We start from the raw sequence: 144,179 nt of genomic DNA, 5'->3' as shown, positions 1-144,179 counted from the left end.
AAAGGTATAACATGTTTACTCCATCTTGGTACCATTTCCCTTTTCTCTCTAGATTGCACTAGAATGTATCCTATAGAATAGGCCAATCCATCTATGTGGACACAGAAAATCTTCGTTCAATCAAGAGGCTTCAAAATTTTAGTAGAAATCAATCTCTACTTCAAACTATGGAATGCTTCCTCACATTTGTCGGTCCACTCAAATTTTGTGATAAGAAGTAGAGAGGTTTGGCAATAATTGCATACATATAGATGAATCATCTATAATACCTACCATGGCCCATAAAGGCTTGTACCTCCCTAGATTTTGTAGGTCTTGGTGAGAAATATTCACTTGAATTTTCTCAAGATTTATAGAAATACCATTGTTGGACACAATGTGCCCTATACTTTTTTCTTGTATTACCATATTGAAGACACATTTCTCTGAATTTAAGTAGATTTGAATATGCTTTTCACTTTCAAAAGATCTTATTCAAGTGTTCTACATGTCCATTCCTCAATAGAGAATGCACACATAATTCATTCATGTAAATCTCTAAGAATAATCTTAGATACTCCTTAAAATCATGACTCATCAGCCTTTAGAATATGGTAGGTGCATTTGTTAGCCAAACGGCATTACTCTATAAGAAAATATGCCCCATCTTGTAGCAAAAGTTGTTTTATGTTGATCCTTTGGTTTTATGACAAGATGATTATAGCCTAAAAATCCATTTAGAAACCTATAAGCTTCCTTTTTTGCAGCTCGTTCTATCACATGATCTGTAATAGGCAAGGGATAGTTGTTCCTTATTGTAGTTGGATTTACTTGTTAGAGATTCGAACATACGTGTAAATTTTTCTTTTCTTGGGTACTACCACAATTGGAGAAACCCAACATATGTGCTCAATCTCATAGATAAACTCTGCTTCTTTAAGTTTGTCTATCTCCTCCTTGATCTTGTTTGCAAAGGTTTCATTATACATAGAGGGACATTGTCTGTAAGGTATTGCATCACTCTTAAGGGGTATCGTGTACTGAATCTACACCCTTAAGATCTTTTATCTCTTCTTTAATCTTTCTGGCAAATGTTTCATTATAAGTATATGGGCATTGTCTACTTGGCTTAGCATCATCTGTCATAGATATGGTATGTTGATAGATTTTTGGATCAACACCTTTGAGATCTTTTTAGACCAAGAAAAGATATCTTGGTATTCTTTCAGTAAGCTTAGCAAAATCTCTTCTTCTTCTTCAATCAAGTCATTCGCAATGTAGACATGTTTAGGATCCTCTCCTGGTTCGACTAGATCTATCTTCTTTTCATTTTCAGGTCCTTCATAGGACTCACCCTTGTTTTCTTAGTTCTTGGACAGGTTGTTTGATAATGATCTTTTGGTATTGGAGAGTATATTTCTTGTAATGGGATGGAACATTACATCTTTACTCTCTTCCTTGGTTGTTTCCATTTCAATGGTATACATCTCCTTTAGAGCTTTCTTCAACTCTTGATATTTCTTCTTTTCTTTCAACCTATGTCATGGATGATCCATCATCCTGGTGCTTAAGTTTTGATTGAATTCCTTTCTTATTTTTCTTGATGTTTTTGATGTCCCGTGTTTGTTGTCTGAAGAATATCTACCCGTGATTTTGTCCTTGACACTGTCATGTGCATCCATCTGCATCAAAAAATTGTTTTCTTTTTTATGACATAGGTCTAGATTTCAAGTTTTTTGTGTCTCTTTTTCTTCTATACCATTTCTGTCTTCTTGTTTTTTAGTTTGGAAAATCAAAAAACTTTTCCTCTCCTCCTTTTAGGAGTAGTTGTGCTCGAATATGTTCTTTTTCTGACCCGGAATCATCAGATGTAACTGAATGTTCTTCAAACTTGTCATCAGTAGCATCATAATAGAGGTCTAAAAATACTTGTTGAGCTTTCAGTAAGTCCTTAGGTTCTTGAACTTCATCTTCAATGTGAACGGTTGAGATCATTTGTATGGCAATTATGTCATAACCATCCTCATTGCAAAATTGAGTAGGCATAGACGTATTCACACACACATCCATTGTTGCCAAAATTTGAGTCCATTCAAATGGCTCAAACAAATGCTCCGGAAAGAGTTCTAGTATATATGCTTCATCTGTGCAATTCCTTTCTAAGATACATTCTTCTCATTTTAAACTCCTGTTTTCTGAGGCTCCAAACATCCAAATAGGTGTGTCTTTGTTTAACCAAGATGGAAGCTTTGATTCAGCTAAAAAGACTGAGTCAAATTCTTGAATGGGTGTTTTCATTACATCTCTTTAAGTGTTATCTTTTATATTAACCCTTGTTATTGATCCCACTTGCTTCAAATACAGGTAATTGTTTCTTGAATACGATGTACTTGCCACATGAATGGTCTTCCCAAGATGATTTCATAGTTAAGTTTCTTTCCAAAGTCTACTATCGCAAAAGTATATTGATAGTCACTTGCAAGGAACTAACTATCACTTTTTCAAGCAGTCCTAGAGGTTTTTCTATGTGGCCATCTGTCAATTGTAATTTCATTCAAGTTTGTCTGATGGCCGGTTTTCCCCATAATTCCCATACTGCTTTACAGTAGGTTGCTTCTTGCTCAACCATGATATACGTGAACTACCAAGCATGAAACAAAAACCACTTGTGGACACTCGCGTGTCAAAACAACCAGCCCAATCTGAGTCCGAAAAAGCATGTAAGTCTGGTGGCAATGATCCCCCCTTGGGATAAAACAAGCCAAGATGTAAAGTGCCACTAAGGTAGTGGAAAATCCTCTTGACAGCCTGCCAATGCTTAGACCCTGGGCTATGCATAAATCTGTTGACCTGTGAGACTGCAAACTGAATATCTAGCCTCGTGTTGCATACATAAATAAGGCAGCCAGCAGTAGTTTGGTAAAGAGTGACATCAGCAGGATCGCCAGCATCATGTAGACTCAACTTCAAACCTATTTCCATGGGAGTGGAAATAGGTTTGCAATCCTTAAGTTCAAACTTACATAGCAATGTCTCTATGTAACTTTTATGACACAAGGCAATACCACCATCATATTGCTTAAACTGTATATCCAAGTAATGATGCAACAGCCCCAAATCTTTCATCTTGAAAGTAGCATTCAAATCAGCCTTAAATTCAGCAATATGTCTCTCATTTGGTCCAGTGATCGGCAAATCATCGACATAAAGAACCACAATGAGAAGTATATCACCCTCACGCTTTACATACAATGTGCTTTCTGTTGGACTGTTACGAAAGCCTCGTTTGACCAAATGAGTGTCAACTTTCTCATACCAAGCATGAGGAGATTGCTTCAACCCATACAAAGCCTTGTTACATCTGCACACTTTGTCCTCTTGTCCTTTTATGACAAAACTGCGAGGCTGCGTTACATAAACTTCCTCAAATATGTCACCATTCAAGAAAGCAGTAACAATGTCTGATTGATGTACATCCCAACCAAAATGAGCTGCCAATGCACATAGAAAACTCATAGTAGTCATAGACAAGTGGAAGCAAAAGTCTCTTCATAATCTATGCCTTTTTGTTGTGCATAACCCTTTGCAACAAGTCGAGCCTTATGGCGATCGATCTCACCATCCGGCTTGCGTTTCAACTTGTAAACCCACTTCGTACCAATGGCCTTTTTGCCAGGAGGCAAATCACATAAAGTCCATGTGTCATTTTGTGTCACATAAAGCAGTAACAATGTCTGATTGATGTACATCCCAACCAAAATGAGCTGCCAATGCACATAGAAAACTCATAGTAGTCATAGACAAGTGGAAGCAAAAGTCTCTTCATAATCTATGCCTTTTTGTTGTGCATAACCCTTTGCAACAAGTCGAACCTTATGGCGATCGATCTCACCATCCGGCTTGCGTTTCAACTTGTAAACCCACTTTGTACCAATGGCCTTTTTGCCAGGAGGCAAATCACATAAAGTCCATGTGTCATTTTGTATAAGTGCATCATATTTTGATTGCATGGTAGCCATTCAATTTTTTGAATTCTATGCTTCATCAAAAGACAGAGGCTCCTCAACATCATGTAAGCTAGACACAGCCAAAGCATAACAATCTGATGCATAAGATACATGGCGAGAGCTTGAACGAGTACGACTAGACAAAGGTGCATCCAATTTACTGTCACGCAAAGTATGCACCAGCCATTTTGGCATACCTCTAGCCTGCTCATTTTCAGCCCTTTCCTCGTCAAGTACATCATGTACATCTGCATCAGTAATAGGCTGATCTGTAACATTTTCAGAAACCCCCATAGGTTGTATATTTGCCTCATTGGAACTTACATTCGTATTTCCACCACTGAAAAGAGGCAACAAAGTGTCATAAATGTCCTGTGAGCTTACATTATTGTCTCTAGTACATGACAGCAAGGGCTGAATAGAATCTTCCACAAACACTACGTCCCGTGAAACCAGAATACGTTTTGTTTACGGATGATACAACCTGTAACCTTTGATTTCAGCACTATAACCAACAAAAATACATTTGACAGCCTTATCATCCAATTTTCTGCGTTGTGTTTGTGGCACGAAAGCATATGCCAAATAGCCAAAAACACGCATGTGCTCAATAGAAGGCTTTCTATCATGCCATGCTTCATATGGAGTAATAGACTGCAAAGCTTTTGTAGGACACATGTTTAGTACATAAGTGGCACACATGATGGCCTCAAGCCAAAAATAATGCGGCAAAGCTTGACTTTTGACCATACATCGTGCCATTTCCATAAGTGACCTGTTTTTCCTTTCAGCAACACCATTTTGATGAGGTGTATAAGGCATTGTACATTGGTGTTTTATCCCACAACTAGCCAAAAATGCATTGAATTAATGAGACATATACTCCCCCCTCGATCGGAGTGGAGGGTGCCCATAGTACATTTCGAGACATTTTCAGCCATAGCCAGCAATTGTTTGAAGCACATAAAAACTTGAGACTTCGCTTTAAGCCGAAATACCCATGCATGCCTGGAGTAATCATCAATGAAAGTCACAAAGTAAAGGTAATTTCCCAAGGACGAAGTTTGCATGGGCCCACAAACATCACTATGCACAAGATGCAACTTGCATGTGGCCCGAATTGAACCATCCTTTGGAAACTTAGAACGTTGCATCTTACCCAAAATACAGCCTTCACAAACATGTTTGACAAGTGCTTCAAGAGGCGGCAAAGAAGGAACCATATCAGATTTCTGCAAACGCAGCAAACTGGCAAATTTCAGATGACCAAAACGTGGATGCCAAATTTTTGCATCTGAAATAGCCCTTGGATCTGCAACATCATTTGCAAAATTTTGTCCACACTTGTCATACAAAGTGAGCTTATACAGCCCACGGCACAAAAGGCTAGATGAAACAATTTCATCACCAAAACTGAGATCATGAACTGTACATCTGTCATCCACAAATTTGACTACAAGTCCAAGTCTAGCAAGTGCAGATACAGACAAGAGATTCTTCTTGATCCCAGGTACATAAAGTGCATCAACAAGTGTGAAGGAACTGCCATTTGTAGCAGTAAGCACAATCTTTCCTACTCCTTGAACCGGATAAGAGGCATTGTTGGCAAAAGTGACTGAATTCCCATGAGGGACAGACTTGAGAGAGGTGAACAATTCACGATGTGAGGTAATGTGCTTTGTAGCACCATTGTCGAAATACCACACATGTGAATCTGCAGCAACTGACAAGCATGCATCATGGACAGCAGGATTGTAATTGCACTCTGCACTAAAAGCCCATTCTGCATCAACATCAACATCATAGTCTCCTTTTACAGAAGACTCAGCAAGATTGTAATTGCACTCTGCACTAAAAGCCCATTCTGCATCAACATCAACATCATAGTCTCCTTTTACAGAAGACTCAACAATGGCTGCATTTGTACTGGAACGAGCATTTGCAGTGGAACCACCCTCTTTCTTCTTAGCCTCTTTGGCCTTCAACTTAGGACACGATTTGATCAAGTGATCATTAGCTTTACAATAATGGCAACACATTTTCTTTTTTCCCTTATCACCAGAGTTTCCAGATGAATTGCTGCCAACAGAAGCATTAGGGAACTGAATTTTTACCACTCGCAACAGAACCATAAGAAGTGGTTGCATTGCTGTTACCACCCTTAAGCAATAAAAGATTGTTCAACTACATGCTGCCTAGTCCTGTTTTTTCTAGAAAGTGACTCTTGCAACAGTAATGTGCATAATGCATCAAACTTGACAACTTCAGGATTTCCTTGGGTCATAAGTCTCCAAGTACTAGCAAAGTCTGGTAAGAATCTGGTAAGGCATCAAGAACAGTCTACACAAGGGAACTGTTGTTCTCTATTTCCTAATAAAGAGACCCTATACGCTTCTGCAAAGTCATCTTTATGTCGAATAAGGGAAAAGGCAAGTAGCATGTGCTATCTAGCAATGTCCATGGACATTCTATTTGGTAAAAGTTGATGTTCTTCCACCCCATGGTTTTTGGGGGACATGATTTTTCCCAAGGATTGTGATGAAAAGTACAATCCCAATTTAGTAAGCATCCTAGATTTATTTCAACTTTTGACAAGTATGGGGCACACACCTCAAGGTACAAATCTAGAGATATAATTGTCAAGTGGGACTATAAGATTCTTAATCGAGTTGATTTATTAACCCAAATACATTTATGGCCCAAAACACTATGTCTAAAATTATTTGAGGAGGACCTTTTATTTTATCAAAAGTAAATAATATTATGTGTAGTCACCCTCTATTATCAATGAAATTTTGGATTCTAATGCCATCAACCATTGATTTGAAATGAAAATGAAGATCACTGCTATTAATCTCTTTCAATAACACATATCATTGTGCACATCAAAGTGTCTAGATATAGAGCAAAAAAGGGAAATTTTGTGTTATAGAGGGAAATTTTCTTATTGTTGCCAAATCTAGGCACTTGCAACCCAAACCTAGACCTTTTGGAAAGTTATAAAAGTTGGGAATTGATTGTATACTTATAATTGGGAAGTGCATGAAATGTGTCTCTCAAGTTTGGTGCCAATCCCAACTTTGTATTTTCATCATCCTATCAATTTCATCTTGTGGCTTAGCTAGTAGATTTTCTTGGATTTGGAGTTAGTAGGTGATAGTTGTGATAAGGTAAAGAGATAGTTAGCACATTCAATTGTTTACCTAGTGCCCCAGAATTTGAGTTACCTCCCTGCCCTTATTGTGTCTATTGATATATTCACATTGATATGCTAGCGCTTGAATAGTTGTCATGCCTTGCTCGTCTTCACGTGATAGACCTCTAAGAGTACATAGGATCATTCCATCTTTCATGTTAACCAAGAATAACCATGAGAGTGCCAAGATGGCATGTGGATATATCTTAAAGCACCCAATGAATATAGAACTTTTCATTGGCACATGCTTTAGATTATCGTCCTGGTATGGTGGACTATGGTCTATAAGTCTGATCTACCCTTATGCCTTAGCATTCATCTATTGTTCCATATTAGCCATCCAAAGGAGCGGATGTGGCACAATGAGTGTCCTATTTTGTTTGAAGAAGTTTATAACTTGGAGGATACTACTCGACATGTTCTAGTTCGTGTTCCAACACGATCTACACATCAATGTAGACACTTGAGTACAATATTTTTAGTGTCAACTAGTCCCTTAGGTGAGGGTGGCTATGGAGCGGTTATGAAGTCCTATAACTCAAACCCTTGGCTCATTTGTGAACCATTATGTTTAATACCATAAGTAGAAAATACTCTCTTGGAAATGCATGGTCGAACACCCAAGATAGGGTTGGGTTTTTGGTACAAGATGCCAATCTTTAAGGTGTGGCACTAGGTCGGAGGAGCTATAAACTCCCAGACCCAAAGAGTGACCTAGCTACGCTCTATTGCCAGAAGGTGACTCGGATCGTTGTGCCTTATGTTGTTTAATTTTTGTGTTTGGCTTGTGACATATCATGTATGCAAGATGGATAGAATTGATAGAATTAATCATCATTACATTTGGTGGCATCCTTAGGGCATTTATTGTCATTAAAATAAACATCACTGATAATTTTTGGAATTCAAAACATCCTTCTACTGAAACCACATGAAAGGTATATTTACTATAGATTACATTCCCAATATTATAGTTACATCATTTAAAGCATTATGGCCCATATAGAGAGTAAGACACTATAAATTCAGTTTCAAAACTAATTCATTTGGCCTCTACATGGAAGACAATTAGAATGATCAATTTAATTTTCCAATGTACATACGAGGATTGAAGGTGAGGATGCAAGTGTTTCTTTCCCCCAAAATCCATAATCATATTTTTTTTCTTTCAAAATAAAAAGAATACGTATCGTGCCTAGAACATGCCATCGACAACTTACACATATAAGGAAATAAAATTTCATCTAGAGCTCCAAAAGCTACTTCAAGAGGAAGTGTATCTTGTGTGAAAGAATACAATTGATTCTCCAAAGAATATTTCAAATATTATTTCCCCTCCAAAGAATGCTTCAAATATCATTTCCCCTCATTTTAAGCACTTCAAATCCATTCCACAAGGTTTAGTAGAAAGACACGGGAAAAAGCAAGAATAAAGAGCACAATTCATCAAAGAGGAAAAGGAAGAGGTAGAGTATATATTTAGTATCAGAGCCAAGATGATGTGATTTGCACTTTTGAAGGCAAAATGGCTAGTATTTGAGATTTATTGCTAATGAAGTGGCCTTGTGCATTGTGTCCTTTCAAACTTGTCCATAGCCATTGTTCACCTTATTAGCTCCTATGCATGTGCACAACCACAATTTGGCAGCCGGGGGGGGGGGGGCTAAAGTGGTGCCAGAATTGTAACATTACTCAAAATTGATTGAAGAAAATATCTCCATCATCTTGAGGTTTTGACATCTAGATTATGTGGCCGTGCATGTTAGGAAATATGACATAGCTAAGTAGATAATTGAGTAGATTACTTAATGGAGAGAGATAATTTACACACACAAGAGATTATAGAGTAGAGAGAGAGAGAGAGAGAGAGAGAGAGAGAGAGAGTGAACACGATATATGTGGTTCACCCAATGTGGGCTACGTTCACGGGAAAACAATCACTCAATGGCTTTAGTACTTCAAGCAAGAAGTAAGTTACAAAGGGATTATACCCTTTTGGAGCTCCCGCCTTTTTTTGACTCTCACCACCTCACATCAACTTCACAATGCACCACAATGCTTCATAAATCCGTTTTTGTGTGTAGAAGAGGCCTCCTTTTTAGGACAAAAGGGTTGCCCTCTCTCATGAGAGGCAGCCATGTGTAGCCGCCCTTGTGTAGATAAGTCCAAATCGGACCCTCCAATCCGCCCATGTATGGCCTCCCTTGAGAAGACACGTCTGCTTTTGAATTCGGCCACCGGCCACCGGCCATTGACTACTAACCACTAGCCAATCAGCCAACCGACCGGTCATTTTCCGACCACTTTTTGACCGCCCTCCGGCCATAATATTTTGACAAAAAGGAATATTCCGATGATACAAGGGGTAAATCAAGCTCCATACTTAACAATCTCCCACTTGGAGATTGATCTCCAAACCAAACCTTTGACTGCTTTCCATTCTGGCTTCTTATCCTTGAATGCTGATTGAAGATGAGCAAAAGCTCAACTTCTCCTTGTTGACCACCTTTGTGAACATGTCTGCAGGATTTTCACTTGTATGCACGTTTCCTAGCTTTAGTTGTCCCTCTTCCAAAAGAGTACGTATGAAGTGATATCTCACCTCAATGTGCTTTGTCCTTGAATGGAAGGCTGAGTTCTTTGCAAGATGGATAGCGCTTTGACTATCACTATACAAAACACAATTGTCTTGTTTGAATCCAAGATCTTCTAAGAATCTGTGAAGCCACAAAATTTCTTTGCTTGCCTCCATCATTGCATACTCTGCTTCCGTGGTAGAAAGTGAGACCACTTTCTGCAGCTTTGAAGCCCACATTACTGATGTGCCTCCAATCGTGAAGACATAGCCAATAGTGCTCCTTCGAGTATCTTTGTCACCTGCCATATCTGCATCAGCATACTCTTCTAGAAAAATATCAGTTCCTGCAAAATACAAAGCATTTGTTGTTGTCCCTTTTAGATAAATAAGTATCCACTTGAGAGCTTGCTAGTGCTCTTTACTTGGGTTTTCCATGAACCTACTTACAACTCCCACTGCATGTGCAATTTTTGGCCTTGTCCAGACCATAGCATACATAAGAGAACCTATCGCTGCAGCATATGGAACTTTAGACATATAGGCTATCTCCTCTTGTGTCTTTGGACACATATCCTTGGTTAGTTTAAAGTGACTAGCCAAAGGTTTAGAAACCGTTTTTGCATTTTGCATTGCAAACCTTTCTAGTACCTTCTTGATGTAATCCTCTTGAGATAGCTTTATTGTCTTCTTTGTCCTGTCCCTTGATATCTTCATACCAAGTATCCTCTTTGCAACACCTAAATCTTTCATTGAAAAAGATTTAGACAGCTCCTCTTTTAGGTCTTTGATGTCCTGCATGTTAGCACTTCCCATCTCCCAAATTCTTCATGTAGACGTAGTGATCCAAGTTGCATCTTGTGAATCCATGATCCAACATCCATCGATCGAACTTCAAGTACCATTGTCTTGATGCTTGCTTTAAACCATACAAGCTCTTCTTTAATTGGCAAACCATTTTCTCCTTACCTTTTACTTCATACCCCTTTTGTTGAAGCATGTAAATTTCCTCCTCTAAGTCACCGTGAAGGAATGTCGTATTTACATCCATTTGCTCAAGATTTATATCATGAGCAGCCACAAGGCTTAAGATGCCTAATTGAGTTTATTTTTATAATAGAAAAAAATATTTCATTGAAGTCAATACCTTTCTTTTGAGAAAACCCTTCTACCACAAGCTTAGACTTGTACCTTTTCTTCCCACCTTCTTCTTCCTTCAACTTATACACCCATTTGTTTTGAAGTGCCCGCTTACCTTTAGGCAACTCAACCAACTTCCATGTTTGGTTGCGATGTAATGAATCCATCTCCACTTGCATGCTCTTCATCCATTCTTCTTTGGATTCATGCTGCATAGCTTCTTCGTATGATTCCGGCTCTCCAGATCAAGAGATGGTTGAAGGAAGGAACGAACCTTTCTGGAGGTCTACTTGCTCTTGTAGATCTTCCAGGAATAGGTTGAGGCTCCTCATTTGGTTGATGTTGTTGCACATTGTCACCGTTTGCAGTCCTTGAGTCTTCACCGTCCTCAAGCTCCATGTACTCATCACCTGTTTCTTTTGTTTGTTTTCTTTCCAAGTAATTTTTGTACATATTTTGGTCGTTAAAATTTACATCCCTACTCCTAAATATTTTATCATCTTCAAGATTCCATTGGTGATACCCAAAGTCACCTTCTCCATAGCCAATGAAGAAACACTTTTTCGACTTTGCATCTAGTTTTGATCTTAGGCTTCTATCTATGTGCATGAAAGCCTCACACCCAAACACTTGTTGAGATGTCGAGCTCTACATCTTGAGCTGGCATCCACTACGGGTCTTGGCCGCTTACGACATTTACTCACTGGCGCGTTAGGTGACCGACACAAAGGATCTCTGCTAGTGATTCTACAGCTGGACTACACTTACAGTTCCAGCCTAGTACGCTTCTAGCGAGTTCACACTTAGTGACCGCATGTACATATGTGCTACTTTTCAGCTTTAGCACTTAGTCATTTTGTACTCTTTTTTCTGTGAAGAAGAAGAAGAAGCTTTCCATCTCTGTGTGCTTTGTGCTTGTCTTGTGTAGCTCTCTTGAATCCTCATTCTTTACATGGTATCAGAGCCTGGTGCACGCAAGAGAGGCTAAGAGAGCAAGAGCATCACAATCCCTTCGTTCGCAATCCACGACCAGATGCCGAAGGTGCCTCGCGCAGCGAAAATTTTTTTAGGGGTTTTTCGGACAAGTTTCTGAACAGGTCTCCAAAGTGCAGTATACAGAGATTTATTGTACAAGTACAGTGGTTGTATGTGCGCTTGATTGTGGACACTCATTGAGTATAGAAAGCGTTATAGGTACCACGATAGCAGGTTTAGCAGATTTGCAGGTTTTTGTAGATTGCAGCTATTTTGTCTTAGTGCTTCAAGATGTCTGACGGTTTCAATCAGATTGTTACTGAGAAGCTTGAGAAAAATAACTACCCTGCATGGAAGTTCAGAATAACAAATTTCCTAAAAGGAAAAGGTTATTGGGACTATGTAGAAGGAGACAATGAAAAGGAACCAGAGATTCCCGAGGCAAATGCTACAGCAGAACAAAGGAAAGCTTTGAGGGACTGGCAACAAGGCCAGAGCAAAGTGGTGTATTGGCTTTCTATGAGCATCACAGATGGCATGATGGGCTATCTACAGGATGCTGAAACCCCCGCCATTGCATGGAGAAACTTAGGCAGAGTGTTCGAGGTGAACACCAAGGCCAGGAAGCTTCAACTAAAGTCGGAGCTAAATCAGGTTAAGAGGAACAACCTCTCAATCAATGATTATGCCTTGAAGATCAAGAGTATCATTGAGGCTCTTGGATCTATTAAAGTCTCAGTGGAAAACGATGACATTGTCCGTGCATGCTTGGATGGTCTAGGAGATGAGTATGTACATTTTAGGTCTTCCATGAATACAAGAGACGACATCCCCGTGTTCCAAGATTTGATTTCTATGCTTATTCTTGAGGAGAAGAAATTTGACACATATTCTTCTCATGGCAGAAATAATTCTGAACAGGCCTTCTATTCTAACTCCAACAGAGGTAGAGGTAGAGGTCGTGGTCGAGGCCCAAGGGGTTGCAGGGGCCAATTTCTGGAAGGTCAATCAAATCAAAACAATACAGGTGGTAGGGGAAACTAGTCTCAAGGCAGGGGGAGTCAAAGAGGTCATGGTGCAGGATCAAGCAGGCAACAACATACTCCAGATAGCAGAGAATGTTGGACTTGTGGTGAAAGAGGTCACATGTCACGTGACTGTCCAAAGGGAAAAGTAAGTGGAAAGAGAGAACAGGGCAACTATGCATCTACTAGCAGAGATGCAGATGACAGCAAAAACGAGCGCATGTTTGCTATGCAGCATGTAATGAATACAATGACTGCAGAGAATTACACCCAAGATGATGTTTGGTATATGGATTCAGGTGCCTCTAATCACATGACGTCTCGTGGAGAGTGGTTTAGAGATATGCGCAAACCAGATGTGTCAGGCTATGTGCAGACAGGAGATGACACAGCTCACCCCATTGCTCATGTAGGGGACATACCTCTAAATACGAAGAGTGGGAAATCAAAGTACTTAGCAAATGTACTTCATGTCCCAAACATTACAAAGAATCTTGTTTCTGTTGGACAAATGGTTGAGCAGGGTTTGCACGTTCGCTTCAATCCAAATGGCTGTTATGTAGAAGATTTCCAGAATGGCTGTAAGCTGATCACAGAGGGCAAATGTGTGGGCAGAATGTTTACGCTGAATGTAGACATGCCTGAGGTAAAAGCTGCATTATTTGCACAGGGCACAGGTTTTGTGGCTGATGTTGACATTTGGCACAAACGCATTGGCCATGTCAATGAGCAGAGCTTGCGCAGCATGCAATCAAAACAGATTGTAAAAGGTTTGCCCAAATTCAAGGTGGATGGTATGCATAAAGTGTGTGTAGCATGCCAGTTTGGAAAACAGTCAAAGGGCTCATTTCCACATGAGCGCAATGTATGTAAAAAGCCACTTGAGGTGGTGCACACAGATGTTTGGGGTCCAACCGATACTGCAAGTATACATGGTTGCAGGTATTATGTCTCTTTCATTGATGACCATACAAGGAAAGTATGGGTCTACTTCATGCGTAACAAAAGTGAAGTGTTTGGTCACTTTCAAGACTTCAAAGTCATGATTGAGAAGGAGACAGATATGCAAATCAAGACATTGAGGTCAGAGGGGGAGAGTACTTCTCCAATGATTTTTCAGATTTTCTGCGAATGTATGGTATACGCAGGCAGTTTACATGCAGATATACTCCACAACAGAATGGGGTAGCAGAAAGGAAAAATAGGCACATTGCAGAGGTTGCACGTGCATTGATGAATGAGAAGAACATGCCTCATCATTTCTGGGCTGAAGCCGTAAATACAGCTGTGTACATTATGAACAGGACACCTACAGCTGCGGTGCATGATGTAACACCTGAGGAAAAGTTTACAGGTACAAAGCCTGATTTGGTACACTTGAAAGTGTTTGGCTGCATAGCTTACGTGTATGTACCAGATGAGTTGCGTAGGAAATTGGATCCTAAAGCAGAGAAATGTATTCTTGTGGGATATTCCCTTGAACAAAAGGGGTACAGGTGCTACAATCCTACTACACGAGAATTACGAGTGAGCAGAGATGTAGTCTTTGATGAGATGAGCAGTTGGTACAGTAATGCACATGGCACTATTGGGGCTGATGTAAAAGATGATGTGGTTGTACAAAATATGAGGCCACAGTCACAGGTTTTGAGTGGACCACAAGAGTCCTCTTCTCATGGCTCTGTTGAGAAACCATGGAATGGTAGACTACGTACGCAGGTTACTCCACCAACAGGTACAGGGAATGTATCACGAAAAGGAAAGGAAAAGGTTGATGAACGTCCCTTTATGGCTGATGCATCATCAGGTTTTTCACATGTAGACATGGATTCAGATGGTTCTGAACAAAGTCTTGATGAGGAATTTGGAATTCCGGCTGTTAGGACACCTGGTGTAAGGAAAGTACAAGAAGATGCTAGAGGGCAAAGGAGTAACCCAGGACCGCGCAGATCTAATAGAGTCAGAAATCCAGTTCAGAAATTGACTTATGATGGGTATCTAGCGCATCACCAAGCCTACATGGCTAAGGTGATACAGGATGTGGAGCCCACATGTTTTGAGGATGCAGTTGGAAATGTGCATTGGGATGATGCAATGAATGAAGAGATGGCTGCATTGGAAGCAAACGACACATGGGAGTTGGTGCTATTGCCAAGTGGAAAGAAAGCTATTGGCTGTAAATGGGTGTATAAAACCAAGAATAAGGCCGATGGTAACATTGAGCGTCACAAGGCAAGGCTGGTCGCAAAGGGTTATGCACAGACGTGTGGCATAGACTATGAGGAGACCTTTGCTCCAGTGGCAAAGATGATGACTGTGAGAGCTGTCATAGTAGTGGTTGCATCTAGAGGATGGATTATGCATCAAATGGATGTAAAGAATGCCTTCTTGAATGGTGAGTTGCAAGAGGAAGTGTATATGGATCAACCACCTGGTTATGTCGATCCAGGTTACCCAGATTATGTATGCAGACTTCTCAAAGCTTTGTATGGTTTGAAGCAGGGCTCTAGAGCATGGTATGACAGGATTGCCAAGTATCTTGTCAGTATTGGTTTTAGGAGAGCTCATGCTGATCATTCACTCTATGTACGTGAGAGTGATGTGGGGATTGTGGTCATTACCAAATATGTAGATGACCTTATTATTGTTGGTGACAATGCTATGGAGATTGACCATGTGAAGGGTCTTCTCAAACAGGAGTTTGAAATGAAAGATTTAGGCGAGTTGCGCTACTTTCTTGGCATTGAGGTGATCAGGACTCCAGAGGGTGTATGGCTATCACAGAGACAGTATGCTTTGGACATGTTGTCAAAGTATGGTATGGCTGATTGTAAGCCAATTTCTATTCCCTTGGATGTGAATGCAAAGCTGAGTGCAGAGAAGGGTGATGTTGTTGAGGATGTCAATATGTACAGGAAGATTGTGGGTAGTCTAATCTACTTGACTATCACGAGGCCAGACTTGAGCTACACAGTAGGCTTGGAGAGTCAGTTCATGCAGCTTTCGAGGAAGCCACATTTGGATGGAGTACGACGCACACTTAGGTATATGCAAGGGACTCTTGACTACGCATTGTTCTATGCAGCAGATGCACCATTAGCATTGTATGGTTATACAGATGCAGATTGGGCAGGTAGCATTGTTGATAGGAGATCTACGAGTGGCTTCATGTTCTCTTTTGGGAGTGCTGCTGTTACTTGGAGCAGCAAAAAGCAGCCTACGGTTGCTTTATCAAGTACAGAGGTGCAGCAGTTGCAGCGTGCGAGGTAGCTTGGCTATGCACATTACTTGAGGACTTGGGAGTGCAGGTGGACCAGCAGATTGTCATTCATTGTGACAACCTCAGCAGCATGCAGTTGGCTAGGAACCTAGTGTTCCATGCTAGGACCAAACACATAGAGGTCCATTACCACTACGTTCGAGAGCGAGTGTTGGCGGGCGACATCGACTTGGTTTATGTCAGCACAGAGGAGAAGATAGAGGATATCTTTACCAAGGCCCTCGGACCTGAGAATCTTTGACGTTTCCAGACTATGCTGAGATGTCGAGCTCTACATCTTGAGCTGGCATCCACTACGGGTCTTGGCCGCTTACGACATTTACTCACTAGCACGTTAGGTGACCGACACGGAGGATCTCTGCCAGTGATTCTACAGCTGGACTACACTTACAGTTCCAGCCTAGTACGCTTCTAGCGAGTTCACACTTAGTGACCGCATGTACATATGTGCTACTTTTCAGCTTTAGCACTTAGTCATTTTGTACTCTCTTTTCTGTGAAGAAGATGAAGAAGCTTTCCATCTCTGTGTGCTTTGTGCTTGTCTTATGTAGCTCTCTTGCATCCTCATTCTTTACAACACTTTGAGAAATGCATAATTCACCGGTTTACCTGTCCATGCCTCTTTTGGGACTCCTCCATCCAATGCCATTGAGGGTGACCGGTTGATTAAGTACAGACGTAGTTATAGCTTCTGCCCAAAGCTCAAGCGGTAGGCCTGCATGTAGCCGCATGCTTCGTGCTCGCTCCATGATTGTCCTATTCATTCTTTTTGAAATTCCATTTTGTTGAGGTGTCCTTGGAGTTGTCTTTTGCCTCCGAATGCCATTGCCAGCACAAAAGCTTTCAAAAGCTTGGCTGCAAACTTCACCTCCATTGTCGGATCTGAGGCATTTAACCTTGGTACCTACTTCATTCTCGACAAAGGCTTTCCATCTTTGAAATATGGAAAACACATCAGATTTATTCTTCATGACATAAACCCATGTTTTCCTAGTCGCATCGTCTATGAATGTTACATAATACAATGAGCCATCAAGGGATGGTGTACTTGCAAGACCCCAAACATCAGAACGAACCAACTCAAGTTTTTTATTTTTTCTTTCATTTTCTGATTTTTGAAATTTTACCCTCTTTTGTTTACCATAAACACAATCTTCACAGAACTCTAAGTCCACTTCTTTCAAACCTGGTAGAAGCTTCTTTGTTTGCCCAAGCCGATAGTGCCACACCACACTGTTGACTTTCGTAGCTATTGCACAAGTTGAAGATTGCATACTAACAGTACACAAGTAAAGAGTACCTACCTTTTCTCCCTTGGAAACCACCAAAGACCCCTATCAGCTCTTCCACCGTTTGCTTCTAAATGCAATGTTGTGACATTCATCATCCAATTGTCCTGTAGAGATCATTTTTTTGCAAATTAGAAGGAACATGCCTAACATCTTTAAGCTTCCATTCATTTTCGTTAGCAATTTTGACACAAACTGTGCCTTTGCCGATAATTTCACAAGCTTCATCATCTCCCAAGTATACATACCCAATATTACCTTTGGTGTAATCTTGGAAATGTTGCTTGTGTGGTGTCGCATGGAATGAAGCCCCGGAATCTACTATCCAAAAATCAGACACATCGTCTAATGATAGAATTAGAGAATCTCGATCTACTTTACCTGCCACATTGGCCTCCGATGTTGGCTTGCTTTCTGGAGACTCCGACTTCTTCTTCTTGGACTAGCAATCCTTCATGATGTGGCCCTTCTTGCCGCAGTTCCAACATTCAAGAACTAACTTTGTGCGTGACTTGCTCCGCCTTGAGAGATCACGAACCTTTTGTTTTTTAAACCTCTCCTTAGGCCTTCCTCTTGTTTCCATTGAAAGTACAGCACAAACTTGATGATTCTCTTGTGCTTCTCCTTCACATTTCCTCGCTTAGGAGAACACCCACAACATCATCAATCTTAAGAGTATTTGTGCCAGAGATAGAATTACTTACAGCCATCACAAGGCTGTCCCAACTATCTCGTAGAGATGATAGTATAAGGAGAGCTTGCACTTCGTCATTGAAATTGATTTTCACCGATTGAAGCTGAATTATGTTTATGTTAAAGTCATTTAGGTGTTATGCAACTGAACCATTCTCTGCCATCTTTAGATTGAATAAGCGCTTCATGAGAAATACCTTATTGGATGACAATGGTTTCTCGTAGAAGTCATCAAGTCCTCCGTGGTCTTCATCTCCAAAACGTTGAAGGGCGCCATTGATGCCAAGCTTAACCGGATTATTATTAGTGCCTTTAATTCAAGGAGAATCCATGCTTCATCTGCCATCATTGCGGGCTTCTTCGCAAGACCGCCTAGTGGCAAATAAAGGTCCTTCTGGTAGAGATAGTCTTCAATCTGCATCTTCCAATGTTGATAGTTTTTATCGTTGAACTTCTCGATCTTGAGATTCCCTTCCTCCGCCATTACTCCCATTCAATTCAAGATATCCTTTCCTTGAGATAATTTAGCTACGAGCAAACCTTGCTCTGATACCAGTTGTTAGGAAATATGACGTAGCTAAGTAGATAATTGAGTAGATTACTTAATGGAGAGAGATAATTTACACACACAAGAGATTATAGAGTAGAGAGAGAGAGAGAGAGAGAGTGCACACGATATACGTGGTTCACCCAATGTGGGCTACGTCCATGGGAAAACAGCCACTCAATGGATTTAGTACTTTAAATAAAAAGTAAGTTACAAAGGGTTTAACCCTTTTGGAGCCCCCGCCTTTTTTTCACTCTCACCACCTCACATCAACTTCACAATGCACCACAATGCTTCACAAATCCGTTTTTGTGTGTAGAAGAGGCCTCCTTTTATAAGCCAAAAGGGCCGCTCTTGTGTAGATAAGTCCAAATCAGACCCTCCAATCCGCCCATGTGTGGCCGCCCTTGAGAAGATAAGTCCGTTTTTGAATTTGGCCACTGGCCACCGGCCATTGACTTTTGACCACCGACCACCGGCCATTGATTACCGGCCACCGGTCAACCGACTGATCGTTTTTCGACCACTTTCCGGTCGCGCCATCTGGCCATAATATTCCGGCAGAAAAGGAATATTCACGCAAATTACAAGGGGTGAATCAGGCTCCATACTTAACAATGCAGTGACAGGATTGGCCTCCCAAAGTTTTCCCTCTCGGCAAAGGACAAATTCAACCGCTTGTGTTCCTTTGATGATAAGGTTCTCTAGATATTCTCTATACACTCTTGATTATTAGGGACATATTTCTTATAATTTTTTCCTAGTCTTGGTGCATAAGATCCATAAGATTATCATGTGGCATTAGAGGAAGCTATAGCTCCTCAAATAGCAATGCCCCTACCCTCCGCTTCAACCTCTCCAATGAAGGTGATTTTCGGTGAGAATTTTCAAGTTGAAAAATACTTTGGGAGTTCTTCTAGAATGTAATGTTGTCAGAAAATTTATTTATGCATATTTCATACTTTTGTTGCATAACACTACTTGGTTCATCATCCATAGGAGTTTAGAACTTTAAAATGTACTTTGCAAATATAACGTTTGTAATAAAACAACATCAATGAGTTGAGTGAGCTTGCAATGTGTTGAATCTAGAGCACAAAAGGATCATCTATTGGCCTTCTAGAACAAGCCTTAGCGAAGAAGTGAGATATGCGTCCGTCGTATGAATCTTTATTGTTTTTTCTACTTGTGATTGTCTTTGTATTTTCTCATTTTGGAGTGCAAAGATTTGTCTAAACACGTAATGTGCCACTTAACTTTCTCTTGTTTTAGAATGCTTGAGGGACATGGTAAAATTGTAAGGTTCGTATGCAACACAAAGTTGAGTTCAAAATAGAATCTAGAAGACTTACCTTGCAAGAGCCACACAAGTTGTGTCACAAGACTTAAAATGCTCATTCCCAAGACACTAATAAAAAATAGAGCTAAGTTGGATATGCCACCAAAATTGGAAAATGCTGACATAGATAACTATGCAAGCATGTCGTAAACACAAGCAAAATGTATGCTATGGTGATGTAAGTGACAATGTCATCAATCATGAAGTGAGTGATGATGCAAAGAATCTTTCATGAATTCAAAATACTTTAGATTTTTCCTTTTACAACTTCTAGATAAACAACCATTTTGGAATCCACCCTCCACTGTTGAAACAAACCTAGGTCGGATACGCACCAAAATCGTCTCTGCCCATCCCATCTTGGGGTGGGCAAGGATGCTTTAACACCAATGAGAATATCTTTAAAGTAGGAAAGGCTTACATGAAAAAGCAATGAGCATGTTGGTTAATCCTTTAACTTTTATTGTGGGAACAAGATGAATCTTTGTAAATAGTGCTCCACTTTAACAATGTTAGTCTTCCATAATCTAGCTTCTAGGAAGGATGTGATAAACATACCTATGGTGAGAAAGCTAGAGCCAATCCACAATCTTACGTGTGTTATACATGTATGATGTGTGAGAAAATGTATGATCCATGAAACATTTTCCCCCCTCACTAGGAGGTTATGTTTACATGCATTGTATACATGCAAGTCATTATAAAGCATGGTCATCTTGCTATTTAAACTTTATTCCATACTACTTGTGTGTTGTGTACATCATTCTTGAGACCCTGAATATTTGACTTTAGAGCAAGCTATAACCTCTCAAGGATCACCACTAGCCTCTACTTCACCATATCTCTAGTTGGCAATTATATGTAAGCATTCTCAAGTCAGAATATGTTGTCTCCTCAATGTTTTGACATGAGCTCAATTTCACCATTGTTTTCATTATATATGTGTGTGAACATAAGAATAATCGTTGAAATATTTTCCCCCTAGGTCTTCTTTCTTATGCCTTGAATACATGCCTATCATTATAAGTTCTTCATATTTTCACACTAAGTAATACTACTTCCGTGTTCATTTTCTTCTCCAACCAACTTGTGTGCATTCCTAACACACCCTAAACTTCATATTTGGTATGAGAGAAAGCTATAGCTTCTTCAAGACCATCATTAGAAACCTTTGTTTTACCATCTCCAACTGGTGATATTGCCTGAGGCTCACAAGTCAACAAATAATTTGGGAAGAAGGTTCATAGTGTGTCAAAATTTTGACATGAGTGAGTGCTCACAGTTTCCATTTAAACAAGCAAATGTCTCCCTTTGCGAAAAGGTAAAGCAAACACCAACTAAGATTGGGTCCACATTGGGGAGGTGGAAGAAACACTCCAAAAGGTGCTTTTTCAGGTGGAAGAGTTGCAGAATGCACACTTCCCCCACCCATCTATTCACACAGAGGGTGGAACGAAAAGTGAATCAATTTTCTTCTGTCGTCTACTACGAACATTGGGCGGCGGCGGAACAAAGACTGAAAAGAAGCAACAGTTACTAATCACATCAATAAACTATAGTACAAACCATAGCAAAATTATTCTATTGAATTGCATTGGCTACAAAGATCTAAGTTGAAGATGAAGATGAATTCATTTCCTCTAAAGCCGCATTTCCAAAAACAACTTGGACATTCATCCTTACTTGCTCTATGTACATTGCCTTCGCAATACTATCTCACCTGTCGGAGCTAGCTCGTGCACCAATGTCGCAATTTGAGATCTTGAAGGCCATGTGATGTACATATCCCTAAGGCTAGATTTCACAATTGCCTTACCAAAATCAAGCACAATTCCATAGGATGTACTCTTGGCACATCCATAAGTGTCACCAAGTCCCAAGAGTCCATCTTCTGTAGCAAGCCTGCTAAGAGCGATGGCTACTCTATCGTGAATGGGCACAACCTTGTGAAAATTTGTGGGTCTCTTCTGCATGAATGGTTCAACCTTCCCACATAGGTAATTAAAGGTTTCTTTGTTGACCCTTAGATGCCGCTTGAACATGCTAGCATTGTAAGCACTTAGGAGATAGCATTGACAAAGTCTTGTCGACGTGGGTATGTCCACACACGCCGTCGTTCATAACCCCTCCTTTGGTTGAAAATCTTCTTAAGGCTCACTAACCCTGCCATGCACTCGATAACATGCAACCAAGTTTGCACTATAAACTCATCATTGTGAAAGTTGGGCTCCTTTAGCAATTCATAGATGGCTAAATAACACAACCATACACAATCGAGTGTCATTTCCTTAGATGTGGCCATCGAATCGTCCAATGGTTGACATATTAAGCGATAGTCTACTTAAATTTACAACATTTTTATCATGCTTTATAACCTTAAAACAATTTGAAAGCATGACAATAAAATTTGAAAGCTTTGGAACATGGAAAGCTTTGAAAAATCACAACAAAAATTTGAAAAATTTAAAAGCATTGAAACATGAAAATTTTTGAGCTACTTGTCAGTCCCCTTGACTCCTTCAAAAAATTACTCATAGTAGTATACATTGCTGCTAGTATGCTGAGCCACTCCTTCTCCAAGGCAAGATTCTGACTCGAGGTCTCCTTGAGATGCTCCAAGAGAAGTTTCCCAGTATCGGCCATCCCAGCCAAATACTCCTCGTACTTAGGACTGGATTATGGCTTGAGGATAGGGAGGGTTGGGTCTTTTCTTGATCTGGGGGTGCATTTTCTTATGTATTTGTCACCACTTGGAAGGGTGACACCCTCCATTGTTGATGAGGAAGCATGGTTGACAGGAGTAACAATGGCCCTATCATGGTGATATTCATCCACCACGTTGAACCATTTTCATATATACATCCTATCATTGCCAGAAATTAAGTTATGGGCTTGTCCTGCCTCCACTGTTGTAACACTGCTTGCCTCTTTTTGCGAAAACTTTCACTCTTTGTCAAACTCAGGCTAAGTGGCCGCTAGTTTAGTGCCCACCTTTGCCCACAAATTAGTCCCTCGCTTCTCGGGTTTTTGGAATTCCTCATTATGTCCACCTAAACATGAATGAGTTGGTTCACCCACCAATCTTTCCACTTGATTTTCTTGTCATCGTCGTCGTCATGATGCTTGCCACTTTTTTGCGGTAACTTTCACTATCTTTGTCAAACTCACGGTAAGTGGCCGCTAGTTAGTGGCCACCTTTGCCCACAAATTAATCTTGCTTCTCGGGATTATGAAATTACTCATTTATGCCCACCTAAACATGAATGAGTTGGTACCCACCAATCTTTCCACTTGATTTTCTTGTCATCGTCATTGTCATGATCTGGCAAGTCAATGGTGCGCTTCTTCTTGGAGAATCTGGGCTTCTTTGGTGTGGCTTGGATCTCTATAACAACCACCTTGTTGGAAGATTCTTTCCTTTTCAAAGATTTGGCACGGCTTGGCTTGGGTTGAGAAGCTCACCTGGGAGTAGGGGTAGGGTTAGGTGATGGTTGGGATGCCACATGATTGGAGGAGGCATCCATGTGGGAGTTTGTACTAGACACATTTAGAGGGGGCGAGAGATGAGAAGGGTGTGCAACCACAGAAGAATGTGGGCTACGAGCATTTAGAGGAGGTGAGGGATGAGATGGTAGAGTTTGAGAACCATAATTTGGGGGTCTAAATGTGAAGGGAGAGTTAGGAAAGATGAGGGAGAATTCAACATGGCTTGGTAGCCATGAGGTGACACGTGAAAAGAAGGATGGGGTATGGATAGAAAGCAGATTGGGAGAGAATAAGGTCGTCATTCTCCAATTGAGAAACAAAAAATCGATTTGTGTTGGGATCCATTGTACTTACATCACAAAATTTAAAAAATGTGTAAAGATATGCACACGATATTTCAAATTTTGCATGAATTTATGAATCACATAATGAATGTGGTCTTTGGATGAGCTGATTTTCACCACCATTGCTTGCTACACGCTTTACCCCTAAAACAACGCCAAAAAATACATAGGACATGTCAAACATTTGGCAAGAAGATTAGCAAATAATGGACAATAAGAAACAAGGAAGAAAAATTGGCAACACCCACTATGCTTGCTCCTTTTCTAAGGTGGCCAATGTTTGAACTTGCTATGAAGTACAAAGGGACATGATTTCGTTCTCTGTTTTGAATTTGACAGGCTCACAAAATAATACCTTTTTACACATTTTTTTCTTTTGTGATGTACAGATCCCAACACAAATCAATTTTTCGATTCCCAATGGGAAGATGACGACCCTATTCTCAATATCCTTTCTATATATACCCCCATCCTTCTTTCCACGTGCCACCTCATGGCTACCAAGCCATGCTGAATTGTCCCTCCATCTCTCTTAATTCTCTCTTCATGTTTAAACCCCCAAATTATGGTTCTGAAAATCCACCATCTCATCCCTCATCTCCTCTAAATGCTCATAGTCCACATTCTCCTATGATTGCACACCCTTCTCATCCCTCACCCCCTCTTAAGTGCAATTGAACCAAATTCCAACATAAATGCGTCCCCCAATCATGTGGCATCCCAACCATCACTTGACCCTACCCCTAATCCATGCGAGCTTCTCAACCCGAGCCAAGTCTTGCCAAATCTTCGAAGAGAGAAAAAGAGGTTGTTCTAGAGACCCAAGCCACAGTAAAGAAGCCCAAAGCCTCCAAGAAGAAGGGCAACATCGACTTGGCAGATAATGGCAACGACAACAATAAGAAAAGCAAGTGGAAAGATTGGTGGGTGGACCAACTCATTCATGTTCGGAGGCACATGAACGAGGAGTTTAATAATCCTGAGAAGCAAGGGATTAATTTGTGGGCAAAGGTGGCCACTAAACTAGCAGTCACTTACCCTGACTTTGCCAAAGATATTGAAAGTTTTCGCAAAAAGTGGCAAGCACTGTTACAACAGTATAGGTAGGACGAAGCTCATTACTCAATTTCTGGCAATGACAGGAGGCATATATGCAAATGGTTCAACGTGGTAGATGAATACTACCACAATAGGGCCACTGTTACTCCTATCAATCACACTTCTTTATCAACAATGGAGGATGGCATCCTTCTAAGTAGTGACAACACACAAGAAAATGCACCCCCAAATTAAGAAAAGACCCAACCATCCATGTCCTCAAGCCGTAGAGCCAGTCCCAACTATGCTAAGTCCTTGGCCGAGATGGCCGATACTTGAAAACTTCTCTTGGAGCATCTCAAGGAGACCTCTAGTCAGCATATTGCCTTGAAGAAGGAGCGTGTATACTAGCAACAAGTAGTTTCCAGGTTTCAAAGCTTTTAAACTTTTCAAAAAAAAATGGTAATTTTTCAAAGCTTTCCATGTTCCAAAGCTTTCAAATTTTACTGCCACGCTTTCAAAGTGTACTGTGAGGTTTCAAAATTATAAAGTATGATAAAAATGTTATAAATTTAAGTAGACCATCACTGAATATGTTGTAGTTTATCAACCATTGCAAGATTTGATGGCCATATCCAAAGAAATGGCACTCCATTGTGCAGGGTTGTGTTGTTTAGCTATCTATGATGAATTGCTAAAGGAGCCCAACTTTCGTAATTATGAGTCCATAGTGCAAAATTGGTTGCATGTTACCAAATGCATAGACCAGTCTCTGAGCCTTGAGAAGATTGCCAACTAAACGAGAGGTCATGAACGACGAGCGTGGGCATACCCACGTCCACAAGGCTTTGTTCAATGCCATCTCCTAAGCACTGACAATGATAGCATGTTCAAGCGACGTTTAAAGATCAACAAAGAAACCTTTAATTACCTTTGTCGGAAGCTTGCACCATTCATGCAAAAGAGATCCACGAGCTTTCGCAAGGCTGTGCCCATTGAAGATACGAGTAGCTGGTTTGCTACAAGAGATGACTCTTGGGCCTTGGTGACACTTATGGATGTGCCAAGAGTACATCCCGTGGAATTGAGCTTGATTTTTGCGAGGCAGTTGTGAAATCTAGCCTTAGGGATATGTACATCAGATGGCTTTCAAGCTCTCAATTTACCACATTGGTGCGAGAGTTAGCTCCGAGAAGCGAGATAGTATTGCGAAGGCAATGTACAAAAGAGCAAGCATGGATGAAAGTCCAAGCTATTTTTGGAAATGCGGCTTTAGAAGAAATGGATTCATTATCATCTTCAACTTATATCTTTGTAGCCAATGCAATTCAATAAAATAGTTGTGCTACGGTTTATACTATGGTTTATTGATGTAATTGGAAAATGTCGCTTCCTTTCACTCTTTCTTCCGCTGTCACCCAATGTACATAGTAGACGGTAGGATTCACTTTTTGTTCCCCCCTCTACGTGAATAGATGGGTGACGGAAGTGTGCATTCTGGTTCCACCTGGCAAAGCACCTTTTGGAGTGTTTCTTCCGCCTCCCCAATGTGAACCCAGCCTTAATAACTTGTTTTATGCCGTTGGGGGAAAAGAAAACCTTCTTGCACGTTGTTCTCGTTTAAAACTGTTGCCAGAAATTGTTGTAGTAGATGTATATGGCCAATCTACACGAGAAATACCACAGCAGAATTACATTTTCAACTTGGAAGCCATCAATGTGTATTTGTGCCCCTCCCCCACATGGATGCAAGGAAATTGGAAAAGAAGAGCCTGCACCTGCACCAGTAAAGGTAATCCCGATGGCTTTACAATTTCTTGATAAACACACTAGTTGAAAGATTTTTTATATAAAAAGATCTCCATTTATCCAGCAAAAGAATATCTATAACACGATTTACAAAATAGTCCTTGTACAGGATATAGCACTTATACCATGAAGCCGTGTATGGTTTGAAGCCATCTCCATGAGCAAATTTGTACTTGCACACAATGTCAGCATGTTATACTGACGTTTATTGACATATCTGCCTGGAGCATCATGCTTCCAGATGAGCAGTGATCCAAACAAAGAAATCCCAAATCACGAAAGCTCACATTTCAAGGAGCGGCAGTCAGAACAGAACTTCTTTCAGCCTCCAATTGCTTTGCAAGCATTTAAAACCGTCATAACTGTGTCATCGATCCTGCCGTTGACCTCTATTTGGATCTGATACCATATCCATCATCATCTTTTCAGGCGAATCTGACCAATTGCCGAATGACTGCAAGTCAACCTGTTACAACAATCAAACCGAACTCAGTGCAGTGCATCCTATTGATTTCACTAGGACTAATTGTCAGCTCAGCCTTCATTCCATAGCAGTTGGATTTTATAACCTTGCGTCTCTGCTCCACAAACAAATTCTTCCTGCCTTGAAACTGTGCTTGCTTTTCCATGGTCGCTGCCCCTCCGAAGCCCCATACCTCCACATCTATCACTTTCCCTCTGATGGTGTGATAGCCCTGCATAAACACATCAAGCATATGCCTTAGTTGTAGCTGCTCAAAAAAAAGAACACAAGTAAATGATCTGTGCACTTACCATGTTAGAAACACTTTTTTTTGCTTTACAACCTTAATGAAAAGCTGAACAATGCTACTTGTCACTCTTAGAAGAAACCAACCCTGATACCATTTTCATCCAAAAGGTACCCAGCCTCCAGCTTTGCAAAAGGATCGGCTCAACATATAGCACAAGAAGACTTTGGGCGAAATTGTTAAGTTGTGATGAATTTTGTCACTTACTGATTTTATGGCTAAATAATTAAACAAACCACACTATTTCTGGCAAGACAATCCATGCTCAAATCGCCTTTCATTTGCACACTTTAGAGCTCAATTAATTTTGCACACTCCCACTTTGAATTTTTGCATAACAGTGCTTCAGAAGCCTTTTTTGTGTGTGTGTGTGTGCGCGCGTAAAGGCATTTAATGCCATCTGCTAAACTTCTCAAGTCAATGCTAGAAGGGACAAGGGGTGGTCCTACTTTGGTGGATAACCCCCCCAAATAGGAGCTCAAGGCCCCACATTCAAGGGGATGTTCGGCTACCGACGGACTTCACCAGTGCGGTGAGCTGGATTGAAGGAAGATTTCGGGTTGGCCGGCTGCACCGCCGCTAAAGACAACTTTACAAACTCACTATAATTTAAGGGGAGGACATTGCTAGCCTAGTTAATATGCTTAAGAGCATTGTCACGCACCTCACTTACATCCAGTGTGAAGTACCAAAAGATGACAAAGTGGCCGTGCTTTTGAGTGCACTTCCACCCTCCTATGACCACTTAATTACCATTCTTGAAGAAAAAGAACCGGCTCCACCTTTCCAAGATGTTATCAACTCAATTCAAGCAGAAGAAAAAAGGCAAAAAGACTCATTAACATCGTCAGGAGGGGCTTTTGTCATGTCATCCTCAAGGAAAAGATATTCACCATCGACATCATCAACTAGTTATGAATGTAGAAGAATGGGACACGTAGCGAAAGATTGCTATACAAACAAACCTTGCAACAAATGTGGTAAGAAGGGACATCCTCCTTCCTGATGCTACTCAAATGGAGGCAGTAGCAGTGGAGAAAGTAGCAATAGTAACAACAGTAGCAGAAGCTATAAAGGGAAGAGATCTATCAAAGGATCAGCTCACATGGTAGAGGACGAAGAAGAAAACGAAGACGAAAATAACCTTGTCATCTATGACGACATACTTTGAAGATTGCAGCCTCTCTACCTGTAGGGAAGGACTTTTACTTTCCTATGTAGACTTACCATCCTATGTGGATATTATCATCCTGTGTGGATACCAACTTATCATTCTTAGTGGATATTGCATCTTCAGTATTTTGTCCTGGTCCAAATCCCAGGGGGAGGATTGTAAAGTGTGGGTTTTGTCCTAGAGTCTAAGTGAAGGAGGGAAGAGGGAGAATTATCCCACATGTAATGAGTCAAGTTGTAGAGCTACTTAAAGCTCACTTTCATGAATAAACTACACAGTTCAAGTTTGCACTACATGCTTGTCTATGGTGAGCCCGTGCTAAGCTAAGTCAATACTCAAGATTGTGTTTATGAGTCCAAGCTAATCTATCTTGGAACCTAATTCACTTGAGATAATCTTGCTTACACACACTCACACACTTGCACTATGTTTCTCTTTCATCCACCCTAGCTAGCACGATCCCATTCCCATCACGTAGAAGATAGAAGAATAGGAGGGACTACGATATTCACAACGTTTCAAACCAGCTTGCAAACAATCAGAAGCATGTCAAGAGAGGGAGGAGAGAGCTTGACTCTTAAGTACACTTGCAAACGATCACTTACACAAGCACATCAAGAATAGAAGAGAAAGCTTAAGCTCTTGCAAGGGCACACACACACTCTCATACACGTTTGCAACCACAGATAGTTGTCACAATGTAATGATGTGGCAGTACTCAACAGACCTCTGTGTGTGTGTGTGTGTGTGTGTGTGTGTGAGTGAGAGAGAGAGAGAGAGAGAGAGAGAGAGAGAGAGAGAGAGAGAGAGAAATGAAATGTTATATTAACGTCTTCAAAAGGCCAAAGTGACCTATGAGACCAGGAAGTTACAATGCGGTGTATCTGATATCAAGTCAGATTAACAAAATAAATTAAACTAGGGATAACAAGATATAAATACTGCGGAATCCTAAACTAAGCGGATAGGTGTGAAAGGCGAAAGGCGTGAATCGTGTGAACTAAGCTATATAATGTGTAGACAATTTGGGAGGGAAGTAGAAATCTATCTGCATAGAGATCCATCTTCATCTGCACTCTGGACGACGAAAAAGTATGGCTCGAATCCTTTGCTGTAGCCTCCTTAGAAACTGTGTAGCTCCTCTTCTCCATCGGGGTCGTCTAGATCTCCCTAGCTCCAATGCACGGTCTATTAGAATGCCCGTAGTGTGTTTAGACCTCTCCACTGTTGGTTGCTCCTCTGTCTGTTCTTCTGGGTGTACAGTATCTAGTGTAAAGAAATCTGTGATCTGTCTCTGGGGTTGTCTCTCTTCAGCTCTCCTCAGTAAAGTTTCTCTATGCCTGTGTAGCTCAAGTAGATATAGCCCAAGACATCTCTGATCCTCATAACTCATGACCCTAGATAGTGGCCCGAAACCTTCTCTGAATAGACAATGAAAACGGCCTCGTATCTCATAGTACACTGTGCAATGACATATGTAGTGTACCTCTGTCTCTGGCTCTAGATGGCATAAGCGGCATATCTTGCTATCTGCTGGTGCCCCTCTGAATCTGCCAGTCTCAATCTCGAGCTGATGTGAGGACGTGCGTATCTGGCCAATGGCACATCGGATACCATGAGAAAGATGCCTATCCATATAGCTAGGTCGAATCACAAACCCATCCTCCGTGAGGTGGAGAAAATGCTCTCTATAGAAAGTCGTCTTTGTGCCCAGCTCCTGTATCGGCTCTATCCATGTCCTCCTCGTGTCCAGCTGAATCAGATCCTAACGAATGAGTCTATTAATCTCTACCCGCGTCAAAGACCTCAAGGGTGCCTGTAGAGAGAGAGAGAGAGAGAGAGAGAGAGAGAGAGAGAGAGAGGGTTTTCCTCGCTTCAAGGTTTCCCACTAGTAAATTAATCAAATCGATTTACAAAAAAGTGTGTGTGTGTGTGTGTGTGTGTGTGTGAGAGAGAGAGAGAGAGAGAGAGAGAGAGAGAGAGAGAGAGAGAAATGAAATGTTATATTAACATCTTCAAAAGGCCAAAATGAGCTATGAGACCAATCTGTTACAAAATGGTGAATCTAATATCATGTCTGGGTACAAAAGAACTAGAACAAAGATACTACTAGAATCCATCCTCATCTGCACTCTGGGATGTCGAGAGAGTATGGCTCAAATCCTCTGCTATAGTCTCCGTCAATGTTGTTTAGCCCCTCTCCTCAATCGTGGCCATCTCGATCTCTGTAGCTCAAGTGCTCGGTCGATGAGAGTGCCGGTAGTGGTCCATTGAGTGTGGGCCGAGCTCTGCAGTGATGGCTGCTCCTCTGGATGTCCCATATCTAGTGAAAAGAAATTTGTAATCTGTCTCTGGGACTGACTCTCTCTATCTCTCCCCAATAAAGTGTCTCTATATTTGTGTAACTCAAGTAGATATAGCCCAAGAGATCTCTGATCCTCATAACTCATGACACTAGAGAAAGGACCAAAATCCTCTTTGAATAAGCAGTGGAAACAGCCCCGTATCTCATAGTACACTGTGCAATGGCATATGTCATGTAGCTTTGTCTCTGGCTCTAGCTGGCATAAGCGGCATATCTTGTTGTCTGTTGGTATCCCTCTGAATCTACCAGTCTCAATCTCCAGCTGATATGAGGAGGTGCGTATCTGACCAATGGCACACCGCAAACCATAAGACATATGTGTGTCCATGTAGCTGGGTCGAATCACAAACCCATCTCCTGTGAGGTGGAGAAGATGCTCTCTATAGAAAGCCATCTTTGCGCCCAACTCCCGTAGGAAACTATCCCCCGAGAGAGAGAGAGAGAGAGAGAGAGAGAGAGAGAGAGAGAGAGAGAGAGAGAGAGAGAGAGAGAGAGAGAGAGCTGCACGGGCGGCTGGCTGCTGACAGGGCAACTCGAAATGTACTGCAAATCGCACCACATTTTCCACCGCAAAATGCACCACGACCCGTCGGAGATGATATGGCAGTAGGGATGGTCACTTTTCGGCAGGTTTTTGAAAGCAGATGACTTTGTGGGCACTAGCTTTTGAAAACAGAGCTTTGGGCATCTTCTATTTAGCAATGCTACTTTTCAAAAGTAGCTCTCAAGAGGGTCTCAAGACCACCCTTTAGTGACAAAATGGTGGAGCGTGCTCCCAAGCCATTTCAGCATGCTAAGGATTTGATCCATTTCTCAGTCCGAGGGCAATGCTCCAATTTAAATATTTTTGTCCAAAGACCTTGCTAGCATGCTGTGTATCAAGATGATGCTTTAATGCTTAGCCTTAAATCCATGCTTAATTACAAGAGTGTGCTTCATTTACAAAGCATGCTATGATGCTTGATCTTGTGGCAATGCTAGGATGATTTGATGCATGACCATACTTGAGCTCATAGAGTTGGGTGATCCTAAGTCCTTCATATGATCTTTGATCCTTGGACCATGTGCGAACATCCAATGGGTATAGTCTGGAGACCTTGCTAGGTGGTTTAAGGGGAGCTTGACTTAGGGGCCAATGCATCTCGGCGTTAAACGCTCTCACTCCGTGTCTCGTCTCCAACTACTTAGAGTGCTCCCAATAATCAATCTCACCGCCTGCGGTTATCTCGGCCACCCGTTCAGCTGGGACGGACCAGCTACTGTCAGATGTTTCACCTTCGGTGGGTCTCTGTGTCCCACCGCTAGGCATAGACCCCTCGGGGTTCTAGCTCTGACACCAAGTGTTATGGGGCTGGGCCTCTTAAGTTCAAGTGTTAAACAGTTCTTCAAGTCCAGTCATGTGTTTACTCTGGATTCACCACCTCACTAGTGGCTTGTTGCTTATAGTGGTATCAGCGATTCAGTCAATTCTTCTTCTACAAGGATCTAAGCCGACTTTTTGCAGCACATGCCATGGATTCTAATGTAGAATCTGATAGAGAACACAAGTGAGCGACCGAATCTAAATGAGAAATTTGACGAGAAAGAAGAGGAAACTGAAGATGAAGCTGAAGAGAAGAAGGCTCATTAAGACGAGAAAAAGCAATCCAACGAGGTTCAGCCAGAAGCCCTGCCTAACAAACCTGCAAGAGCGGATGTTCCTACACTCGACCCTCTCTAGAATTAGATCTAGCTATTGCAGACTATAGCTGGCAGAGTGCAAGATCATGTAGGTCCCCTCGTCGCACTTAGCAAGTTGGTGGATACTAGGAAGTGAACTCAATAAAAGCATAAAGTCAAGGTGGGATCACCAACAGAAAGTATCCAACACTTGGGCCAAATTGCACTTTTGGATGCGGTCCCAATGAGGATAGATGGTCAGATGACCAGTGGGAGCCCAACGGAAGCATCTCCTAAAAATTAGGGAACTGCTATTTTGGGCCGTGAAATGTGTTCGCGTCATTACCTTCGGTATGACAAGGGGAACGTTCTACAACTCTGCCACGAAGTCAACTGGGCAACCAGTCGGGAGATTTTTAGGCGGCAACCCCAAAACGGAAAAATGCCTGTAAACGTGCCAAGTGGCACATTTATGTGCACTTTCCTCTTGCATCAAGAAGTGGCGCTGAATTTGTAGCTGGGAGACTCATTTTTCAGCTTTGGTCACAGGTTAAGAGCTATGGAGTGCTTTCTTTCCCTCTCATGTACACTGTGGTGCTAGGAGTGATGCCCTGCACACTACACACTACTCTCTCTCTCCCCTACGTGCAGTTATGTGATGCCCCACAAGAGGGCTCTTCATTTGACCGATGTACAGCTATGTGAGTTCATGCTTTTGTGCTGAGGCAAGAGCCTCCTTGAGCAGGAACAGGGGTAGCTAACTGCTACTCCAAAGCAGGCACCGGTGAGGGTCATAACCTCACCGTACAGGTGCGTTTTAAGCGCTGTGTATGCGCTGTAATTCGACAGTTTTTCAGCCATACGGACGCCAAAACCATTGGGAACAGTGCCCCACTGGCAGAGGACAGTTCGGGGACTGTTTAAGGCTGAAAACAGGGCAAAAACCAGTAAATACAGCGAGCTGAATTTACTGTTTTTGGGCAGAAATCAGAGGGTTTATGCCAGTGGAAGTAAGTTCCAGCAGGGGAATTGGTTTCGCGCAAGTTTTGGGGTTGTTATGCTGCTGAAATTTGGCCAAAACAGGTGGTATCTAGTTGGATATAGGTGAAGAATTCCTAGGACTCTACTTTGTAATTTACCCTCTCAAAGTATAAAGAAATAATGAAAGGGGCGCCAATTTTGGGGCCTACAGGTTGTCGGCGTACGCTCGGAGCATTCTAGCTTCCGAGCCGTGTGTGTGCTTAAGTGTTAATTCCTGTCGCAAGTTCCCTTTGTAAAGTGCTCTGTGTGTGTGTCTAAAGTAAAGAATTTCGGGTGAAAGCCAAAGCCTACCGCCCCACGGGCCAGTTTCAACCATCCTGGAAGCGAACATGCTTCTTGGATTTACTAGCCTCCTCGAAAGTGGATTTTCAACCTAGATAGCCGGGATATCCATCTGAATTGCTCCTCTTCTACGAATGCTTTGTGGTCTTTATCAACTAATTGACTTTCTGAGCCTCGTCAAACTCTTCTTGCGCATACAGTTTCTGCTTTTCTTTACTCGGCTTTGTTTCTTTTTCATTGCCAACTTGAGAGGTAAATGGATGGCATCTCACCATCGCGAGTGAACTCGTCAAGTGGGTGGTTCTTCAGATACTTTACATATTTGGGTCCCTAGAGTACTTGATCATCTGTTTGTGTCAACCTAGAGTTTCACGCCGACACTCCATCCTGTCGAGATCTCCCGTCGAAAGCGGGTCATGGTCTTCTCCCAGTTCCTCAGAATGAGGTCGGCTCCCGTTGAAATCACCGTTGTTTTCCTCCGCTTCTCTGCTGGGATTGGAGTGCTCTTCATCTCCTTGAATTCCGGGCAATCGGTGAAAGACTTTCCTCGCTATCAAATTCACTACGTGAACCCTTCATTGCATGAACCCGTGTGTTGTGGAAAGGTTCAGATCCTTCGTAGGAGACGAACCGTCTAAGCTTTGATACCACTATAACAAGCTTGGCCACTTCAATTGAGAATACAGCAACAACCAAGTTGGTAGGGTTAGGGCTATTAAACCCTAATCCCTTTGTTGTGCTGCCACATCACTAACTTGTGACAGCCTCTCTCCGATCCATCACCACCACCATCACCTCCTCCAACTCTGCCTCCACCTCCATAGGTTATCCATGGTGTTATCCTAGATACCCGTATTTATTCACCACCACCTCTTGGATCTTCGGCTTTGAAAGCTTTGAAAGATGGTGGTGCTACTATCAAATTCTTTACTCTTGGCAATACACTCAAGATAACAAGAACGTTCGCAAGTTTTTATTTCAATTTGATATTATTTTCCAAACTAGCAACAAAACCAAAAAGTCTAAAATTATCAAAGCCCTTTCTTTCTCAAATACTCTGTTATGACATGGTGTGTTGCACTATTTGCCAAACCCGACGGTCCCAAGACATGGACCGAATTCAAGGCTGCTTTTTGCGACGTTTTTTTGGATCCACACCGACACTCTTGACACCTACAACCAACAATCTTGGGATGTCTATTTACCTTCCGCTACTTTTCATGACTGTGGTCTAACTTTTTCATTGAGGGAACATTGTATCCAGAAAGGTTGTTCACAATATGCATCAGCAAACGTCTCGTGCTTGCACTGAATATCATTCTATGAAGCGCGATTTGGTTTCTGATGATACTCCTACAATCCACCTCGGCGGAATAAGTCTTCAAGAGCACTTCCATCGTATCCCACTTCAACGGGCACTCCTTGACAACCTCAATATCGTGTTCGCCAATCCACTTTGTCTCCTTAACAGATGGTTGAATATCGTGCCCAGGGAAGATGCATTGATTGTGGACTCCTTGGTCATACTACCCATACTTGTCCTACACATGAGCCAGCCCAATCTTCTCATCCAAACTCACCTTTCTCTCACATAAACACCTGCAACTTTCCCAACAATGACAATCCCTACCGACCAATGCCTCTCAAGAACCCTAACAACAACCAGACGCCTTGTACATCTGTTGGGCTGACTTCTGGGCAAATCATTGAAGAGACTTCAAATAACATCTCCTTTGATCCTTGTAGAGCTTGGGCACATGTCCGCAATCAAGAAGCCCTTATTTTCTTTGATCCCGGATCTATGCGCAACTTCATCTCTCCTCTATCGACCGCCAAACTTGGCATTGATGCATATGCTACGGGGATTGAAATGCAAGCTCAGATGGCAAATGGCACTTAATTTTCTATGAATCCCATGGTGAGCACACTTCAAGTTCGTGTAAAAGGCTTTGTGGATCAAGTCAACTTTCGCATTATAGATCTCTCTAAATACGATGCTTTTCTCAGCATACCATAGTTCAACAACTAAGATGCTTTGCTTAGACCCGGTGATTGTGAGACCCTTCTCATTCACAGAAATTGACAAACATATTAGGCGTCTGCTTGAGAGGAGAGTTTATCCCTCTTGTAGCTGCATGTACTGTTTCCAAATTAATGAAAAAGAATCTTTCTGTTTACATGAGTTTTGCACAAGCCAAGTCTGAAGCACCTATACATGTCTCTCATTTAGGTGGAGAGGCTGCAATTTCTGAATGATTAGCTCCCAAGAACCACCTCTTGTTCTCCCTCCTACCAGGCCTCAAGATCATGAAATCCACCTTATCTTCAGTTCATCCCCTCTCAATAAAGCCCCTTATTGTCGCAGCAAATCCCAACAATGAAATTTTCAGTCAAGTGTCAGACCTTTTGGAGAAAAGGACATCCAACCAAACTTTTCTTCCTTCTTTTCTCCTGTTCTACTTTTCCCAAAGGGGGATGGCTCTTGGCGTGTGCACATTGGCTATCATTCCCTCCCCAAGGTCACCATCAAGAATCGTTTTTCCATACCTCACAAAGACATCATCTTGGATCGCTATAGACATCCTCTTGTTTCAGTCACATCAACATGAAGAGTGGTCATCATCAAATCCAAATCAATCCACAGGATATTCCAAAGACTGCTTTCCACACACAATTGGTCTCTCAGTTTCTTGTTATGCCTTTTGACTTAACAAATGCTCATACCCCATTTAACTATGGAGCATAGTTCCCACAGATACAGAGACTACTTTCTTCGAAGACATCATCATATTCTCTAAGAATACAGAAGACCATCATCATTATTTTTTTTTTTTTTCCAAGGCATTCGTTAAGAAAACTGCCCAATAGACTACAATCTGCCCTGCTGGAGAGGCTAGAGCCTAGATCAACATGTGAGGAGACTCTCTGAATGAAAATAAGATATGTACAAACATGGCTAAATCAGGAGATGGGAGGAGGAAACAACCACACTCGTGGAAGGTGGTGAAGAAGGGCCTAGACGCCAAAGTCACAAGAAGGCCTCTCAGCGCTCCAGCATGCGGTCGGAACTTCCCAAAAGTCCCTCAAACTGGCCTTTGAGTTTGTGGATCAGCTCCGGCCAAATGTCACGGATAGTCTCTGCCGGTGGGACAGGTCAAGCCTCGAAAATGCGGAAACAGCCGGCTTGCCAAATGAGCCACAGTATCAGGCCGTAGATGAGCTCCCACACCTCTCTCTATCTCTACTCCACTCCAGAGGGACCAACTCAATTGACTGGCTATAGTGTAGGCTGGCCCTCCTATATCACAATCTTCCTCCTGATTGAAGCCGTCTCAAAACGAAGTGTTGGGCCCGTCAGTGTGGACCACACTACAAGTGTACTTATTGGCTGGCTATAGAAAGTGGGCATCGACCGAAGAATACGAACACAAACCTGTTGTGCCATGGGGCTGAAACCGGCCCGTAGGGCAGTAGACTTTACCTTTCACCCGATCTTTACAATGTTAACTTTATGAAACAAAGGAACTTCACGAATAAGCTTGTGACTGGAATTAACACTTCAAACAAACCATAGCTTGGCAGCTATAGAGTGCTACCAAGCAGACAAGGACACCCTGTAGGCCCCAAAGACTACCGCTCGTTTCGGTATTTCTTTATTCTTATTCCAAATAGACGATCCGAACACTTTCAGCTAACTCTCACCAAGCTGTCCAAACCTATCCATGGCTGTAATTGCAGGTTTTTGACCCAATTTTCCCAGCATAACGCAAAAACCTCTGTAGGTCAAAAGTACATGTCAAGGACAATTTCCCTTGCCATTCGGAAGCTTTCCAATGAGCTTTAGATCAATTTCAACGGGCTGTAATTCCCAGTTTTATCACTCTCAAGTGCCCAAAGCCCTGCTTAAGCATCCCAAGGCTTTAGCGAGGCTCCCCTAGCGATGTCCTGCAATCTAGGTGCAAAACCATAAACCTGCAGAAAAACACAGCAGGCTGTAATTTTCTGTTTTGGATCGTTTTGGGCAGTTTTCATGCGAGAAAACTCTCCGTTTTTGCAATCGATCGTGATGGAACCGTGCGTACCTGTGGGAGATTAGCAATTAGCTAATCCAGTTCTTGTACAAAAGGCTCTTGCCTTGGCAAACGCGCATAAAACCCCAAGAACTGTACATGGTCAACTAAGAAGCCCAACTAGTGGGGCATTACCATATGTGCAAAGGGGGGAGAGAGATGCACGAGAGCAAAGCATTGCGCTACATGAGACAAGGGAGAAGGCAAGCTTTCCATTAAAGCTATGATCACCTGCACCCACTACTCACACACACATTGTAGTAACTTGTGAAGCCGGAAATCAGCCCCCTCTCAAAATGGGCGCCCCCTCATGGATAAGACTTCTGGAGAGTGTGTGTGGCTTGAAGGTTGCTCTCCTACTTCCAAGTGTCTAGTTTGCCTCTTTTAAGTTAATTTCCTAGTACTCATCGACTTATAACGTGTAACAAGGGGCCTAAATGACTTTGAACTGATCTAGACACCCTTTTACTGCTCGGATTCCAGTGCCGACTGCCTGACGATCTCGTGGAGACCTGCCCTTTCCAATTGCGGGTGAAACTCTCGGCCGTCCGCCATTTCACACTGGCCACACAATGTCTAGATATTTGTGACTTCAAAAAGAGGGTCCTAAAAATCAAATAAAAATCAAGGGAAGAAACCAACAACTAAGGTTAGTGGTTGCCACAGCCTCGTGACATACCCCCCTCTTGAAACCGCAAACGTCCTCGATTGCATGCCAAATATACATGCCATAGATGATTGAGTGTGATTAGCACCCTTCTATTATCACATGTCTCTGCAGGAAACATGAAACGTAGATACAAATGACTTATTAATGAGACCTTCATACTTTTGTCATTTCATCTACGATAGAAGTGAGCATAATACCTTTAGCATTAGTAGAACAGTGTCCACTTCTATTGCACTGAATCCGTATGTACATTTGATGTGCTAGCTCCATCATTACCCCTCCTTTGAGCACGTTGAGTTGGGGTATACGTAGGCTGTAACCCAAAGGCCTCAAGGTAAAGCTGCAATACATTTGGTGACTCCAAAAATTCACACTCTTCCATCCACTTTGCATCCATAGGTGGGTAGTTCTTGAACTTCACCAAATCGCGTCTTCAAACCTGTCTCTTAACTTTTCTTTCCTCATGTGCCAAAATCTGCTCAGGTACCAAGATCTTATCAAGTTCCTCAACTTCTGGCTGATTTTTATCTGGCATATCTTCTGGCACATCACCCCAAAGAGTCTTACAAGACTCACGTGAAACGCAATTATGAATCTTCCAAGTGTCAAGCAATTTCAGCCTAAACGCAACATCGCTGGTCTTATCAAGTACGTGAAAAGGCCCATAGTAACGCATGCTGAGATTCGGAAACAACCTTTCCTTGCCCTTCATCTTCTTTAACCTTGCCTTTTCAAACCGTAAAAAAACCCAATCACCAAGTGAAAACAACAATTCACAACAGTGACGATCAGCAACCCTTTTCTGCTTTGACTGAGTCTTCTATAAGGCAAGCTTGATCATCTTATACATTTCATCCATATTCTCAACATATCGATCTGCTTCAAAAATCTTGTCCTTTGTGTGCAAAATGGGAGGAACCTTATTGCCACCCTCAACAATCTCAAAAGGTGCCTTGCCTATTGACGCATGCACCGTATTGTTGTACGCATACTCAAGCATGGGTAGATATTGTTCCCACTTGCCCTTATTATCTGACACATAGCATTTCAATAGATCTAAGACAGTAGAATTAGCCTCTTATAACTGCCCATCAGTTTGTGGATGAAATGAGGATGAAAACTTGAGTGTGGTGCCCATGTTTTCAAACAAGCCTCTCCAAAACAGGCTCGTCATACAAGGATCGCAATCACTGACAATAGATTGTGACATACCATGGTACTTGAACACATTGTACATAAACAACCGTGCCATCTAGTCAGATTTTATCTTCTTCCTCAAAGGAATAAAATGGGCCTGCTTGCTGAACTTGCAAATAATGGTCCATATATCATCATTCCCTGTCGACGTTCTTGGAAGATCAAAGATAAAATCCATAGCAATGCTTTCCCATGGCTTATCTGGAATAGGAAGTGGTTGTAATAACCTTGGAGCCTTTTGCCTATTAAACTTGACCTTTTGGCAAATCACGCATGCTCGCACAAAGGCATTCACATCTCTCCTCAAAGTAGGCCAATAAAAGAATATCTCGACCACTTTCAATGTCGCATCTATACCACGATGCCCTGCATACGATGGGACATGGCTTTCTACCATAACCTTATGTCGCAATGGCCTAGTGACACATAATCTACCATGCATCATCATAAAACCATCCTTGAGGAGGTAGTACTCATGGTGTTGACCACCTTGCAGCTGTTCAAAGATCCTTGCAAAATCTTCATCAATAGCATATTGTTCCTTCATGTCATCAAGCTCATGATGATAAGGAATTGACACATCTGAAATTTGTGGCTTTCTGGATAATGCATCAGCCACAACATTCTTCTTGCCTTCCACATGCAAAATCTGCAAGTGGAACACAGGGAGAATGTTTTGCCATCGCATGTGCTTTTCCGATAACTTTGACTGTGTCAAGAAGTATCGCATGGTCTGATGATCTGCCTGGACAACAAAATCAGCACCTAACAGGTAGTGCTTCCAACTACAAAGAGCATGAATCACGGCCAATAGCTCTTTCCCATAGATTTGCATCGTCTTTTCTGGCCCTTGCAAGATTCTGCTCTCGTAAGCTACTACCCGACCATCTTGCATTAACATTGCCCCAATACTATTGCCAGAGACATCACATTGGACCACAAATGACTTCCTGAGGTCTAGTAAGACAATTACTAGATCCGAAGTCATCTTTTCTTTAAGAGATTAAAAGTTGAAATCTCTTTTTGTGTCCACTTGAACTTGACCCCTTTGTCCTCTAAGTCAGCTGGCCTCCTCCTCTCGGAACAATCTGCAGCAAAATGGCCAGGCTGCTCGCATATAAAGCATTTGTTTTCATCCATTAAAGCCTTCTTCTCCTCGAACGACTTGCACACAAAAGGCTTCCTTTTCTTTTTCTTGGCCTGTCCTTTAGATGTCTTGGCTGAGTCCTTGCCTTTTTTGACCCCTGGGATGCTTTAGGAGTCACTTTCACAAGGGGCTTCTTTGCTGAATTTTTATTTTACTGACCCCCTTTTACGTTGCCGTGAAACCCATTGTCCTCTCCCTTCAACAAGGCAAGACCAGTGTTGGCAACTTCCATAAGCTGAGTGAGGGTAGCCACTCTCTTCTTTGTACAATAATCTCGAAGCCCTTTAGGCAGCCCACAACAATACTTCTCAATCTGCTCTGTCAGTGGCACAAACCTGTAGGAGGTTACTGAGAGCAAGCTTTACAAAACCTCCGATTGTACTCTCGTAGGCTGTTGCAAGTAGCCGCAATAAGTTGGTGCCAATCCGTCATGACATTGGCTTCACATTCATTTGACAGCAATGCAGATGCAAACATTTGCTTGAAGTATACCCATGTGGCGAGTGCATGTCCTTGCATCACCAGTGTCGTCCACCATATAGCACATTGACACATTGCCTTTCAAGAAAGTGGCAGCTTTCCTAACCTTGGAGGCCTCAGTAAAATTCCTTTCTGCATAAGTTGTATCAAACTACTGAAGGAAAGTAAGAGCCTTTGCCTTATTCTCAAAGCCGCTGAAAGTATTAAACTTTACAGTTGCACCACCTTCTTTGTATGCTTTTGGCTTTTCCAGTGCTCCCAAATTATCATAGGGAATTGTCTACAACATGGCACTGTAATAGGGATCCTCGGCGCCCCTTGGCCATTGACATTTTGCGTCACTGGTGCCATATGTGCCTGCTTGTCAGAAAAACCAGCTATGCCAAAATTGCCCTGTGGCACCCCAAACTAGCCCTAGTTGCACTGAAACCCTTGTTGCATGCCAATATTACAATACATGGGGTTTGGCATCATGCCTTGCATACCCCCGAACACTGTTCTTGGCATATATTGCTGGTTTTCAGGCGCATATCCAGCCATGCTTTGAAACACAGATCCACGCCCCAAATATCCAAGATGTACTGTGAGTGGTGGAAAAACATGTTGCATAGCCTAGAAATTGGTTCCATGTCCATTTAATGCAACATTCGGACTCTGAAAGGTGGCTGGCTGAACTGGTAAAGCCTATGGAATATGCGTCCTAACGACCTGTTCATGGACAGAAGGAATTTGTCTTAGAGCCCCAAATGACTCCGCAACATGAGAGTGCTCCTGCCCTGCTGAGACGCACAAGGGACTTGGGCTTGCGCCTCAATAGGCTCTACTGTATGAGACAGTTGCCTTGTCTGATGTAACACTGGTAGCGCTTGCAGAAATTCCATAAACCTAGAATTCTACACCAACCGAGAGCACACATTCACAGTGGCAACCCATTGTGTCATGAACGCATACTCATCTAGTTTCCCAGTCATATACCCTTGACCTTGTGGAGCATTCAAATCAACAAAAGGTACAGACAGGGGTGGCCGTGAACTCTCGCCACGCTCGAACACTGGAAAAGGAATAGCATGTCTGTCCTGTGAAGAGGAACCCTCTTCCCTGACGTCGTTTGTCCTGTCAACCATAGTGTAATTCCGAGTTCATATGCACAGATCTGTGTCTTCGCCGCCAACCAACCAAGCCTCCGGTCCCGGCGACGGAACCATGAAACCGGCCAGTAGGGCGGTAGACTTTTCGCTTTCACCCGATCTTTACAATGTTCTTTATGACACAGAGGAACCTCACGAAAAAGCCTGTGACTCGACTTAACACTTCAAACAAACCACGGCCTGGCAGCTAGATTGCTACCAAGCATACAGCGACACCTTGTAGGCCCCAAAGGCTAGCGCCCCTATCGGTATTTCTTTATTCTTATTGCAAATAGATTATCCGAACACCGGCCTGGCAGCTAGATTGCTACCAAGCATACAGCGACACCTTGTAGGCCCCAAAGGCTAGCGCCCCTATCGGTATTTCTTTATTCTTATTGCAAATAGACTATCCGAACACTTTCATCTAACTCTCACCAAGCTGTCCAAACCTGTCCATGGCTGTGATTTCAGGTTTTTGACCCAATTTCGCCAGCATAACGCAAAAACCTCTATAGGTCAAAAGTACACGTCAAGGACAATTTCCCTTGCGAATCAGAAGCTTTCCAGTGAACTTTCAGCGGGCTGTAATTCCCTATTTTATCACTCTCGCGTGCCCAAAGCCATGTTTAAGCATCCCAAGGCTTTAGCGAGGCTCCCCTGGCGATGTCCTGCTATTTAGGTGCAAAACCCTAAACCTGCAAAAAAATACAGCAGTCTATAATTTTCTGTTTTGGATCGTTTTGGACGGAGCGAGCACGTCTACGCATGTCTCAGGTGCTCCTGCACGCAATGGGACAGTTCCCCTTTGAAACAGACGAGTTTTCACGCGAGAAAACTCTCTGTTTTTGCAATCCTTTGCGATGGAACCGTGCATACCTGAGGGAGATTAGCAATTAGCTAGTCCGGTTCCTGTACAAAAGGCTCTTGCCTTGGCAAACGCGCATAAAACCCCCAGAACTGTGCACGGTCAATGAGAAGCCCAACTAGTGGGGCATTACCATATGTGCAAAGGGGGGAGAGATGCGCAAGAGAAAAGCGTCGCGCTACATGAGACAAGGGAGAAGGCAAGCTTTCCATTAACGCTGGGATCACCAACACCCACTACTCACACACACATTGTAGTCACTTATGAAGCCAGAAATCAGTCCCCCTCTCTCAAAATGGGCACCCCCTCATGGATGAGGCTTTTGGAGAGTGTGTGTAGCCTACAGGTTGCTCTCCTACTGCCATGGGTCTAGTTTGCCTCTTTTGAGTTAATTTCCTAGTACCCACCGACTTATAACGTGTAGCGAGGGGCCTAAATAACTTTAAATTGATCTAGACACCCTTTTACTGCTCGGATTCCAGTGCCGACTGCCCGACGATCTCGTGGAGACCTGTCCTTCCCAATTGCGGGTGAAACTCTCAGCCGTCCGCCATTTCACACTGGCCACACAATGTCTGGATATTTGTGACTTCAAAAAGAGGGTCCTAAAAATCAAATAAAAATCAAGGAAAAGAAACCAACAACTAAGGTTAGTGGTTGCTACAGCTCGTGACAGGGGAAGTCCCACAATCCGCCACTGGGTCTCAAGTGGATGGTCATAGGCGGCACATACTACTGAGAGTCCATTGTGCACCAACCAGCTTCGCCCCCCTCATGGCTCGCAACTGAGTGCCTTAACTCTTCTCAAGAAGTGTTGTAAACTACAGCCATTTCCCAAAGATACGGGCTGGGCCCTTTGCCATGGGACCCCAAGAAACGTGAGGTCTGCTACCAACTATTGGGCCCCGTTGTGTGCTCATCATAGGGTTCCAAACAAGTGGCTACCTCAACCGCTCCTCAATGCATGTGGGCTGGTGCTCCTCAAGGCCAACACGCAGCTGCTCCCAAGACCGAAGCACGCTCATAGAAAATCGATCCTCCCATCTCCTGCTCAGGCCTACTCTGCACATCTCTAAGAAAATCCAACATGTGGAAGGGCTCCATGGGCCAACTGTCTATGGAACCCATGCTCGAGTCCAATGAAGCAACAATTCCTTCTAGAGCTCCTCCCTTGGAAGAAGTCCTCTGACCACAAGCTTCCCAAGAAGGGCTCTACTCTGCAGTGCTGGGTGGATAATTCCCAACCCTCCCTGAGAGCAAGGTAAAGTGATGACCTCCTAGGAGACCTTGGCCTGAGCCAACTGCGAGTCTCATCCTGACCACAAGAAGCTCCTAATTCCAGTTGGGTGATGCAGGAGCTCAAGAAAGTCCAGCAATGTGACGTACCACATAGTGGCCAAAAGCACCTAGTTGACCACCACAACCCTGCCAACAAGAGAAAGCCGTGCTAAGCTCCAATGTAGCAGTTTCCTCTTGATGGACAGGACGACAGGAACAATTTGTTGCTCTGGTAACAGATTCAACCCAACCTGACAGCCCAGTAACGTACTAGAGTCCCTGAAGGAATCCACCTAAAGCCCTCTCCAAGCGACCAATCAGGCACGGGAGCACTACCAACCCAGAAAGACGATGTCTTCCGCTAGTTGATCAGTGCTCCCGATTGACAACAGAACACCTCAAGAGCCTCCTCACACTTGGCAAGTTGGCCTCCTGACCCTCCAAAAACATGCTCGAGTCATCAAAAAACTCAGTGTCCAGGAGCTCCTCACCCCGAATAGGAAACCGCAGTCCACGCAACCAATCTCCTGTGAGGTCAAAAACCTGCTCATCGCCTCAACATAGTAAAGGAACACGAAGGGAACGAGAGGGCAGCCCTGCCAAATTGATCGTGTGAGCATGAAGCGAACTCCTCAAGGAAGCCCCAATCAACTTTGCAATACGCCAGATTGTGCGCACACCTGCAAAGAGCTGACACCCCCCTAATCCGTGCATCTAAAAAGCCCACCAACCGACGCATAGTTCCTTCAAGGAAGCCCCAATCAACTTTGCAATACGCCTTCTCAAAATCGAGGAGGAGTACCACTAAATCCTCTCCTTAGAGAGGTGTGAGGGCATTCGCCTCGCTAAAGGTAAAAATGTTGTCAAGGATACTACGCTCCTTGACAAAACCCGTCTATGTCTCATGTATAATGCTCTCAAGTAGCGGTTGAATTCTTAAACTCAGAGCCTTTGCTAAGATTTTGTAGGCCGAGTTGAGAATGGTGATAGGTCACCACTGACGAATCTTGTCCAAGGAGCAACCCTCCTTGGGGATAAGGTAGATCAATCAAGGTATATCAATCCTTCACACATGATCTCACGCATCTCCCGAGTGTGCCGAATGTGTTGGTAAGCACTACAGAGGTCTCGACCAAGCACCTCCCAGTACTCTCAAAAGAAGTTGGGAGTCAAATCATCTTCCCTTGGGAAGTGCCCTGAGGGCTTCTTGCAGCTCCTCAATGCTGAAGCGGCGGCTCTAGCCTCCAGTGCATCTCCTCAGTGACTAAACAAGGCATATGTGCCCACACCTGCTCTTAGCATGCATCTCAACGCTCTGGCTTTGGCTCTGCAGAAAGTAGCTCACGGTAAAAGTCAATAGCAATTGCCTGCATATCCTCGAGCTCTATAGCAACAGACCAATCAAGCCTCCTCAGCTGACCAACACTGGTGAAGGCATGGCTAGGACCCACAATCTCAGAACTCACCAGTAACTCTGTCACCCACCTGAGTCCACTAAAATGCTTGACGATGGAAGGAAAACTCGTGGCATCGTTCCTCGATGGTGATAAGCTCCTATCAAGCCTACTGCATCTGCTCCTCCATCTAAGGGCTACCAGGGTGGTGCTCTTACATCCTCTGTAGGGAGGCAATGCCCCGTCGGAGTCACTTCTCCTCCTTCCTAGTCGCAGCCAAACGAGCTGCAGACTCTTGGAGGAAGAAGAGACTACGCTCCACAAGACCATTGTCTCACTAATCCCATGAGAATTGTCTCATGGAATGTGCAGGGATTAGGTGGGCCCCAGTTTTAGCGTCAGAGAGGTCGCTTTCGTCAGGAGCTACATAGATGCCTAGTGGGAGATATGATTGATATACTTATGCTCCAGGAGCATCATCTTAGTGAGAGCCGCATTCGGCGTTGTGGTCAGATTCTGTGTGGTCGCTATGAGACCTTTTTGATCAACTTCTTTTGGGCTTGGAGGCATCCAGGGACGGGTCTGTAGAACTATTGCGGACTCATAGAAGAACGCCATTGTGGGCACAGGTATCATTCTGCCAGGTAGGGCCCAGTGGATTACTATGCAAGTTCACATTAGCCTCATGGGCTTCCTGAACGTCTATGCGCCTAACCATGCGAGTACACGAGCTGAATTTTGGTTACACATTGTGGAACCTTTGCCCCATGCCAAGCAGTGGTGTGTTGGGGGGGACTTCAAAATGTTGGACCCCTCGGATAGGATTGGAGGCAGCCATGCTACTGTGCACGGAGCTGAGTTGGCAACCTGGGAGAGCTTATGTATGACCTTGCGGATTTCAGATGTCTAGCAGCATGCACGCTTTGTGAAACCCCCTGATAGTCTTTCTTACTCTCGTTATGACCGCAGAGTAGGGGGTATGAATCTATTCTCAGATAGATTCATTCTATGCCAGTGACCACATCTGTGACAAGGGAGGGTCTGTAGGCATTTTGGTAGGGATCGGATTTTCAGATCATCCACCTGTGATTCTTACTTTGGCAGACAGGCAGGGGAGTGGGAGTATCTTACTGCGCATCCCTGAGAGGATTTTACTCGATACAGAGATCAGAGAGCACGTGGTGGCGCTTTGCTCAGAGAGTTCAAGCACACAAGGCACCCCAGCTAGTAGAGTGGCCACTGGACTTGCTGAGCTTAGTCGTTTCTTCCTCACAGAGTTAGCAGCTCGTTTGGTTGCGGCCAAGGAGGAGGAGGACGGCTTCGACGAGGCGTTGCATCCCTACAGCGGATGCAGAAGCGCCATCCCGACAGTCCTTGGATGGAGAAGCAGATGTAGCAGACTCGACAGGAGCTGATTACCATTGAGGAGCGATGCCATGAATTTGCTTTCCATTGGCAGGCCTCTCAGTTGACCCACGTGGGAGACAGAGTTACTAGTGAGTTCTTTGAGACTGTGGGTCCTCGCCATGTGCGCACGAGTGTTTGCCAGCTGAGGAGACCTGATGTGACGGGTCAATTGCCACAGAGCCTCGGGATGAGTGCACTTGCTACTGACTTTTACCGAGAGTTGCTTTCAGCTGAGCCTCAGTCACAGTGTTAGGATGCATGTAGAGAGCAGGTTTGGGTGTAGATGCCTTGCCTAAATATTGAGGAGATGCGTCAGAGACTTGAGATGCCTCTCCAGATGGAGGAGCTTCATGAGGCCCTCAGGGCACTACCCCGGGGAGAGAGAGGCCACTTGGTTGGTAGCAGGCCTCACGTTTCTTGGGGTCCCATGGCATAGGGTCCAGCCCGCACTCTCGGGCGGCTAGCTTCAGTTTTCACGCCTTTCCGAGGAGATTCAGAGCATACAATTAGGAGGCATGAGGGGGGTGCAGAGCATGTGTCTGGATATTACAGAGGCTATACCAACTGAGTGGCATACCCCTCTTGAGGCAACGAGCTCCCACATAGATGGGGGCCTTTACACGGCTAGAGGTCCTCATTGCAGTTCGTGCCTACTCTGAGTCAGTAACACACATGTTCTTTGACCTGCAGGGAGAGGGTTGCCTTCACAGAGTTTCAGTAGAGGCACCACGTGTTTTAAGTGCTACTTTCAGAGGATCCGAGTTGTGGGAATCTATAGGAGGACTTGTCATAGATCCTGACCCAACAGATCTCTGGAGTCAGGACACTGGCGACTGGGGGCTTGGGAGAGTTGTCCTTTGGCACGAGTGTAGTGGCACCCGAGAGAGTGGTTCTAGTGGGATCCTTTCTCTTCAGCCGATCACCCAAGGAATATTTTTTTCCAGTACACAGTTCGTTTGGGACAACACATATGGCTGCACAGGGCGAGGTTCGCCCAGCAGCAGCACTTCACTGGCAGGAGGAGGGCCTCACAGCCAAGTTCTTGTCAAGCTTCTGGGAGCGGTTGTGGGACAGCAGGCAGCCGAGGATGTTTCAATGGCTGGTTGCACATAGGGCTACAGCAGTTGTGAGTTGGTTGGTACACAACGGCTTCTCGGTAGCCTGTGGCCATCCTTTGGATAGCCAACATCACTGTTTGTGGGATTTCCCCATGGCACAGCAGGTTTGGCTTCGGATTGTTCGGAGCCCTTTCCACAGTTCGACACTACACTTGGGGTGTTGCAGCCTCGTCCACACTCACGGGCCCTGCACTCCACTTTGAGTTGGCTTCCACCAGCATGATGATTGTGATTCAAGGGGGTCGGCTTACACCTCAGCTTGCCTTAGAGCTCATCCCCCATGAGTGGTGCACTGACATAGAGTGGTGTTGGTAGCTCATCTGTGGCCTGACGCTCTGGCCCACACTCGCCCTGTCCCACTGGCAACTAATGGAATCTTTTTCTTGAAAAAAAATAAACACACAGCTTTTCAACCTTTGAATCAAGCTTGGTTTGCAGATCATTAAGCACACGTGTATAACCCATACATCCAAACCCACATAAAAGATCCATTTTTTACCCCTACTATTTAGAACTTCAATCCTCGCCTAGCCACCCTGAACATCCTCCTTCCACAGGCATCAGGCTTGCATTAGTTTGCCAGTTATTCACAGCCTGATATTAAGATTACCCTTACCACCAATAAATCCCATATTCCCTTATTTATTTCCACATTGGCATGGCCTGTTGCAAATTAAGGCACACAAATTATTCTACATAATCTGCTTCCTATTCCCCTTTTACAGTCAGAAGATGGGTCCTGTTAAACATCTCTTGCACTCAATGAGGAAACCTAATCTAGGAATGATGCAATTCCTGTCTCTTTGAAGATTGTGTTATTCGCTGGTCAATATAACAAATTGGTTTAACATTTTCAGAAACCGTACAATAGATCAAGGGCTGGGGAAAGTAAAACGTACAATGCTCAGAAATGAGAAAGAGCTTTGAACAAAACAGAGCATAAAAGAATTACTTGAAGAGCACATACTTGATTTGGTAGCAAGGGGCCTGCCTCATATGTCTTATCCAGAGAATGGTGGTGTATAATCACATGCATAAAGTCGTCATTAAGTAATAACCTTTCCTTGCCAATATCTCCTCCAAAAGCAATCCCTTCAGGACCTCTCTGTTGTTCAAGGTAGCTTGTACTTGTTGCAGCATGAGAATGAGAGTAAACGAAGTTGGAGCCAATTCCTATGTTAAAAAGGAAAAAAGTCAAGCTCCTGTCTGTTTGAAATTCAAAAACTTAACTTGTATGTCCAAAAAACGAAACTATGCTACAAACTGCTAAATTATGATCTTTTGTCTCCTAGTCAATGTCAAAGCTAGACAAGATACCCAAAGGAGCTCATTTAGCTAGGACATCAAGGAAGAAATTGAAGAGAAGAAACTAAACATGACCACCAACAATTTGCAAACTAAAAACTCAAATCAGTTAATGCTGCATACATTAGTTTTGTATTGATCACCAAGATGAGAATTTCTAAAATGAACTTGTTACATGTGCTCTTTCACGTGTGTATTGTCTGAGTATGTGTCGAAAAGATTAAATAATTGCAGCATTTTATCGGACAGATGATGTGAATGTGATAGTAACGAGATTTAGTAGACCAAGACATTCGCGAAAAGATCAGCGCGGTCTGGATGTGATTGCTAAATATTTTATAATGATCACAATTCATATCTAAGATAACAACGTTACAACGGGGATAATGATGTGAATGTCATCTTTGTGCAAGTTGTGGATGTGTGCAGTCTAGTGCTTGGGTGGATAAAGTCAATGTCTACTAAGCTAGTTTTTGTCCTTTGTCTCCCTTCAGCTCACTGGAAAGCTTCCATACCGCAAGGGAAAGTGTCCTTGACATGTACTTTTGACCTGCAGGGATATTTGCGTCGTTATGCTGGTTTGGACAGCTTCGTGAGGGTTAGGTGCAAGCGTTGGGATCGTTTATTTTCCAGGGGAGCCTCGAAAGAGCATTGGGTGCTTGTACAGGACAATTTAGAGAGATTTTTGTTTTGTTTTAGGAGTCGGGTAGGGCACTCCCGGCCGCTCTCCTCATACACCAGAAAAGTGCACAAGAAGAACGACCAGGACTATGCACCCAGAATCCTAGGGCAGACGCTTTTGTCACTGGTTTTCTCTGGACTGCGAGAGGCCAGAATTATCTACACTCTTAGAGCCATGCCCTTGAGAGACCCATTTCGCTAACTTGATATGGGCGTGACAGCAACCAAGTACCTCTGTTCAGAGGCCCAAGTATTGCGGGACTTGCTTCGGTCTTCCCTTTGGAGTTGCCTCCTCCAGGTAACTTATTGCTCACCTCACTAAACTGCCCTTGTAACCCGACGGTTTCCCCTGGGAAATGCCATACCGGCTTGGAAGGGCGTCGGCTCACAAGTGGCGTCTGCTGAGGTTGGTGGTGTCTCCCATTGCACCTCCCAACCCCTTTAAGGTGAGGCTGACCCCCCTGGGGGGGTAAGGCACTCGGGTGCTCTTGTAGCTCATTTGGCTTTGCTAGGGGAGAATGACGTCATTTCCCTCGAAAGGGATCCGATTCAATATAAAAGCATAGGAAGGACAGCATCAACCCCCCATCCGCCTATGCAGAGCACCCAAGTACCGGGGTACAACCTCACCAAGGAACTTCGCCACAGGCACGTGCCCTGCGGTTCCATCTCACAACTTAAAGAGACTTCTCGCAAGGAATCTCGTCTAATTCAAGGGACAAGTGACCCTACAGGTGCGAGAGCTCGAGGGCTATCCACAGGAGCAATCGGCACGCGGATCGGAGCGCAAAACAGAGAATTCAACGAGTTGCAATTTCTCGTCAGGTTTTGCAAAGAGCTCTAAAGTGCGTGGAAAGTAAATGTTTGCTTGGGATTTTGTCCGTGGAGACTTCTTCTATGGTTATGTTGCCGAAATCGGGTTGGAGTAGAGGAATTTCAGCCCGATAAAAGTGGGACATCTTGTAGAAGTTTACAGGTTTTTCTCAAGTATATTAAGTATAAAGAAATACCGAAAGGGGCGCCAGTCTTTGGGGCCAACAGGGTGTCGTTGTCTGCTTGGTAGTGCTCTAGCTGCCAGCAGTGGTTTGTCTTGAAGTGTTGAATTCCAATCACATGCTTATTCGTGAAGGTCCTTTGTGTCGTAAAGTTGAAGTAAAGTTATCGGGTGAAAGCCAAAGTCCACCGCCCTACAGGCGGATTTCAGGAGCAATACGGATTTCCGCGTTTTGTGTTGTGCCACGTGGCAGGCTGTACGGGTTTCTGCAATCCACGCTCGCTGCTTTTTGGCAAAGTGCTTTCTCAGTGTGTTGACGAGCATCTGAGCAGAGAAGACACTTGTGCTCTGTAACTTTGCTCAAGCATTAATATAAAAATAAATACCAAAAGGGGTGCTAGATTTTGGGGGCAATACCTCTAGGCACGGAACTACATCAAGCCGTGTCGACTCTACTTTAAATTGTGATAAAGTTGTGAAGTAATTTAAGTGATTCTCTCATGTGTCGTGCCAGATTTCCGACTTGGGGTGTCCGAGTCTAATACAGTGGTGTCAGAGCTTCAGGCATGTGCTTTTTTGAAAGCATACCGGTCCTACCAAAGAGGAGACAAAGCAAGATGGCACATTCAAGCTTTACATGAAATTTTATTAAAGTGCTTTTCTGAAAGCATACCGGTCCTACCAAAGAGGAGACAAAGCAAGATGGCACTTCCAAGCTTTACATGAAATTCTATTAAAAAATCTTCGTGCCTGGACCCCGGACTAATTAGCCACTCCCACCCTCACTTCACCGCGCATCGGGCGCGCTCCCGTCTTCATCCCTCTGTCTTATAGTGCATAAGCAATAAAGAACCCCAAATTACACATGGATTCAAGTGACGCATCCTGCAAGAATCAGACGAACCCACCCGAAAACTCCCAATCGGAAAATTGAAATGGACAACCACCACCTTCTGACGATTCAGAAAGAGTACGGTCCACCACGGCCTACGGAGTATGAACGAAAGGAGATGCAGCGTCAACAGCAAGTTGATGCTTGTGCTTAGTAGATGCTCCAGTATTTGTAGGATCCCCAGTACGCGAAATTTCTGACCTGGCATCCAATTGATGAGATGCATTCCCGATGGCGTACGACCATCAATTCACCATTAAAATCCCAATGAAGAAACCACTTGCCCCGCGGATGTACACTGAAGATGAACTTGATGGTATGATCAAACGACGAGTCAACCAAATATTGAAGACCACGAAGCCTCCACAGAGACGCGCCAAGGGAACACATTACCCCGGTTATTTGAGTCGACACGAAAAACCAAGAAGTGCGTACGCTTCGAGGGTGTGTCCAGTTCGTCCTCATCCCCTTCTGCCAGTTCCGACATCTCTTCCTCTTCTAATTCAAGTGATGAGGACAGAAAGGCCAAGAAGCGACAGAAGAACCAAAGGCATGGAAAGAACAAGAAGAAGGCCAAGAAAAGCAGATCCCACCGCAGATCTTGGAAATCTTCTGACAGTTCTCTTCTGAGAGTTTAGACTATGATGACCAGATGTTTTATTCTAAGAGGAAGCACTTTTATAGAGCCAATCAATACGACTTTCTCAAACATAAGAGCAAGAAGACCAAAGAATTGAAGGAGGGTGGGCAAGCAATAAAATTTGATACCTTTTCATGTTTTCGAGATGCACACAAGGCCCTCGCTTTTATTCAACAATTTGACATAGCTTTTTTAGGAAGGCGCTATTCAAAGCACTCCAAGATTGGAAGAGCAGCATACTACTTGAAAGGAAATGCACGGACATGGTGGTCCACTCTTCTATTACGAAAAGAAGTGGCTGTTTTCTTCTTTCTCTCTCTCCCTATAAAACATCAAAGAACAAGAAGATTGGGCAGGAATAGCTTGAAGGAGACAAGGAAGGAGCTCTCTCTTGATCTCGAGATCTCGAGGCCGCGGGAAGGCAAGGAAAATGATAGACTCTTCACTTACATGTACATAGTCTACATGCATAATGTCCCTCTATGAGTTGATCATAGAACAACAGAAATCTTCAGTAACAGCTTCACCAGGGTTGCTAATGACATAACCATTAGCTTTAGGTAGTTTTGAAACATCTACATTGATTGAAACTTTTGGCCCTTCAATTTGTGCAACATCTAACAAAACATCTTGTTATGCTGCTAATTTTGCACAAACTTGTTTGCAAAATTCTTCATAATTTGGTGCTTGCTCATGATGGTATCCCATTTTCGGCTGCCATATATTCATTACTAGTATGTAAAACAATTTCCTTAATTGCACCATCTAGGTTGCACTCTAGATACTTATTGCGAATGATTTTGGGATGTTTTTCTACCTACCTCATCTTTTAAAAGGATCAGTTTCAGCAGCAAATAGAGCGATTTTGTTGTGGACTTCCCAAAGAGATACGAGATTACTGCTTATTACAGAAATCTGAGTCCAAACAACAACTAATGGGACATGCTAAGCAAGGGTTTGCTATGCATTCGAGTAACTTTACTTATCCAACAGAATAACTTTCGATGAATGATGACAGAAGAAGAGGAACGAAAGATGCACGACTCCTACTGACAGAAGAACCGAAAGACGAATACCTCAAAACGGGTAAGTGTTTTGACTGTGGGAAACAAGGGCATATATCTGCACGGTGCCCTAGAAGGGCACAAGAATGAGAACGACTGACAGACTGAAATAGAACTAGGCAAGGAGATACTCGCTCAAGAACAGACACTGGATAGAAAATTGAAAAAGATACTAATATGCTGACAGTATTTTTGCTTTATGACTTTATGCTTTGAAATATGAATTCCTGAAGATGACTCTGAAATTATGTGAGATTTGTGTGTTTTGGAAGATCCTCCTATTTGTGTACAGATAACAGGTGAAATCGAGAATGAGATAATGACGAATTGGGAGCAATGACAGCTCCAGAATGAACCCAATGATGATTCGAGATAAGAATCATGAATTTTGAATGATGATGTTGAATGATATGACTGGATACTGTGGTGAGCGCATCAAGAGTTCCCAAGGGATGAGATGGCTACACAGCGATAAGATGACTAGACTGAATGATTGAAACACTCTCTTTAGTATAAACTCAATGTGTGATTGATGAACTAGAATTCCCGGAAATGAATTGATTACTCATACATGTGATTGTGTTTGAGTGCAGTATTGAAAGAGGGAATGATTGACAAAATGACTGCAGCATTTCGGTCTTGAGAAATCTATGGACATGATCGCAATAAGCATTAGTTAATACGACATCAATGAGGTCCGGTGTGGATCTAGATGCGATTACTAAACACATTGCAAGGAATCATGGTCCTAGATCTGAATGGATTTTATGTGATATGACTTGAATGTGATGTGATGTGACTATTATCTTTGTGCAAGTGCTAGATTTGTGTCATCTATTGCGTCGATACTTAGAGTCGGTTTCTACTGAACTGATTTATGGCTTATATCTGATTTTACAGGCGTAATCGAGGGCGATTACAATTCTTTCAAGAGGCAAGTATGTCACAAACTGATGACGTGGCAGGCTCCGCTGACGTGGCAGAACCGTACGGACGACAATACGGAATCCCCGAATTGTGCTAGCATCTGAGTAGAGAAGACCCTTGTACTCTGTAACTTTGCTCAAGCATTAATATAAAAATAAATACCAAAAGGAGCGCCAAATTTTGGGGTCAATACCTCTGGGCACGGAACTACGTCGGCCGTGTCGACTCTACTTTAAATTGTCATAAAGTTGTGAAGTATTTTAAGTGATTCTTTCGTATGTTGTGCCAGATTTCCAACTTGGGGTGTCCAAGTCTATTACAGCCAAAAACTACACACACACCAAAAACTGCGTAGGCATGAGTTGCAACCACCTCTTCCATACACTGATCTAGCATGTCGTCTGGTTCAATGTATGATCAATGGCCAGATTTCTGAATTTGGTAATGTCTACGTGCATACAGCCTCGTAGCAACGGACTTCTTTATGGCGTGTTATGTCTTCCTGTCCATGGCTCTCCAATGCTTTGCTTTGTGGTAATTTTAACAATGTGCCCACTTCACCTGATAACACCACAAGACATTCACACATGTTGGGTATGGGATTGCAGGCTTGGACAAATCTTATTACATGCACATGGATGTTGGATATGTGGAGCCTTTGCATCCGGATGGTTCAGGGTACACGTTTTAGCATACTGCTCAATCCTCGTCTAGTGCAAGATAAGATCCGTAGTATGGAGCCGGTCCCCCCTCCAAAAGGCTTTGTATTATGGTTTCTCCCATCAAGAGAAACAATTTACAATACAAATCTTTGTGTTCCTTCAATACTAGCTAATGCAATGAAGATGGAAACTTCATGAACTAAGCAAAACACTTATCAAACACAACATCAATTCCCTCACGGTCTCAGACCCAAGACCTCACACACCGTCGAAGGTGGTGAGAGCTAGCGGGGTATGAGAGTACATTGAGAGGAAGGAGTATTCTTACGAGAAAGATGTACATCTCCTCACATAATCACTCATATTAGCATAGCTTAGCTTAGTAATTAGCATGGTAGAGGAGATGAGCATGCATTGAAGCTTGGCTCTTGGTTGGATTTGCATCACAAAGCCAAGAGTTGTTGGTGTAGGCCTCCCTTCTCACAAGCTTGGAGTAGGTAGTAAGCTTTCCATTAAAGCTTGAGAAGGAGAGAGAGTCTTCTTTGCTTCACACATGAGATTGTGTGAGTGTGTGTGTGATAATGCCTTCCAAAAATCAGCCCCCTCTCTCTCTTGGTCGACCCCTCTTGCTATTTGCTCCTCCTCTCACCTCATTGGACCTCCCCAGGCCTAGCCAATGGAAATTAAGCAGCATAAGTGATAGTCTTCTGACATGTGTCCCCCTTTCCCCTTTTGTGAGAGCTTTAGGTAATTATTTAATTTAACTAAACTCTCATTGGACCCCTTTGCCTCCTGGCCAATAGGAATCAAGCAAGCCATTGGGCTGCTGAATGCTCATTGGACTCCTTGGCAGACTGTCCAATAGTCTTCTAGAGAGCTTAATTCTTATTGGTTCTTTTATTAAGTGTTTTTAAATTACTTAAACTAGATTTACTCTAGCTTAATTCTCATTCGTCCACCTCCAAGGCCATCTAATAGAAACTGAGTACACCTTGTGGGCATCTGGACTAGGGATCTGACATGGGTCCCTCATTCCCTTTGTGTAAAGGGAGCTTGTGTGTGTGTGTGTGAGTTTCTCTCTCATCTCCTACTTGTAGGGATCGCCCCCTCCTATGTAGGAATGATTGAAAACTTTTGGGACACACACCAAGCATCCAATTTCCCTAGGCTTTGACCTTTGGACACAACCTTTGAATTTTGGAACCTTAGCATTTTCGAAGTCTTAATGGGCTGAACCCTAAGGTCTTCGGAGCCCATTGTTGCACATAGCTCTTTTGCAGAGAATCCCTATTTTTCCTCCTTTGGATCCCTAGTGTGGCCAGTCTGCTAACTTAACCAATATTCTAGCTTTTTCTCCCCCGGCACTTCCCCATGGCACTTCCCCATATTAAACGATCAGTTTAACATGAGAAAATCATTTAGGAGAATTAGATATTGATTATTATGACATTACTTTGTTTTTGGCATTGGTGGCCAAAAACTGTTCATAATGGAAGCTCTTAAAGCTTTCCATGTTCGTGGAGCTTCACCATTGGCCCGTAGGCTAGACCACCATTGCCTGGCGGACTTTTGAAAGTGCATAGCTACATGGCGTAGCTTAAAGGACTCCGTGAAGCCCTCATCTCCAAGCGCCGTATCGAATTGTTGGATAAAGGCCAAGACTTTGTCCGTAGCACCAAAAGTGCCATCATAGGTAAGGAAAGAGATGCTCTTCCCTCCCTCCTTGAATTTCTTGAGCTCGGACGACCTCTTCCACGCGGCATAGGATTTCCTATGGCCTCTTCTTTTTGATGGTTCAAAGGTTGCACCATCACTTTCTTCAGAAGATGAAGAATTTGAGGAAGATGGAGAAGAGGGTGACCTCTTTCTCGTCTTTTTCTTTCCTTGATCCTCTTTGTCTTCACCATCACTTTCATAAGAGGAAGAGGATGAAGAAGATGAAGAAGAGAGTGTCCTCTTTCTCGCCTTTTTCTTCTCTTGCTTTCTATCATCCCTCTTTGAAGTATGGTGTGGAGAAGTATGCGATGGTCTTCTCGGTTTTGGAGGTGATGGAGAGCGTTTAGCCCGCCGTCTTCGTGGAGCCATCTTCGCCGAGGTGGCAGGAGACTCACTTCTTTCTCATTCCTTCGGTGGAGGCTCTTGAATTCTCCTTTGAGAAGCAGATGCGTCATCAAGGAGCAAATTTCTGAGCCCTTCATATGGATCCTCTTCTCTTCCCGAATCGGAGAGAGGCCTCTTTTGGAAGTCTCGCAAGAAGGCTTCCTAGGTGCTCTCTCGTCATGGTGGGGAGCTTGGAGAATCCCATGAGCACGAAGCTGTCGCTGCACTTGACTTTGGAGGGATGGATTGCCCAGGGCTTGTTGAAGCCTAGAAACAAGATAGTTAACAAGCATTGGGGCATCATTAGTAGCTTGCTCATTAGCAAAATCAAAGTTATCAACATTAATTTCACTCTCTTTACTATTGTCAGTCATTCTAACAACTTTTAGGTGTAAACTTTTTAGGTGTACTTTGGCACTTCAAGCCCTAGTTGCTACTCCTCTTTACCTCTTTAGAAAAAGCACTCAAGCTACTGTACCCGTAGCTCGAATACCATTAATTGCAAGGAATAGAAGAGAGGGTCGTTCAACACCAAAACAGCACCGGCCCTGTCAAGATTCTAATAGCTCAATAGTGGTTAAGCCGTAGGCAAGCCCCGTAGGACTCCACTATTAAGACCATAGCTCTCGACAGTGATGCCCCGTTAACTGCACATAGGCAGGCGCACTGCAAGGCTGAAAAATCCCTATTCTACTTACTCACATGCAATTAATAGTCCCAACCATTTATAATTAGCTTGAGAACCTCCCTTCTTGAGCAAGAAAAGAGAAACCTTGTGCTCTGATACCAATGTAACATTCAATGGTCTAGTAACTTGTGTGTAGCGGAAAATAGCATGAACATAGTGAGCATTTCATTAGAATAGCTTCCTAATGAGAATAACAAGAGTGCTTGGGTGGAGAGAGGAACAAAAAGTATAACACCTAGTTAGATAGCATGATCAATACTTCAAAAGAGAGAGAAATTAAGCAATTGACAACAGTTGAGGACCGGATTTGCGTGGAGCCGGTCCCCCCTCCAAAAGACTTTGTATTATGGTTTCTCCCATCAAGAGAAACATTTTACAATACAATTCTTTGTGTTCCTTCAATACTAGCTAATGCAATGAAGATGGAAACTTCACGCACTAAGCAAAACACTTATCTAACACAACATCAATTCCCTCACGGTCTCAGACCCAAGACCTCACACACTCTCGAAGGTGGTGAGAGCTAGTGGGGTATGAGAGTAAATCAAGAGGAAGAAGGAGTATTCTTAGGAGAAAGATGTACATCTCCTCACATAATCACTCATATTAGCATAGCTTAGCTTAGTAATTAGCATGGTAGAGGAGATGAGCATGCATTGAAGCTTGGCTCTTGGTTGGATTTGCATCACAAAGCCAAGAGTTGTTGGTGTAGGCCTCCCTTCTCACAAGCTTGGAGTAGGTAGGAAGCTTTCCATTAAAGCTTGAGAAGAAGAGAGAGTCTTCTTTGCTTCACACATGAGATTGTGTGAGTGTGTGTGATAATGCCTTCCAAAAATAAGCCCCCTCTCTCTCTTGGTCAACCCCTCTTGCTATTAGCTCCTCCTCTCACCTCATTGGACCTCCCCAGGCCTAGCCAATGGAAATTAAGCAGCATAAGTGATAGTCTTCTGACATGTGTCCCCCTTTCCCCTTTTGTGAGAGCTTTAGGTAATTATTTAATTTGATTAAACTCTTATTGGACCCCTTTGCCTCCTGGCCAATAGGAATCAAGCAAGCCATTGGGCTGTTGAATGCTCATTGGACCCCTTGGCAGACTGTCCAATAGTCTTCTAGGGAGCTTAATTCTTATTGGTTCTTTTATTAAGTGTTTTTAAATTAATTAAACTAGATTTACTCTAGCTTAATTATTATTGGTCCACCTCCAAGGCCATCCAATAGGAATTGAGTACACCTTATGGGCATCTGGGCTAGGAAGCTGACATGTGTCCCTCATTCCCTTTGTGTAAAGGGAGCTTGTGTGTGTGTGTGTGTGTGTGTGAGTTTGTCTCTCATCTCCTACTTCTAGGGCTCGCCCCCTCCTATGTAGGAATGATTGAAGACTTCTGAGACACGCCAAGCATCCAGTTTCCCTAGGCTTTGACCTTTGGACACAACCTTTGAATTTTCAAACGTTAGTATTTTGGAAGTCTTAATGGACTGAACCCTAAGGTCTTTGGAGCCCATTGTTTCACATAGCTCTTTTGCAGATGCCCTCCCCCCCCCCTTTGGATCCCTATTTTCCCTCCTTTGGATCCCTACTGTGGCCGGTCGGCTAACTTAACCAATATTCTAGCTTTTTCTCCCCCGCCACTTCTCCATATTAAATGATCAGTTTAACATGAGAAAATCATTTAGGAGAATTAGATATTGATTATTATGACAATGGCTTCATCCCTCATCGTGAAATCATGGATAATTTGGCTAATGTCTTAATTGGAATAGAATATGCCAAATATACCCAGCAAGATATACTCGTGATGCAAGTAGACATTGAAAAGGCCTTTGATACGGTACATTGCCAACACAATGCGGGGCCCTTGCATTCGGTCTTGAATTAGCCAATGTGGTATATTTCTTGTATGCTCATAGTACGTCTTCTGGCCTTCTTAATGGTGAGTTGATTGACCTTGGCACTTGGATGCTTTGTCAGGCAAGGTTGTCCCCTCAGCGCCTTATTGTATGCAATTGCCACTCACCCCTTGTTGCATTTGAATCATTTGACTTCGCTTGGTTGTCTTCACAGGTTACAATTACCCTCTAAAAATGACTTTCTTGGGCAAGCTTATGCCGATGACTCATTGTTCATGCCTCGCAATAACCAGGATGACGTGTGAGAGATTAAGCAAGCATTGGATACGTTTGGGCTTGCGACGGGTACTGGTGACGCGGCTGCCCAGTACACACACACACACAACCTCTCTTGGCATGGGAAAAGCCATGGCAGGCGGAAATGCTGACATGGCAGGCAGCGTACGGATCACGGAAATTGCAGCGCAACGTACGGACAGTCAGCCACGTGGCACCTTTTTGCGGCAGCTTTTACAGCTTTTTGGCTACGCAATTGCAGAGAGAGAGAGAGAGAGAGAGAGAGAGAGAGCCCTTTTGCTTTATTCTACGCAAGGGGTTCAGCGAGAGAGAGGGAAGCCTCTTTTGCTTTATTATTGAAAGCTTTTAGTTCTCAGCTTTTGGGGCTCTGCTTTTAGCATCCCTTGTAAAACCTTTAAATATGAAAGTAGGCCTCACACAACTCAGAGCATCTGGACGCAGAGTCTAAGAGTGAGCGCCTGCCTGCACTCTTGTACTTTGAACACAGATTAATACAAAAAGAAATACCGAAAGGGGCGCTAGTCTTTGGGGCCAATATCTCTAGGCACGGAACTCAGCCGGCGGGCCAATGTCGAATCAATTGTGAACTCTGAACTATTTTGAAGTGATTATTTGTGCTGTCGCGGTAGATTCTCGACTTGGAGTGTCCAAGTATCAGAGCACGGCTGATTTCTCTTCTACGGGAAATCCGATCCTTTTTCCGTGGCACCTATGGCTTCACGCAAAGATCAGTCGACTTCCTCTACATCCGACGATGCGGAAGAGATCACATCGAAGATTCACGCGAGGAGTATGGCCTGCCTCGGCCTATTTAGGGGGGAGCTCGAAGAGATGGAGCGTCGACGATTGATCGGCGATGCAACAAAGATGATGCTCAATTTTGCGAAGGACCCAAAATTTGCAAAATATATGAGCGAGACCTCTTTCGATGTGGTGCATGCACAGTGGCGAAAGACCACAGAGCCACCCCTCAAACCGGCCCTGAAGGAACCTCCTACTCCGAGGATGTACACAGACCAAGAATTCGAAGAGGTGGTTGATGCACGAATTGCTCAGCTTTTTGACGCGCAAAACAAAGCTAAAAAGCACGACAAAAAGCAGAAGAAAGGTGTTGACTTCCCGGGTTATTTGGGTCGTTAGTCTACATTTGAAAAGGCAAGAAAGCAAAAGAAGCATGTTCGATTTGAAGGAGTACCTAGTTCTTCTTCTTCTTCTTCTTCTTCCAAGAGTTCTTCTAGCTCCTCTGACTCGAGCGAAGAAGACAGAAAAGGCAAAAAACGGAGCAAAAAGCAACGCTTCGGAAAGGGCAAGAAAAAGGCAAAGAAGTCTAAATCTCGCCCCATGGTTGACAGTTCTACAGAGGACTCGTCTTCAGATAGTTCGGACTCTGATGACAGCAGCTTTTACGCAAAGAAGAAGAATTTTTATAAAGCCAACCAGTATGACTTTCTGGAAGACAAAAGCAAGAAAGTCCGAGAGTTTAAGGAAGGTGGACAGTCAATTAAATTTGACACGTTTTTTGGTTATAGAGATGCTTCGAAGGCTTTGTCCTTTATACAACAGTTTGACATAGCTTTCTCAGGAGGGCGTTACTCAGAGCACTCTAAGATTCGGAGAGCTGCCTCTTACTTTAAGGGGAATGCTCGAACTTGGTGGTCCACGCTTCTCTTTAACAAGAGAGCGCCAGTAAAATGGCTGAAATTCAAAAGGCTTTTTATTTCTTCATGGCTAACTCAAGAGTATGAACGCGACATACGAACTGCTTGGAACCATCTTCGAATGACCAAGAAGGATACAGTGGACGCTTATTGCGAGAGATTCTCGAGCTCTTTTCTACCCGCCTCTTCATTTAAGAAGATCTCGTTCAAGGAACAAATTGAGCGGTTTACCTTGGGTCTTACTACAGAGATCCGAGATCACTGCTTAGAACAAACGTCAGCTTCCATTCAGGAGTTGATGAGTCATGCGAAACGGGGTTTTGCCATTCACTCTGATAGTTTGACCTACCCCACATATGAAATCATGACGTAAAGAGCCGAACAGACTTCGACAAATGAAAGTAGTAAGAGGAAGAGCAATCCGGAAAAGAAAGAAAAGGATGCATGGCCCAAACTTACTCCTCAAGAGAGGGCTTGCTACATAAAGGAGGGAAGTGTTTTGGATGCGAGAAAACTGGACATATCTCCGCGAAGTGCCCTAAAAAGGTACAGAAAGAACAGAATGACAAGGACGACGAGAGGCCTGAGAGTTCGAGAGCAGCTGAGGATCGTGGAAGAAAAGGCAAGATGAAAACAGGACTGGTTCCGGATTGCATGGGTATTGATCCAAGCACGATGGACGAGAGTACAGAACTTTGTCGAGCTTGGGGCAAAGTGAAAGACCAAGAAGCGCTGATCTTCTTCGATGGAGGAGCCAAGGCCAACTTCATTTCAACGGAATTGGCGGCGCACCTCTAGATCACTCCCGATCGGATGGGACGACTTGCAGAGGCAGTTCTAGCGGCACCGGGCAGGGACGTAGCCATTACACATGTCATTGGCAAACTTCGGTTGCATTGTCATTGGCAAACCGGCTTCGGCGGAAAAGATAAATGATGTCTCCTTCCGAAGAAATTGCATGACACTTGGAGGATTCACAATGCATTTCATGTGAGCCTCTTGAAACCTTTTAAAGGTGATGTGCTTGAAGATGGGGCGCCTGAAGAGCAACCCGAAGTGGAAGAAAACGAGGAGACCCTTGTTCCTAAATAGATTTTGGCATATAAGGACACAAAGAATAAGGGTAAGATCAGCTCGAGACCTCTCCCTCCCCCCCCCCCCCCCCCGCTGCTCGCTATCCCCCTCCCGCTGCCCTGCCCCGCGCTGCCCCTGCCCCGCCCGCTGCCTCTTGCCCCGCGCTGCCCCTTGCCCGCCCTGTCCGCCCGCCCTCGCTGAATACCCGCTGCTGCCAACCCCGCCATTCCACACGCTGCTGCCGCGCTATCGCTTTAGCCCCCCCCCTCCCCCAACCCGCCCGTTGCCCGCTGTGGTTTTTTCTTCGCCCAAGAGCTACTTGCAATTCGGCCCTCCAGCACTGCGTCACTCATTGGGGCAGTGTTTTGTGCACCTCATTGCAATATCTTCCCGTTGCCTTCTTCTCACGCCACAGCCGTAGACACAGATGGAGACTCCAGCTTCGCCACACAGGGACTCGTCAGAAGCCCCCTCGCCCTCGCCCACTGAGCCCACCTTTCGACTTACTCTCTCGCTGGAGACACCTCGTATGGCAGCATCAGTAGCTGCCAAGGCGGCAGGCATCCCCTCAGTTCGAGTTTTGGTCAGAGATACCCACACGCTCCCGAAGGTTATCCTTCTGCCTCGGGTGAGTGGGGGTTGGTTTAGACAGAGTGTGGAGTACTCGGGCCTCCCGAACCAGTGCTTCATTTGCCGACAGATAGGCCATCTAGCAAAGGCCTATCCACGGAGGAGGCCGCGACCTGCACCCCAGCCTCAGCCTCAGCCCAAGCCTGCCAGGGCTGGCCCGTAGCCACAGCCAGCGGCACAGCGCACAGATGCAGAGCCACCCTCCGAGCCTGGGGCTCCAGCGGAGGAAGGGTGGCAGCAAGCCCGTGGCCGACGACACCAGGGGCCACAACGTCAACCTGGCACTCAGAGTGGCCCTCAGGTGCCTACTCAGCAACAGTGGGTTCCCACGGGGAACCGCTTTGGTCCTCTTGAGCAGGAGGAGATCCCTGCGCCAGCCCCCACCTCCGCTTCACCCTCGACAGCCCCCCCCCCCCGCCAGAGTTCCCCCCCCTCTTCCTCACCCTCCCCGCCTTCTGCTCCCGTCGCCTCTCCACCTCTATCGCCCCATCCCACCCCTCTTCTCCTCCGCTCCTCCCACCTCCTTCTCCCCCCCCCCCTCCTGCTCCAGTTTCACAGTCGGCTCAAGAGACTGGTCCCTCTCCGGCGGCTAGGAGATCTCTTGGCAGCGCCTTTGCCACAAGTCGCCTAGCGAGAGACGCCCTTCTTGAGGCCCCCTTTGCAGATTCAGACATCCTCCCTTGCAGCTATCCTTCGTGGGCTGACGAGCATTGACATCCGACGCCGCTAGGACTTCTTCGACTACGGGTTCACTCGTTTTCTCGACGATTCCGCAGCAAACCATGAGGCAGCCTGCTTCAGGGTCCATGTTTTGTTCCTCGCCGCTAGGGGGACAGAGGCCTTGGACTCAGCAGTTGGTTTCTCCTTCCCTCTTTGTGGTGGGGCCGAGACAGAGTGGTCCCTCGACTCAGTGGTGGGATGGTTGCATACACAGGTCTTAGAGTTCTCTCACCACATGAGAGAACTTGGAGTTACAAATTTGCTACAGACTTTGTGGCCATTGGCCAAGTTTGCGGTGACACCCCCAGACTCGGCAAGATGTAGGCACATTGTAGTGTACTTCTTTGCTGATACGCAGTGTTTGCCTTGCTATGTATACATTCATGAGGACTCCTTGACAGAGGAGGTTGCTTTACGCACGGCTCGCTCTGCTTGGGCTTGGTCTTGGGCTTGGGCTGGGCACTCACTGCAGTCACGCCTATCTAGAGGATGCTCGGATGCGGATTACTCCCCATCCAAGCCTACCTCAAAGATAGCCCGTCTTGCTGCTACGGCAGCATCTGTTCTCTCTCGCTCCCCATGAGGATCGTCTCATGGAACGTGCAGAGACTAGGTGGACCCTAGTTTCAGCGACAGCGGGGCCGACAGGGTCAAGAGCTTCAACGTTGCCTTGTGGGAGGAGAGATTGATCTCCTTATGCTTTAGGAGCACCATCTGTGTGAGAGCCGCATTCGGCGATGTGGTCAGATTTTGCGTGGACGATATGATACCTTTTGGTCAGCTGCTTTTGGACCCGGAGGCATCCAGGGTGGGATATGTATGACTATTGCGGAATCATTGCAGCAGGCCATTGTGGGCAGAGGGATTATTGTGCCAGACAGGGCTCAGTGGATTACTATGCAGGTTCAGGGTGGCCTTGTGGGCTCCCTGAACATCTATGCGCCCAATGTGGCGAGTACTCGTGCAGAGTTTTGGTCACAGATTGTTGAGTCTTTGCCGCAAGCCGATCATTGGTGTATAGGAGGGGACTTCAACATGTTGGAGGACCCTTCTGACAGGATTGGTGGCAGCCATGCTATTGTGCATGGAGTCCAGTTGGCAGCTTGGGAGAGGTTGTGTATGACTTTGAGGGTCTCGGATACATGGCAACACTCTGGTTTTGAGAGGCCCCAGACAGTCTTGCCTTCTCTAGATCGGACCGCAGAGTGGGAGGAGTGAATCTATAGCGGATAGATCGCTTCTACACTAGTGACCACTTCAGTGACTTGCCGGGATCAGTGGGCATCCTGGCAGGGACATACTTTTCGGACCATGCACCAGTGATCCTCACGATGGCAGACATGCATAGGAGTGGGAGCACGATGCTTCGCATCCCAGAGAGGGTCTTGTTGGACTCAGCACTCAGAGAGAGGGTAGAGGCTCTCTGGACAGAGGGCGTGGACAACCAGGTCTCACCTGCAGACAGAGTGGCCTCAGGCCTAGCTCAGCTTAGCCACTTTTTTCTTCAGGAGTCTTTGGCTCGCCGGGCTGCAGCGAGAGAGGCGGAGCAGCGTCTCAGACGAGGCATTGCTTCACTACAGAGGATGCAGGAGCAACATCCAGACAGTCCATGGTTGGAGGAGCAGTTACAGCAGGCTCGACAAGAGCTTGCTAGCACAGATGAGAGGCGTCATGAGTTTGCCTTTCACCGACAGGCATCTCAGTGGACTCAGGTGGGTGACAGAGGGACTGGTGCTTTTTTTGAGACAGTGGGACCTCGGCACTCGCATGCCAAGGTGATTCAGTTGAGGAGGCCCGATGGGTCAGTTGCTTGTGAGCCCGAGGATATGCGTGCAGTTGCTACTGACTTTTACTGTGAGTTACTGTCGGCTGAGCCTCAGACAGAGTGGCAGGATGCATGCAGGGAGCAGGTTTGGGCACAAATGCCATGTCTTGTGACAAAGGAGATGCGCCAGAGGCTAGAGATGCCACTTCAGCTTGAGGAGCTACACACGGCTCCTAGGGCCCTCCCTCGTGGTAGCTGTCCAGGTGAGGATGGGTTGACTCCCAGCTTTTTCTTGGAGTACTGGGACCTGCTTGGCCCAGATCTTCGTAGTGCTTTTCAATACATTCTGCACACAGGAGTGATGCCTGACAGCATGAGTGAGGGCCTGATCTATCTCATTCCCAAGGAGGGTGGCTCCTTGGATGAGATTCGACAGTGGCGTCCCATCACCATCCTCAACTCAGCCTACAAAATTCTTGCCAAGGCTCTGAGTGTGAGGATTCAGCCACTTTTAGAGAGCCTTATACATGGGACTCAGACAGGGTTTGTCAAGGAACGCAGTATCCTTGACAACAACTTTACTTTCTCTGGGAGGCTTCTGCCCTGGCACGGCTCCGTGGTGAGGACCTTGTGATTCTTCTTCTCGATTTTGAGAAGGCCTATGACCGAGTTGACTGGGACTTTCTAGAGGGCACTCTCCGCAAGATGGGCTTCTCAGATGCTTGGATCAGAGGGGTGTCAGCTTTGTACAGACACGCTCACAGTCAGGTGCTTTTGGCAGGAGGGAGAGGTGAGCGCTTCATGCTCACACGCTCGGTCAAACAGGGTTGTCCTCTTGCCTCCTTTCTCTTTCTGTTCTATGCGGAGGCGATGAGCAGATTTTTGGTGTCACAGCAGGTTGGTCTTCAGGGCTTAGCACTCCCTATCCGGTAAGATGAGCTACTGCACGCTGAGTTTGCTGATGACTCAGCCTTGTACTTAGATGGCCAGGAGGCCAATCTTCACAGATGTGAGCAGGCTTTGGAGACCTTCTGTTGTGCATCGGGCGCACTGATCAACTGGAGAAAGACAGTGGCTTTCTCGGTTGGTAGTGCTCCTGTGTCAGATTGGATGCCACGAGAGGGTTTCAGGTGGATCCCCCCAGGGACTGCAGTTCGGTACTTGGGTTGTCAGGTTGGTTTGGACTTGTCTCCCGAGCAGCAGATTGCTCCTCTTCTCCTGTCCATCAAGAGAAAGCTGTTACATTGGATCTCAACACGACTTGCGTTGGCTGGTAGAGTAGTAGTTGCCAACCAGGTGTTGTTGGCGACTATGTGGTACATCACTTCTTGCTGGATCTTCTCGAGTTCTTGTATCAGCCACATAGAGAGGCTGATCAGAAACTTCCTTTGGTCAGGACGTGACACTCAAATGGCCCGAGCCAAGGTGGCTTGGTCGGTCATCACACTTCCTTGTTCTCAGGGAGGGCTTGGGATCATTGATCCAGCACAGCAGAGCAAAGCCCTTCTTGGGAAGTTCATAGTTAGAGGACTTCTTCCAAGTGAGGAGCCCTCAAAGGAGTTCTTGTTGCAGAGGCTTCGTGCCAGGGTGCCTCAGTCAGGAGGCCCTTGGCAACCTTCGACCAGATGGATCTTTACAGAGATGCGCCGAGTTGGTTTGAGCAGGAGACTGGAGGACCGCTTCACTGTGAGTTTGCTTCGTTCTTGGGAGCTTTTACGGCGTGGCCTGGAGCAGCGACAGCCGATGTGCACGGAGGAGCGCCTACGGCAGCCCCTCGTCTGGAACCCCATGGTTAGCACTCAGAGAGGCCACTTGGTTGGTAGTCGGCCTCATGTTTCCTGGGGTCCCATGGCAGCAGGTCCAGCGCGCTCTCTAGGTGACTGGCTAGAGTTCACAGGTTTGTCAGAGGAGGTGCAGGGTTTCCAGCTGCAGGGCATGAGAGGGGTCCAGAGCATGTGTCAGGACATCTCAGAGTCAGTTCCAGCTGAGTGGCTCACGTCCCTCGAGCGAGTAGCACCCCCGTGGATGGGAGCCTTCACACGACTGGAGGTTCTCATTTCAATCAGGGCCTGCTCAGAGACTGTCCAAGCCCTCTTCTTCGAGCTTCAGGGTGGGGGACGATTACAACGAGTTGCAGTAGAGGTCCCGCAGATAGCAGAGTGCTGTTTCCAGAGGATCCAAGTTGTGGGCATCTGTGGGAGGACTTGCGTCATAGACCCTGACCCAACAGCTCTTGAGACTGGACACTAGAGGCTATGGGCTTGGGAGTGTTGTCCACTGGCACGAGTATAGTGGGATCCTGGTGAGTGGCCATGGAGGGACCCCTTCTCTTCTGCAAACCACCCAGGAGTCCCCTTCTTTCAGTACACTGTTCGGCTTGGACGTCATATACTTGCAGCACAGAGAGAGGCCCGCCCCGCTGCAGCACGTCAATGGCAACAGGAGGGCCTCACAGTCGAGTTCTTGGCAACCTTTTGGCAGAGGCTGTGGGACTCCAGAGAGCCGAGGCGTGTCACTTTGTTTCAGTGGCTGGTTGCACACAGAGCTACAGCAGTAGGGAGCTGGCTTGTGCATAGTGGTCTCTCGGCCGCATGTGCAGCCTGTGACCAGTTGGTGGAGAGTCGGCGTCATTGTCTTTGGGACTGCCCCTCGGCCCAGCAGGTGTGGCTACAAGTTCTTCGGCTGATGCCTACTCTCTCCACGGCTAGACAGTACACTTGGGGGGCAGCAGCTTGGTCCACTCTCACGGGCCCGGCACTTTAGTTTGAGCTATCTTCCACCAGCAGGATGATAGTGATACAGGGGGGGCGACCTACACTCCAGCCTGCTACAGAGATTACTCCACAAGAGTGGTGCAGTGAGAGAGAGGAGTGTTGGGAGCTCATCAGTGGCCTGACACTTTGGTTCATCTGGCGGGCCCGCTGTTCCCGCATTTTTGAGGCTTGCTCTGTGCCACCAGCAGAGACTGTTCGTGACTTTTGGCTAGAGCTGATCCATACTCTCAGAGGATTGCTTGAGGGACTACAGGGCAGCTCCGACCGCATGCGGGAAGCCGCAAGGCTTTCCTTCGACTCTGGCGCCTTGGGCCTTTCTACACCATTGTCCAGGGTGTGCTTAGATGGCACTACCGACCACCTGTGCGGCTCTTCCCTCCTCCCATCCCTTGATTTAGCCTCATTGTATATATGTTGTTCTTTCATTGGGAGAGTCTCCCCATCATGTTTGTTGTAGCCCTCTCTTGCAGACCTACGGGCAACTTTCATTAACTAATAGAAGGATCTTTTTCTATTTTAAAAAAAAAAGAATAAGGGTAAAGTGAAAAGGTAGTTCTTGGTTAAATTCAAGAACTATCCTGCTTTGGATGCGAAGTGGATGGAGGAGGAGAACCTCGCAGATACTCCTCAGATTGTGAAACTTTACCTTGACGCTTTTGGTTTAGCATAGTCTACTCCAAATGGAACCCCGAATTCAGCTTGGCCGGAGATTTGGTGCAGTGGGTTTGCACAAGAGGGGAGTTACTCCGCTCTTTTGTCAACAGATGCCTCGATTTTTGAATACTCGAGTCACTGATGTCTCTTTGAGCTTCAGGGATACTAAGAGCTGACATTCTTCTGCTGTATGACTTTATGAAATGGAATTACCGAATATGAGACTGATTTGTTCTTGACTTGTTTTTAAGTGCAGGAACTGAAAGACAAAATGACTGCAGCATTTTGGTCTGAATGATCTCGATAAACATGGTTGCAATAGGGATTAGTCAATCGGGCATCTATGAGGTCTTGAGTAGATCTAGATGCGATTGCTAATTGCGTTGCCGATAAATCATGGTCTGAGATCCGAATGAAAGTATACACACACACAACCTCTCTTGGCATGGAACAGGCCCTGGCAAGCGGAAATGCTGACGTGGCAGGCACCGTACTAATCCCGGAAATTGCAGCGCAATGTACGGACAGTCAACCACGTCACACCTTTTTGCGGCAGCTTTTACAGCTTTTTGGCTACGCAATTGCAGAGAGAGAGAGAGCCCTTTTGCTTTATTCTACGCAAGGGGTTCACAGAGAGAGAGGGAAGCCTCTTTTGCATTATTATTAAAAGCTTTTAGTTATCAGCCTTTGGGACTCTGCTTTTAGCATCCCTTGTAAAACCTTTAAATATGCGGGTAAGCCTCACACAACTTAGAGCATCTGGACGCAGAGTTTGAGAGTGAGCGCCTGCCTGCACTCTTGTACTTTGAACACAAATTAATACAAAAAGAAATACCGAAAGGGGCGCCAGTCTTTGGGGCCAATATCTCTAGGCACGGAACTCCGCCGGGTAGTGTCGAATCAATTGTGAACTGTAAACTGTTTTGAAGTGATTATTTGTGTTGTCGCAGTAGATTCTCGACTTGGAGTGTAAGTCTATTACAGGTAACAGGTCTTACAATCAACTTTCGAAAATCCAAACTTTTGCATCTTAATGCACATGACTGGGAACATCTTTTGTAGCTTGGGGATATTCTTGATCCACATGTAATTGCCACACTTGGGAACATGGAATTCTCCACACTTGGAAAGCATTCACTGGAACCAAATGGGAATTCGCCGCACTTGGAAAGCAGATGCACGATTTGGTTTGTGTGTGCCTTATCGTCAAATTTGGAGCGCACTTGAGCACATGCTGGCTGCTTTGCCCATTTTTCACTGGCCAATGGATGTCGTACGTCGGATTGGACTTTCTGGGACAGACCTTTTGTTGCCATTTCTGCCCGCAACATTTATATCTCTCTCCTGCCTGAGTCTTGGCTTGGTCAACATTGTGATGCGCTATGGTCTTTACATAAATATGATCAATGGTGAAGAAAGGCTCTTACTACAATTTGGAAGAGCCATTTGCCTCTGAAGGAACGTCTGTTTCTACGGCGCTGCTTGCTGGGAGTTCTCCCTATTGGAACTCTCCTTAGTGCACGTCACATCGGCTCTTCTCACTGTGTCAGATAATCAGCCTCCGATGAGACTGTTAGACACCTGCTTTGGGATGGTCGCTTTACCATGGCCTTCCTTGATCGCACATCAGCCTACATGCACCTCCGCTTTCCCTTAGTCAGCTTTCCACAAGCGGATTTGGGCTTTTGGCATTCCACCTTCCCTTCAACGATTTGCGGTCATCTTCACAAGGGTCAGATTTTGGTCTCTATGGTCTTTGTGGCACCAACGCAATTTTTGCATGTTCCATCAGCATGATGCAGATTCTTTTCCTTCATTCAAGATTTCACTTGGGCAATCCTTACATTTTTCCCTTGATGTTGGGGACATATCCCCATTCCACCGCTAGCCAGTGGATGTTGTACGTCAGATTGGACTTTATGGGACACTCCTCTTGATGCCATTTCTGCCAGCAGCATTTATGCTTCTCTTTTGCAGGAGTCTTGGCTGGCTGGCCATTGTAATGTGCTTTGGGCTTTGCATAAATATGATCTATGGTGGAGAAAGGTTCTTGCTGCAATTTGGAAGTGCCACTTGCCTCTTAAGGAGTGTCTGTTTCTTTGGCGTTTGTTGTTGGGAGTTCTCCCTGTTGGAACTCTCCTTGCGACGCGTCGCATCAGTTCTTCTCGTTGTGTCAGATGTTCTGACAGTGATGATACTGTCAGACATCTGCTTTGGGATTGTCGCTTCACCATAGATTTCCTTGGCCACATATGTACCTGTATGAAGGGAAGTTGGGAGAATACCAAAAACCCAGAATCGTTTATGGAAAACCGCTGATGGAAATCGGAGGCATGTAAATTAATCAAAACAGATTTACAAAAAAGTGTGTGTGTGTGTGTGTGTGTGTGTGTGTGTGTGTGTGTGTGTCGGGGGCGGTGGGGGGGGGGGGGGAGGGGGGGGGGGGGGGCGCGTGGTTGGTATATATAGGTGCTAGTATGCCACCTAAAGACTCAGTGTTCTCTGTACTCTTTTTTCGCAAGAGTGTTATGGCATCACTGCTCTAGCTTCAATTATCTCGTCTCCATGGAGATAATTAGGGACAAACCCTTACCTTCAGAGACCATGCTTAGGAATTCTCAACACAAAGTTGACACAAGATGTGTGTATCTGTATGGATGCACATGAAAGAGCTTAATGGGGGTGCATATATGGATTTCAAGCTTAGAATTCAAAGGTTTAACCCCCATTAGAACGACTCTCTTGGCAAAGAGTCTTCTGCTTTTCCTTATTCATGCACTTTGGCAAATTTCCTTTTCACAAATGGGAGAGATTGAAATTTATAAGACTGCAATATCATGATCTTAAAGTATCAAACATCTACTTGATACACACCAGTAGGACGAAAAGGCTTCATCACAGGATCCAGAGCAAAGATGCAGCAGCCTCTACTGCCATAAAAGCAACTGTTGTTCACAAAACCTTCACTAACAAGGGCTCCCAAAAGCCACTGGTCCTCACCCAGATTATCTGGCAAACTATCTTCCATGTTATGTAATGTGACTCCTTGGATAAGCATTAATACCGTCCCTTGATACCCTTCCATATGTACCCAGAATCTATTCATCCCCTTTCCATGTATCGACGACCTGCTAACCGAAATACATCAGATTTTGAGTTTTATTCTCATATTTATTGTAAAAAACCATATCAAAACCAGGTGAAAGATAAACAAAGACTCTTGATGAACAGAGCTTAACCTGTACAGCAGAGAAGCTGTGTCTGGTGGTTGTGAGAAGCAACAAGATAGTATCTTGGTACCAAGTATATCTGATAAAGAGAGCCCAATGGCCCACGCAACATTGGAGTCAAATAGTTGGCGTGCAAAATAGCTTTCAGAACCTAGCAACTTGGAGTCATGCTGTTCTTCAGAATTACATGGCATTGCATTCTCTTCCTAACACATCAACGCAATTCAAGGAGGGAAGTAAAGAAGAGGAGTTAGTTGCCCATGCAGGACCTTTTACCATTCCCGAATCCCAACTTACTTTCACAAGAAAACTTAGCACAAGAAATACCTGAAATATCATGGCAGTTTGATGTACACAAGCTCGAATAAAATCAAATAACGAAAATGGAAGCCTTGGTATTGTGAGAAGCATCCATTTGTGGAGTTTCTCCATAGAAAGTGTTTCTTTCTCCACGTTTCCATCTGAACACGCTGCTTGTGCTGATTTCATGAGGGGCTCTACATTTGGCAGGTGTGAACATTTAGCATGAGAAAACGCACTATAGGCCAACAGCCAGCAGAGCCAAAAAAAATCCTGTAGTTCAGACAAAGTCAAGTGCCCAGTAAGACCAGCCTGTGGCAAGTGGCTAGAATCCTCATCTTCAAAGCTGAAGAGCAGCGGAAGCTTTCCCTTCTTTTTTAGATTGTAAAAAAAATATAGTAGAAGATTTAGCTTGACTGAAACAGAGGGTTGGTGGCATTTCTCTACCCCTTCAAGAAGAGCTTTCCAGCTAATACCCTTCTCATCAGGTTTAAAGATAACATCTATTATTGTTGAGGCAACACTTTGGCTCAGAGTGCCAAGCTGGGAACTTGGTGGACAGCTAATGCCTTCCATTTTAAGTTCGAAATGCTTCTGCAAGTTTGCAACACACGTTTATATTCAAGGTTCAAAAGCATATATAGAGTAAGATGGTAATTTGCGCAGCACAATCAAAATAACAAAGGTGCACACAGAGAGAGAGAAGAAATGAAATGAAATGTTATATTAACGTCTTCAAAAGGCCAAAGTGACCTATGAGACCAGAAAGTTACAATGTGGTGGATCTGATACGAAGTCAGAGTAACAAGATGACAAAATGACAGAATGACAAAATGACAACATAAAATACTATGGAATCCTAAACTGCTAGATGGGGACTAAGCAGCTAAACAGCTAGCTGGGATAGCTAGATCACAGGAGATCCAGCATCGGTCGCTGGCGGATCTCATCAATCTCCTCCATGGTCAGTAGTCTGGCCAGACGTCGTGCATGTCGAGCCAAAGTGAACCGAATCCTCTGATGCAGCCTCCGTCGATGCTGTGTAGTCCTCCGCAGTCGTGGGCGTCTGGATCTCCCCATCTCAGTCGCTCGGTCGATTAGTATGCCTCTGGTGTAAAGCGACGAGCTCTGCTGTGGTAGTAACTCCTCCGGGTGTCCAGTGGCAGCTCTAAAGAAGTCTGTGATCTATCTCTGAGACTGGCTAGCCTCTCCTCTCATCAAGCTCTCTCTGTGTCTGCGCAGCTCGAGCAAAAACAAACCCAGGCATCTCTGATCCTCGTACTGCATGACTCTAGAGAATGGTCCAAAGCCCTCTCTGAACAAGCAATGGAAGAGGCCTCGTATCTCGTAGTAGACGGGGCAGTGGCATGTGTAGTGCAACTCTGTCTCAGGCGAGAGAGAGAGAGAGAGAGAGAGAGAGAGAGAGAGGCGCGGGGGGGGGGGGGGGGGGGGGGGGGAGCGCACCCGTGCCTCAACATCAATAGAGTATTCGGTGGAACCGGCGAACCATGCATTCGGCCCGCTGTCGGTTAAATGCGTAAAACAGAGGGCCCACAGTACCCGCTTCTTTAATTAGCAAAAACCAACTCCCGGATCGCCAATAGGCAAGTTCTCCCCTTGTCTAGCAATGCTTCGTACGTTGAGGCGAGACGGGCAACTCGCTTAGATCACCCAGCGGCAGTGTCAGGCCTTTACTGCGTAGCAAAGGGTTTTTCGTGCGGAGGGAAAGCCCGAGCGGAGCAGCCAATTAAAGAACAATGATTGGGGTTGGGTTGGTTTTGAAGCAGTCCCTGTTGTATCGGCTTCGGTCATTTCTTAATTAGTGAAATCAAGACTTTTTGCTTACTCGATCTTTGTCACACGTATGAGTGAATCTGAGGATCAAATTTCTCAGAGTCAAAGCGTCTCAGTTTCCTTCAAGCTTATGAAGATTGTTTCTCAAAGGGCTTACCTCATGAGTTACCTCCAAAGCGGCCAGAGGATCACACCATTGAATTGATACCAGCGAGTACCCTTCCGGACCAACCACCGCATAGAGTGAGTAGAGCTCAACGGGAGCCAAGCTACAAGGACCGCCTATAGACACGCGTTGGACACCATAGCTACCATCTGGCAACACCCCCTAGCTGGGCAACGTCCGAGGACATAGGCAAGTACCTGTAGATCGAGTGTCCCATACCACTCGGCCTCACCTTCTCGAGGTGACCTCACACATGCCTAGCCTCATACACTCGACACCCATCCCAATGGTGGCATAGACTAGGTCGCATCTCCGGTAATGGGGACATAACAACACTTTATACAAGAGACACGGGGTGGTTGAGTTCACTCCCAGAAACATTGGCCCCTAAGTCAAGCGCGTCTTTCGATACTTCTTTTCATATTCATAATGAGCTAGACAGTTGTCCTTTGCATCCGTGCACCCATGCATTGATCTCGACAGCAGAACCCCAAGGCTTCTTAATAAAGACCCTTAGACCCAAAAGCTACACAGCACAAATGCTTTGCAAACAAAAGCTAGCACATCAAAAATCAACTACTTTTGAAACCTGGCCAAAAATCTACAAGCACAAACTACCACGTCGTCACCCTTTTTGTGACGGGTTTTACGGGCAGCGACATCTCTCTCCTTTATCTGGCAAGGTCTATTATTGTCATGTCATCGCTTTGTGACACCCCCCCCCCCCCCCCGCCCCCTCCTCCCCCTCTCTTTGAGGAGTAATCGCCCTCGATTACACTTGCAAAACAAATAGTACACAATAAACCACCTCAGTATACACTAATTCTATGCATGCATTTACCATGCACTAGCACAAAGAACACTAGTCACTCAACAATCACAATCATGTTCACATCCTTATCCCTATTGACATTTTAAACACGAATCATGATCATTATGACTCATTTACCCATCACATCCAGATCTCACTCATATCTAATAGATGTCTTGATGCACTAAATCTTGTCATTTCATCATTCGTATCACCTCATTAGTTTCATGCAAACATGTCAATGACCATCCCCACAAGAAAGTGCATTTAGAAAACATGCATCGACACATATCCTAATCCACATTGAATTTCACATAACCATCTGTATTCACATAGTTTACACTGAACACTCAGATCTGTTGATGCACCAAAATCACTATCTAGCCATCTCATTGTTCCGGAACTTTAGATGCACTAAGATCAGTAGTCATCTTATCCTAATAGATTTGTTGATGCATAGTCACAAATGGCATTCACATCTTTCTCCTTAACAAGACCTCAAACATAAACTATGAGCCAAAATAAATCGTTTAGCCATCACATTTGGATCTCATTAATCTCTAGCAAATGTCTAGATGCACTAAAAATTCATCATTATATCACCCCTACCAATGACTAGAGACAAAATATCAATCATCAATATTACCCCTACCAATGACTAGAGACAAAATGTTGTAATCACTTCACCTCAAATACTCAAACAAGTACACATTTGCAAGAGTAAATCAATTGCTAGCATGCAAAAAAAGTTACCAAGAAAAATTTTGTCTACAATATCTATGATTCTTAAGAGACATAATCATAACTTCCCTTTTCAATTACGTTGATATGTTACGCTGAGTGATTCCCCTCATGCACCAGGCACTACACCAGACTCAACTGCTAAATACCTATGAGCTCTACACAGGGAATCTCTTCACACCTGAAGATTCCAAGACAAGATCTTTCTCCTTTGAGGGTTTTCAGCCAAGTTGGCCTCCTCCAAATCCAAAATTTCAAGAGCACCACAATTCTTATGAATAGAAGTCTAAAAGATTCATTTATGAATCTTTTTGAAAAGTCAAGGAGCTACTACCCAACTTGCATCCATTGCATACATCAACAGATGTACTATATCCAATTTCTAATATGTTCCTTTTTGTAAAACGCCTTGTCAGAGGGATGCCTTCGCACCCTCGGCCAAGTTCTCCAAGCAGTGTAAGGCCTTAAGCTTGACCCTGAGCAGGAAGGCTGGAGTTTGTTATAGGACCTAAGGGTTGAAAAGTGCACACATTACCCTACTCTTAGGAGATTGTTCTTGAAAGAATACATACGAGAGGGTATGCATTGGGACGTAGCTTCTCAACTCCAAAAAGCCAAACGGGAGGAAGGGTAGTTAATGAGAGATTTTATTAGTCATTTGAAGCAGCTAAATTCTCGTTGTACCCCAAATGAGTGTTTCAACAATAACCAAATGCTTGATAGATTAATAGAGGTTTGTGCTTGAAAGCTTGCCAAGTCCTTAGATTGTGGGCTTGGTAGCTTAGACATCCACCATTGCATGGCACTGCCTCCGAGAAAAAACAGCGGCTTGAAAAATCCTTGATCCTTCTCTTGCAAGTGATCTTTATGGCTTATGCCCTATAAGATAGAGCGATGAAGACGGGAGCCCACCCGATGCGCGATGAAGTAAGGGTGGGGGTGGCTAATAAGTCCGGGGTCGGGACACGAAGATTCTTTAATAAAGTTTCATGTAAAGCTTAAAAGCGCCATCTTGCTTTGTCTACTCTTTGGTAGGACCGGTATGCTTTCAGAAAAGCACACGCTTGAAGCTCTAATACCATTGTCACGGGGACAAGCACCACATGCCAACGGAAAATGTAACAAACTTGGGCACCCCAAGTCTAGATTCTATCGCGACACGAGAGAGATTCACTAAAAGTACTTGGCAACTTTAAAATCACAGTTCAATTTGGTCGACACAGCCCGGTATAGTTCCATGCCTAGAGAGATTGACCCCAAAGACTGCTTTTACTGCAGAATTTTGAAAACAGTTTCTTTTGGAACTTTTGCTTTTGATTTTTGAAAGCTTTTGGGACTTTGCTTTTAGCATCCCTTGTAATCTTTATAAGGGTGTCCCTTTGGGTATTTCTTTTATATTAATCTTTGAGCAAAGTACAACTCTCGCAAGGTTCTCGCTCTCAAACTCTGCGTCCAGATGCTCTGCAGAGTAGTCAACGTAATTTACGGAAATTCCGTATAGCTGTCAGCGCAAAAAGCAGGCCTGTCCGTACAACCTGCCACGTCAGCCTGTCATCGGAAAATCTGGGTGTTCCGTACTACTGCCACGTCAACGTTCATACCGCCTGCAACTTCAGTATGTCAGCGCAGAATCCGAAAATCCGTACTGTTGTCCGCGTGTGTGTGTCCGGGCAAAACTGTCACGTCATCAATTGCGAGCGTAATCGCCCTCAATTACGCTTGCAAAACAGACAGAGGCCATAAACTGTCATAGTAGACACTGACTGTTAGTACCAACGCACTAGACGACACATCTAGCACATGTACAAAGACGATAGTCACATCACTGCACATGACATCACAGGACATCATATGACAATCAATCACAGAAACATTCATTCCAAATCTCAAACCATGACTGCCAGCAACGTGTTTAGTAACCACATCTAGATCCATTCTGGACCTTATTGATGTCAAGTTAACTAATCCCATATTGCGATTATGTCTATAGAGATTTTCAACTCAAGCACTATTGTGTGCAAGGAGTCATTCGCCTCAAGCACTGTCATGTGCAAGAAATCTTTCCCGAAAGTTCCAATCCATCACCAAGTTCATACTGAACAAAGTGGTTTAATCATTCATTCGATTGAATCAGTCGTGATCCATGATTCGTTATCAGGTTCATTCGAGAGTTGTCACTGCTCCAAAAATCATCATCATCTCATTCTTAATTCTGCTCTTTGTCCAGAATTAACAGATTCTTTCATAAAACATTGGTTTTATTCAAAATTTAAAATCATCTTCTAAAAAGTCTTGTTTCATAAATTCATACAACAAAATAATTCTAGTTCATCAAAAATCTGTTCTGGAACGAGTACTCGTCTTGCTGTCCTTTTAATCTGTCAGCCATCTTGATTCTTGTGCCTTTTTTGGAGACAGTGTAGCGATATGTCCTTATCAGTGAAGGTCGTCTATCTTTTCGTCGATTGTTTTTGCTATGACTTGTTGAAGATTCATCTGATGGGTAAGTCAAGTTACCCGAATGTATTACAAATCCCCGCTTCGCATGTCCCAACAACTGTTGTATAGACTCGGATTTCCTTTCGAGACAGTAGTCTCGAATTTCTTTGGGAAGTCGCCAACAAAACCGTTCAATCTGCTCCTTAAATATGATCTTCTTAAAGGATGAAACAGGTAGGAAAAATTCCCAAAATCTTTCACAGTAAGAATCCGAAGATTTTGTCTTGACTATCCGAACATGGTTCCAGTCAGTAATCACCGTTCGTATTCTTGTGTGAGCCATGTTGAAATAAAGAGTTTCTTAAATTTCAGCCACTTTGTCGGCGCTTGTTTCCTTAACAACAAAGTGGGCCACCATGTCCGTGCATTGCCTTTCAGAAAGGATGCCTGTCTGATCTTGGAGTGCTCTGTATAGCAGCCTCTAGAAAATGCTATGTCAAACTATTGGACAAAGGCTAAAGCCTTGGGAGCATCTCGAAACGCCGAAAAGTTCTCAAACTTTACTGCCTCTCCTCTGTCTTTGAATTCTTTGGGCTTTTTGCCTTTGTCGTCGAGGAAATCATATTGATTGGCTTTGTAAAAATGCTTTCATTTTGCATACATAAAACATGTGATCTTTCCGTCGTTTCTTGCCCTTCCTGTCCTCATCACTCGAGTCAGAAGAAGATGATATGTCCGAGCTGTCAGAAGATGAGGACGAACTGGGCAATCCTTCGAAGCGTACACAATTCTTCTACTTTCTTGCATTTTCAAAAGTGGATTTTTGACCAAGTAACCGGAGAAATAAGTTCCCTTGTTACGTTTCTTCAATTGCTTTTCCGACTCCGTGTCCAAAAGCTGATTGATGTGGGCCTGGACCGCATCATGGAGTTCTTCTTCAGTATTTGATTGGTGGTACGGTGGCTTTTTGCCACTGAGTGTGCACTTTAGCGATGGATTGTTGAGACAAAAACTTTGCAAACTGAGGGTCTTTTGCAAATTTAATCATTTGCTTGGTGCACTCGTCAACCTGCTGTCGACGTTGCATCTCTTGAAGTTCATACTGAGTAGGCCGAGGTGGCCCGTACTCTTCCTCTGTTAAATTCTTTAAATCTTCTGCGTGGTCTCCTCCCACATCAGCAGATGCAGAAGAAGTCGACTCATTCTTTTCGGAATCCATAAGTGTCGCGAGAAAAGGGATCGAATTTCTTGGTAAAAGGGAAATCGGCCGCGCTCTGATAGCACTATAACAAACTTGGGCACCCCAAGTCTAGATTCTATCGCGACACAAGAGAGATTCACTAAAAATACTTCACAACCTTAAAATCATAGTTCAATTTGGTCGACACGGCCCGGCGTAGTTCCGTGCCCAAAGAGATTGGCTCCAAAGACTGGCGTCCCTTTCAGTATTTCTTTTATATTAATCTTTGAGCAAAGTACAGCTCCCGCAGGGTCCTCGCTCTCAGACTCTGCGTCCAGATGCTTTGCAGAGTGAGCCCCTAGGGTCACTTATAAAGATTACAAGGGATGCTAAAATCAGAGCCCCAAAAGCTTTCAAAAATCAAAAGCAAAAGTTCCAAAACCAACTGTTTCCAAATTCTGCAGTAAAAGCAGTCAGCGTAATTTACGGAAATTCCATACAACTGTCAGCGCAAAAAGCGGGCCTGTCCGTACAGCTTGCTACGTCAACCTATCAGCTAATTCAGGGTGTTCCGTACTGCTGCCACGTCAGCGTCCGTACCGCCTGCCACGTCAACATTTCAGTACAGAATCCGGAAATCCATACTGTTGTCCGCATGTGTGTCCGGGCAGAATTGCCATGTCATCAATTTGTGACTGAAAAGAACAAACTGAACAACTTTAAGCACTTCAAATAACAACTGAACTGGAAGAGATGCACGACACAAGACAGGGAGTGGTAGAGTTCCATCCCGAGAGAGCACTCGCCCCAAACCTTGGTGCTCCTTTCGGTATTTCTTTATATTACTTGAACTCGGTACAATGTCTGTACTCACGCTCTGCACCTTCACTCGGAAGAGTGCCAAAGAATGAGCCCTCTGCACATATTTGAAGGTCCTTGGCCTTGAAAAGCAGTTACATGAAAAGCTTCAAACTCAAAAGCAACTAGTCCAAAAGCTGCCAGCAAAAAGCCTGAAAATCCATACAATCTGCCACATAAGCAGCCAATGCAAATTACGGAAGTCTGTACATTGCCACGTCAGCATGTCAGTGCGTTTTGCGGAGCGTCCGTAGAATTGCCATCTCATCACCAATTTCACAAGAGATTTAATGTGTGTGTGGTCTTGCATTATTTTACTATCTTTAGTCACTTTGCGTCCATCGCACGGGGTCCCCTAAGTTAGCAGGAACTCTTCTTTAAAAATAGCCCACCTGGCAAGACTTTGCAAGTTGGTAAAACTTCTTCTGCTGTTTCTAGCGTTTAGACCCTTTGGCCAGGAAGTGTAGGTTGGCTCCATTCTTCAGTGGCTTGACACATCAACAGTTTGTGACAAACTACTATAACATCCCCAATAACATCGTCAATGCCCGATAGTGGGACCTGGGTGTAGAACTAGGTACCAATATATGCTCCCACACATAAGCATACATCAATACAAAGATCTACGTATTGAGTTTCTAGCATAACTCTGGAGATGCAGGGCAGACTCGACCATAATGAAGCCTAGCACTAGAAGACGAAAACTTTACAATGGGAGGTCTCCATATTTTCTATACGACTAAAAATATACCTAGATGAAGCCTAGCACTAGAAGACGAAAACTTTACAATGGGAGGTCTCCATATTTTCTATACGACTAAAAATATACCTAGATGAATCCAAGCTAAGCCAAGATTCACCCTTAAAGAAAATTGCAAGGTATAGACTCATGGTAGTCACCCACAAGACAATATAATCATCAGCTCCATCATGCATAGTGTTGCCTAAATACTACAACATCCCTACCAATGTCATCAGTGCCCAATAGTGGGTGTAGAACTAGGTACCGATATATGCTCTCTCTCTCTCTCTCACACACACACACCAGCATACATGAATAAAGATCTAGGTACTGAGTTTCTGTCATAACTCTAGAGATGGAGGGCAGACTCGGTCATAATGAAGCCTAGCATTAACACAAGCATTATGTAGGAAACATTAGCACAAAAATGAGGTGGTTGACAAGGCATACGCACCACAGAAGATAGAAAGAATTAACACAATATCAACTTGTCGTAACTTGGATGTAAACTTCATGATGTGAGTGTGCATGTCCGCTAAATGACTAAAATATATACATAGATGAATCTAGGATAAGCCCAGATTCACCCTTAGAGAAAAGTGCAAGGTGTAGTTTCATGGTGGTCACCCACAAGACAATATATTCATCAGCTCATTCATGCGTCGTATTGACTAAATACTACAACATACCCACTAACGCTATCAATGTCCAATAGTGGGTGACTAGGTACCAATATATGCTCCCAGACACCCACACACACACACAAGAATACATCGATACAAAGATCCACGTCTGAGTTTCCATCATAACTCTAGTGATCCGGGGCAGACTTAGCCATAATGAAGCCTAGCACTAAAAGAAGTATTAAATAGGAAAAATTAGCACAAAATTGAGGTAGTTACAAGCCATACGCACCATAGAAGATAGAAAGAATTAGCACAATATCAACTGGTCGTAACTCAAATTCTCTTCATCACATTCTCTTCGTCATCTCATGTGCAAACCGATGGCCAATCCAGGTTATCAACTCAATAGTACTAGCCTTACTAAAGTGATTTATCTCTGATGATAAGTTTCAATGGGAGATGTATTTTCCATTGGTAGAGTTTGCTTAACACTTCAACACGGAAGGCACCATTTGTGATTGTTCAAGGTGGCAAGAAGGTTCCGCCTATCATGTGCACCAAAGAAAAGATCTTCCAGGTTGATCATTTTGTAGAGGATCCCGCTACCGCTTTTGCCAAGGTTAGAGGCTTTGTAGAAGTCTCAAGAAGCAAAAAAGAAAGCGTCAGACACGCATCCATGGAACTTGTAGTTGAAGGAAGGTGGCTTGGTGCTTCTTAGGTTTAAGAAGGCACACCTAAGGAAGAAGAAGAGTAAGGAGAAGCCTTTCCCAAAGCTAAGTATGTGATACTACGGGCCCTTCTAAATTTCAAAAAAGATCAATGACGTATTCTTTCAACTGAAGTTGCCAAATACTTGGTGGATGCACAATGCTTTTCATGTGAGTCTATTGTGACCTTTTAGAGATGTGAGGACAAAGGACAAGGTGCCATAGGAGCAACCTGAGGTAGAAGAAATCAAGGAGATTCTTATACCTAAGAAGATCTAGCGCACAAGGAAAGGAAAGTCAAGGGAAAGCTAGTTCAAAAATACTTGGTCAAGATCAAGAACTAACCTGCTCTTGATGTAAAGTGGCTGGAGAAGGAGACTTGGCAAATACTCCTCATATACTAGAGATTTACCTTGAGGCTTTGCATTAGCTGCGACTATTCCAAAAATGCACATTGATTCAACAGGTTGCATCTAGTGCCGTGTGTACTGCACAAGAGTGAAAAAACTCTTTTGTCACAGATTTGCCACAAATTGAGATAGAGTCAACCAATTAGTCTTCAACATTTTGGGGGTGTTGATGTGCTGACATTGCTCCGCCTAGTGACTACTATATGATATATACATAGATTGTTTACCATGATATGTAAATGTTATGGTTGGAATCTCTTAAAACTGATCGAATGCCGCATTCTTGCAAATGTGTCTGTTGGAGCATGTGAGGTAAATTGTATGCAGCATTTTGTCTCGATTCACCAATGAGGTGGTATGAATGATGAATATGATAAGATTTAGCACATCTGGGAGTGAGACAAAACAATGTCAGCAGCAAATCCAAGTATCATAAACAAGCCAACCATCTACTAGTGATTATCATAGCTACCACATTAAAGTCAAGCTAAAGAATCCACTAAAGCCATCATACAAGATCTTTTCCACCATACAGTTGGAGTTTCCAAGGCCAGCTACAGGTTTCTTTAAATAAATCTGATTAAGCATAGGTGTCAAGAAAGCTAGGAAAATCACATTAATGCTCAAGCTCAGAGCAAGATTCCAACATGAAATAGAAGTTTTTAAGAGCTAATGCTATCAAAAAGTCATGATAAATACAACCCAAATAAAACCAGGTATAGCAAACTTTTAGAGCACACAAATATCAGCAGCATAAATTTGGGGTCTCTAAAGTGAGATAATCAGTAAAAAAAACCAGATAGGGGTATGGTATGTAACCAGCTGCTGGTGTGTCAAGCCACTGAAGACCAGAGCCAACCTACAAATCCCAGCCGAGGGGCTTAAACCCTAGAAGCAGTAGGAGCACAAGTGCCTACCAACTTACAACTCCTCGTCGACATTTAAAGTTCAGCGAACATAGGACCCCATCCGATGGGGCTTAAAATAACACCACCTACACCCACAATAAGACCTTGCATAGCCAATTGATGACGTGGCAGATGTTGTATGGACAGGCCGAATATCACACTGACTGCTGACGTGGCACTGTACGGCAGTCCGCGTTTTATGCTGACAGCAAGTGACATGGCAGCTGTACGGACTTCCGCGTTTTACGCGCTGGCAGCTTTTGAAGAGCAGATGCTATTTAGTTGATGCTTTTCATGTACTGCTTTTGGATGGGCCGAGGGCCTTTATATATGGAGGATGGGCTCTCTCTCTGGCATCTTTGCGGGAGTAAGAGCAAAGCAGAGTCATCCCCACCGTAGTACTGAGTTGAAGCAATATAAAGAAATAACGAAAGGGACACCAGGGTTTGGGGCCAGTGCTCTCTTGGGGTGGAACTCAGCCACTCCGCGTCTTGTGTGCCGTGCATCTCATTCATTTTAGTCGTCATTTGAAGTGCTTAAAGTTGTTCAATCTGTTCTTTTCCGTTGGCACGTGGTGCCCTCCCATTACAATGGTATCAAAGCTCAGTTGTGTGCTTTTCTGAAAGCATACCAGTCCTATCAAAGAGCAAACAAAGCAAGATGGCGCTTCCAGATTTCACGAGATTATTTTCTCATTTTTTGGGCGAGAAAATCCAAGGAAAGCTTTACAGTTTGACACCATCTATGCCATGGGAAATTTCTTAGACACTCCAAGGACTTGGCACGCTTTCAAGAAAAATTTTGCTCGGACATGACATTCGACATCTTCCTTCGGAGAGCAGCTTTTGGCAGAGAGGGGTATCATGAAATGCTTGTCACACAAACCCTAGCAAATTACAATTTCGAAATTCTCGACATCTAGCCAATGACCTTGGTATAGCATTGGACTGCCATCACCGCTACGGGCACGCTGTCTGTCCAAGCGAGTTTCGACTATTCAAGAGCTTATGGACTATGTTGTGGTCAAACCTAACCCTAACTTTGGTGCAGGCCTCAGGATGGAAAGCCCGTCGTCTTTTCGAGCTCCACGGACGCCGAGAATGTTTTTTCATTTTGATTTAAAATTGTTTGAAGATATTATTTTGAATTTTTTTGAAATGAATGGTGTCCGTTTTAAACCAGTCTTGGTACCGATTTGAGAATTGTTTTGACTCTGGTGTCAATAATTTGTGATTTACTCTTGGTGGTGTGATGTTTGATAATGTTTGAAACCTCGGAACGACGCAGACCAGGTGTCTGGGGAGCGGGAGCGTTTTATTGTATGCTTAAAAACCTCGCAACGACGCACACCAGGTGTCTAGAAAGTGTTTCATTGTACGCTGAAAAACCTCCGAACAATGCAGACCAAGTGTCTGGGGAGCGTTTAATTGTATGCTCGAAACCTCCAAGCGATGTAGGCTGCGTTCTGGGGAGCGTTTGGTTGTATCAGTCCTTTGAGCTTATGGCCTGGATCTTTTTAGGTTATTTGTAGGGGGAGTGACAAGGTAGTCGTTGAGACTTTGAGTAACTTCATGCTGCAGACCGTCTGTCTTGGAGGAGTGCTAAGTGGCGCTCTTCGTTGTGTCTTGTAACATGCATATGTGAGCATTTGTGTTGCATTGTGATGTGCCAACCACTAAATATTCCTAATTGGATGAGATTGCCTGGGCATCATAGTTATCCGAAACAAGAACATGGAATGGGAATGGGAGGATCCGGAACGGGACGGGAACGGGAAGAAGGAGAGGGGGCCGGAACAAGGCCGGAACTGTCGACTAAAGCAAGGCTTGAGTTACCTCCATTCAGCTTAGTCCCAAATCAACTCTTAAAAAACCCCAAAACTGCCTCTAAACCTCTACCCTCAAACTGCCCCAAATATGTCCCCCAAATGCCTATTTTTTTGCCCCCGTTCTGCCCCACGTTCCGCCCATTCCGATTACACTCCGTTCCAGAACGGCGTTCCGTTTCCAACTTCGTTTCGGGAACGGGACTCGTCCGAAACGCCGTTTTGAAACGTTTGGGTTGCGTTCCGCCCGTTCCCTGTTACACTGCAAGGTATATAGTTTTAGTTAAAGATCAGCGCAGTCTAGGTGTGATGGCTAACTTTGCTACACCAAAATATCAAGAGCTCCAATCTGGAATGAGAAAACTGAATGTCCCTTCGAATGACCCTCGGATATATTTGAGTTAACTTGAGTTGTTCTGCACATATACGGTAATTGCGGACGATGTCACAAACTACTGATGTGTCAAGCCATTGAAGACCTGAGCCACCCTGCAAATCCCGGCCGAGGGATTTAAACCCTAGAAGCAATAGAAGAAACATAAGTGCCTATCAACTTACAGCTCCTCATCACAAGGTCCAAGCATTTAAAGTTCAACCAACTTATATGTAATGGGACGAGCACCACATGCCAATGGAAAAGAACATACTGAACAAACATTAAGCACGTCAAATAATAACTGAACCAAAAGAGATGCACGACATACGAGACAGGAGTGGCAGAGTTCCACCCCAAGAGAGCACTGGCCCCAAACGTTGGCGCCTCTTTCGGTGTTTCTTTATGTTGCTTCAACTCAATACAATTGCGGAATGTCGATAGTTGTGGGAAAGTCTGAATGCTGGTGAACCGGCCCTGCACTCGCTACTGCTGAACGCTCCCCCCCTCCCTGCCGCGCCATCGCCCCCCCCCCCCCCCCCCCCGCTGCCCTAGCGCTGCCCCCCGCCCCCGCCAGCCCCAGCTTGCCCGTCCCCTTGCTGCGCGCCTGCTGCCCCCATTTCGGGCTGCCCCCCAGCCCGCCCCCCCCCCCCCCCCCCCCCCGTCTTCTTCTTTCCCAAAGCCTCCTGCAATTGGCTCTGGCAGCACTGTTTCTTTGGGCAGTGCTCGGCACGCTCGGTTGCAGAGTCTCTTTACCGCTTGCTTCTTCGCCACAGCAGTAGACACAAATGGAGGCTCCAGCTCCACCACAGAGGGACTCATCCGAATCCCCCTCTTCCGACGCCGCTGAGCCCACCATTCGACTTGCTCTTTTGCCGACAGAGCAAGCGAGCCTAGCCGCAGAGGTAGAGCGCTTGCAGGCGACTTCTGTCATCTGCGAGATTCTCGGCACCCGACCTAGCAGAGGAGAGCTGTGTGACCTTCTCCAGGCCCACCTTCTCGCAGAGGTGGGCAAGATCTTGGACGTACACATACTCGGACGAGGTTACTATCAGATCGAGTTTGAGACCTCCAAGATGGCGTCCAAGGTCATCGCCATGAGTCCACTGACCATCCGAGCAGCACGAGCCCACTTTCAACAGTGGAGACACGGTTTCGACCCTACTTCGGATGTTCTAGTAGAGGAGGCAGACCTCCCCATCTCCGTCTGCTTTTCGGGCTTACGGAGGGAGTACTTAACACTTTTGTCCAAGATCGGCTCAGCCATTGGAACTGTCCTGGAGACACCTCACACTGCAGCCTCAGTAGCTGCCAAGGTGGCTGGCAATCCCTCAGTTTGCATTTTGGTCAAAGACACTCACACGCTCACAAAGGTTATTCTTCTGCCTCGGGTGAGTGGGGGTTGGTTTAGACAGAGTGTGGAGTATTCGGGCCTCCCGAACCAATGCTTCATTTGTCGACAGATGGGCCATCTAGCGAAGGCCTGTCCACGGAGGAGGCCTCGACCTACACCACAGCCTCAGCCCCAGCCTGCAAGGACTGGCCAGCAGACACAGACAGACACAGCGCACACATGCAGAGCCACCCTCTGAGCCTGGGGCTCCAGCGGAGCAGGGATGGCAGCAGGCCCGTGGTCGACGACGACAAGGGCCACAGCGACAGCCTGCCACTCAGAGTGGTCCTCAGGCGCCTACTCAGCAGCAGTGGGTTCCCACGGGGAACTGGTTTGGTCCTCTTGAGCACGATGAGGTCCCATCTCCACAGCCCCCACCCCAGCTTCACCCTCGACAGCCCCTTCCCCCCCCCCCAGAGTTCCCCCCCTCTTCCTCATCCTCCCCCCGCCTCCTGCTCCCGCCGCCTCTTCCCCCCGCCCCTCTTATCTCTGCCGCTCCCTCTCGCCCCTCTTCTCCACCGCTCCCTCCTGCTCCTTCTCCCCCCCCTCCTGCTTCAGTTCCACAGTCGACCCAGGGGGTAGGGCCTTCTCCGACTGCTAACCCCCTCTACAGGTACAAACGTCTCCCCTTGCAGCTATCCCTCATGGTCTGACGAGCATTGACATCCGGCGCCGATGGGACTTCTTCGACTACGACTTCACTCATTTTCTCGGCAGACCATGAGGCAGGGTCCATGTTCTATTCCTTGCAACTAGGGGGAGAGAGGCCTTGGACTCAGCAATTGGCTTCTCCTTTCCCCTTTGCGGCAGGGACCAGACAGAGTGGACTCTCGACTCAGTGTTGGGATGGTTGCACACACAGGTCCTAGAGTTCTCTCACCACATGGGAGAACTAGGAGTTACAGACATGCTTCAGACTTTGTGGCCATTGGCCAAGTTTGCGGTGACACCTCCAGATTCAGCAAGATGTAGACACATTGTGGTTTACTTCTTTGCCGATACACAGTGATTGCCATGCTATGTATACATTCATGAGGACTCCTGGACAGAGGAGGTTGCTTTATGTACGGCTCGCTCTCCTTCGACTTGGGTCAGGCACTCGTTGAAGTCACGCCTATCTAGAGGACGATCGGATGCGGATTACTCTCCATCCAAGCCAGCCTCGAAGATAGCTCGTCTAGCTGCTGCGACAGCATCTGTTCTCTCTCGCTCCCCATGAGGATCGTCTCATGGAACGTGCAGGGACTAGGTGGGCCCCAGTTTCAACGTCAGCGGGGCCGACTGCGTTAGGAGCTTCAGTGCTGCCTTGTGGGAGGAGAGATTGATCTCCTTATGCTTCAGGAGCACCATCTGTGTGAGAGCCGCATTAGACGTTGTGGTCAGCTCTTGCGTGGACGATATGATACTTTTTGGTCAGCAGCTTTTGGACCTGGAGGCATCCAGGGTGGGGTATGTATGACTATTGCGGACTCTTTGCAGAGCAGGCCATTGTGGGCAGAGGGATTGTTGTGCCAGGCAGGGCTCACTGGATTACTATGCAGGTTCAAGGTTGCCTAGTGGGCTTCCTGAACATCTATGCACCCAATGTGGCGAGTGCTCGAGCAGAGTTTTGGTCACAGATAGTTGAGTCTCTGCCGCAGGCAGAACACTGGTGCATAGGAGGGGACTTCACATGTTGGAGAACCCTTCTGACAGGATTGGTGGTAGCCATGCTACTGTGCATGGAGTTGAGCTGGCAGCTTGGGAGAGGTTTTGTATGACTCTGAGGGTCTCGGATGTTTGGCAGCACTCTGGTTTTGTGAGGCCCCCAGACAACCTTGCCTTCTCTCGTTCGGACCGCAGAGTGGGAGGAGTGAATCTATCGCGGATAGATCGCTTCTACACTAGTGACCATTTCAGTGAATTGGGAGGCACAGTGGGCATTTTGGCAAGGACTTCCTTCTCGGACCATGCACCAGTGATCCTCACAGTGGCAGACAGGCAGAGGAGTGGGAGCACGATGCTTCGCATCCCAGAGAGGGTCTTGTTGGACTCCGCACTCAGAGAGCGGGTAGAGGCTCTCTGGACAGAGAGCTTGGACAAGCAAGATTCTCCTGCTGACAGAGTGGCCTCATGCCTAGCTCAGATTAGCCGTTTTTTTCTCCAGGAGTCTCTAGCTCGCTAGGCTGCAGCGAGAGAGGAGAAGCAAACCTCTCAGACGGGGCATTGCTTCATTACAGAGGATGCAGGAGCAATATCCAGACAGTCCTTGGTTGGAGGAGCAGCTACAGCAGGCTTGACAGGAGCTTGTTAGCACAGAGGAGAGGCGACATGAGCTTGCTTTCCACCGACAGGCATCTCAGTGGACCCAGGTGGGCGACAGAGTGACTGGTGCTTTCTTTGAGGCAGTGGGACCTCGACATTCGCATGCCAAGGTCAGTCAGTTGAGGAGGCCCGACGGGTCAGTTGCTTCTGAGCCCGAGGATATGCATGCAGTTGCTACTGACTTTTACCGTGAGTTACTGTCTGCAGAGTCCCAGTCAGAGCGTCGGGATACATACAGGGAGCAGGTTTGGGCACAGTTGCCTTGTCTTGTGACTGAGGAGATGCGTCAAAGCTTTGAGCTGCCACTTCAGCTTGAGGAGCTGCACACGGCTCTTAGGACCCTCCCCCGTGGTAGCTGTCCAGGTGAGGATGGGCTGACTCCCAGTTTTTTCTTGGAGTACTGGGACCTGCTTGGCCCACATCTCCGTAGTGCTTTTCAATACATTTTTCACACAGGAGTGATGCCTGACAGCATGAGTGAGGGCCTGATCTACCTCATTCCCAAGGAGGGTGGCGCCTTGGATGAGATTCGACAGTGGCGCCCCATCACCATCCTCAACTCAGCCTACAAAATTCTTGCCAAGGCTCTGAGTTTGAGGATACAGCCACTTCTAGAGAGCTTTATACATGGGACTAAGACAGGTATTGTTAGTATCCTTGACAACATCTTTACTTTTCGGGAGGCTTCTGGCCTGGGGGGTTGGCATTTTGTAATGTAGGCATGCACTGACAATGAGTCCACTGAATCATTCCATCCTGTTTCTAGACGTATGCAATCACCTGCTTCATGTAGAATCTCTTTTGTAAGCTTTCCCTTTTTAGCTAATTGCATGACATTTGGCCAAATTTGACCATGATGGTCACTCACCTCTTCATCACAAAAATGTTCAATTTTTACTCCATAAGTAGCTGCCTCAACTGAAGAGGTGGCATGCTTAGTTGCCATATCTTCAACTAAGGTTTGCATTCCCCCCTTCCCAAAGTTAGTTCTCAAGGGTAGACCTGTCTCTCTTAAGTGGATTTTACCATCCTTAAAAAAGACAACATCTTTTGACAAAGCATCACTAAAATCATCACAATCCCTTCTTACATGGTCTGTACTATCACACAAAATACATCTATTAACAAACCCTTCTTTGGGCTGTTGTCTTTGCCTAGGAAGTGGCCCTGATGGTTGGCCTTTTTCTTCAAGCTTTGCAAACTTCACCTTCAAGTCACGCATTCCCTTCACAAGCTCATCTAGCATGGACTCATCAAACTTAGGAGCAATAAAAGTAGGCTTTACCATTTTGCCATAAGTTGAGGTGGAAGGACTTGTAGTGTTTACTACCATCTTGTCCCTTCTTCTTTGTCGTTTGGCAAGCAGTGAGACAGCACCTTCAACCTCATTCCAGTCGGTCTTTAGTCCTTGCTCAGCATCTTTATCTTCAAGAAGAAGCTCCAAATTTTCTTGAAACTCTTTACTTGCAGCTTGTAAGAAAAGATCTGTCTTCTCTGCATCTAGTGTGGCCCTTTCTGTCCTGGTGAGTTGTGCATAGCGCCGCTCAAATTCCCTAAGTAGCTCTGTTATTGATAGTCCTTGCTTTGGCTTGACTACCACGGCTCTGTGGTGAGGACCTAGTGATTCTTCTTCTCGATTTTGAGAAGGCATACGACAGAGTTGACTGGGACGTTCTAGAGGGCACTCTACGCAGGATGGGCTTCTCAGATGCTTGGACTAGAGGGGTGTCAACTTTGGACAGACAGGCTCACAGTCAGGTACTTTTGGCAGGAGGTAGAGGTGATCGCTTCATGCTCACACGTTTGGTCAGACAGGGCTGTCCTCTTGCCCCCTTCCTCTTTCTGTTCTATGCGGAGGCGATGAGCAGGTTTTTGGTGTCGCAGCAGGTTGGTCTACGGGGCTTAGCACTCCCTATTCGGGGAGATGAGCTACCGGACGCTGAGTTTCCCCACGACTCGGCCTTGTACTTAGATGGCCAGGAGGCCAACCTTCACAGGTGAGAGCAGGCTCTGTAGACCTTCTGTTGTGCATAGGGCACATTGATCAACTGGAGAAAGACAGTGGCTTTCTCGGTTGGTAGTGCTCATGTGCCCCGATTGGATGCCAGGAGAGGGCTTTAGGTGGATTCCCCCAGGGACTGCAGTTCGGTACTTGGGCTGTCAGGTTGGTTTGGACTTGTCTCCCAAGCAGCCGATTGCTCCCCTTCTCCTGTCTCTCAGGAGAAAGTTGTTACATTGGAGCTCAGCACGACTTTCTTTGGCTCGCAGAGTAGTAGTGGCCAACCATGTGTTATTGGCGACTATGTGGTATATCACTTCTTGCTGGATCTTCTCGAGTTCTTGTATCAGCCAGGTAGAGAGGCTGATCAAGAACTTCCTTTGGTCAGGACATGACACTCAGATAGCCCGAGCCAAAGTGGCTTGGCAAGTCATCACTCTTCCTTGTTCACAGGGAGGGCTTGGGATCATTGACCCAACACAGCAGAGCAAAGCCCTTCTTGGGAAGTTCATCGTCAGAGGACTTCTTCCAGGTGAGGAGCCCTGGAAGGAGTTCTTACTACAGCAGCTTCGTGCTAGGGTGCCTCAGGCAGGAGGCCCTTGGCAACCTTCGACCAGATGGATCTTTACAAAGATGCGCAGAGTTGGTTTGAGAAGGAGACTGGAGGACCTCTTCACTGTGAGTTTGCTTCGATCTTGGGAGCTCTTGCGGCGAGGCCTAGAGCAGAGACAGCCTACTTGCATCTACGATAGCCCCTTGTCTGGAACCCCATGGTTAGCACTCAGAGAGGCCACTTGGTTGGTAGTCAGCCTCATGTTTCCTAGAGTCCCATGGCAGCGGGTCCAGCGCGCTCTTTAGGTGACTGGTTAGAGTTCACAGGTTTGTCAGAGGAGGTGCAGGGTTTCCAGCTACAGGGCATGAGAGGGGTGCAGAGCATGTGCCAGGACATCTCAGAGGCAGTTCCAGCTGAGTGGCTCACGCCTCTCGAGCCATTAGCACCCAGGTGGATGGGAGCCTTCACATGATTGGAGGTTCTAATCTCAGTCAGGGCCTGCTCAGAGACTGTTCCATCCCTTTTCTTCAAGCTTCAGGGTGGGGGACGCCTACAGCGAGTTGCAGTAGAGGCCCCGCAGGTGGTAGAGTGCTGTTTTCAGAGGATCAAGAGTACTGGGCATCTGTGGGAGGACTTGTGTCATACATCCTGGCCCAGCAGCTCTTGAGACTGGACATTGGAGGCTGTGGGCTTGGGAGTGTTGTCCACTGGCACGAGTACTGTGGGATCCTGGTGAGTAGCTCTGGAGGGACCCCTTCTCTTTTGCAGACCACCCAGGAGTCTCGTTCTTTCAGTACACTATTCGCCTGGGACGTCATATACTAGCAGCACAAAGAGAGGCCCGCCCCACTGCAGCACCTCATTCGCAGGAGGAGGGTCTCACAGCTGAGTTCTTGGCAGCCTTTTGGGAGAGGTTGTGGGACTCCAGACAGCTGAGGTGAGTCACCTTGTTTCAGTGGTTGGTCGCACATAGAGCTACAGGCTACAGCAGTTGGGAGCTGGCTAGTGCATAGTGGTCTCTCGGCCGCATGTGCAGCTTGTGACCATCTTCTGGTGAGTCAGCGTCATTGTCTTTGGGACTGTCCATCGGCCCAGCAGGTGTGGCTACGAGTTCTTCGGCACAGCATGCTCTCTCCACGGCTCGACAGTACACTTGGGGAGCAGCGTCTTGGTCCACCCTCACGGGCCCGGCACTTCAGTTTGAGCTATCTTCCACCAGCAGGATGATAGTGATGCAGGAGGGGCAACCTACACTCCAGCCTGCTACAGAGCTTACTCCAAAGGAGTGGTGCAATGAGAGAGTAGTATTGGGAGCTCATCAGTGGCCTGACACTCTGGTTCACTGGCGGGCCCGTTGCTTCCGCATCTTTGAGGCTCGCCCTGTGCCACCAGCAAAGACTGTTCGCGATTTTTGGCTAGAGCTGATCCATACTCTCAGAGGACAGCTTGAGGGACTACAGGGCAGCTCCGACCGCATGCGGGAGCGCCGAGAGGCTTTCCTTCGACTCTGGCGTCCTGGGCCTTTTTACACCATGGTCCAGGGTGTACTCCGATGGCATTACCGACCACCTGTGTGGCTTTTCCCTCCCCCATTTCTTGATTTAGCCCCATTGTACATATGCTGGTTTTTTCATTGGGAGAGTCTCCCATCATGGTTGTTGTAGCCCTCTCTTGAAGAGGTGGTTGTAGCCCTATGGGCAGTTTCAGTAACTAATAGAAGGATCTTTTTCTCGAGGGAAAAAAAAAAACTAAATACAATTGCTCTGCTCTGCATCTCCCGTGGGTAGATTGTCAGAGTGAGAGCCCGTGGGTCATATTTAAAGGCTCTTGGCCTCTAAAAGCAGTTTCCATGAAAAGCTTCAAGTTCTAAAAGCATTTGGTCCCGAAAGCTAACGCCCAAAGCTTCCTTCCCGTTTCACGAAAATCTGTACAGCAATTTGTGACATCCCCCACCTTCTTGAAAGAAGAGTAATTGTCCGCCATTACCGTATATCTGCAAAACGACTCAAGTTAGCTCAAAAAATTTAAAGGGTCATTCCGAGGGACATTCCGAGAGAGAATCAGTTTTCTCATTCCAAATAGGAGCTCTTGATGTCCTGGCGTAGCAAAATTAGTCATCGCACCAAGATCGCATTGATCTCTTCGCGGGTGTCTCGATGCACTAAAATTACATACCCAAGCAATCTCACCCAATTAGGAATATTTTCAATGGTTGGCACATCACAATGCAACACAAATGCTCACATATGCATGTTAGAAGACACAACAAAAAGCGCCACTGAGCACTCCTCCAAGTGATACAACCAAATCCTCCCCAAACTGTAACCTGCGTCGCTTCGAGGTTTCAAGCATACAACCAATGCTCCTTAGACATCCCGTCCACGTCGTTCAGAGGTTTTCTAGTGTACAACAAAACGCTCCCCAAACATCCCATCTGCGTCGTTCCGAGGTTTCTAGGCATACAACGAAATGCTCCCTGTAACAAACTTGGACACTCCAAGTCGAGATTCTACCGCGACACCACAAGAATTTACTTCAAAACAGTTTACAGTCCACAATTGATTCCACACTGGCCCGGCGGAGTTCCGTGCCTAGAGATATTGGCCCCAAAAACTGGCGACTTTTGGTATTTCTTTTTGTATTAATCTGCAACTCAAAGTACAAGTGAGTGGTCGGGACTCACTCTCAAACTCTGCATCCAGATGCTATGAGAAGTGAGAGCCCAAGCCACTCTTTACAAGGGATGCTAAAAGCAGAGCCCAAAAGCTTCAAAATCAAAGGCTTCTTAAAATAAAGCAAATCATCCAAAAGCTCTCTCTCTCAACCATTGCGTAGCCAAAAGCACGTGAAAGCTGCCGCAAAAATCTTTGCCCTATTGCCGTAATCAGCGCCACAAAAAGCGGGCGTTCGTACAGCATGCCACATGATTGCTTTTCCGCAAAGTACGACGCGTTTTCCGAGGGATGCTGTACAGCCATGCCACGTCAGCATTTCAGCCAAGCTCTCCGCGGGTCTGTTCATGCCAAAAGGGGTGTGTGTGAATGTGTACCGGGTAGCCACGTCACCAGTTTGTGACATATCCCCCTCTTGAAAGCATTGTAATCGCCCTCGATTACGTCTGCAAAACAGACAAAAGCCATAAACTGTCTTAGCAAACACTGACTTTTAGTACCGACGCACTAGGAACACAAATCTAGCCACATGTACCAATTGACAGTCGCATCACACGACATCACAGGACATCACATGACAAATCACAATGAACATTCATTCGGATCTTAGACCATGATTTATCGGCAATGCAATTAGCAATCGCATCTAGATCCACTCAGGACCTCATAGATGCCCGATTGACTAATCCCTATTGCGACCATGTCTATCGAGATCATTCAGACCAAAATGCTGCAGTCATTTCATCTATCAGTTCTTGCACTTAAGCAAGTCAAGCACAAATCGATATCATATTATCGGAAATTCCAGTTCATAAAGTCATACAGCAGAATACTGTCAGCTCTCGGTATCCCTGAAGCTCAAAGAGACATTAGTGACTCTAGTATCAAAAATCGAGGCATCTGTTGACAAAGGAGCGGAGTAACTCCCCTCTTCTGCATACCCACTGTACCAGATATCCGGCCAAGCTAAATTCGGGGTTCCATTTGGAATAAACTATGCTAAACCAAAAAGCTCAAGGTAAAGTTTCACAATCTGAGGAGTATCTGCTAGGTCCTCCTCCTCCACCCACTTCGCATCCAATGGAGGATAGTTCTTGAATTTAACCAAGAACTGCCTTCTCACTTTACCCTTGATCTTTCTGTCTTTATGTGTTGCTAAATGGACTATTTTCTTATTTTCTTATTTTCTCGAGTAATTTCTTTTACTGAAATTAGGATATTTAAAGATGTGCACTTGAACTGTAAGGTTAGGAACTGTAGATCTACTCGAATTATTAAAAGCCATCAGGAACGGAAAACTCTGATGCGTCATATGATGGGTGACATTAAGCATCGCAAAGGGGTTTTACCGTTCGTTCGTGGGAGAGACCGGGAAACGAATATTCCTGATGCGTCACGTGATGGAGTGACGGGAGCATCGGAAAGGGAACATCTCGTGGGTCTGGCAGGAAACCCGAACTGGAAAGAGGAATACACATAAAGACCCAAGCACAAGAATAAAGCTGGGTTTTGAGAAGCTTTTCTTAAAAAGCGGAATATTTTAACGAGTTTTCCGGGAACAGCAGACGCTTTCCCGCGAGGAATCTATGTTTGCATTGAATTCGTGCATGTGGTTGCATCCAGGGACGCCTGGGAAATGTTGTGAAAGGCATTGCTTTTAACTTATAAGGTTTTATTGAGTTTGTGGGCTGGTTCATACCAATTTTAAAATATGCCGGCCGCCCACTTAATAAGTGGGCATCCACTTAGAAAATAAAGCAACAAAACCAGCCAGCGAATTCTCTCTCCCTATTTCGGGTAAAGCAGCGCCGGAAAAAAAAAAAAAACGGCCGCGATCTCTACGCGAGCAGCTATTCGTGCCGTGGCCAAGGAGCTATAAAAGCACCACATGCCCTCACTCAAAGGGGGTTACCAACGTCAACAAGAGAAGACTCTACCGCAAGAGATCGCGAGACTACGAAGCACGGAAGTCGCTTTTCCCGCGCAAGAGCGACAGGTATCTATTGTGGATTCGCCATACGAATTGTTGTCGCGTGTTTGTGTGTGTGTTTGCAGGTACTTCATCGCGAAGGAGAAGCGAGAAGGCTTCGGCCTACGCTTGGGAATTCCGCGAACGGAATTGGGAAATTGTCTGCGGAGTCTCGACTCCGAATACAGACGGAAAAAAGGATTGAGAGCTCGTCTCTCGGATTCCCTTACGAGAAGGAACGACCATTGAGTCAAAGATTTAGAACGGAGGGGTTTTCTCCGGTTCTTGTGCTTGTAAAAAGATTCTCCCTAATAAAGGATTCTCTTTAAGGGGGGGGACAAGCCCATCTTCTGGTCCCAAATACTGTGTCGAACTTCTCCCTCAACTTTGTTTAGTTGAAAGATTATTTATTTTCATCTTGTTGATTATTCGCGTGCGCTCTCGTTTGTGACAGTGGTATCAGAGCTCGGATTCCTCTCTTTCTCTGCAAAGAAGGACGATTCTGGCAAGGAACGGGAAGAACCGCTGAAGACGAACTTCAACAAGTGCGAGCCCAACTCGCGGAATTGCAACAACTCATTTCGTTGTCGGCTGTCCAAAAGGCTTTGGACGGAATCAAGAAGCCACAAGGAACGGATGCCGATGGGCATCACGAAAATCCTGTTAATGGAAGCAACCAGCAGGTGGATGGTGCGAAAAAGGTGCCAAAACGCACAAGGGATCTTCGGATCAAGACAAACGGCCTTCTAAGAGCAAGGGCCAAGAAAAAGAACTCTCTCTGCTTAATGAAAGCAAGGATATCTCTATCTCTTCTCCATCATACTCTCCTGATTATACCACTACATCTACTTCTCATACAGTATCTAGATCTTCTCCCAAGAAGAAAACTCCTACTACTTCCCTACATGCTACTAAAGAGAAGCCCCAGTTCAAGAGGGATAACCGCAGACATCACCGCAAGATGCGGATTTTCAAATCCGGTGACAAGGATGTGAAGTTTGATAACTACACAGGACGGAGAGATATCTCCAAGGCACTTTCTTTCATCAAGCAGTTTAAAGTTGCTTTTGCCAACGGAAACTTCACAGAAAAATCCAAGTTGCGTCATGTTGGGATGCATCTCAAGGAGACTACAAGCAACTGGTGGCTAGCCAAAATTCTGGAAGGTACTCAAGCCAGAACATGGGCTCAATTCAAAGTTGAATTCTATGAACAATTTCTTCCACCGGATTTCGAGAAGGACATTCGGAAGGAATGGGACTGGCTCGCCCAGAAGGAACAAGAGAAAGTCACGGCTTATGTTGACAAGTTTTGGTCGGTTCTTCTAAAAGTTACGTCTTTTATGAAAATTTCCGACGAAGAAAAGATGAGAAAGTTTGAAGCAGGTCTTCAACCACCGCTTCGGAAGAGCATGAAGGTGTACCCACATGACACCCTTCAGCGGATGATGGAGTCGACAATCATTGCCGAGGATTTACATTCCACTGGTACCCCCAGACGGATGGAACATAGCACATACCGTGCAAGGCAAAGAGCGGTCTATGATGACCATGGCAACCAAGGCAAAAAGCGTTCCCCAGAGGATCCGGATGAGCCTAAGAAGCCAGAGGGTACTGAAAAACGGCTTAAGTATCTCACACCAAACCAAGTACAAACCTTCAAAGAGCAAGGAAGGTGCTTCTACTGTGGTGAAAAAGGACATATGAAGCCCGACTGCCCTGTTCTGCAGCAACGGCAGGAACAAGCATCTTCGGAGAGGGAACAATCGAAGAAGGAACCCGCTCCACCGAGCTTGAATTCCATTCCTGATGTGCAAGGGAATACAGAAACCGAGAAAGGGAAGCGTCAGCTCCTTAAAGGCTGGGGATCTGTGAATAACCAGCGGGTGTTGATCCTCTACGACCCTGGATCGATGGACAACTTCATCTCACTCGAAACTACAAAACGTTTGGGCCTTACACCGGCTCAGCTTGGAACTCCAGTCACTTCCGGATCAACATTTGAGGGGTTGACCACCAATGCAACTCCCATGCAAGGACAACTCAATCTCCGGATTGGTGAATACAAGGAATGCTTTTTTATGGCACCTATCGAGGGATGTGATATCATCTTGGGTATGCCATTACCATATGCAACCGGTCCCAGATTATGTAGAAAAGACCCTTGCTTTTGAGCATGAGGACAAGAAAATTAAAATTTTTGCTGATGCAGGGGATTGGCTATTCCCTATTGTAAGCCATATCTCCATTAAGAAGGAAATAAAGAAGTGCGTTTCTGCTTACTTGATTTTCGCACGTGAAAGAGATAAAACTAATGAGGGTTCGCTCTCTAGTTTGGAAATTAAACGTTTTCAATTTCTTGAAAAGTATAAAGATTGTTTCACGGATACTCTACCAGACAAGCTATCTCCGGAACGTCCGGAAGATCATCGCATTGATCTCGTACCAGGTAGCTCTCCCCCAAACCTACCCCCTTATCGGGTTAGTCTTGCTCAGCAAGAGGAAATTTTGAAGCAAGTCAACGAGCTTCTGGAAAAATGTCTAGTACGACCAAGTACTTCGCCTTACTGCTCTCTAGTTCTACTGGTGCAGAAGAAAGACGGCACGTTTCGAATGTGCATAGATTATCGATCTCTAAACAAGATCACTATCAAGAATCGCTTTCCGATACCCTGGATTGATGATATTCTCGATAAGCTGCAGGGAGCAAGAATCTTTAGTCGCATTGACTTAAAAAGTGGGTATCATTAGATACGCATAGCCCCTGAAGATGTCCATAAAACTGCCTTTCGCACAACTTTTGGACTTTATGACTTTTTGGTAATGCCGTTTGGCTTGACCAATGCTCCAGCCACATTCAATCGAATGATGGACCGAATTTTCAGCCCACACCGAGCTTTCACAGGAGTGTTCTTTGATGACATACTCGTCTTTTCAAAGACCGAGGAGGAACATCGGAAGCACTTGGATATAGTGTTTCAAGAATTGCGAAAGCATGAGTTGCATGTGAATGCAAAGAAGAGTGAGTTCTTCCTCACTGAGATACACTATCTCGGCCATATAGTCTCACACAACCAAGTGAAAATGGATCCCCCAAAGATCCAAGTCGTGCAAGATTGGCCAACTCCCACTACGGTACATGATGTACGAAGTTTTCTGGGATTGTGTTCTTACTATCGGAGGTTTATCCGAGGCTTTGCTCAAGTAGCAGGACCACTTCATGACCTAACACGGAAGAAGATCCCTTTCAGGTGGGGATCAAGACAACAAGGTGACTTTGGTAGGCTAAAGTACCTATTAAGCCATGGACCTATTTTGAGAGTGCCAGACTTAAGGAAACCATTCGAGGTTCACTGCGATGCTTCAGGTGATTGCATCGGTGCAGTGCTTAACCAAGAAGCCCATGCAGTGGCTTATGAAAGTAGACGACTTAAGGATGCAGAATTGCATGCCTCGATCTACGAGAAGGAACTTATGGCTGTGATCCACACCTTGTCTACCTGGAAGCATTATCTTCTAGGAGCGGATTTTGTGATCAAAACCGATCACCAAAGTTTGCGGTATTTTCGTACGCAACGGAAATTATCTGAGAAGCAAATGAGATGGGCCAACTTTTTGTCCATGTTTCACTTCCAGATCCTCCATACGGCTGGGAGTAAGAATGTGGCTGCAGACGCATTGTCTAGACGGCCTAGGGTGAACGCAATTACTTCTTTGTATCACCAAGAATTGGAATCACTTCCAGAGTTGTATCAGAATGACCCAGACTTCTCCTCCACTTGGAATAAATTACAGAACGGAGAGGATGAATATCCCTATTCTATTCGGGATGGTTACCTCTATCACCACCAAGCAATTTGCGTGGCAGAACCATTGAGAAAGAAAATCATGGAAGAAGCACATGCTTCACCATATGCAGGTCATCAAGGAATTCTCCCAACGACCTTAGCATTGGAAAGATATTTCTTTTGGCCAAGCCTTAGAGCAGATATTGATCAATATGTCAGAGAATGCTTGGTTTGCCAAAAAGTAAAGTATGATCGTCATAAGACGCCTGGGTTACTCCAACCTTTACCTGTGCCTGATCAACCCTGGGAGAGTATTGCCATGGATTTTATTATGGATCTCCCAAAGACTCAAACTGGAAATGATGCGATCTGGACTATCGTGGACAGATTTCGCAAGCAAGCTCACTTTATTCCAGTTAAGAAAACAATCAAAGCAGACCATATGGCTAGAATTTTTCTAGAACAGATCTTTAAGCATCATGGACTGCCCAAGTCTATTGTGAGTGATCGAGATCCTCGCATGACAGGCAACTTTTGGCGTGCCTTGTTTGATAACCTTGGCACAAAGTTGAATTTTTCTTCTGCATAGCATCCTCAAACGGATGGGCAGAGTGAGATCGCTAATTCCACAGTATTGGATATGCTGAAATCTTATGTGTCAGAGAGACAATCTGACTGGGAGAAGTATTTGCCCATTGTTGAGTACGCGTATAACAATACCGTGCATTCGTCTACGGGGAAAGCACCTTTTGAGATTCTCTATGGTAAGCCTTTGCTTCCACCGATCCTTGTCACTAAGGATAAGATTTTCGCAGCAGATGAGTTTGTCCGGGATTTGGACACGGCCTACGGGCAAGTTAAGAGAGCAATTTTGCGCTCTCAGGAGAAACATAAGAAAGCTGCGGACAAGCACAGAAGGAATCTGGACTTAACAGTCGGTCAATTAGTCTTACTCAAGTTTGAGAAGGCAAGACTAAAGAAACAAGCGACTCATAAAGGGAAAGTGGTAAAACTTTCCAATCACTATTATGGGCCGTTTAAGATAATTGACCAAGTGAACGATGTGACGTTCCGATTAGACTTTCCATCTATTTAGAAGATCCACAATGCTTTCCATGTTAGTTTACTCCGGCCATATGTGGGACCGCCTCCAAGTCAGCCTATTGCTGAGGAACCTCTTGAGGTTGAGGAAACAGAAGAAATACTCCAACCGGAACAGATCATTCATCATCAGGAGCGACCACTCAAGTCCGGGAAGATTACACGGAAGTATTTGGTAAAGTTTAAGAATTATTCTACTCTAGATGCTCAGTGGATGACCGAGCAAGAATTAGCACCCTATCCCCAGATTCTGGAAGGATATGTATAAGCACTACAGTTGAGGACAACTGTTTAGAAGCCAGAGGGATGTTGCTAAATGGACTATTTTCTTATTTTCTTATTTTCTCGAGTAATTTCTTTTTATTGAAATTAGGATATTTAAAAATGTGCACTTGAACCGTAAGGTTAGGAACTGTAGATCTACTGGAATTATTAAAAGCCATAAGGAACGGAAAACTCTGATGCGTCATATGATGGGTGACATTAAGCATCGTGAAGGGGTTTTACCGTTAGTTCGTGGGAGAGACCGGGAAACGAATATTCCTGATGCGTCACGTGATGGGGTGACGGGAGCATCGGAAAGGGAATATCTCGTGGGTCTGGCAGGAAACCCGAACTGGAAAGAGGAATACACGTAAAGACGCAAGCACAAGAATAAAGCTGGGTTTTGAGAAGCTTTTCTTAAAAAGCGGAATATTTTAACGAGTTTTCCGGGAACAGCAGACGCTTTCCCGCGAGGAATCTATGTTTGCATTGCATTCGTGCATGTGGTTGCATCCAGGGACGCCTGGGAAATGTTGTGAAAGGCATTGCTTTTAACTTATAAGGTTTTATTGAGTTTGTGGGCAGGTTCATACCAATTTTAAAATATGCCGGCCGCCCACTTAATAAGTGGGCAGCCACTTAGAAAATAAAGCAACAAAACCAGCCAGCGAATTCTCTCTCCCTATTTCGAGTAAAGCAGCGCGAAAAAAAAAAAAAAAAAAACGGCCGCGATCTCTACGCGAGCAGCTATTCGTGCCGTGGCCAAGGAGCTATAAAAGCACCACATGCCCTCACTCAAAGGGGGTTACCAACGTCAACAAGAGAAGACTCTACCGCAAGAGATCGCGAGACTATGAAGCACGAAAGTCGCTTTTCCCGCGCAAGAGCGACAGTAATCTATTGTGGATTCGCCATACGAATTGTTGTCGCCTGTTTGTGTGTGTGTTTGCAGGTACTTCATCGCGAAGGAGAAGCAAGAAGGCTTCGGCCTACGCTTGGGAATTCTGAGAACGGAATTCGAAAATTGTCTGCGGAGTCTCGACTCCGAATACAGACGGAAAAAAGGATTGAGAGCTCGTCTCTCGGATTTCCCTTACGGGAAGGAACGACCATTGAGTCAAAGATTTAGAACGGAGGGGTTTTCTCCGGTTCTTGTGCTTGTAAAAAGATTCTCCCTAATAAAGGATTCTCTTTAAGGGGGGGGACAAGCCCATCTTCTGGTCCCAAATACTGTGTCGAACTTCTCCCTCAACTTTGTTTAGTTGAAAGATTATTTATTTTCATCTTGTTGATTATTGGTGTGCGCTCCCGTTTGTGACATTATGTGCCAATATCTGTTTAGGAACAAGGATCTCCTCGTTTTCTTCCACTTCGGGTTGCTCATCAGGCTTCCCCATCTTCGGGCACATCGCCTTTAAAAAGCTTCAAGAGACTCACATGAAATGCATTGTGAATCCCCCAAGTGTCGGGCAGCTTCAGTCGGAAGGAGACATCATTTATCTTTTCGGAGATCTGGAAAGGTCCGAAGTACCGCATACTAAGCTTTGGAAAAAGCCTCTCCTTTCTCTTTTTCTTTCTTAGGCATGCCTTCTCAAAACGTAAGAGCACCCACTCGTTCTCCTTCAATTTCAAATCGTGACGATGGCGATCTGCTGCCTTTTTCTGTCTTTCTTGAGATTTCTGCAAAGCCTCTCGGACCTTGGCAAAAGCCGTGTCCAAGTCACGCGTGTATTCATTGGCTTCAAAAATCTTATCTTTCGGGCTTAGGACGGGTGGAACCTCGTAGCACCTTCAATAATCTCAAATGGCGCCTTCCCCGTCGAAGAGTGTATCGTGTTGTTGTAGGCAAATTCCACCAAAGGTAAATACTTTTCCCATTGAGTCTTCTGATCCGAGATGTAAGACTTTAATAAATCTAGTACCACTGAATTGGCAATCTCAGATTGCCCATCAGTCTGCGAGTGGAAAGATGACGAGAACTGCAACCGTGTGCTAATGTTCTCCCAAATTGCCTTCCAAAACAAACTCGTAAATTTGAGGTTCCTGTCGAAGACAATCGTCTCACGCATGCCATGTAATCTGAAGATCTTGGCTACAAACAGTCTCACTAAGTGATCCGGCTTGACTGTTTTCTTCACTGGAATGAAATGAGCTTGCTTGCTAGATCTGTCAATAACAGTCCAGATACCATCGTGACCACTCTGTGTTCTCAGGAGATCAAAAATGAAATCCAATGCAATACTTTCCCCGGGGGGGGGTGGGTATAGGCAAAGGCTGTAACAATCCCTATGCTTTATGCCTGTCAAACTTGACCTTTTGGCATACCAAGCAACTGCGCACAAACTCGTCCACATCCTTCTTGAGTCTCGGCCAAAGGAAGTATCTCTCTACCCCTTTCATGGTGGTAGCAATGCCACGGTGACCCGTAAAAGGTGGACAGTGGCATTCAGTCATAACCTTTTCCCTCAACGGCTGTGTAACGCACAACATGGTTTTCTTCATCAAGTAGCCATCCCGAATGGAATATCCCGCTACTGTCTCCCCATCCGATATCCGTGTGAAAATGTCTGCAAAATTTGTATATGTGGCATATTGATCTCCCATATCCTCGAAGCTTCTATGATGTTTCGCGGAAATAGCCAGAACCAACAGCTTCTGAGACAAAGCATCTGCCACCAAATTCTTCTGTCCCTACACATGGACAATCTGGAAGTGAAACTGTGACAAGATGTTCGCCCGCAGCATCTGCTTTTTCGAAGCTGCTTCTGTGACAAGAAGTAGCGTAAACTCTGATGGTCTGTGAAGACAGTAAAATCTGCTCCGAGTAGGTAATGCCGCCACTGAGTAAGAGCATGGATAACCGCCAAAAGCTCTTTCTCAAAAATCTGTGCTGTCAATTCCGGCCTTGAGAGCAATCGGCTCTCGTAGGCAATGACATGGCCTTCTTGCATTAAGACCGCACCCAGACTATGACCACAAGCATCACAATATACTTCAAATGGCTTCTGCAAGTCTGGCAAAGTCAAAACTGGTCCTATAGTCAATTTCTCTTTCAAAGTTTGAAAGGCAGTCAGCTCTGTGGGTCCCCACGAGAAAGGGACTCCTTTCTGTGTCAAGATATGCAAAGGATAAGCAACCTCTGCAAACTTTCTAATGAACCGCCTGTAGTACAAACACAATCCCAAGAAGCTTCTAACTTCATGGACATTCTTCAAATCGGGACAATCACAGATAGTCTCTATCTTGGCCGGGTCCATCTACACTCCTATTGCTGAGACAATGTGTCCCAAAAAGTGTATCTCTGATTAAAAAAATTCACTTTTCTTCGCATTAATCACCAACTTGTGATCTCGTAATGCTTGAAAGACCTGAAGCAGATGTTCTCTATGTTCTACCTCATCCTTGGAGAAAACAATGATGTCGTCAAAGAAAGTGCCAACAAATAGTCTGTACTCTCGAAAAATCCTGTCCATCATCCGGTTAAATGTCGCAGGAGCATTGGTTAGGCCAAAAGGCATCACCAAAAACTCAAATAACCCAAAACTCGTCCGAAAGGCTGTCTTGTAGACGTCTTCCGACGCGATTCGGATATGATGATATCCACTCTTCAAGTCGATCCTGCTAAAACACGAGGATCCCTGTAGTCGGTCAAGTATATCATCGATCCTAGGAATTGGAAATTTGTTCTTGATGATGATCTTGTTGAGAGCTCTATAGTCGATGCACATTCTCCAAGATCCGTCTTTCTTCAAAACCAACAACACTGGAGAGCAATATGGTGAAGTACTAGGCTGGACAAGACCCTTTTCCAAGAGAACTCAAATAATCCAAAAGTCGTCCGAAAGGCTGTCTTGTAGACGTCTTCCGACGCAATTCGGATCTGATGATATCCACTCTTCAAGTCGATCCTGCTAAAACACGAGGATCACAATGGAATCTAGCTTTTGCTCTAAGCCATGATCTCGGATCTCTGTAGGAAGACCCAAGGTAAACCGCTCAATCTGTTCTTTGAACGAGATCTTCTTAAATGAAGAGGCGGGTAGAAAAGAGCTCCAGAATCTCTCGCAATATGCGTCCAATGTATCCTTCTTGGTCATCCGAAGATGGTTCCAAGCAATTCGTATGTCACGTTCGTACTCTCGAGTCAGCCAAGAAGAAATAAAAAGCCTTTTGAATTTCAGCCATTTAACTGGCTCGTCTTGTTTAATAGAAGTGTGGACCACCAAGTTTGAGCATTTGCCTTTAAGTAAGAGGTAGCCCTCCGAATCTTGGAGTGCTCTGAGTAACGCCCTCCAGAGAAAGCTATGTCAAACTGCTGTATGAAGCATAAAGCCTTCGAAGCATCTCTATAACTAAAAAACGTGTCAAATTTTATTGATTGTCCACCTTCCTTAAACTCTCGGACTTTCTTGCTTTTATCTTCCAAAAAGTCATACTGGTTGGCTTTATTAAAAATTCTTCTTCTTTGCATAAAAGCTGTTGTCGTCAGAGTCCGAACTATGTGAAGACAAGTCCTCTCTAGAACTGTCAACAACTGGGCGAGATTTAGGCTTCTTTGCCTTTTTCTTGCCCTTTCCGAAGCTTTGCTTTTTGCTTCGCTTTTTGCCCTTTTTGTCTTCTTCGCTCGAGTCAGAGGAGCTAGAAGAACTCGAAGAAGAAGAAGAAGAAGAAGAAGAACTGGGTACTCCTTCAAATCGAACACGCTTCTTCTGCTTTCTTGCCAACGCAAATGTAGACTGACAACCCAAATAACCCGGGAAGTCATTTTCTTTCTTCTGCTTTTTGTCGTGCTTTTCTGCTTTGTTCTGCGCGTCAAAAAGCTGAGCAATTCGTGCATCAACCACCTCTTCTAATTCTTGCTCCGTATACATCCTTGGAGTACGAGGTTTCTTCAATGCTGGTTTGAGGGGTGGTTCTGCGGTCTGCCGCCAATGTGAATGCACCTCGTCAAAGGAGGTCTCGCTCATAAACTTTGCAAATTTCGGGTCCTTCGCAAAATTTAGCATCATCTTTGTTGCATCGCCGATCAATCGTCGACGCTCCATCTCTTTGAGCTCCACCTGAGTGGGCCGAGGTGGGCCGTACTCCTCACGTGAATCTTCGTCGTGATCTCTTCCTGCATTTCCGGATGCAAAGGAAGTAGACTGAACTTTGTCTGAAGCCATAAATGCCGCGAAAAAAAAGATTGAATTTCCTGGTAGAAGAGAAATTGGCCGTCCTTTGATACCATTGTAACAGACTTGGACACTCCAAATCAAGATTCTACCGCGACACCACAAGAATTTACTTTAAAACAATTCACAATTCACAATTGATTCCACACTGACCCGGCGGAGTTTCGTGCCTAGAGATATTGGCCCCAAAGACTGGCGCCCCTTTCGGTATTTCTTTTTGTATTAATCTGCAACTCAAAGTACAAGTGAGTGGTCAGGACTCACTCTCACACTCTGCGTCCAGATGCTCTGAGAAATGAGAGCCCAAGCCACTATTAAATAGGTTTACAAGGGATGCTAAAAGCAGAGCCCAAAAGCTTCAAAATCAAAGGCTTCTTAAAATAAAGCAAATCATCCAAAAGCTCTCTCTCTCTCAACCATTGCGTAGCCAAAAGCATGTGAAAGCTGCCACAAAAATCTATGCCCTGCTACCGTAATCAGCACCGCAAAAAGCGGGCATCCGTACAGCATGCGACATGGCTGCTTTTCCACAAAGTACGCCGCATTTTCTGGAGGCTACCGTACAACCATGCTACGTCAGCATTTCAACCAAGCTCTCCGCGGGACTGTTCATGCCAAAAGGGGTGTGTGTGTGTGTGTGAGTGTATACTGGGCAGCCACGTCACCAGTTTGTGACACTCCCAAGACATCCTGTCTGCGTCGTTCCGAGATTCAAATAATACCAAAACAACATTTCTCAGTACTCCACCCGGAGTAAATCACAAAGCATGGGAACTAGTATTTAGACCAAAGTCAAACAATTCAAATCGGCACCAAGACGGGTATAAAACAGATACTATCCAATTCAAACAAGTTTCTCAAACAAAATTCAAAAAAAATGCTAAATCAAAATGAGAAAGCATTCTCAACAAAAGCATTGCGATGGATTTCATGTTTGATCTCTCTAAGACTCAAAGTGGGCATGATGGCATTTGGACGGTCATCCACAGATTCAGTAAATAGGTCCCTTCATTCCGGTAAAGAAGACAATGTTCAAAAGTATCTAACTAGAAAACAACTAGAGAAGTCATTCAGGGTTTTGTTCGGACAACCGAACTTTGAGGATAACTGGCTTACCCTTTTGCATCACGGTGATGGTTTGGTTCCGAACCTGGAGAATTGCATCATTCTTGTCGTGCCAGGGCATGCCCAAGAGAACTTTGCAATTGCCTAACTTCATAATGTGGAAATCAGCTTTTCCATGATAATCTTGTATAGTCACAGGAAGAGCACCAATGAGCGGTACCATTTTCTGAGTTTGCCTCGTGGCTAGCTCAGCTTCAATTTCTCCACCCTCTCCATCATAATCAAAGTGCATCTGCTTCAAGAATTCTGGATAGATGAAGTTCGCCATAGCTCCGGGGTCAAAGAAAATAAGGGCTTTCAAGTCGTTGACTTTTCCATAAGCGCTACATAATTCATTACAACTCTTATACCATAAATATCGGGTACTAGTCCAATAGCAGGTTTAGCCCTCTTGGCCGGAGGTGGCCCCGGGGGTCTGTCTGACGTGGGAGCAGAAGGTTGCACTGAGGACGTCGAGGCTCGCTCAGGACATGTAACGAATGTATGCCCTGTTTAAAAACATTCGAAGCATCGCCTTCTTGTAACAAGGTATCTCGTTGACGGTGTGTCAGACGAGGCCATTGAGGTTGGTTTTCACGGGATTCCCGAGAATTTGTTCGTTGTTGCCGGGAGTTCTGGTTAGTGGCCGGAGGTTCTTCTGTGGTAAACTCCAACTTTTCCTTCATGAGCTTATAGCCGACCACGGCATGGTCCATATAGATCCAATCGGGACCTCACAGATGCCCGATTAACTAATCCATATTGCAATCATGTCTATAGAGATTTATGAGACCGAAATGTTGCAGTCATTTCATCTATCAATTCCTGCACTCAAACAAGTCAAGTACAAATCAGTCAATATCATTTTCATTTTCAAGAATTCCAGTTCATAAAGTCATACAGCAAAATACTATCAGCCCAACAGTATCCCTTAAACCCAAAGGGACATCAGTGACTCTATATCAAAAATCGGGGTAATCTGTTGACAAAGGAGCGAAGCAACTCCCCTCTTGTGCAAGCCCGTTGCACTAGATTCACCCATGCTGAAATCGGGGTTCTATCGGAGTAGACTATGCTAAACCGAATGCTTCAAGGTAAAGTTCGACAATCTAAGGAGTATCTCCTAGTTCTCCTTTTCCATCCACTTCGCATCCAATGCAAGATAGTTCTTGATTTGACCAAGAACCGCCTAATCACTTTACCTTTAATCTTTCTATCTTTATGTGCCAATATCTGTTCTGGAACGAGGATCTCCTCGCTTTCCTCCACTTCGGGTTGCTCATCTAGCTCCCCATCATCGGGCACATCGCCTTTAAAAGGCTTCAAGAGACTCACATGAAAAGCATTGTGAATTCTCCAAGTATCGAGTAGCTTCAGTCTAAAGGAGACATCATGTATCTTTTCTTTTATTTGAAAAGGTCCATAGTATCTCATGCTAAGCTTTGGAAAAAGCCACTCCTTTCCCTTTTTCTTTCTCAGGCGTGCCTTCTCAAACGTAAGAGCACCCAATCGTCTTCCTTTAATTTCAATTTGCTACAATGTTGATTTGTTGCCTTCTTATGTCTTTCCTGAGATTTCGCTAAGGCCTCCCGGACCTTAGCAAAAGCAATGTCCAAGTCCCTCGTGTACTGGTTGGCTTCAAAAATCTTATCTTTCGTGCTTAGGAAGGGTGGAACCTTCGTAGCACCTTCAATAATCTCAAATGGCGCCTTCCCCGTCGAAGAGTGAATCGTGTTATTGTAGGCAAATTCCACCGGGGGTAAAAACTTTTCCCATTGAGCCTTCTGATTAGAAATGTAAGACTTCAATAAATCCAGTACGGCTGAATTTGCAATCTCAGATTGCCGATCTGTCTGCGGGTGAAAAGATGATGAGAACTATAACCGAGTGTCAATGTTCTCCCAAATAGCCTTCCAAAACAAACTCGTGAATCGGGGATCTCCATCAAAGACTACTGTCTCAAGCATGCCATGTAATCTGAATATCTCGCCAATGAACAGTCTTGCTAAATGATCCGGCTTGACTGTTTTCTTCACTGAAATGAATTGAGCTTGCTTGCTAAATCTGTTAATAACAATCTAGATACCATCATGCCCACTCTGTGTCTTCGGGAGTCTCAATCTTCGCCGGGTCTATCTGTACTCCTGCTGTTGAGACGATGTGTCCAAAAAAGTGTATCTCCGGTAAAAGAATTAAGTCTTCTTGGCATGGATTACTAACTTGTGATCTCGCAATGCCTGAAAGACCTGTAGTAGTAGATGTTGTCTATGTTCTGCCTCATCCTTGGAAATGCCTGAAAGACCTGTAGCAGATGTTGTCTATGTTCTGCCTCATCCTTGGAGAAGACTATAATGTCATCAAAGAAAGTGCCAACAAAAGATCTGTACTCTCTGAAAATCCTATCCATCATTCGGTTAAAAGTCGATGGAGCATTGGTAAGGCCAAAAGGCATCACCAAAAATTCGTATAAACCGAAGCTCATCCGAAAAGTTGTCTTGTAGACATCTCCCGACGCGATTCGGATCTAATGATATCCGCTCTTCAAATCGATCCTGCTAAAACAAGAGGATCCCTGTAGTCGGTCAAGAATATCAGCGATCTTCGGAATCGGAAATCTGTTCTTGATGGTGTTTTTATTGAGAGCTCTATAATCAGTGCACATTCTCCAAGATCCGTCTTTCTTTAAAACCAACAACACCGGAGAGCAGTAGGGTGAACTACTCGGCTGGATAAGACCCTTTTCCAAGAGGTCTCACTTGGTTCATAATCTCTTCATTCTGGGCTCGGCTCACACGTAAAGTGGCCGGTTTGTTGGTGTGCTTCCAGGTATCAGATCAATAGTATGATCCTTTACGACGAAATGGTGGCAACTCGCCTGGCAAGCCCTCAAAAAAGCAACCAGCATATGAGTGTGGAGAAAATCTTGGCATTCGTTATCAAGTTCAGACATATTCGTCCTGTGTTCATCATTTAACTCTTTCAAATAGATTGAGTAAACAAACAGACTGGATTTCATTAAGTTAGAAACGGCCGAAGCCGATACAATAGGGACAGACTCGGCCTTCAATTTCACATCAAGTACAATTTTTCGGCCCTTTTCATTTGTCAATGTCACTTTCTTCACCCGATAATCGACCACGGCGTTGTGCTTATGGTACCAAGGGACTCCAAGGAGGACATCACAACCTTCCAAGGGCATTATGTAGAAGTCCTCGTGCCCAAAATACCCCTGACAATGCAACCGAAGTTTGCCAATGACAGGTGTAATGGCTATGTCCCGTCCAAGTGCCGCTAGAACTACCTCTGCTTGTGGTCCCATCGGATCGAGTGTAATCTCGAGCCGTGCCACCAATTCAGGTGAAATGAAGTTGGCCTTGGATCCTCCATCAAAGAAGATCGAGGCTTCTTCATCTTTCACTTTCCCCCAAGCTCGGCAAAGTTATGTACTTTCATCAATCGTGCTTGGCTCAGTGCCCATGCAATCTAGAACCAGTCCTGCTTTCATCTTGCCTTCTCTGCCACGTTCCTCTGCTGCTCTCGAACTCTCTGGCATGTCTTCATTCTGTTCTTGCTGTGCCTTTTTAGGGCACTTCATGCCCATGTTTCCCGCATCCAAAACACTTCCCCTCTTTGATGTAGTTGGCCCTCTCTCGAAGAGTGAGTCGGGGTCGTGAATCCTTGTCTTTCTTTTCTTGGGAACTCTTTCTCTTTCTACTTTCATTATTAGAAGTATGTTGGGTTCTGTGAGTCAAGATTCCATCAGTTGGGTCAATCAAATTGCCTGAATGTATCGCAAAACCTCGTTTCGCATGACCCATCAATTCTTGAATAGAATTTGACTTTTGTTCCAAGCAGTAATCTCGGATCTCTGTAGGAAGTCCGCAACAAAACCGCTCAATCTATGTTTTAAACGAGACCTTCTTAAATGAAGAGGCTGGTAGGAAAGAGCTCCAAAATCTCTCGCACTAAGCGTCTAGAGAATCTCCCTTGGTCATCTGAAGATGATTCCAAGCAGTTCGTATATCTCGTTTGTACTCCCGAGTCAACCAAGAAAAAATAAAAAGAATTTGAATGTCAACCATTTAACTGGAGCTTCCTTTCTCAGTAGAAGGGTGGACCACCATGTTCGAGCATTTCCCTTGAAGAAAGATGTAGCCCTCCTAATCTTGGAGTGCTCTGAGTAATGCCCCCTAGAGAAAGCTATGTCAAACTGATGTATGAAGGCCAAAGCCCTCGGAGCATCTCGGAATCCAAAAAAAGAGTCAAACTTAATTGTCTTGCCTTGTTGAAAGGAGAGGAGAGTGGGTTTCCGAGCAACGAGAAAGGAGGGCAGCAAAAGAAAAATTCAGCGAAGAAGCCCTATGTGAGTGATCGTCGGAGTCCAAACTGTCTGAGGATGAGTCCTCTGTAGAACTATCAAAAACTGGGCGAAATTTAGGCTTCTTTGCCTTTTTCTTGCCCTTTCCGAAGCTTTGCTTTTTGCTTCGCTTTTTTCCCCTTTTCTGTCTTCTTCGCTCGAATCTAAAGAGTTAGAAGGACTGTCAGAAGAAGAAGAATTGGGTAGTCCTTCAAATTGTACACGCTTCTTCTGCTTTCTCGCCAATGCAAAAGAAGATTGACGACCCAAATAACCCGGGAAGTCAGTTCCTTTCTTGTGCTATGCTTTTTGGATTTGTTGTTACGTGGCAGTACTGCCCGATAATTGCGCTGAGAGACTCATGACGTGGCAAATTGTACGAGCTGCCCGGAATTTGCGCTAACTGGCTGATGACGTGGCAACTGTACAGACACCCGCAATTCGCGCTGACATGCTGACGTGGCAACTGTACGGAATTCTAAAATTTGCGCTGCTGCTTTTTGCGAGTTTTTGAGGATCAGTTTCTTTTGGAACTTTTGCTTTTAAGTTTGATTGATTTTGGGGCTCTGCTTTTGGTATCCCTTCTAAGAATAAAAGAGTCCTAAGGGCCTCGCTCTTCAGAGCATCTGGACAGAGAGTGTGAGAGCAGAGGACCCTGCGGGAGTTGTACTTTGCTCAAAGATTAATATAAAAGAAATACCGAAAGGGGCGCCAGTCTTTGGGGCCAATCTCTCTAGGCACGGAACTACGCCGGGCCGTGTCGTTCAAATTGAACTGTGATTTTAAAGTTGTGAAGTATTTTAAGTGAACTCATGTCGCGACAGAATCTAGACTTGGGGTGCCCAAGTTTGTTACATTCAACCTTGCTGATCTGCAGGATTTTTCGAAATAGATGCAGCTGAGCCGAAAGCTTCAAGATAAAGTTCCAAATCTGAGTAGTATCTACTAGGTCCTCCTCCTCCATCCACTTTGCATCCAATGCCGGATAGTTCTTGAATTTCACTAAGAACCGCCGAATCACTTTACCTTTCACTTTCCTTTCTTTCTGGGCCAGTATCTGTTCCGGAACGAGTATCTCCTCGCTCTCTTCCACTTCAGGTTGCTCATCAAGGTCCCTGTCAACTGGCATCTCACCCTTAAAAGGTTTCAAGAGACTCGCATGAAAAGCATTGTGAATCTTCCAAGTGTCTAGCAACTTGAGTCTGAAGGATACATCGTTTATCTTTTTTGAATCTGGAAAGGGCCATAATACCTCATGCAGAGCTTTGGAAAAAGCCGCTCCTTTCCCTTTCATTTCCTTAGGCGTGCCTTCCCAAAACGTAAGAGCACCCAATCATCTTCCTTCAACTTCAAGTTGCGTCTATGTTTATTTGCTGCCTTCTTGTGCCGTGCTTGAGACTTCTCTAGAGCCTCGCGAACCTTGACAGCAGCAGTGTCCAAATCCCTCAAGTACTGATCTGCTTCAAAAATCTTGTCCTTGGTGCTTAGAAATAAAGGGACCTTTTAGCACCTTCGATTACCTCAAATGGCGCCTTCCCCGTCGAGGAGTGAACCGTGTTATTGTAGACAAATTCCACCAAAGGCAAATACTTTTCCCATTGAGTCTTCTAATCCGAAATGTAAGACTTCAATAAATACAAAACCATTGAATTGGCTATCTCAAGTTGCCCATCTGTTTGCAGGTGAAATGATGATGAGAACTACAACCACGTGCCAATGTTCTCTCAAATTGCCCTCCAAAACAAACTCATGAATCGGAGATCTGTGTCTGAAACTATCTTAGGCATGCCATGTAATCGAAAAATCTGTGCGATAAATAGTCTCGCCAAATGATCAGGAAAGACCGTCTTCTTTACTGGAATAAAGTGAGCTTGCTTGCTGAATCTGTCAATGACTATCCAAATGTCATCGTGCCCACTTTTAAGTCTTGGGAAGATCAAAGATGAAGTCCATAGCAATGCTTTCCCAGGGACGGGAGGGAATGGGTAAAGGGTGTAGAAGTCTTGATGCTTTATGCATGTCAAATTTGACCTTTTGGCATACTAAACAACTACGAACAAAGTCATCCACATCCTTTTTGAGCCTCAGCCAACAGAAGTAACACTCAACACCTTGCAAGGTGGTATCTATGCCGCGATGGCCCGTAAAAGGTGGACAATGACACATTATCAAAACCTTTTCCCTCAAAGGCTATGTAACACACAACATTGTTTTCCTCATCAAATAGTTGTCCCGAATGGAATAGACTGAAACTGTCTCCGCATTCTATATCCGGGTGAAAATGTAAGCAAAGTCAGGATTTGTGGCATACTAGTCAACCATATCCTCAAAGCTTCGGTGATGTATCGCGGATATAGCGAGAACCAAGGGCTTCCGAAACAATGCATTTGCCACTAAGTTCTTCTTTCCCTGAACATGGACAATCTGCAAGTGAAACTATGACAGAATGTTAGCCCATCGCATCTGCTTTTCTGAAAGCTGTTCTGTGACAAGAAGTAGCGTAAACTCTGATGAGCCATAAAGAATGTGAAATCAGCTCCAAGTAAATAGTTTCGCCACTGTGTAAGAGCATGGATAACTGCCAATAGCTCTTTTTCATAAAACTGAGCTACCATCTCTGCCCGTGAAAACATCCTGCTCTCGTAAGCAATGACATGGCCTTCTTGCATCAAAACTGCTCCCAAACTACGACCACAAGCATCACAATAAACTTCGAGTGGCTTTTGCAAGTCTAGCAAAGCCAACACTGGTCCGGTAGTCAATTTCTCTTTGAGCGTCTGAAAAGCGGTAACCTCCGTCGGTCCCAACGTGAAAGGGACTCCTTTCTCAGTAAGTAAATGCAAAGGTGAAGCTATCTCTACAATTTTCGAATGAACCGCCGATAGTAAGAGCACAAGCCCAAAAAGCTTCAAACTTCATGAACATTCTTTAAGTCAGGCCGATTGCGGATAGTCCATCTGCACTCCTGATGATGAGACAATATGCCCCAAGAAATGTTTCTCGGGCAAGAAAAATTCACTCTTTTTCGCATTGATAACCAATCTATGCTTCCGCAATGCCTGGAATGTCGTCAAAGAAAGATCGATACTCTCACAAAATCCTATCCATCATTCGATTAAATGTTGTTGGAGCATTCGTAAGCCAAAAGGCATCACCAAATATTCGTATAAACCAAAGTTGTCCGGAAAGCTGTCTTGTAGACATCCCCCAGAGCAATTCAGATATGATGATATCCACTTTTCAAATCAATTCTGCTAAAGCGAGAGGCTCCCTGTAGTTTGTCGAGAATATCATCGGTCCTTGGGATAGGGAATCTGTTCTTGTTGGTGACTTTATTGAGAGCTCTATAGTCAATGCACATTCTCCAAGATTCGTCTTTCTTAGTACTAGCAATACCGAAAAACAGAAAGGTGACTTGCTAGGTTGGATGAGACCCTTTTCTAGAAGTTCTTTTACTCAGTTCAATATTCAGCTAACTCGATAAGGTGGCCGGTTCGATGGTGTACTTCCGGGAATCAAATCAATTGTATGGTCCTCAAGACGAGGTGGAGGTAACTGGCATGGTAGGCCTTCAAAAAAACAATCAGCGTGTGTGCAAAAATTATTGTCGTTCCTTATTCAATTCAAACATATTGGTTCATTGTTCATCATTCAGTTCTTTCAAGAACATCGAGTAAACGGAAAGACTAGATTTCATAATTTGGAAATGGCCTCAGCCGATACAAGTGGGACGGACTCGCCCTTTAATTTTACATCAAGTACAATTTTAATTTTTCTTGCCCTTTTCATTCTTCAAAGTAGCTTTCTTGGCTCGATAATCAACCACGGCGTTGTTCTTGTGGTACCAAGGGATTCCTAGGAGGACGTCACACCCTTCCAAAGGCATGATGTAAAAGTTCAAGATCCCGTTGGGTTGCCGCTAGAACTGCCTCCGCTTGTGGCCCCATTCTCTCGGGCGTAATTCCAAGTCGAGCCGCCAATTCACGTGAAATGAAGTTGGCCTCGGCTCCGTCAAAGAAGATGAGGGCTTCCTGATCTCGTACTTTTCCCCATGCGCAGCAAAGTTCTGTGCTTTCATCCATGTAATCTGGGTTGGTCCCCATACAATCTGGTACCAGTCCTGCTTTCATCTTTCCTTTTCTGCCACGTTCTTCGGCTGCTCTGGAACTCTCTGGCCTATCTTCTGATTGTCCTCGTTGTGCCTTTATGGGGCACTTTGTAGAGATCTGTCCTTGTTCTCCACAGTCAAAACACTTCCCCTCCTTGAGGTAGTCTGATTTCTGTTCCTCAGTCAATCGGGGTCGTGCATCCTTCTTTTTCTGAAACTTCCTTCTCCTTCTATTATCATTTGTCCTTGGTGTCAAAACTTGATCAGTGAGGTAAGTCCAGTTACCCAAATGCATCGCAAATCCTTGCTTAGCATGTCACATGCACATCTAACCCTATGTGTACGTGGACAAGCTACTTCATGACAAGGGTTCAGTTCAATTCAGTCAGCCTAGCTTAGGAAGTGTTCTCGCACTTTTGTGAGTCTGTTCGCAGACCGTGCATGTCCAAGCACTTAGAGTAGATACATATCCTCTGGTTGCACACAGCATGCTCATCAGATTACCGTAAGAACCCATCATGAGTATTTTTGCAGCGCACAGACCTATTTTAGCCATTTTTCGCTTATTATTAATAAGTGACTTTGTTGGGAAACAGGGTAGGGTAATTTGGCAAATCAGTATATAAGAAAAGCTAGCGCTAGCACTTTCTGGCAGAACAGGCAGCAGGGACCAAACATCCTACAGTGCACCTTCTCAGCAAGAAACCCCCCCCCCCCCCCCCCCCCCCCCCCCCCCCCAAGCCCAGTAGAGACTGATCAGCCCTAGCGTTTTTGCATGATGCAAGACTGCTAGTGTTTTTCAGTTTTCAGCCCTGCGACTTCGCAGGATAGCCATGGCAGTAGCAAATCCTTACCGCCTGGACTTACCCACGACAGAAAGACCCTAGCGACATCAGATTTCAGCTTTGCTGGCGTTAGCAGATTTCCCCAGCAGATCACTAACGTTTTTGCATCAAACATAGATTCAGCCCTAGCGTTTTTGAATCAACAGAACAACATAGCGTTTTGCAGATTCGCCCCGACAGAACCAGAATAAGCATCAGCGTTTTCAGTTTTCAGCAGTCAGACTCCGTAGTAGAACCCCCAAACCTCACAGATCTCACCTTCCCGCAGCAGATCCTCACCGCACGGTCAGATCCACCGAAGTTTGCAGATTCAGCCCGGAAAACGCAGATTTCAGCATCTGCGTTTTCAGCACATCGTCGTCGCATCATCGTCACCGACATAGAATCAGAATTCAGCAGATAAAGATTTGCAGATTTCAGCCGTTAGCGTTTTCACATTTCAGCCCGTCTCGTCGTCGTCCTTATCGTCGTCGAGTCCAAAGCATTGTAGAGATTTGTGCAATCAATAGCAATAGACCGCTCTCGCCATAGAGAGTGGGGCCTTCGGAGGAGGGTTTGACAACATTCTAGTATCGTATTCTTCTCTCTCTATCTCTCAATCTCAGCACCTTCATTCACAGTGTTTGCCACTTTGTTTTGTGATCATTTGCACTCTCTCACTAAAGGAACGGAAGGCTCTCCCTTCCGTAAGTAAAAGGAACCTTGAGCACAGTTCCGAGCACTCATGTTGAGCAAAGTTCAACATTCACATCCGCTGCACCTTACATTGGTATCAGAGCTTTGGCAGTGTTTTGTATCACTCAAGGAAAGAACCACATAAATTTTTTTTGCTTGTTGCGGTCGCACGTAACCCAAGTCCACTTGGGCATGTTGATTCCTAATCGTGTTTTTGAAGAGTGACAGGAAACCCAAGAAAGAAGGGCTTGTCCAGCCTCCCCATTTCTCTTTTCACTCATTGAGAGCGGACCGTGCACTTAGCGGCCGGCCAATCGACGTGAGGTGGGAAAAAGCAACCTTGGTGTGAGCGCAAGGTCGCCAAGGGGTGCGCCCATGGGAAAGAGGAGAGCTTGGGTAAGAGAAGATCCTTCTCTAACACAGATTACAAGCTAAAGAAGAACCTCAAGAATTTCACGAACTCAAGACTCTCAAGACCCTGAAGAACCTCAAGAACTCAAGAACTCAAGAACCCACGTTCCTCGTGAACTTACGAACCCAAGACTTCAGTGTATGGTCATTACCCGAAGCGGAATGGATACTTCGCATGGAGGTGATGAGCATGGAAGTGGCGAAGAAGAATTTTCCCCACCAGGAGGTTTTTCCGACCCTCCCCCTTCCCCATCTACGCCAAGGATTGCACCAAATCCTATGGAGGCTTTGGTCAAGACGATGATGGACATGATGAGACAACGCGAAGAAAGAAGGGCAAAAAGAAAGGCCGAATTGGATAGTGACCACAAAGAAAGAATGGCAGCCATAGAGCGTGAACGCAAGCAAGCATGTTTGGCGGCCGAAGAACGAAAAGCAACATTGGATCGCGAGCACAAAGAATGAATAGCAGAATTGGATCGCGAGCGCGAAAAAAGACGGTTAGCCTTGGAGCATGAGCGCAAGCAAGCGCGCTTGGCAGCCGAAGACAGAAGGGTAGCCTTGGAGCGTTAGCGTGAGCAAGCACGCTTGGCGGCCGAAGATAGACAAGCACAGAGAGACCAACTCATGCGAGAGTTGGTCCCACTATTTGCTAATGTGCAAGCATAGATTGCAAAGAATCAGGAGGAGACTCTCTCAGTCTTGTCTTCTCCAAAGCACGACACACATGATTTGCATGATAATGATAAGCATGATGAATTGCATGATAATGATGAGCATGATGATTTGCATGATCAAGATGTGATTATTCACGAGCATGATGATTTGCATAATCAAGATGTGATTATTCACGAGCATGATGATTTACATGATAATGATGTGATTATTCACAAGGATGATGGTTCAGTTGATGCTTTTTCTAGTGAAGCTAACCTCATTGCAGATTCGATCAATCACGAAGAACCGATCTTGGCTCTCGAGTCGAGGTCCAACGAACCCCCACAGGAAGTATTCTGTGTTCGAATGATTAGTCAGCACGCATTGTTCGAGTGTTTCATTCGTGATGCTTTCCTGTCTTTTAGTCAACGTCCTTATGTGATCCCTTTTCATAGGCATGACATATTGTATGCTGAACACGATTCACTCATGAATGAGCACGGATGTATGCGGATTACTCATGAAAAGATGAAATGTTTGCATTCAAGGAATTCACATTCCATAACTTCGGCACAGAAGTTTGCCAGAGCGAAGTACAAGCGTTACCTGCAGGTTGACACGTGTGTGAAAGGGTTGATCGAGCACTCTAGAGACCCAAGATTTGCGAATCACCTGAAGGATTACCCGATTGATGAGATTCACTTGAGATGGTGTGAGGCCATTGATTCTCCTCTCAAGACGGGGTGGAAAGCTGAAAGAACAGACGAGTGCAGAAAAACGTCCCAACAAACTGTTGATGCGAACGAAAAATCCAGTCCATCATTTTGTTGAACGTGGCAGGAGCATTTGTTAGCCCAAACGACATCACTAGAAACTCATAAAGACCAAATGTCGTTCTAAACGCAGTCTTGTGCACATCCCCTGGCCTTATCTTCCTTGGCATGACACAGTATCAGAAAGAGCACAAGAAGGATTGAGCATCAAGCATCGGCATTTCCATTGTGATTTTCCACAGTTGATAGATTTAGATAAGAAAGACAAGTTTCGATTCCATTGTTTGCGTGTGTTTGATGAACGGTTTGGCACTCCATCTATATGTTCATCTACATTGCATGCACAGTCCTTAAAAAAGACTAGAATTTTTCCAGTCACTTTACATGGAATGGGTATCTTCATGTTTTTGTGTTGGAAGTGATTTCAGGAATTTTCATCCTCGGAGATTCTTGAAAAAGGTAGACGCATGACTATAGACGAAGTTGAAGTATTGAAGGAGCCACAGTGACTTTGTCTCGCTTTCGACGCGGCCCTAAGAAGCAAGCATTGCAGATCTTTATGAAGTTCAAGTATAGCACGACCCACATGTCAGAGTGGGCCAACGAAGAGTCCTTCCTAGGATTCATCCAGACACTGTTGGCGATCTCCCTCGATGCCGTACAGTTCGGTATCACTACCTCACAGTGAAAAGGAGGGGATGTCACGTGCACATCTAACCCTATGTGTATGTGGACAAGCTACTTCATGACAAGGGTTGGGTTCAGTTCAGTCAGATTAATAAGTGACTTTGTTGGGAAACTCGGTAGGGCAATTTGGCAAGTCAATATATAAGAAAAGCTAGCGCTAGCACTTTCTGGCAGAAGAGGCAGCAGAGACCAGACATCCTACAGTGCACCTTCTCAGCAAGAGACCCCCCCCCAAAACAGCAGAGACTGATCAGCCCTAGCATTTTTGCATGATGCAAGACTGCTAGCGTTTTTCAGTTTTCAACCCTACGTCTTCGCAGCATAGCCATTGCGGTAGCAGATTCTTACCGCCTTGACTTCCCCGCGACAGACGGACCCTAGCGACAGCAGATTTCAGCTTTGCTGGCCTTAGTAGATTTCCTCAGCAAATCACTAGCGTTTTTGCATCAAACACAGATTCAGCCCTAGCGTTTTTGGATCAGTAGAACAACATAGCGTTTTGCAGATTCGCCGCGACAGAACCAGCATAGGCATCAGCGTTTTTAATTTTCAACAGTCAAACTCCCCAGGAGAACCCCCAAACCTCGCAGATCTCACCTTCCCGCAGCAAATCCTCGCCGCACGGTCAAATCCACCGAAGTTTGCAGATTCAGCCCGGAAAACACAGATTTCAGCATCTACATTTTCAGCGCCTCGTCGTCGCATCGTCGTCACCGACATAGAGTTAGAATTCAGCAGATAAAGATTTGCAGATTTCAACCATTAGCGCTTTCAAATTTCAGCCCGTCTGGTCGTCATCGACATCATCGGCAAGTCCAAAACATTATAGAGATTTGTGCAATCAATAGCAATAGACCGCTCGCCATAGAGAGTGGGGCCTTCGGAGGAGGGTTTGACAACATTCTGGTGTCATATTCTTCTCTCTCTATCTCTCAGTCTCAGCACCTTCATTCACAGTGTTTGCCACTTTATTTTGTGATCATTTTCACTCTCTCACTAAAGGAACGAAAGGCTCTCCCTTCCGTAAGTAAAAGGAACCTTGAGCACAGTTCAGAGCACTAATCTTGAGCAAAGTTCAACATTCACATCCGCACCTTACATAGCATGTCACATCAGTTGTTGTATGGACTCGGACTTCTGTTGAAGGCAGCAATCTCAGATTTCTTTGGGAGGTCCACAACAAAATTGCTCAATTTGCTGCTTGAAAGTGACCCAAAATCTCTCACAGTAAGCATCCAAAGTGTCGGCCTTGGTCATTCGAAGATAGTTCCAAGCGGTAATCACATCTCGTTCGTACTCCTGAGTCAGCCAAGAGGAAATAAAGAGCCGTTTTAACCACTTTGTCGGGGCTTCTTTCCTTAAGAGAAGAGTGGACCACCATGTTCGTGCATTTCCTTTCAATCAAAAATGATGCTACACTCCTCATTTTGGAGTGCTCTGAATAGCGCCCTCTAAAGAATGCTATGTCAAACTGTTGAATAAAGGCCAAAGCCTTGGGAGCATCTTGAAACCTTGAAAAGGTTTCAAACTTTACTGCCTGTCCACCCTCCTTGAACTCCTTGGCCTTTTTGTCCTTGTCCTCGAGAAAATCATATTGGTTGACTCTGTAAAAGTATTCTTCTTTGAATAAAACATGTGGTCATCGGAGTCCGAACTCTCAGAGGAGGATGAATCCTCCTCAAAACTGTCAGAAAAATGTCGAGATTTGCGGTATGGTCTGCTCTTCTTGGCCTTCTTCTTATTCTTTCCAAATCTCTGGTTCTTTCTTCGTTTCTTGCACTTTCTGTCCTCGTCACTCGAATTAGAAGAGGAAGAGCGATCCGAACTTCAAAAGAAGATGAGGAAGAACTGGACAATCCTTCGAAGCGTACATGCTTCTTCTGTTTTCTTGCACTGGCAAAAGAAGATTGACAGCCCAAATAACAAGGGTAGTTGGTCCTCTTATTGCGTTTCTTCGACTCCTTCTTTACCCCCAAAAGTTGGTTGACGCGTCTTTCGACAACGTCATCAAGTTCGTCTTCAGTAAACATCCTTGGGACACGAGGTTTCTTGAGGGCTGACTTTATTGGGGTATTAATGGCTTTCTACCAATGAGTATGCACTTCATCAATCAAGTGCGGGTCAAAAACTTGGCATATTGTGGATCCTTCACAAACTGGAGCATCTTCTTTGTGCAATCATCAACTTGCTACTGACGTTGCATCTCCATTAGTTGATACTCCGTAGGTCGAGGTGGCCTGTATTCTTGATCTACTAATCCATTCTAATTTGCCGTGATGCCTCCCGTTCCAGAAGTGTTAGGAGGGTTCGTCTCATTCTTGCCAGAATTATGTCTGTCGCGGAAAAAGGGATCGGATTTCCCGGTAGAAGAGAAATCGAATAAGCTTTGATATCACTGTAACAGACTTGGGCACCCCAAGTCGAGAATCTGGCACGGCACACGAGAGAGAATCACTCTAAAATACTTCACACTTAAATCACAGTTCAATTGAGTCGACATAGCCCGGTGTAGTTCCGAGCCCACAGAGATTGATTGGCGCACCTTTCGGTATTTCTTTTTGTAGTAATGCTTAAGCAAAGTACACTTGCCCGCGGGTCCTCTCTGCTCACAGGCTCGTCCAGCACATATGAGCCAAAGAGAGACCCAAGGGTCTTATTTAAAGGCCATTGGCCATGGAAAAGCAGTTACATGAAAAGCCTTCAAACTCCAAAGCACTAGGCTTTAAGAGCATTAGCGCTAAAACTACCAGCGTAATTTGCGGGCTTTTGTACGGTCTGCCACGTCAGTACTGTCAGCGTAAAATCTGATCGTCCGTACGACTTGTCAGTGCGATTTCCGCGTACGTATAGCCCGTCTGACAGCTTCTGTTATTTTTGCTAGTGTCCCTAGGGCCTTGTCGACAGGTGCCCATAAATTGGGACAACTCGAGAGAACTTATAAAGTTGGTTATTGTCCGTTAGGGATGCCACGTCATCAATTTGTGACAGTTCGATTCTGAATTCTTTGGATAGTTTGGAGGGCGCGTAAATTTCTCATGTTGCAACACGTTCAAGTGGATTATGCATGCTTCTTCAAAACCTCTCTTCGATAGTCTCTTAAATTTGCCCATGACTTAGAAAAACTCTCCTCCCTTCATTACAAGATTTACTTTGACTGTTTTCAATTTACCGCATATGGGTTTTCCTCGTTTTGAGGTTTCCCATTAGTAATTCAATCGAATATTACTTAAAAAAAGAGTGTGTATGTGTGTCAATGTTGTTTTGTTATTTTCTCCTGTATTCTCTTGCATGGGTCGGGGGGGTGTGTGTGATGGTGTGTTTGTGGATGTGTGTGGGCATATGTGCCCGTGTGAGAGCTTTAGTTTGTTTGTTTTTCTTCTCTGCAAGGGTGGCTATAGTGGGTTCTCCATTGTGGTGTATTTCTCCCACTGCCAACGGCCTGATGAATTTGGCTTGGATGTTCACCCTTCGCTTTGCCGGTGTTTGCTCTGCTGGCCTTCGATGCCGACTTCGCTCACTCCCCCTTGTGGTGATGGAACCGCCGTCTCCTAGCACTTCACTGGTGGTTTTCCCTTTGCTGGTGTTTGCTCTGCTATCTTTCGGCGCCAACCTAGCTGGCTAACTCTTGCAATGATGCTTTTTGGTGGTTGTAAAGCGGTCTCCTCGATTTTCTTCGTGCCATTTCACTAGTGGTATTTCGTCTATCTTGGATGCACATCCTCTTCACACTCCTCTCTCCTATCTTTCACTCTATTGTGTATGGAGGGCCTCTTAGTGTGTCACGTGACACATCCAGCCCTATGTGTCCTTGGACAAGCTACAGCATGATCAAGGTTCAGTCGTCCAGTTAGTATAGATTTAGCAATGATCTGGCACTTTTGTGAGTCTATTCGTAGACCGTGCATGTCCAGTCACTTAGCATAGATGCATATCCTCTGGTTGCACACAACATGATCATCAGTATTCCCATCAAATTCCATCAGGGGAATTTTCCAGTGCATTTAGCCTATTTTCCCTGTTTTTGACATTTTTCACTTATTATTTTTAAGTGACTTCCCAACAAAAGTAGGTAGGGCAGTTTTGCTAAGTTAATATATAAGCAAACCCAAGTTAGCACTTTCTGGCAGAAGAGGAAACAGGAGCACATGCTCAACAGGCACCTTCTCAGCAGAACCCCAACAGACCCCCCCCCCCCCCCCCGAGGAGACCTAACGTTTTGCAGATCCAGCATCACCTAGCGTTTTTTCACCTCAGATCAGCCAGCGTTTTGCCCTTGCAGATCGGGCAACAGCAACACCTCAGATCAGCCTAGCGTTTTTGCATTTGCAGAGCCACGGTCACAGCAGCACAAATTTTCAACCCTAGCGTTTTTGCATCTGCTACACACCCTAGCGTTTTGCAAATTCACCGCGACTAAAGGTCAAGGAACATCAGCGTTTTCAGTTTTCAGCAGTTAGTACCCGCAGATCAAGTCCCGAACCTCGCAGATCTCACCTTCCCGCAGCAGTTCCTCGCCGTACGGTCAGTTTCCGCAAGGTTTACAGTTTCAGCCCGGAAAACGCAAATTTCAGCATCTGCGTTTTCAGCGCGTCGTCGTCGCATCGTCGTCATCGACATCGTCGTCGACATAGAGTCAGAATACAGCAGATAGAAGATTAGCAGATTTCAGCCCATAGCGATTTTGGACAACAGTAGAAAGATTGCAGATTTCAGCCCTTAGGTCGACTTCGTCATCCCCATCGTCGTCACCGGCATAGTCCCAAGTTGCATCAGTCCATTGCATATGCATTGTACCACTTTGTGCAATCATAGTAGACCACTCTCGCCGACGAGAGTGGGGCCTTCGGAGGAGGGTTTTACAACGTCTCTAGTGTCGTATCTCTCTTCTCTCTCTATCTCTCAGTCTCATACACTTGCACGCACAATGTCCATTCACTTTGTTTTGTGATCATAGCATTCTCTCATTGAGAACGGAAGGTAGAGGGAAGGCTCTACCTTCCATAAGAACAAAAGGAACCTTGAGCACAGTTCGGAGCACTCATCTTGAGCAAAGCGCAAACATTCATTCCGCTGCACCTAACATAGTGCGTCTTTGGATGCTATCTAGGGCTTCTAAGTTATGCCCCATACCTTCCTCAGTGATTTTCCTCTTCGCAAGATTTTAAAGGTGCCTATCTTTCAAAGGTTTTGGTGGGTATCCTCTCCCTCCTCCACTTTCTCCTACACTAGTTGCCATTGCACTTTTTATCCTCACTAGGAGGGTTTTTTTCTCCTCGCGTATATTCAGTTTTTTTTATTTTTGGCTACTTGCCTTGTAGTTGCCTACTGGCGCCTCGTGTAACACTTTTTACTTCCCCTTGGGGTAGGCACCATTTTTGGGGGGTCCAAGGGGGGTCAAGTGATAGCACGTTAGCTGTGCTTTTTTTCACAAAATAAGAAAATTTAAACATAACTGTAAAAAACTCCGTCAAAAGTGAATGATTTCATCCATAGAATCAGCTCACAAGTTAATTTATCCAATGGCAAATCATACACATCTGCAGGATACACCCTATAGAGCATTTTTCATCAATGCAAGATAGATCGTGTATCCATCCTTGCTTCCACAACTTCCTCTGCTAGGAAACGCCGCCCCCAGGCTTGGAAACGGCCTTTCAGCGTTTCCTGCACCTGGAGGCGTTTCTGCCCAGTTTGAAACGTGAGGAGCCAAAGACTTGAGCAAAGCCTTGCCTCGTCGCCAAGTCCAATTGCCACATCATTTTAAAAAACCTAATCGTACCTCATCAATAGCTTGGGAAATACAAATCAGAAAGCAAAAGAGCCAAATTGACAGAGAGCGCTGAGACGCTCTGAGAGTGAGTTTTTTAACAAGTTCTGGGGGGTGGAAGATTTATGCAGCAAGAGGAAAGCAGGATTGTTATTGTTTCAACTGTTTGAAGGCTTTATTGAAGAGGAAATGGATGTGGAATTTGATCACCTGGAACCATTTTCGCAATGCACATTTTGTTAGATTGAGTGTACCTTCGCAGTTTCGAGGTTTTTGTGTTTGCCGTTTCTGCATGGTTTTGCAGGTAAATATTTCCTGCTCGGAAACGTTTCGTGGAACATAGCCTACAATACCATTGCATGGTTATGCCACAAGAGAAATCTTCAAGGAGTGAAATGGATAGCAAATAATCCGAAGGAACACATTGTTCGCTACATGTTAAACTCACTCATGAGGACTGTCATGGTGAGCAACTTCTCGAAGAGTACTCTCAAAGCATTTAGATCACTTGAAAACTTGTCCGCTCATAATTTCCCCAACGCCACGAATCACTCTCTCTCTCTCTCTCTCTCTCTCTCTCTCTCTCTCTCTACCTTGAGAATGTCGGGGGCTATAGGTGCAGAAGAAGGTGAGAGATGGGAAAAGATAGCATGAAGGGCGTGGAGATCCCCAAGGCTGGACAATCGCGACTCTAACGACTTTATTTCTGCTGCTTCTGCATCCGCTTGCCGGGAGGAAGAGGTCCCCATTACTGAAAGACTGACTGCACACTATTCTCAATAGCGTGCGTCCGTCAGTGCGCCTGTAGGTGTGTCTGGCGCGCGCGCGAGAGAGAGAGACAGGAGTGAGTGAGAGAGAGAGAGCGCGCGCTGTCGCACATCCACTTGGTTGTCGGGAGCTTCCTCCACGTCTTTCGCATGAATGTTGCTGCGTTGCGCCTTCTTATAGATAGGCCTATGGAAATGGAAACAAGTGATTAAATCCGTGCGGAAGGAGGTAGGGGGTACCCCCTAAGACTAAATAACACATAGCATTAAAGGAGGGGGGGGGGGGGGGGGGGGGGGGGGGGGGGGATCCAGGGCAAAGAAGTGTGCGCACAAAAATCGGGGAGATTGCAGCCATAGATGGACACTTAAAAACTAAACCCAGCCACAGATTAAACTCGGGGAGATTGCAGCCATAGATGGACACTTAAAAACTAAACCCGGCCATAGACTAAACTCGAACAGCGCCTATGTTTTAATAATAAAACCAAAAAAAAAAAGGGCCATGGTAACAGGATGTGCGCGCGGGTGGGATGGTTACCTTATGCGTCTCATTCTGGGTGACGAGGCCCTGGGTTCAAATCGAGTCGACGTCTGCTCACATTTTCGCGTTGGTTTGTCGTGCGTCCGGGTTTAATCTCCCTCGGGCTTCCCGCATCCACTTCTAGGCCGTCAATCCCATCACTCCCCTCTCTTTAATGTTATGTGTTACTTAGTGTTGTGGGGGGTACCCGGCTGGGAAAAATGGAAAAAAAATTCGAATCAAGCCAGATCTGGTGTTGAGCATAGAAGTAGGCAGACAGCAGAGGAGAAGTAAAGCTTGAGTGGGTGAGTAGAGAGAAGCCAGCGCATGCACAAGGTCGAGGAGTTGTAAGGAGGAGCAAGAGGAGACGGCGGTTGCCTGCCCTGCTCCATGCGAGCAAGCAGTAAATGTTTATGTTTTTTACCTTAAAGCGATTGCGTTATGTAGCAACTTCGCCTGCATGCTAGAGTGGTTAAGGGAACAAGTGCAATTTTCTCAGGCGTGATGGGTGCGAGATCCAATCCCCAGTTCTACCTTTTAGAGGTAGGGGTGAAGTATGCGAGCGAGAGTGTGTGTGTGTGTGTGTGTGTGTGTGTGCAGCAATGGAGAAGAGAGAAGAAGAGGAGACCTTGTGTTTGTAGGGGCTGAAACTCACTCTCTACAAGTGAGCCCCCTTATTCTATTATGTACATAATGAATAAGTATAGTGGGCGGGCACCTGACCTAACCGGCCACATGAGGCTTTACCCCAACAACCTCCCACGTAAAGACCAATGTGGCCGTGAGAGAGAAAAGAAAACCGTACAAAATCTGTACAATGCCATCACAAGTATGACCTCAGCCAACGCCCACTGGCTCACTGAATCTGTCTCCATCCAGCTCTAATTGTAGAGGAAGTATAGAGCGATCGACACCATACTCCTCACCAAAGCCGCACACATCCTGTAGGTATCTCACCATACGCTGCAAAGTACCCCTATGCTCAAGGCCAACGTCAGTCACACTACACGACTAACTGCTTCCACTGCAAATGCACCTACTGCAAATGCAATCTCGGGTCTCGAGACGAATATCTCGTATATGAGACTCCCGAATGCTGATGCAATCCTAGCAATATCTACCAATTTGACCATCTCAGTCAAATCTGGCTCAGAACTCCACTCATGGAAATCACCCTGACACCCGAACTCCGATCCCTGGAATCCATCCTCGTGTCCATCGCATGTCACACGCGCACCAAGAGCAATTGTCTGTCTTGAACCCTCTGTGGTAAGAGCAATGCCTAGCTCTAACGCACATACATCAGCCTCTGGCCTAAGCATATCCATGAATGACTGAATCACAACTGAATCCTCAGCACTCAAGCCATCCATATCCGTCATCGTATCCACGAATGACATGTCCTGCTGCACAACTGGCTCAACATGCTCACAAACTGGAGCATCATGCAACCTATCCGCAAAGGAGACATGCATCATCTCTCTGCATGGCTGCGTACTCACGAAAATTGTGTCGTCTGGCACATGACGTACTCGCATCGCATGAATCATACCAACACTAGCACCTCTAGCTATGACTAGTTGTCCACGATGCAATCGAAAACTGTGCTCATCCAGCACTACCTAGCATCCGTTGTCTCGTAAGTGACTCACAGAGATCAAGCTCTGCGTCAAACCTGGCACATGGCGTACATCTCGCAACACGTATGATGCACCACTCGGCAACGATAGTCTGACATCTCCTGCACCAACTATGTCATGCACTGAACCATCAGCTAGACACACACGTCCAAGCATACCACTAGCATATGTGCTAAACCACTCACGACTCAGCGTGACGTGAAACCTAACACTCACATCTAGTATCCAATGTGAAGGTAATGTGTCATCAAAAACCGACATAAGAAAGTCAAGAGTAAACATAGAAGCAAAGTCAAGATCTCTGTCATGCGTAGCCACATACGCTACATCTGCTCCCACATCATCCAAAGTGATAGCATCCCTCTTGTGTTCTCTCCTGCGCTATCTCATCCGTCAAAAACAACGCCTACGTACATGCCATGTATGACCACAATGCCAACACACAACATCTCTATGTCTGCAAGATCGTCCTTTGATTGAGCATCTCTCTAGACTCATTTGTGCCAAAAGCATTGCACAATCTTTGCCATAACTCTCTAGTTGTACATGCATCCAAACCAATGCGATAGACAGACTCACCAAGGTGTAACATGATCGTCGAACATGCAAGCTCATCCAAGTCCTCCCACTCATCGTCAGTCATTGACTCTGGCTTAGCATCCATGCCCTGTAGTGGCAACGCTTGGCCCAACTGAGTCAATGCATCATGCATACCTGCTTTCCAATGTTCAAAGTTTGAACCATCAAACTTTGTATGGAAAAGCACAAACCCTGACAATGATGTACATGCCAAATCCATGGCGATAACCTGTGACAAGACCAAGCACAAATCAATCAACTGACAATAGCCAAAGCCTGGCTAACTCATACACCAAGTACTGTCAAAATACAACATAAGCTGGCATAAGCTGTCTAAGAGAAGTATCAACAAATATGGCGATCAATGTAACGAAACAAAGTGAGAAAAACCGCTCAAATGATGCCAAAACACCCGCTCTAATCCAAGAGCACTATGTGGTAATCGATGAAACTATCATCAACAATCTCCCTCCTGAAGAAATTACCACATGTATGTCAAATGACATAATCCGGTGAGCAAACACTCTCACAATGTGATGCAAAAACACTATGGCAAAGCAACCACTGAGTGTCAAATGCAATCAAAACACGATTGCAAACCATGCGCATAAACAAATGAACTCGCAAGAAAAATCCGGTAGAGTTTCGGCAGTATTTGGCTATCTAACCATAATAACCATACATGCCATAAACATGTTCAAAACCATGAGCAAATCATGCGCAAAATCCGCACTCAAGTATACATGAACTACCCCAAAGTCTCAACTCCTTAAACTTGGAAAACAATCCTGTAATCCGAAACACAAAGTGCATCAACCGCACTCTACAAGCGAAGCATACACTAACATAAACTTGGATGCAAACCAACCAAAATACGACACAAACTGATGCTCAAAACACCTTAAAATCAGCCCACATATGCCATTGCAAGGCGAAGAATACCATCCGCCAAAAAGCGCACATCATGTGCATCCACATGGCAATATAAACGAGCATCAAGCATGTACCAAATGTGTATCAAAGAGCATCCAAATTAGCTGAAAATTCAGCTCACAATCATGCTATAAATGCTTGCAAATCTCTCTACAAATCCGTGCACCACACTTTCCGAAATCTGCTCAATCGCATAAGTCAATGCACATAACCTGTGATGCAGCCACCCTCGAACCTGAGAGTCCACAAGAATGCATACATCCACAAAGTGTTCTCAATGTGTGAGCATAAATGTGTTGAAAATATCAACCCACACTCTCTTTACTCAGAGAAAAACATCAATGCGCAAAACAAGAGAATGACAAAAGCTCAATCCGAGCTCTCTGAATGTAGCAAATCACCACAATATGCATACATAATCTTCAACTTTTTGAATACCCTGCAGCCTGTCGCTCATATCTTCCAAACCGCTCAGAATTTGCAGAAACTTCCTTCTGCAAAGTCGTAGACCACGCGAAAACGGTTGGAAGAGTAGGAATAGACCTGAAATGTGTTGTTTTTACAGGTCAAAACAGATCTGTAAAAGTCTGCACCTGTGTACCCTAGACGTGCAGGCAGTCGGAGTGACGTATCTCAAAATTGGTGAAGATTTTGAGAAAACTTTCTTCTGCAAAGTTGAAGAGGACAAAAAACCGGTTGGGAACCGCGAAAATCGGCTTGAATGAAAACGTTTTGGTAGGCCAAAACAGATTTTCAAAAACATGTTGTAGTTTTTGCTACTTCTCTGCCTGCTTCCCCGCTGAGCTCCAATGGTGCTCCCAACCATGTGCTTTGATACTAGTTGAAGTGTGCGAGCGAGAGTGTGTGAGTGTGTGTGTGCAGCAATGGAGAAGAGAGGAGAAGAGGAGACCTTGTGTTTGCAGGGGCTGAAACTCACTCTCTACATGTGAGCCCCCTTATTCTATTATGTACATAATGGAATAAGTATAGCGTGCGGGCATGTGGCCTAACCGGCCACATGGGACTTTACCCCAACAAGGGGTACGAATGTAAGATTGGGAGTAATTCTGCTAAAGCTACTTACCAAAAGTAAAGGGATTTTGATTTACGTTGGAGATGAGCGGGGCCAGCCTCAGGACTAAGTGACACGGGCATAGTGGGGGTCATTCGGGCCGTGCATTATTGTAAATTTGGGCAATCGCGTAAATCCGAGGCGAAAAGTAAATTTGGGTCGGCTAGTAAATTCAAGTCCGTAGGTAAATTTGGGTCTACACCTTGAGCCTCGAACCCACGGCATCCCCCATGCTCTAACCACCACACTCGCATGCATTCGTTGCAATATGTGGCATTTCAATGCAATTCGGGCCATTAGATAAATTAGGGGGGCGCAATTTTGTAAATTCGGACTGCGTGATCTTGTAAATTCGGACTACCTGATCGCATGGCTCACAATGCACGTGCCTCACGTTCTTCACCTCCACCCTTGATCCTATTTGAATATGCCCGTGCCATATAGTATTGAGGGTGGCGGGGTGTGGCAGCAGCTGGCGCGATCAACGTGTGGAGGGATAGCTCACTGCAAAAGAGGGAGACGCCTGTAAAATATAAAAAGGCATGCACGCAATATAACGACGCGCCTGGAGGTGAGATGGTACCAAAGAATGACACGATAGGATGTGCGTGTGTACTCAAATCCCACTTGTGAGTTTGAATGTGAGGAATCTCCAAAGGGAATTTTGGAAGATTTTGAGTAATGGAATTTGAAGGTAGACCGGTAGGTTCTATGACACTCTCGCCGAGTCTCTCCACACCTACTCTCTCTCTCTCTCTCTCTCTCTCTCTCTCTCTCTCTCTCTCTCTCTCTCTGCGCATTGCTATTCCCACCATCGCCTCCCTTCATGTCTCCATGTCTCTCTTGCAAGCCTCAAGGCCATGAGGCATGGCACTCAACACACAAAGCGATCATCATCGAGCAGAGCAATGCCACGCACGGCTCCCATTCACCATCATTGGGGAAAGAGAGAGAGTGGACACAGAGCAAGAAAAATCCTTGTCTGTCGGCACAGGTTGGCGCTTACAAATGTCGTCTCTCTCTATCTGTGTTGACCCTCGACTTGCTTGTTACCATATACATGTGGTAGTGATGTGTGTGAACACACTAGGACCGCCGGGGCATTTTTTCCCTCTATAGAAGGTTTCATGCACCCACTACTCTAGGGCTATCTCTTCTTATTGCACACTAAGTAATACACTCTCCGTTGTGTGCCTTGAGCTTCCTTCGTCTTCTCCAAGCTGTGTGTGTTTCCCTGCAACCCTAATTCCAACAATTGGTATCAAAGCAGGTTGTGTCCTCCCAGGCTTAGTTTCCAGCAACTCCAGCATACGCCTGCTCACTTTCTCCGATTTCAGTGAGCTTTGGCGAGCATTCGCGGGTCAACAAAAATTTCGAGCAGGCTCAAAGAGCTCAGTGACCTCAGAATTTTATTTCGGGCTCATTTCAACCTCCGTTTCCACTACAGCCAGTTTGCACATGCAACTTTGTCATTTTTTCCAGAATTTATGTCAGTGACAATTACTGCATAACAGGTCCCATACAGTCTTCTGCGGGTTGTGCTATATAGCATGTGCTGGTCTCACTCAGTTTCTCCTCATTTCAGGTAGTTTTCACATCAGGTGCTGGCATTTTCCATGGCTGACAACAACACAGATGTGTTCAAGATCTTTGCTGCTGAGGACAGGTTGGATGGGGACAATTACCCTATGTGGGCTTACATGATGCAACATGTACTTGTGTCAAAGGGAGTTTAGAACATTGTGCAGGGAATTGATGTACGTCCTGGTACTGTGGATGCAGGCAATGTTGAGGATACTCCAGGTTTTGCTGCCAAGGTTGTTGTTGTCAAAGCTGGTTTACCTACGGCTGAGCAAGCTCGTTGGGATGTAATAGATGCACAGGCTGATGCATTGACACATTGTTTGTGAAGCGCACTATCACTCCCACATCCGTTCAGCAAAATCTGCAAAACAGACTTGGGATATTCTGGCTGGTCTTTATGCAAGCCGCAATTAGGCTAAAATTGCTTTGCTGCGTAAAGAGCTAGAATCGAAAATTATGCATGAGGAAGATGAAATGGACACTTTCCTTGCTCATGTCAAGTGTAACAATTACTGGTCTATAAATCTTGTAAATAGCGGAAAATAACTTAACATAGTGAACATTTCATTAAGAGAAAATTCCTAATGAGCATACAAGAGTGCTTGGTTGGAGATAACAACATTAGCATAACACCTAATTAGTTTGGCATAACAATACTTGAAAGAGAGAGAGAAATAGAACAATTGACAACTATTGAGGACCGGATTTACATGGACCGGTCCCCCCTCCATTAGGCATTTGTATTATAACTTCTCTCATTAAGAGAGACTTTGTACAATACAATTCTTTGTGTTCCTTGGTAAAAACTCGTCGGTGCTATGAAGATGGAAGCTTCATGCACCAAACTTACATGTCATAACACATAACATTAGTTACTCGTTGGTCTCAGACCCAAGACCTCACACACCTTCGAAGATGGTGAGAGCTAGTGGGGTATGAGAGTAGATCTAGAGGAAGAAGGAGTATTCTTACGAGAAAGAAGTATTTCCTCACTTAATTACTCTTGTAGCTTTGCTTAGCTTAGTAATTAGATAATAGAGGAGAGAAGCATGGCATTGAAGCTTAGCTCTTGGTTGGATTTGCATTCCATATCCAAGAGTTGTTGGTGTAGGCCTCCATTCTCAAACTTGGAGAAGAAGATGAGCTTTCCATTAAAGCTTGGAGAAGGAGATGATTTTCTTGCTCTACACATGAGTTGTGTGAGTGTGTGTGGAATAATGCCCTTCCAAAACAGCCCCCTCTCTCCTCTTGGTTGACCCCCCTTGCCAATTACTCATGTTGCATTCCTATTGGCCCTTGAAAAGCCTAGCCAATAGTATTTGAGTATAAGTTTTACTCTTGCTGGCTTCCTATTGGCTCGTAAATAATTTGGCCAATAGCCTTTGGAGGCCCAGTCAAGAGCCTTGTGAAAAGTGTCCATCCTTTTTTTCATTTTGTAAATGCCAAATAATTAATTTAATTATCTGCTTTGCTATTGGACCTTTTAGTCATTTGGCCAATAGGAATTAAGCAATTTTAGGAACTGCTTAATTATCATTGGACCTTTTGACTGTCCAATAGTCTTTTAGGGAGACTATTTCTTATTGGTTATTTTTTGAGCATTTATAAAAATAAAATTTTAGTTTACACTAGCTGACTTCTCATTGGTCCACCTCTGTGCCCATCCAATAGGATTGAAACAAGAATTGGGGGTTTCTTTGCATGCCTGACATGTGTCCTCTTTACTTTGTGGAAAGGGTAAGCTTAGGTGTATAGTGTGTGTGTGTGTGGTCCTTATTAAGCTTTGTCATCTTCCCAAAACGTTTTTGCTTTTGTCCTCTAGCTTATTGGCCTTTTGCACACACACAAAGCATCCAATTCCATTTACAATTGACCATTGGACTTTACACTTTGAAATTTTGGAACTTAACCTTTTGGAAGTCTTAATGGGCTGAACCCTAAGGTCTTTGGAGCCCATTCATTGCACATTGCACATTGCTCTTGTGCAGATGGTACCCCTTTGGATCCCTACTGTGGGCCCCCTACTGTGACCAGTCTGCTAGCTTTACTAATAATCTAGCTTTTTCTCCCCTGGTACTTCCCCATATTAAATGATCAATTTAACATGAGAAAATCATTTAGGAGAATTAGATATTAGTTATTATGACATCAAGGATGTTAATGAGCAACTAATTTTTGCTTGAGAATTTATTTTTGACAGATCACTTGTCAGACTGTTCTTGATGCTTTGCCAGATTCTTACCAGACTTTTGCTAGTACTTGGAGACTTATGACCCAAGGAAATCTTGAAGTTGTCAAGTTTGATGCATTATGCACATTGTTGTTGCAAGAGTCACGTTTCAGAAAAAACAGTACTAGGCAACGTGCAGTTGAACAGGCTTTTATTGCAGCTCAAAGAAAAGGTGGGAATAGCAATGTAACCACTTCTTATGGTTCTTCTGTGAGTGGCAAAACTTCTATTCCTAATGTATCTGCTGGTAGCACTTCGTATGGCAATTCTAGTGATAAGGGCAAAAAGAAGATGTGTTGTCATTATTGTAAACCTAATGATCACTTGATCAAGAAGTGTCCAAAATTGAAGGCAAAAGAGGCTAAGAAGGAAGAGGTTGGATCCACTACAGGGTCCAATACAAGTGCAACGATTGTACAGTCTTCTGTCAAAGGAGATTGTGATGCTGATGTTGATGCAGAATGGGCATTTAGTGTAGAGTGCACTTATGATCCTATTGTCCATGATGCATTTATGTCAGTTGCTGCAGATTCACATGTGTGGTATTTTGACAGTGGTGCTACAAAGCACATGACCTCACATCGTGATTTGTTTACCTCTATTGAGTCTCTCCCTCATGGGAATACGGTGACTTGTGCCAACAATGCCTCTTATCTTGTTGAAGGAGTTGGAAAGATTGTGCTTACTGATGCAAATGACAGTTCTTTCACACTTGTTGATGCATTGTATGTACCTGAGATAAAAAAGAACCTTTTGTCTGTATCTGCACTTGCTAGACTTGGTCTCGTAGTCAAATTTGTGGATGACAGATGTACAGTTCATGATCTTAGTTTTGGTGATGAAATTGTTGCATCTGGCCTTTTGTGTCCTGGGTTGTATAAGCTCACTTTGCATGACAAGTGTGGATAAAATTTTGCAGATGCAGTTGCAGATTCAAGGGTTGTTTCAGATACAAAATTGTGGCATGCACATTTTGGGCATCTGAATTTTGCCAATTTTCTGCATTTGCAGAAATCTGATATGTTGCTTCTTTGCCGCCTCTTGAAGCACCTGTCAAACATGTTTGTGAAGGATTTATTTTGGGTAAAATGCAGCGTGCTAAGTTTCCAAAGGATAGGTCAATTTGTGCTACATGCAGATTACAGCTTGTGCATAGTGATGTTTGTGGGCCTATGCAAACTCCGTCCTTGGAAAATTACTTGTACTTTGTGACTTTTATTGATGACTCCTCCAGGCTTGCATGGGTATATCCGTTGAAATATAAGTCCGAAGTGTTCATTTGCTTCAAGCAATTTCTTGCTATGGTTGAAAATATCTTGAAATGTACTATGGGCACTCTCCATTCCTATCGAGGGGGGGAGTATATGTCTCATGAATTTAACGCATTTTTGGCTAGTCATGGGATAAAACACCAATGTACAGTGCCATATACGCCTCAGCAAAATGGTGTTGCTAAGAGGAAAAACAGGTCTTTTACAAAAATGGCACGATGTATGTTCGAGAGTTAAACTCTACCACATTTTTTTTGGCTTGAATTGGTCATGTGTGCCAATTATGTACTCAACAGGTGTCCTATGAAAGTGTTGCAGTCTATGACTCCATATGAAGCTTGGCATGATAGAAAGCCATCTATTGAGCACATGCGTGTTTTTGGTTGTTTGGCTTATGATTTAGTGCCACAAGCACAGCGCAGAAAATTGGATGATAAGGCTGTCAAATGTATTTTTGTTGGTTATAGTGTTGAAAGCAAAGGTTACAGCTTGTACATCCGCAAACAAAACGTATTTTGGTCTCACGTGATGTTGTGTTTGTGGAAGATTTTGTTCAGCCTTTGCTGTCATGTACTAGAGATAGTAATGTAAGCTCACAGGACATTTATGACAGTTTATTGCCTCTTTTCAGTGGTGGAAGTTCGAATGTAAATTCAAATGAGGCAAATGTATAGCCTATGGGGATTTTTAAAAATGTTACAGATCAGTCTATTACTGATGCAGATGTACATGATGTACTTGATGAGGAAAGGGCTGAAAATGAACAGGCTAGAGGTATGCCAAAATGGTTAGTGCACACTTTACGTGACAATAAATTGGATGCATCCTTGTCTAGTCATACTCGTTCAAGCTCTCGCCATGCATTTTATACATCATATTGTTATGCTTTGGCTGTGTCTAGCTTACATGATATTGAGGAACCTCTGTCTTTTCATGAAGCACAAAATTCAGTAAAATGGATGGCTACCATGCAATCTGAATATGATGCACTTATAGAAAATGACACATGGACTTTATGTGATTTGCCTCCTGGCAAAAAGGCCATTGGTGTCATAAAATCTAGTAGCTAACCAACCCAAATTATTTTCTCATATTAAACTGATCATTTAATGTAGGAGAATAAACGGGAACAAGGGTTAGAATATAGACATGTGCTTATAGATCTATCTCAACACGAGGCCAATGGTAAAGGGTCCAAATGAGAGATGGTCTATCAAAGAGCAAGGCTAACCAATGGAGCTTAAAAGACCTTAGGGTTAGCTTCATTGAAGACCTCCAAAGGTTAGTGTTAAAAGTCCTTTGACCTTAGGTAAGCTAAGGTTGTGCTTGAGGCAGGACTGAGGTGCTTGTCGTGCCTGATGGCTGAGATGATTGAAGTGTTTGATGATTGAGATGCTTGAGGTGCTTGTCATGCTTGAGATGCTGGGGTTGTACTTGAGGTAACCCAGCCCAAGCTTGAGGGGCTTAAGGGCCGAGCTTGTGGTGAGAACTGGGCCCAAGGTTGAGGGGCTTGAGGTGCCACAAAATTCAATGCATATCCCTACAAGGAGGAGGCGAGCCATGCAAGTAGGGGGGGTGGTTTCTTGACCACTCTCTCTCCCAAAGGGCACCCCTTGCTCAAGAGGCAAGGACACATGTCAAGCCCCTAGCTAGGTTACCCTCAAGAGTGTCCAAAGCCTATTGGTTGGCCTCCCAAGGGGTTCAATGATAATTAAGTAGATTTAATATTTTGTTTTTGCATTTATCAAGTCCTCTCTCTCAAAGGGGAAAGGGGGACACGTTCCAACGCTAGCATGCTTGCTTGATATGCATCCTGTATGTGATTGGCCAGGCTTACAGGGGTCCAATGAGCTTTAAGCTTGTGCTAAAAGAGGGGGTCAACCAAAGAAAGTAGGGGGCATGCTTGAGGGATATACTCTCCCACACACACTCTCATAGTGTGAAGTGCAAAGTGCAAGAGCTCCATCTCCTTCGCCAAGCTAGTAGAGAAGTTGAGAGCCTACACCAACACTCTTGGCTATGGAATGAAAATCCAACCAATGCCATGCTTCAATGCTTAAGCTTGCCATCTTCTCCATCTTCATTACTATGCTATTATGTATGCTATCAAGAAGAGTGATGATAGGTGAGGAACTAATTCTTCCTCCTATGAAATGTTTCTTCTTCCCCTTGCCTATCCTCATTCCTTGCTAGCTCTCTCCACCTTCGAAGGTGTTTGAGGCCTTGGGATTGAGGCTTGGGATAGTTAATGCTTTCCACAAAGTTTATGTTACGTTCGTGATGCATGAATCTTTCCATCTTCATTGCATCACCTAGGTCACAAGGAACACAAAGATTGTATTGTACCAAGTCTCTCTTGATGGGAGAAACTATAATACAAATGCCTATTGGAGGGGGGACTGGCTCCACATAAATCCACAAAGTTTATGTTATGTTCGTGATGCATGAAGCTTTCCATGTTCATTGCATCATCTAGGTCACAAGGAACACAAAGATTGTATTGTACCAAATCTCTCTTGATGGGAGAAACTATAATACAAATGCCTATTGGAGGGGGGACTGGCTCCACATAAATCCACAAAGTTTATGTTATGTTCGTGATGCATGAAGCTTTCCATATTCATTGCATCACCTAGGTCACAAGGAACACAAAGATTGTATTGTACCGGGGCACCATGGTTGTATTGCATGGCTGCCAACATGACGTTCCCTGAAAGGAGAATCTACTTCACCTACAGGGAAAAGAACATGTATAAAAATGCTAGTGAGTTTGGTCGTACTATACCATACGCCCATCACTCTAGGGCTATCTATCTTTCCATTGCACACTAAGTAATACACTCTCTGTTGTGTGCCTTGACCTTCCTTCGTCTTCTCCAAGATGTGTGCATTTACCTGCAACCCTAATTCCAACACCGCTGCATCGCCTGCACATGAAAAAATCTCCCTCTTGCAACTCTTGAAAGTTGACACATGGCATTTCTCTCTCTCTCTCTCTCTCTCTCTCTCCACGTGCCATTTCTCCCCCTTTCACCCTCAAAGGCATAGAAAGATCTCTCTCTCTCTCTCTCTCTCTCTCTCTCTCTCCACTTGCCATTTCTCCCCTTTTCACCCTCAAAGGCATAAAAAGATCTCCGCTCATTCTCGCTAAAGAAATGGGTTCAACATTAGAACCACATATTGTTTTGACTAAAACAAAGGGCCTTTGGACATTTTAAACTAAAAACAGCTTGCTAAAAAAGCAAGGGTTAGAGAAGACAAGAATGTCATGCTTCTACACACTTGTTAGTTTTCTATTACCAAGATCCCCAATGAAGTGCTTTCATATTCATTTTTGGCCCTAATGTATGTGCTGAGACAAGCAGAGTCACTAATCTATCACAGTTTTAAATCAATTTGTATCATTTCTAGGAGAACTTCAAACTTCAAAGGTACAATTGCCTTTTTATTAAAGAGATCTTTAATTCATTTGAGAAACATCCATAATTAATTAAGTGTATATTTTTTTCATACAAAACCATATTGCAAACACATACAATTTGACAATATAAAAAAAGTTCCATTTAGACCGCCATATATAAGATACCACGCTTGCCCAAGAAAAAGCATACTATATTAAGAAACTATATACTATACTATTCTGGTTGATATTCACAACTTGAAAACCTTGTATATCCCATTAGTCGTTAATTCATGTTAAGATAACTCGAGTTTTTCACCACTTAATACACTGGCAAACTAAAAAAGAAATCAATTTTAGAAGTCGATACCGAATATCTCTCTCCTCTTTCCACGTCAGGTTTTGACGTCCGACCCCTCGCGAGAGAGAGAGAGAGAGAGAGAGAGAGAGAGAGAGAAGCTCTGTGCCTCCCTTGCACCTGCTTCCCCCCTCCACCTCTCCGGCTTGCTCCTTCAACCCTGGCGGCTCATCTTAAACCTACGATGCAGATAACTCCTCTATCTCTCACGCACTGACATTTCTTTAATAGATGTTGCCAAAGATCCCCTTCCCCCAAGTCCACGTCTTCGATTCGGAAGTTGCCTCCGCCCTCACCCTGACTTCACAAAGGCTCACACTTGTCGAGCATCTATCTGACACCTGCTCCATAAGTTTCACATATCCTCTAGGGCATAAGGATCCCTGCAACCCTGATCCAAGCGCACACTCGCTTCCTTGCAACTACGTTGGCGGCCATTCCCCTCTGCAAACTCAACCAAGTCCCTCCTCCTCCCAAACTTGCTGCATCGTTGCCCGCTCTGACCCTCTCTACTCCCCCCTGCCCGAACCCCTGTCTGCACGTCTTCCAGGTATGAGAGAGAGAGAGAGAGAGAGAGAGAGAGAGAGAGCGCTCTATGCAGCGAGAGAAACAGCTGCCTGCTCGTCTCCGAGAGCCGCTGCCCACCGCTTTCGAAAGAGGCTTCGAGTGAGAAAGAGATATGTCAGTGGGCGGTTTTGACTTGAAGGGGGGGGGCATGTGCCACTTGTCCCTCCTCCCTCCTCACCGCCAACTTTTACATGAAATGGATCATTGCTTGATTCCCCTTTTTTAACGGTTTCTATAGAATCATTCAAAAATTACACATTTCAAAAAAGAAAGTACTTTCAAAACAACGATAGTCATTCTCGTCAGTCGAAAAAGAGAAGCGAAAGCTTTTTTTGGTGAGTTTGCATGTCGATGAACTACAGTTTGCATGGAGCCTCTGCTACAGATGTTGTGGCCTTACAAGAGAGAGCCGGGGGATATTGGGAAAAGACTAATGCGGGAGCCGACGGGCATATGTGACGTTGTTACTGTGCAACGTTTGTTGCTCGAGGGCTGCTACGCAGACTCTGCTAGTCCCGAATTGCTTCCACGTACAAAGGTGAGGGCAGAAGGGATGCTATGGAGAGATTGTTGTCACCAAGCCAACCTGACGATATTGACTCTCTCTTTTTATACCTGTGCTTTCAGCTAGGGCCCACACTATCTGCCATGCTCTTGCACTGCCTTTGCCTTTGACACGCATCCCTTGTCGGACGCCTTGGCAAACTCCAATCATGAGGGTTGTGATTAGTCCTATAGGGAAGATAGAGTTTGAGGGGTCACGGAAGTATATCAAGGCACTCGAGAAGAGACGATAATGCAATAGGGTCACGCAAGGTTGGGCAGTGCTCTATGGGGGAAGGAGGAAGAGCAAGGGAAGGAGGGGACAAGGGCTCTTGGTTGTGGTCAACATTGCCAGATTTCCTTATATTAAGCCTCTTGAGCAAGGGGTGCCCTTTGGGAGAGAGAGCGGTCAAGCAACCACTCCCCCTACTTGCCACTCCCCCTACTTGCATGGCTCGCCCCCTCCTTGTAGGGATATGCATTGACTTTTGTGGCACCTCAAGCCCCTCAACCTTGGGCCCAGTTCTCACCACAAGCTTGGCCCTTAAGCCCCTCAAGCTTGGGTTGGGTTCCCACCTCAAGTACCACTACAAGAGGCTATTCATATTAGCGACGCTCACACAGCGACGCTAAAAAAAAAAAACTCCCGACGTCGCTATGAGCGTCGCAAATTTACAAAGAAATTTGCGACGCTCATAGCGACACCGGCTGGGCTAAAAAAATAACCGAGCGCGCCCAAAAACTTAGATCTCAGATCTGAGTTTTTCGGCGCCCTCAAGCAAGGAGCAGGTAACGCTCTCCCTCTCTTTCTCTCTCTCTCTCTCTCTCTCTTTTTCTTCTCCACACACACACACACACACACA

The 144,179-nt window shown here is 44.8% G+C and overlaps 1 protein-coding gene across 5 annotated transcripts; it reads right to left on the bottom strand.

The window, feature by feature from the left end:
* Nucleotides 1-26,743: 26,743 nt before the first annotated feature.
* LOC147431833 (TLD-domain containing nucleolar protein) lies at nt 26,744-128,810 on the bottom strand. 5 transcript variants are annotated; one of them, XM_086494304.1, is made up of 9 exons: nt 128,446-128,584; nt 84,374-84,535; nt 84,082-84,224; nt 73,700-74,266; nt 73,382-73,578; nt 73,017-73,270; nt 49,722-49,942; nt 27,292-27,417; nt 26,744-27,188 (listed from the first exon to the last, which is right to left on the bottom strand). In XM_086494304.1, the coding sequence occupies exons 4-9, from the start codon at nt 74,246-74,248 to the stop codon at nt 27,090-27,092; spliced, it is 1,446 nt and encodes a 481-aa protein (XP_086350430.1). In that variant the 5' UTR covers nt 74,249-74,266; nt 84,082-84,224; nt 84,374-84,535; nt 128,446-128,584; the 3' UTR covers nt 26,744-27,089. The 5 variants fall into 5 exon arrangements, with proteins under 5 accessions (XP_086350430.1, XP_086350429.1, XP_086350427.1 ...); XM_086494303.1 differs by lacking the exon at nt 84,082-84,224; XM_086494301.1 differs by lacking the exons at nt 84,082-84,224; nt 84,374-84,535 and having other exon boundaries at nt 128,446-128,810.
* Nucleotides 128,811-144,179: the final 15,369 nt, after the last annotated feature.

The sequence above is a fragment of the Adiantum capillus-veneris genome, chromosome 21, assembly GCF_014529385.1.
Source record: "Adiantum capillus-veneris isolate H3 chromosome 21, ASM1452938v2, whole genome shotgun sequence".
NCBI lineage: Eukaryota > Viridiplantae > Streptophyta > Polypodiopsida > Polypodiales > Pteridaceae > Adiantum > Adiantum capillus-veneris.
This window is presented reverse-complemented; position numbering and strand designations above follow the sequence as displayed.

Coding starts and splice junctions, on each gene's coding strand:
- LOC147431833 (XM_086494301.1), bottom strand. CDS start 128,601: ATGGGGACCTCTTCCTCCCGGCAAGCGGATGCAGAAGCAGCAGAAATA. Junction 73,579..73,699: donor AAACTGCCATGATATTTCAG/GTATTTCTTGTG, acceptor TTGATGTGTTAG/GAAGAGAATGCAATGCCATG. Junction 49,943..73,016: donor GAAGCCTTTTCGTCCTACTG/GTGTGTATCAAG, acceptor TTTTTAACATAG/GAATTGGCTCCAACTTCGTT.